Consider the following 144,179-nt stretch of genomic DNA (forward strand, 5'->3'; position numbering starts at 1 on the left):
GGGTTCACATTTTTCAAAAGAGGAATTTAAGAATTAGGTCAATTTCTCAAGCTATGGCAAAGAAAGTCACTTTTGCACATTATGGGCACAATAGCTGTGACTTGTAAGCAGTGATGAAATGCTGAGGTTAGAGAGACCTTCGGAATCCAAACCGTGGAAGCCAATGTGCTAATGGGCGTTCTCTGGGAAAGGACAGCGCTGCTCTCTGTGCGTGGTCAATGTACAGGGCACCCCCCGAGCGGACACCTGCCTCTCAGCCCTTGGACCCTAGAGTCCTTCATTCTCATAATAGCTCATCCCTCCACCCTTCCTCCATCCCCAATAGAAGGTCCAGAGATATGGAGGCCATGTTTTCCTCACTCCCCCACAACTCATTTCCCTGAAAATAAACTGGCCCTGCTGTGGGGTGGCCAGGGTAGGGAAAATCAGCATTTTTCTTTATTCTTTTGAGATGAAGTGATGGAAGGGTTATGGGGTTGAACTATTGTCCCAGCTTGCCTCCGTTTGGTTTCACTGCCTTAACCTTAGAGTGCTTTTGTAATCAGTATGTAGAATTGAAAAAAGGTGTCTTCAAGTTCAAATGGATGATGCTCTTAAGTACTAGATGCTACCTGTCAAAAAAAAAAAAAGATTATTTTACACCATACTTTAATCTTTATGGAACCTTCTCAGAAAAAAATTTGATTTTTAGCACTTACATAAAAAGTTAAATGTGGATTTGCCTTGTAATGTACTTCTTCTACTCCAGTGTCGAATACGGGACTGCGCCACTCAGCCCAGGGCTGCCATAATTTGGTAAGCTCGCCAACGAGAGTTGATTTTTGAGGACAAGGAATATTTTGTTTTTTATCAGCGGACAGAGCTGAAGTAACTAACCTTAACATAAGGCAGAACTGTGTTTGCTAGGTTCTTCACCACCCAAAGCACCAGACCCGCTGCCCTCCTCCTAGACTCAGGTCTCTTCCCCATTTTCCAGTCTCTTAACCAGTAACCTCAATCCTCCTGTTCATCAAAAGCAATTTCAACGACATCCAAGTGCCCTCTTGGTGCTATTTCATAACGTTGGACCGTTCACATATATTCATCCCTTTAACCCTCACGGCCATAATTTAAAATACAGTCTCATTTTCTGTCTGGGGAAAATGAAGCTCAGAGGCCCAAGGCTCCTTCCACTTGCCGCCACCATCCCTGCTTCTCCCACTGCCTCACCCACACCCTAACCAGTCTCCGAATGGCCAGACCTTCTTGCCTCAACCATCCAAGTTTCTTTAAATACCATCGTCAACATGTTCCTCCTCTATTTAAAACTTGGTGACTTCCAATTTTTCATTCCATCAACCTCAGAATTTCCAGCCTGACTCTAAGTTTACCTCTTGAACCAGAAACCTCACAGCTCTTTCAAAACGTTCCCTCTCCTGCACCTGCCTTCATCTCCTCCTCCCACCTCCCCAGCCATCAAACACTGTCACCTGCAGTCCTGTGCCTCCTCCACACGGGACCCTCCCAGCCCCTGCCCTCTGCACACTCCCTTCCTGCACACAGCCAGGGTTCGCTTGCCTCTCCCATGCCAAGCCTTCCAAGCCCCCCACCCCCAACTCCGCTCAGGAGGGGGGTCAGGCTATGGACTGAGGGATCAGACACGGTCCGCGTGAGGGTAAAGGCCTTGGAGGGCAATGTGGGAACTCCCAGAAAACTGAGGACTTTAGTAGGTCTTCCAGTCCAGCACTTGCACTCTTGGATTTAAAGCCTAGAGAGCTCTTGCACACATCAACCAGAAGACCGGTACCGAAACACTCCTGTGAGAGCAAAAAGATGAAAACCACCCGGACGTCTGCGGACAGGATGGACAACGTGTGTGTATTTTCCCCTCTATGCAACACTGTAAAGATAGCGAAAACGAATAAACAACAGGAACGTAACATCAGGACCGCAAACCCAGAGGAGCAGAGACAGTCACAGAAAAGCACGCGCGCTGCCTTTTCTATAAAGCTCAGGAAAGTAACCCACTGCGCGGTGGAGGGAGGAGGACGGAAGATGGGAGGGGCAAAGCACGGAAGCACAAAGCCTTGGGCAGTGGGCTCCCGGTGCCGCAGAGGTAGGGGACGGACAGGGACACGGGGTGACACGGCGGGGCTGCCTGCACACTAACGGGAAGGCGGCTCCAGCGCGGATGCGCGCATCTGCGGGCTCCTGCCAACCGTCGGGGACCCTGTGATCGGTTCCAACCCGCTGCCCGAATGGGCCCGGAGCGAACACTCGTTAGATGGCCCCGGACAATCGTCCACTGCTGGGCGACAACCGCGGGGGCCTGAGCCGGGGGACGGGAAACCGTCATCGCCCCAGCCGTGACTGAACTGCGCGCACACGCGAGTCTCCCCAGCCAGAGCCAGGGGAACAAAAGCTACTCACTACGGTACTGAGAGCGCCCGGAAAACACAATCGTCATAAATCTGAGGAGGCAAAGCAGGTCCTCCACACTTCCGGTGAGGGCAGCCGCCACCGGAAACCCAGCCCCGGGCACACGGCGCGCGCTCGGCGGCACAGACACAGTCTCTCAGTGTCACACAGGCGACCCACAGAGCACAACCGTCGGGGGAAGGGGAAACCGAAGAACATCCAAATGGTAAAAAACAAAACAAACTCTGAGATTCACTGCCCCACATTACAGGGGAAAATGGGTTGACTCTTTAAAAAGAGAAAACAAATCACCATGTGTGATGGCCTCCTACTTTCACTTTTACAAAATTTGCAATAAACCACAATTCTTAAGCTGTTTTTCATTTTTTTTATTGCTGTTAATTCAAGGAAAAAGGGTTGCATAAAATCCAATCTGTTCTAGAAATATAAGTGGCCTTTCCAGTACATAACATTTCAAATATCAAAGTATATGGTAAACATACAAATAAGGAGAAGGTAACATACCTCCTATGTACAGTACAGTATTTTAAATCATAAAATAAGCTCCATAAAGTACAACTGGCAAGTGATTCACAATGCGGTCCATACGTGGCTTTATCAAAACTCTCACTGGAACAACTCAACTGCAGCTTAACAATTAATTTAATAATGTGGTCCAAAAATACCCAGATCAAATAAAATATATTTAATCAAAATAATTTCCTTTACTCGAACTTTTCTTTTTAAATTAAAGCTTTCATCTACCCCTCCATCCCCACCCCTTTCCCCTTTAACTCCCACCCTGAAAGTTAGTTTCAAAATGTACATTGCTGCTATAAATATAAATGCTACCTATGAAGCATTAAATGAAGCTTCTTTTTTCTTCAAGTTTTTCCTTTTATCTAGCAATCTGTTAGGCTTCTGAACCAAGACCAAATATTTAAGTCCCTCCGCTGTACACCGACGTTACTCCACACAACAAAAATCTATCATTTCTGCTCTGTACTAAGGAATGGGAAAACAAAACCAGCCCGACCCTTAACCTAGGACTATACAGTGGTAGTTGCTCATTGCTGTTGAATGCAGCAGTTCCAAAAATACACCCAATCTTCCAGATAATCTCAGTGCACTTTAGGAAATCAAAAATTACCTGGAAGCAATTTAGTACATAGATTGGCTTTAAAAAAAACTTTTTTTTTTAAACAGCAGCATTAAACTTAGTGACATGACACTGACATGATTAATACCATCTTAACACACTCAGAATTCAGTCTTTCACATTATAATCAAGCATAGTGGTAAACTGTTATCAAAGTGACTTTGCTACGAGAGACGGGTTAGGGAACAAACCTGACTTTTGCAGAAACCAGAGCTTCTGCTCAGATTGCAATAAACCATACACATTTTAAACACAACATAACACTGCTACAGTTGGTGTGAGAAAAGAAGAAATCTTTACTCAGGTAGTGTCTCTTTAGCACGACACAGTGGTAGACTACAAGTGAAATCGGCTGTCGACTTTCATTATAGACACAGACACACAGAACAACACTCACACTAGTTTGTTCACTTTATGTCTCTCTGAAGCAACAGGCTAAAAAAAGTATGATGAAGTAAAAAGTTTTTTGTGGTTTTTTTTGTTTTTGTTTTCATTTTTTTTTATTTTTTATTTTTTTAAGAAAAAGCTCTTTGTCCACTTCAGACATTGTATTTTTTCAGTTTCATATGGTTTTACTTCTTCCTCTCTCTTCCACTTACTTTAATTTTGATTTGGACCACAAGCACTGCATATATGTGTTTACGTGATGCTGTTTAGTACATATATACACACAATTCAGGGGACTTGATGTCTCCTTTCAGATTAAGGTGAAACATTTCATCCTCGATTTATAGACAGGGTAGGTCATGAAAGTGTAGACCAATGCGTGGCCAACCGCCCCTGCCACGGGTCACTGGAAGAAGGGTGGCGGGGAGATGTGTGTCCTTTAGGGTAAAAGTGAGAAGAGTGGGGAAGAAGCAAAGTTTCTCTTTTTCAAAACCATATGACTGTCACCAGTGTTGTAAAAAAAGGTCAAATACACAGTTTTAAAGATTCAGTAAACATTGCACACAGCAAGTATTCAGTGTAAAAAAAAAAAAAAAGCACAGCAAACATTTTCCTTTTGATAGTTTGTCTGGATGTTTAAATTACATGTATCATACAGATAAGCCTGTTGTTGAACCAGGAGACCAGAGGCTCAAAAGCAATGCATTCTTTTTTGTTTTGGACATCGGTACAAGAGAAATGAAAAATCCCAACTGCATAGAAATCTAGGAAATGTATAGACAAAGAAACACAAATAAAATACCTTTCCTTTCCTCCCCTCCACACCCCACCATGACTCCCCAACACGTCAGGGTATTAAGCAGTCAAGCTTTACTTGTTTCAGTCTGCAGAATCCAACGTATCATTAGAAGGGGGGAGGGGAGGTGCGTATCTCAGTCTGTAAGTGCCTAAAACGGGAAAGACAGAACTGCTAAGTCACTGCTTACAATGCAATGCATCACAAACCACTACAAGATAGCAAATGGGCATGCTCGGCAGAAGGCAGCTTCCTCCGCACTACTACGATTCCAAAATGGTAAAATAAATTACCTTCAAAAAGTAATAGGAAGTTTGTGCTTTAAGTTCAACCTAAAGCTATCAAACTCAATCTTCCTTTAAAAATGCCAAGTATATACTCGCAATTCAAGACTTTTTTTCTGAGTGAGATTTGGCAAAATGACAAAAGCCAAATCCAAGCAGAAGGTAACAGTCTGACCTCTCCGCTGAATTTGCGCTTACTCATACTCATTTAAAACATTTTCTTGTTTCTGGTGGTAATAACATTAAACAGAGTTCAAATAATTCCCTTACTCCCAAACCAGTGCTTAAATATTTTGTTCCTTAAAATGCAGTAGCATTTTTTTTTTTTTAAGCATCTGCTGGGAGGGAAAGGGGAAGCATGAGGGAATGTGCGTGAGGCCAGCTGGCTATGCATCGATATGCTAAAGAGAAACTAAAAATCAGACATGTCAGATGACTACATTACTTCCTATTTTTTTCAGTATTTAAAAATTTTGCTTACTCTACAAAACAGGATTATAGCTTTAAAAAAAAGTGCTGCAAGAGATTTGACATTATCATATAACGCAAATTCCCATTATATTCCTTCAAAAGTGCCTCAATGGTTTATGCTTTCCTTAGAAACTGAATTCCTCTCAACTTCCTTGTGCTGCGTGACCTGGGTCTACACTAGGTTTTCCCATTTGCATTTTCGGATTTGTCACCGAAAGCACAACATCCATAAATGAACACACACCAGCTCTTTCTGCCACAACAGGATCAGTAAGGTAGGGAGAAACGGGCACACTCAAAAACAAGTCCTCTGGGAGCTCTCATGATTACCTTGTTGACTGGCCTCCATGGACGACTGCTTGCACTCCTGTGCGTAGTGTCCGCTTACACCACAGTTGTAACATGACACGTTCCCGTTCTTCTTGGGCCCCGAACCGCTCGTGTTGGCAACTACATTAGGTGCTGGATAGACAGGATAGAATCTCCCAAATCCCGCCATTTGTTGCATGCCGTAGTTGGCTTGGCTCCCCATGACTGGGTCATGCACCAGTCCATTTGCATATGGAGTCTGAGGCAGAAAAAAAGGAAGTTGGTTTCCGTTGCTCTGATGTGCTTGGTTGAGGTAGCTGCCATTGCAGATGGATGGCAGAGTAAAGAACGACGGGACTCGGTACATTGGTCCGGGCATCGGATTAGGATAGTAGTAACTGTTTAGCTGAAGGTTTCCATTGGTCCCACAGCTGCACCTGCGCCCACAAGAACCACAAGGACCCGAGCCCATCTGCTGGGGCGGCAATACGGTCCCGTTAGCGTTCGTGTTTCCCACAGCACTGATGTAAGACGTGCTGTCGCTCTGCGCAGTACTGTGTGTCAAAGCAGGGCTCGGGCTGGGGGCGGGGCCGGGGGTGTGGGTGGGGACGGCGGGAGGCCCGGCGGGCTGGGCCTGACTGATGCCCGCCCCCGCCGACTGGGCAGACGTGGCTGCCGTGCTGAGCACGCTGGAGTTCTGGCTGGGCAGCACGCTGGCGGCGAGGGGGGAGCCTGGGAGGGTGTAGGAAGCTGGTGGCTGGGCGGCTGACAGGCCGGCTGCTGGAAGAACTACCTTCACATTGGTAGGCTGAGGGACGGTCCCAGTGTTTCCCTCAATTTGAGGCACCATTTGATTTAGTCCTACCACCTGGGATGCAGATTTTGTGATGGGGTCCGTGGTAGCAACAGGAGATCCCGGAAAACTACCTGGGCTGTGGACAGGAAGAAAGGCAGTGTTTGGTGATCCAATGCTCAGGCTCGCGGGGGGCTGCTGTGGGATGTTAACTGGGCAACTCTCTGAAGACCCCTGTGGTGGCGGCAACTTCAGCCTCTGGATTGTGAGGTGTAAAGCAGGGGCGCTGCTGTGTGGGAGGAACGCTGAAGGGAGAGGTAAAGGGGAAGCCAGTAATTCAAGGTGTTTTTCTGATTCTCCAGTAGAAGCTGTTGGCCCCAGTATTCCAACAGGGGTAGAATTGGTGGATTCCCTTATTGCAGAAATAGCAACAGGACTGGGAACGAGCATCCCTATTGTCTTGCCATCGGCAGATTTGGGCGGAGGAACAACAACATCAGACTTCTGGGCACCATTGTGCATGACACAGTGTAAAGTTGGCATAAAAGAAATATGCTGATACTTGGGTGCGGTTAGGGGATCTTCTAAAAGGCCTCCATTGTCGCTTCCTAATGAAGCAATCTGAACAGGTGGCTTGACAGTGACGGTCTGGTTGACAGAACCATAGCCTGTAAACCTTGTTGTTGACGGATTCCCAGAATCCTCAGAATTGCTGTCTGTGTCTAAGGGAAACATATAAATAGATGTTAAAGCATGCATCACTCCCATCTCTTGCTAGAAATAAATATCTATTTTTTTATTTTACTTTTTTTTTTAAGTAGGTTTTATGCCCAGTGTAAAGCCCAACGTGGGGCTTGAACTCACGACCCTGAGATCAACACCTGAGCTGAGATCAAGAGTCGGATGCATAACTGACTGAGCCACCTAGGCGCCCCAAATTTTAAGTGTATCTAAAACGAACTCTGAAGTTTAGAATTGGAAGAGATGTGTCCCTCCATTTCCTGACCGCCAAGCTGACTTTCATTTAATTTTTGGCTTTCTATGGACTTTGTTTAAAAAATATGGAGATTCTGGAAAAGGCAAAACTATGGTGGCAATAAAAAGACCAGTGGTTGCCAGGGGTGGGGAGTTGACGGCAGAGATGAAGAGGCAGAGCACAAGGGACTTTGAGGGCAGTGACAATGATCTGTATGATATTATAATGGTAAATATGAGTCATTATACATTTGTCCAAAGCCCCTGAAGGTATAACAACCAAGAATGAACCCTTAGGTTAACTATGGGCGCTGGGGGTGATAACATGTGAATGGATGTTCAGGCTTGGTAAAAAGTGTACCACTCCAGTGAGTGCTACTGATCACAGGGCAGGCTGTCTATGTGGCAGCAGAAGTACAGGGGAAATCTCTGTAGTACCTTCCTCTTCATTTTATTGTAAACCTAAAACTGCTCTAAAAAAATTAAGTCTTTAATTTAAAAAAAATCCATGGAGAGATAAGCAACAAAAGGTTAACTGGAGACTGAATGAAGCACAATAGAAATACTGAGATTTATTTAATATTGCCTTATTACTGAGAAAAGGATTGGATCTTTTTAACCTTAATACATTTTAGGCCATTCACTTGATTTGTATTCTGCACTGCCAAACCCAAGGTCTTCACATGGGTCTCACACACGATACAATTTAAAGGAGCTCAATCACAAGACTATCCTTCACCCAAATATCTAGAGGTAGGGAATGGAAGAGAATGGAATAAATATTCGTACTTTTACATTTATTTCAGTGGGGAAAAGAACATTTAAAGCTATTATAGTCTCAAAACAAATGGTGTTAGAACACAAGCAGCAAGGCAAATGCAAGCACGCTGCCATTTCTCCCATGGCAAAACAGCAAAGCGGCAAATCCAAAATTATACTTCATATGGCGTTATTGCTGCAATCGCTCTTATGCTTATATACAGAAATAGTGTCAGTCTAGACTTCCTCTGGGTGTCCTGACTTCTGGTATGAAGAGGGCAAAAGAGAAAGTCTAGTTCACAATATGTAGGTATCATAAACCCAAATACTGCAATAATACGCAGAGTAACCATGCAATTAAATGTAGTGCCTATTTTAACATGTTTTTTTGCTCATAAATACAAGTAGAACTATACCACATACTTAAAAATGTTTACGTGTATTAAGGTAACAACTAGCTATACTATACTCAGCGAAGATGTTAAGAACTTTTGAAACAATACCAAAAACAAATCATACTAGTAGTCTTCCTCAAGAAAGGTTAAACAGAACGTGCTTAATGACACAGGATGTCAACAGTGTTATTAACTCAATTATTATAATTTAGGAAGAAGAGTTTCAATTTATGAGTAAGTGGTTCTAGCATAAACTTCCCTTAATAACTGAGGTGTTTCTTGCTAAACATTTCAAAACAAAACGTATCCAAAAATTAGTCACTTATTCAAGGCATTTTATCTGTATCTGTAACCATCACAGGAATACACAGTTAAAGACAAACATTTAAGTCCAAAGAAGACAGATCATTTTTCAGGTGGTTAACTACATTTCTCTATGAACTGGGCTTTCTTTAAATCTTAAGTCATAGCAAATGGCCCCATGAGTTTAAATGATCCCAAATGGTTTCCCGAGCACTGTAAGGACTCATCTAGCTAATTAGAAATGGTCTCTCCCTTTTTTTGCATTGGCTTTCAAAAGTATGAAGTCTCAAAACAAAACCCCATTATGAGCAACAGAACAACAACAAAGTCACATGCTTTTTAAAGCAACCATTTCATGCACTCAAAATTCTAAAAATGATTAAAGCTTTTTCCCACAGTGGATATTCTCCCCCTGCTGGTTTTAGATATTCCAAATGATTCTTCATTTAGGAAAGGTTCAGTTTAGTCACTTGATAACTGAGCCTCTCCGACAAAGGGCAAGTTCCTCCATCTAGGCCGCCAACTCACGCTGACGACAGGAAAGGGAGGCTGCGAAGTAACCCAAGCGCACAGATGTACTCTCCACAATTCTGACCAAGAGGCCAAATGTGCACTGTTAGCTCCAGAGCCCCCAGATTATTGGCACCTCCTACAGAATCAAGCAGAGCATGTGGAATGACACTGAAAGCTGGTGTATTCTGAATAAGGCATAAAAATGCTCTCATTTAACTTCCGTAAGAGCTCTGGGCCGTTATTTCCATTTTTTTTCTTTTTCATGAGGAAACTGCAGATCAGAAGTAGTACTGCCTCGGATTAGAACTGGTGGTAGGGGCACTGCACGCTGCATTTGATAAGGCCTCGAAACCACTGCAAAGATCTTCTTTCACTGTATGTGATACAGCAGCACTCTTGCCGCAGCTCCCTAAGACATGGCACAGAAGCTAAGACCTCGGAAAGCTATACACTGCCCAGGAAGAAGCCCCGCGTGGCTGAAATGCTGTCGTCTAAGGCTCTCTAGAGATCTTCGTGGCCCAAGAGAAATCCTCTAATACTTCCCACTAGCATGGGTACACCTTATAACCAAAATGTTCCTAATCAGATGTTTATAACCAAGATGTCTTATCATGTGTAAAGAATGATAAACTCATTCAACATATATTTTTGAGATCTCATTTCCAGAATGGTAGGGTAAGGATCTCTGACACGCCACTCCTGTGTAAAAGGAACAAGAATCCTGGCAAAAACTGCCAAAATCGGCTTTTTCAGAACTCTAGAAATTAACTAAAGGCTTACAGTGATCTGAGGAGTGGTTTACTCCAGAAAAGCCATGGAATCTCTTAAGAATAGTGAGCACTATGGCATTTTACCTTGCCCTAATGCCTGTGTACTTTCTCCAGCTCAGAAGTAGCTTTATAAATGAAAAGTTCTGCAGCTACAGTAGCTATATAAACTAGCGAGCAGCCCCTAGAAAAAGCATGGGTTTGGAGCTATCTAAAAGCCCCATCCTCAAAGAACCTGTCACTACTGGCCTAGCAGTTACAGCTCACTCTGTGTTAACAGCTGCTTACCCACAGGGCATTTATCACAATCAGCAGCAAATGTTTAACAACTTGGCTGCCTGAGGCAGCATTACCAGTTGGGGCTAAGGAGAGGTTGACCAAAAAACTTAAAAGAAAAAAACCGAAGAATGAGATGTCCACAGGGAGCTTTGAAAAGCTTTCACATATTCCTGAAAATCTAGAAGGCCATGCTCATGTCTAGGGCTGTATGTAAGCCCAGGAAAGACCTGAGAAAGCCCTACACTATTACTTTTGGCTGACTCTAAGCTTCTGTTTAAGGAGGAACTGAGGACGTAACACATACAGAAAACAAATAGCAAAATGGCAGATGTAAATCCTACCTTATCAGTAATTACAATAAAACTAAATGGATTAAATATTCCACTCAAATGGCAGAAATGGGCAGAATGGCTAAAAAGCCATAATTCAAGTACCTGCTGTCTATAAGAGACACACTTTAGATTCAAAGACACGAACTGGCTTAAAGTAAAAGGACAGAAAAAGAAGTACCCTGCAAATAATACCCAAGAGAGCTAGAGTGCTATATTATTCTCGGATAAAATAGACTTTAAGACAAAAATTGTTACTAGAGGCAAAAAAAGGACATTTTATGATAAAAGGATCAATCCATCAGGAAGATATGTATATTATAAATATGTACCTCTAGCAACACACACATTTTTAATTTTTCTACAGTGAACTCTTTATTTTATTCTGACTGTTTTCTTTCTACTTAATTTCACATGCAGTGAAATAAAGCTTTAAAAAATCAACATTGCTAGGAACTGCCAAGTCAGTGGTCTATAAGACACCCTTTATATCAGTTAAATTTAAAATCAATAATGACATTTATAGGAACATAAAATTACTTGTGTCTGACTGATTTTAAGAGACAACACACATTTTCCTCCACCACCCCCAGATCCCTTCCCGAGAGCAAACCTCTGTCTTTCTCTTCTTCACTTTCAAAGCTTTCTCTTCCATCATGTCGTGGGCTAGAAGGAGAACTGTAACTCTCTGAAGAGGTTTCTCCACATGTGTCATGTCCAGAACCAATGTCCAAATTCACATCTAAAAATAACAATTCTATTTTTTAAAAATCATGTTAAGCAGTTAAATTAATTTCTGAACTGAACCATTAGAATTAGTTACAGCTGTAAAAACTTCTTTCTTTCAGTTTTTCTATAAACACCTAAAAACATGGTCCTTGACCTAGGTAAAAGTTTATTATTAAAACACAATTTTAATTGAAAATAACTGAATAAGAAATACATTCTTAAAATAAAGGCAGAGGAACAAGTCAATCTTACTGAGTTTAAAAAAATCAGAGTTAAGGTTCTTTGTAGGTTCTGCTCAATAACGGCACAAGTAGCCATCTTCTAAGTCTAGATATTTTAACTCCTCAGAACTTATTGGAAAATTCATTCTTTAATAGAACTCAAGAATAGAATGGACTGCCAAAAATGCTTATTCGGTTAACTCACTACGCCTGAGTATTTAAAAAGAGTCAAATGCATCCCATCTAGTAGACCGAGTAGCCCCTCGAGTTCTGCCCAGAAGCTGAGCCCACGTCGAGGTGGGGTAGGGGGTGTAGTACAGAACCTGTCATGATCAATTAGCCATATCTATTTTGGGCACAGAGAAAAGATTATTAGTATACCTAGTACTAGACATTCCTGCACTGGCCCAAACTTAGATAACTGTTCTTTTCATTTCTGTAAACCCAGTAGCTAACATAGCTTCTGCCTCACAGCAAGCATTCAACACATGTTTGGTATATAAATCCCCATATAAGGAATTCTGGAGGCATTTTAGAATTATATAGATGAGTGAACCATTTCTATGGCAACCTGGTAGAAACAATAAAAGGTAATTGCTTGGACAAAATATGGGTTAGAAAAAAGATATGGTTTGTATAATGAACAAGTTAGCTGACTAATCTGTGTCCTTTGAAGGTATGAAATTTATAACAGTGTTAGTGCTGTTAAGGATGACCTAGCCTAGCCCAACCACTGCAATGGTGAATAGATACTAAAGAATAAAGTCATTAAGAATGCAGATGTTGCTAATTCCCTCTGGGTAATAAAATGCGAAACTACCAAAGGAAAACTGCACAAAATCTCATGAGACTGTAAGAAAAGTGGCAGAGCAGTTACTTGGGCAAGTAATCATTTTACAGAAAAATAATCTGGAATGTACTGATACACAGTAATACGTTCTGCATTACCAGTCACAACAGGACTGAGGAAAGGGATGCTAGCCAACACTAACGGTGATCTGAAGACGGTCTAATGTGCCACAGTTGGCCAAACAGCCTGGCATTAAACTGGACTAATGAAAATAAAACCTATAGAACTGTGGCACATATGGAAATTGTGCATATTAATATTTCAACCAGCAAAATGAACAAAATGAACAGTTCTACTAAGGGAATTGAAGATTCAATGATAGTGTATCAAACCAGAAATGATGGGCTCAAAGGGTGCCACTGGCGCAGGGTGAGCTGAGATTTGCTCACTAAAACTCAGACAGTGAAACTCAGTGGAGTCTTTGAAACTTCAAAGAGTAAGTTTTGGAATAGACTGGTGGAAAAAAAAAAAAAAAAAGAGTAGCTATTTCTCCAAATGCCAATTTATAGAATGATTTCCTCTAGATTATATGGCTAGTGAATATTCTAATCACCAAATTGTCAAATATAATAATTTGCAGTTTTCAAGGAACTAAATATATAAATCTAAATCTACACTAAACATAATTCTCTCTTTGATGATTCAGAAGGTGCAGAGTCTCTGGAATTTTCCTCATCAGGAATCATGTGATCGTCTGGAGTCAGGAGGTATTGGACGGGGAGGGTGAAACCATTATGCAGAAGGATGTTGGACCCGCTGTCCTTTCACACAGAAGCATATACACTTTTTTATTTGTTATGTCTCAAAGGGTAAAAGGTTATGCATGTTATTAAGAAGACAAAACCCAAAAACTTACCATATACTATTCCAGCCGCAATTCTAACAATAAAAAGCCTGGTTATCAGTATGTATGAACGAACAGAAGTTATGGCGGACCAAAGCAGCACGTAGGCCCCTCAGATGACAGAGCCACAGTGGTTATTAAAGGAAGCTGGAGATTTTTAAGTTTCTGAAATCTCGTAAAAGGATGACTGAGAGGTCAACTATCTCACGGCCCCCCCAACTTCTTGATGCCACAATCCACAACAGAAGAATGGGGTGGAAGAAACACAGGCAATACAGTGGGACAAAGTTCTCAATAGCGCAGACGAAGTCAAGCAGGCACCCTTCTAGTGGAGAGATTTAAAGTGGGAGGTTTTAAAAGCAAATACACTGCAAAGAATATAGATGACAAATTCTTGGGAGGACACAACATGAAGGGAGGCAGTGAGGGACTTAACTTTGCTCCCTTTTGTTAGCTTTAGAATACTGAACTATATAAATGTACTATTACTCAAAATGGAAGTTAAATTTTAAGCTTAAAAATGAGTAATGCTTCTTTTGGTTATTTAAAGATGCAGACCAATCAGAAGGCTCTCTCATATTTTCAACCCCAATACGGTCTCTACACTTTAGGACATGCAGAATTTGTTTCATAAAGAAAAAAATCTTAAATATATCTGGAGTTTACTGAATGCTTACAGGTAATTCCTTCTTTATACCCTCATGTTTCAAAGGGACATTAATAAATATACGGTGTTTTTTGTTGTTTTAAATTGGAGTCAGCAAACATCTGAACTACATTTGGCATCAATGCAAAGTGATAGATTTTATGTAGTCACACTTCATGACACAGAATTAAGGTTTACCTTAATAAAAAATCCTGAGGCTGTATTTTCAGAATATTGGAAAATAAAGAGCCAAAGGAATTGGGAGTTTGGGATGTTATTTGAAAGGTTCCTTAATAACCTATACAGTGTATGTTTTCTTCTACCTTAGAATAGGGAAAAGGAACTAAATTATTGAGCATCGATGTGCTCAGCAATGGTGAGACGCTTTTCAGATGCAACCATATTTAATTCTTACAATCTAGGGAGAGAGGTTATTATGTCTGTTTTATGAGAAAAATAAGGCTTCGGAGAGGCCACTCATTTTCAGAACTGGTGGAGTCTAACAGCAAACCCACATGTGTCTGAGATCAAAGTCCACAAAACTTCTCTGCAAATAAGAAGCTAACGAGGAAAGACGACTTGTGCGCCTCTGCGGGAAGCAGCAGTTCCCAACTTATGTGAGAGACAAGAGACAGAGCCATCTTCTGAGGGTATGGGACACATCTGACAGAAATTTCGACAGGAAATGACCCAATTTAGTAAGTGATCTAGGAGACAAACACGTGGGCAGTGCAGAAAATGAGCTGGAGGGAGGAAGACCAGAGACAGGGAGATGTGCCGGAAGTAATTTCCAACCATCCACTGACAGGGACCTTTCGTCGTTCTTATTTTAGCTTTTCCTCCTCCTTTTAGCTGCCACCACCACAGGAAACCTCAAAGACAGTTAAGTGTTATAATAAACTCATCAACGACGTGTTTTTTTTTTTTTTCCATGTCATTTTTTCCCCAAAGACAGTTCAGTTAGTTAATTCAGTGAGTTGGCCAGATGATTTCAGAATCAAAATGTAACCATATTTCTCGTATCCAGTATTCAGTGTCCCTGAATAAATACCTGGTTTAAAAGCACACTCCATTAAAAATATATATTCTGGTTATTCGTGTTGTATCACAACTGAGTGTGCTAATATTTGAATAAAATTTAAATTTAAAAAACCCTTAATTTGTGAGGTCAGTCCAGTCAACAAATGTGTTAGGTACACACATGAACAAAAAAACACTCTTCTACCAAACCATGGGCTTTTATTCTTTTATCTTTCCTATTAACAGTAAACATGACACTGAAAAGTTATCAATGAACCAGCAGAGAAGGACATTTCTCAAATGAATACAAACCAAAAAGTAAAGAGACCTTAAAATAAAAGTGGGTAAATGGAAACTGTACAAATCTAGTGCAATAAAAATCTGAGTGCACTCCCCTAAAGCTCCATAAAACCCCCACAAAGGATGGTCACTAACACATGAAAATGTCAACAAGATCCTAAAAAATGACTTTACACAAGAACAAGGACAGGCTTCCACAAGGGTAGAAAAGATCTTCCAGGTCCCCGGCCCTCTGCTCTAGAGCAGGGACTGGCTTGAGAAGCAAACAAGTAAGGAGCCGGTTGCTACCGAGGAAGGAGAAGGTGGGTAAGCAGAACTGTGGCAACCACCGCTGAATGCTACTTCCTCAATTAACGCCATTAACACTTCGGAATGGTTTAATTCAGAAACTGCTATTCCCATCAGTGTAGGATCAAAGTATAGTATCAGGATCTGATGCAACAGTTCAATACCTACTATAACAGGTACTATGCTAAATATATTTAGGTAATGGGTATTTAAAAGAAAAACTTTCTTACCTTTCACAGAACCACCATGGGCATGTTGAGAAGTGGAGAGTCTAATACCATTTATTCTACTATTCAATCGGTTGTCAGTTTTCTTCATTTTCTCCCTAAACCCAAAGTATACACGTTATGGACATGTTTTATAAGGCTCTCTAGAGAACACAATAAGTAGTATTACTAAAATTCCCCTCAGAACGTCTGGGTGGCTCAGTCGGTTAAGCGTCTGCCTTTCGGCTCAGGTCATGATCCCAGGGTCCTGGGATCGAGTCCCGCATCGGGCTCCCTGCTCAGTGGGGAGCCTGCTTCTCCCTCTGCCTGCCGCTCCCCCGATTGTGCTCTCTCTCTCTGATAAATCAATCAATCTTAAAAAAAATTAAAATTCCCTTCAATTTTTTTTATAATAAAATTTTAGTAAGCTATCATGTAAATGCAAGATTCACCCTTTAGTGTCCAGTTCTGAGAGTTCTGCAACCCTCCACAAACTGAATAGATTTGGCAATAGCTTTATTTCAATCATTTGCATTTGATGATAATTTTGAATTAAAAAAAATAAGCCTTGAAGTAAAAATAGGAGGAAAACTAGTAGAAAAATACTCTTTGTATGATGCCAACTAAACATGCCCAAAGTCAGATCCCACATGTTGCCTTTCTCACCAATTTGTTACTGGAAACATTACATTGAACCTACTTTTCTATTTGTGGCTTTCCTTTCTTCTTATTTATTGATGATAAGCCTCGTTTCTCAGTTGAATGCTAATGGAAAGAATAAAAAGAAATCAAACAGACTAAAACTAAACCATACTGTGTAGTTATCCTTCTATTCTGAGATCAAACATTAAAATGACATATTCCCAATTGCATATTGTAATAAATTCTGATTTCTAACCTATCTCCTGAAGATACCTATCTGCATCACTAAAATCTTCATATTCTCTAATACTTAAGATTAATCTAAGAAAAATACCTATTTTATATTTTTGCTTTGAAAATGGATCTGTATTCTTTCTTCTGACCACAAAATAAAACACAGTCAAGTAAGTAACTGGTATTTGCTACACCTTCAACAGTATTCTCTTAAAGTTCAGGTTGTTAAAACTTCAAAACAGTTTTGTCACCTTTAAGAAGAGAAGGTGTAGGCACTGAAGTAGGGAGAGAAAAGGTATAATCAAATGGACTCTGAAAATAGGCCATTAAGTAGGACTAAGGTAACATACAATTTCTCAAAATATGCTTCAATGCTTTAGCTTGTAGAAACGCATTCCAGTAAAGGTTAACATTTGGATCTGAGCGTTGGCCAGAAATAAAAATCAGGTTAAGCAATCTATGTTCTAGAAAGAAGGCGGCACTCTCCAGAGCTGCATGGTAAGCATCCCGTGTCCCTGGTGCTACGTACCTACACGGACACACTGGAGAGCATTCTGTGCTTTGACTACACCAGCTCCTAAGAAAGCAGGTATTTCCTAAATATATTGAGGAGTGTGGGGAAAGTGCCCCAACTATGCACGAGGGAAGCTCGGTTTCCAAATTCACATCACCAACCGCAAGGCAACGACTGAACTGTGATTAATTCTTTCAAAAGCAAAAAAATTTGCCAAAACAATTTAATGTATCCCTAGTTAGAATAAACATTAAAGGATTTGTATCGAAATGTACTAAATTTTTGAGCAATAAAGCAATCCAAGGTATTCTTTCAGGTCTCAGAAGAGCTTAGACTTTATATTCCAGCTAAATTTGAAGTCCAGCACTTACACTATCTGACATAATAATGCACAGAGGACTCAACTCTCACAGAGCAGCAGTGCACAAAGACAGAAACAAAACCCTCCAATACCTGGTCAGCTAAGGCCACACAGTGCTCCGGGTGCTGAATGGTGGTACAGCTTTGCTTCCTCCAATCCACGATTCCATTCTGTTCGGAATATTGCATGGTGAGCCCATCCAATGGAGAACAACTTGTACCAATAGTGCTATCAGAAAAGTTTACAGAAGTATGAAAATCTACCCTCAGTAATGGAATCTACTATATCATAGCATGAAGAAGCTATAGTGACCCTTTCTTCAGTATGTTATTTTGTTTTACACAATGCCTAGTGATACCTCTAAGGGGGGGAAAAAGTATACTATGAGAATAAACTATTACACAGCTATCTGATCTAAGAATTAATACCTATCTCTAAGCCAACAAATGCACGTTGTCTTCAGACTCTGCTTCAGTCATCCTGTACCACCCATGGCTGGCGTGTAGCCCCAATCCTGCGAGGATCACTGACTAAGAGTTACGAATATTTAAGGCGTGTTAAAGGACAGGATGATGCAACTGAGAACCAAAAGAAACATAACAGAAACAGACTCAAAAAGAATCCAGAGAAGGAGGGTACCGGACAGGGCCTTTAAAATAACAGTGCTTAATATGTCATTGACTACAAGACGATGAGACATTTTGCAAGAGTCCTGGAAAATATAAAAAAGAACCAAATTTCAACTCTGGAACTGTAAAAGAAACTGAAAGTAATAACTCAATGGATGGAAACAAATGAACAAAGTCTGTGAGGAGGAACTTCAGTCAAAAGAAACTAGACTGGAGTGCTTGAGAGGAAGAAAACACGGAGAACACAGAAAAGTTGACAAGACGCGCGGGGCATGTTGAGAAGTCTAACATCCAAAGTCATCCAGGTCTCAGAAGAAAAAAAACAAGGGAATCAGGCAGAAGCAATATCTGAAGAGATCATGGCTTGGACTTCTCTAAACCCAAAAGGTATCAGGCTTCAGAGTCGAGAAGTAGAATTCATTCAACGATAGCTACAAACATATCCTAGGTGAAGTGCTGAAAACCAAATAATGAGAAAATCTTAAAAAGCAATCAGAAAAGCGCACCATCTTCCCCAAAGGGCAACAAGAAGACTGAAGCAATGAATGCCAGCTATCTTTTTTAGTCCCCCTAGAAAAGCAGGATCTGGAAAGGCGTGGTTGATAGGGGAGGTGACACCCGGAAGCAGGATCGACGAGTACAAAGAAAGAAACAGGAAGGAGGAAAAACTAATGCGAGGGTCCATTAATGAGGTCACCAACAGAAGCAGCAGGGCTCAAAGTGGCTGGGACCTCCCAGAATTATTTATCCAAAGGACAGGGAGCTGAGCACCCCCATCAGTTGAGCGCTGACCCCCGGTGACAAATTAACTTGCATTTCTGGATGTGTTGTTTGAGAGCCAACTCGAGAGTCCCCAGAATCAGCAAGCACCCCGAGGCAGAAGGCAGCCAGTGTTACAGCTTAGGTGGGACGGGAGACAATGAGGGGGACCAGAGGTGGGCTGAGGGGATATAATGCGAGCGACCAAAGGCATTCAACAGCAAGATAGTAAAACCCAAGTTTCAAAGTGCTCACAGAAAGTAACTGCCAACCTAGGATCCCGCATCCAGCAAAAATTCGGGCAAAATAAACATTTTTTTCCAGGTGAAAACAAACTGAATGCATCACCGGCAGATAGGACGTAGGAAATACTCCGGTGTTTTGGAGCGAGAAGGAAAACAATCACAGACAGATGTGAAAACACGCAGGCAAGAATGAAGGGCACCAGAATGGTAAAACCTAACTGACAAGTGAAGAAGGGTTTCATGAGCTCTACAATACAGGCAGAAAGACAATACACGACATTTACAGTTTACACGGGGGAGGAGGAAAGGGAAGTGACAGTGATTAAAGGTCCTCAGGGGAAGTGGTACAAGCGCAACTCCTATCAGCCGTAGACCACAATCCCTAGGGTGACCACCAGGAGAACTGAAAAAAATACGAACAATCAAGGTTAAGAGAAGAGAAAAACAGTGAGAGCCACCCTAAAGCAGAAAGGAGAGAAAAAGAAGGTAACGCAGAAAAGGTGGGACAAATAACAAGCCAATAGTAAAATGGCAGATTACAGCCAAATGTATCAGTAGTTCGAGTAAATGTGACCCAGTGAATTAAAAATGCACAAAGACATTTACTGTTTAGAAATTAGATACGTACTTCACGAGGGGACTTTTCCCGGTATGTTTCTTGTGGATTATGGTGTGCTGTAACACGTCTAGAGTAGAGGAAAAAACAGTTTATTATATTATTTATACCAAATGCTTCTGCAAAAATCCAAAAGGATGATGTCACTAACTTATGTGACTATAACAGTGTCAACGGACGGTGCAGAACACTTCTAAACACTTTCCAAAGAAAATTCCTTAAAGAGGCAGTTTTTCAAAGACACACTAAACTACTGAATGTCCTTAAATATCCTCTCAAATGCGGTCCACCTAAGAGCAAATCGGTTTTGTCCAAAACTATGGAAGTTCACGGTGACACGCCACTGCAAAACGGCAACCTTCCACTTCAAGCTCTTATTTTAACCATTAAAAAATTGAAGTGTCTCAAACATTCAAAAAGTGCATATCTAGTAATATAAGGAACACCCAGGTACCCACCTCCCGGATCTCTCTCTTCAGCTGAGTCCTGAACAACTTGCATCTGAACCGCAAGGGGCCCCTCACAAACAGGGTTTTTTTTTCCTGATAAGTACGGCACCGTAAACCTATTTTCTCTTCCTTATGATTTTCTTAACATTTTCTTTCCGCTAGCCTACTTTATTATAAGAATATAGTAGATAATACACCTAAAATCCAAACTATGTGTTAATAGTGAATACTTTTCGTAAGGCTTTCAGTCAAACAGCAGGCTAGTAATAGCTTCATTGTGGGGGAGTCCCAAGTTCTACCCAGATCCTCCACTGCATGGGGGTCAGCACCCCTAACCTCCATGTTGTTCAAGGATCAGCTATATTTGCCTCTTTTTAGTATGAAACAAAAATATATCACAGGAACAACTGAAGGCCTTCCTCCATTCCATTCAACTCCCTCCCTCTCCGGAGGTAAACTAGTTGAAATATTCTAGTGCGTGTTTTTATGAAGACTTACAGCACCCGGGTAGTACCCAGGTATCTGCTGTTACACACAAGGCTGCTGTGAGGACTTTAGTCTCCGTCCCCTGGGCACATGGCCAACAATCTTCATAGCAGCAGAACTGCTGGGCAGTAGCATAAAATTAATTACTTCCAACCTCACTGCACAGTGTCAAATTTCTGTCCAAATGAGTTGTACCAATTTATATTCCCATCCACAGTGTATCAGAGTTCCCATTACTTCATATCCCTGGTAATGTCAGACTCGAAATGCTTTGCCAATCTGATGAGCATGAAATGACAGCTCGTTTTTATAATGTGCATTTTTCAGACTACTCGTGAGGCTAAACAGTGTTTAAGAGCCATTCAAATTTCTTCTTAAATGAACTATCTTTACCTTTTGTATGTATTTCTAATCAGACTGATGTTCTCATTGATTTTTTGAAAGAATATTTCTATTGTCTGGATGTAGTCTTTCTTCAACTGTGAATACCCTGTGAATGTCTTCTAATTGTCTGATTTTTGGGTCACATGTTCAGTTAATTTAGATTAGAAAGATCTCCACTACAGTCATGCTCTGTTTTGTCAAGAAAGCCTCTTGTCCCAGATTATTAACATTTAAAAGTTTAGCTTTATAATTTACATATTATGATACATATATTTTGTTATTCACTTGAAATTTCTATGCATGATTTAAGTACAGATCTAATTAGATAATATTTTTTTCAATTGGAAAGCCAGCCAACATCATTTATTGACTAGTCTACTTTTTCCTCTTATTTATAATGCCACCGGTCACATTTTGAGTTCCCAGATGTCTGTTTCTTGGCTCCTTAATCTGTTCTCATGGGCCACTTGCCTGTCCCTGTGCCCAAATCAGCCGGAAGGATTTATTCCAGTGAATCTACACTTACCTTCTTCTTGACTTGAAGCTTCCGAACTGTCTTCCTTTAAGTGTTCTAATATTTTAGAAGTCTTCAGAGAGGATTGTAAGTTATCTGCAGGAAGTATTCAATATCATTAACTTTTTAGGAAAAATATAATAAAAGAAAACACACAGAAGGATTCCTTTTCTCCCAAGAAAAGGAGAACGGAGAGTTGGCAGTAAAGGGAACCTTGAGTTAGGCCCTTTAAGGAACCAAAGTGACAATGCACGAAACACTGGCCTGGGAGCAGGGACCCGGGTCACAGAGCCTGCTCTCTCCACAGAAACCGCACGACCGGAGCGGCGCTTCAGCTCTGCCAGCCCCTCGTGCTCGTGTGCCAAAGGAGCAGCCGCACTAGATTGGCGCCTCCCAAACATCAGTGTGTGGTGAGGCCTTCACACCTCTAGTGTGTTGTAAACTATTACTTTTATAAACCACGATCACGTGGCAATGTCAAACCGCTACACTGACTCTGTCTATTATCAGTTTCTATTCTGCTATTACCGAGCAGTGACAGGCAATTCATGGACGAGCAGTGACCGGTCAGCGAACACATTCTGAAAGCCCCGATGACTTCTCCACTACAATACAGACCAGTGGGATTCCAGAGTTTAATACTGAAGTCATTCAGGAGTTTAACAATTTGTGTTCTCAACCGGCAGAATATAGAACACTGCGCTCTACCCTATGGAGAAAAAGGGTAGAGCAGTCATTCTTTTCTAAAAAAGTGCAAATGAACTTTGATAACAATGTGCTCTCTGGTGAAACAACGGGGTCATCCTGACCAGATTTTCCACAATCTCAAAACATGTATTTTCAATACATTTTAATTTCGCAGCAATCTGGTATCTTGAAATCTACTACCTTCTTCAGCGCTGCTCCCGTACTCTAAATACTGTAAAGCTCTGTGATGATTTTCTATTATTTATCTATGCACTACTCACTTGGGCCAGTTTTCCTGGGCAGCCCGCTAAAATCTGAATTTGAAGTTTAACTCCATGTTTCAATGCTTCTTTAGAATTAAACAGATGCTATTTAATCATATTCCTTAAAAAGTACTTAAACTCAGTTCAAGCAGAAGCATTGACTGTTAAATTTATACAGCTCTAGGATGGTTAGGATTCTCCTTAAAAAAAAAAAAAAAAAAAAAAAAAAAAAAAAAGCAGGGCGCCTGGGTGGCACAGCGGTTGGGCGTCTGCCTTCGGCTCAGGGCGTGATCCCAGCATTGTGGGATCGAGCCCCACATCAGGCTCCTCCGCTATGAGCCTGCTTCTTCCTCTCCCACTCCCCCTGCTTGTGTTCCTTCTCTCGCTGGCTGTCTCTATCTCTGTCAAATAAATAAGTAAAATCTTAAAAAAAAAAAAAAAAAAAGCTACTGCCACTGTTCAGACATAAATTTAACCACGGGATCGTTCATCTTGTCTTATTAACTAGTCATCAAAAGTCATTAATTCTAATTGCTACTTGTTTAAAATATTTAAGGTGCATGTGCCCTGTTGGAGAAACTTTAACAGGTTAACCCATATTATAATATCCACGCATCTTACTTTTTTTAACCTCTTTCTCTTCCACCTCAAAATGAGGAAATACGCATTTTTTTCCCTTTAGGTACAAGAAACTATGACTTTGCAGAAGAAAAGATTAAAAAAAATAAACAGCCACTTGCCAGAGTGGCTCTGCTGCAAGTCAGCACGTTCTTCTAAAGCACACATCCATGTTCCTGGCGAAATATCTGTTTCAACAGGCAGCTGAGAAAGATGACTTCAAATGACACACAAGGCCAACTGTGATGAAGGATGCTACATGAGGGCAAAACCAACCCCCAGGAACAGAATGAGAAAACGGGGAAATCTTCAGGAGGCGATATTTCAATTGGGTCTTAATACAGGTGTGATTTTAACAGGCTGTGCCAAAAGGAAGGCCATTTAAAAAGTTCAGGTACAGAACGAGCCAAGACACCGGGACAGGAAATGGCAGGTGTACTGGGTGACACCAAGCCCGAGAGCAGCCAGAGCCTGAGAGACAAGCAATAACGTACAAGGAGGCTCATGGCCGGGCTTGAATTTCAAACCAAACTTATAAAGTTCTGAAGAGGGGATTAAGCCACTGATCCCTGAGGTAATCCTGGAATAGGTTAAAGTAAAGTGAGAAACTGGAATCCGAGATGAGCGAGGCTTTGCACAAGGTGTGCAGGAAAGAAAGGCTCACTGCCAACAACGGGACTGGTGAGGAGGGGCAGAAAGGAAGACATCCTTCGTCCAACGTGGCTTGGCCTGTCCGTGACCGAATACAAACAGAAAAAGTGGAAAGGGTAAGGCCCGGGTTTCCAGCCTGCGAGGCTCAGGAGGGCATTATGGGAACAGGGGAGCCCAGGAGGAAGGGCAGATTCTAAGAGGTTCCACGCCAGGCACTCAGCAGCGTAGCACCTGTACCACCTGTAAGCCAGGGGTGACAAGGCTCTGAGGCCCCAGTATGTCCACGAGTCGGAGACAGCTGGCCTCTGCCTGGCAATCGGTCGGTTTTGTGACATTAGCTTTCACACAGTGTTTTCTTTAAAACTGCGGTGTGAATGTCACAGGAGACTACAGATGTTCTCCATCGAATGCCACTCTTCCCTGACTGGGACGATGACGGCAAGCCCACCCGGGGCGGCACAGTGAAGCAAGGACTCTGAACAAGAAAACAGCCGGCTTCTAGAGAGGGGAGGAGAGGCGCTTACTGAGGCTGTGCAGGGGGTCTGGCGGTACGGCCTGAAAAAAGCTGTGCACTCGCCGGCTCTGCAGGAAAGCTTGGGATGACGTGGAAAACAGCTGCCTGCACACAAAGAAAAGACCAGGGTTAAGTTCACGCAGTACAGATCTCAGCCTCTAAGGCAAGTGTACGTGGCAGTTTAATTCAGGTATAAAAAACAGAGACAGTTTTCCTAAGGAAAAGAATATTATTTTCTAAGGTATTTCCTATAGGAGGAAGTGAATAAAAAAACCTATTTGCAAAAATGTAATAAAAGGCTTATTTTAATTTTCCATAATCTAGTGATATGGTTGCAATTCTGGCAAAAAAAATGAATATATATATATATGTATACATATACATATACATACATATATGTATACATATATACATATATACACATATATATATATATATATATATCTCGTGCCTTTTGCCCAAGTGGTTCAATAGGCATCTTTCTGCTCAGAGTAAGAACACCAATTCCTTTACTCTTCTTCACAGGTGCTACTTTTCCTCACTCGCCTGTCCCATGAAGGCACTCTCCCACAATCTGAACGAACGTAAGAGCCTAGGATGCTGGGTGCTAAGGGTCCTGGAAACTGTGGAATGTGGTGGTCTGGTGAGTTACAAGTATGACTACATCTTACGGCATGACTAACTGATGATTCGTTCCACTGCGCATCGTACCATGATTCTATGCCAGTATCTTTGAAAACCAGCTTTCCTCACATTTTATTAATGTAATTAAAGGACTCCAGCTGGAAGTCTTCTCTACAAAGGGACCCTGCAAGAAGGGGCATAGTTACAGTTAAGTCTAATGGGAAGTTTCCTCAAGGATCTGAATACCAGCTCAACCACTTAAAAGCTAATCACCCTAAACCAGTTACTCAGCCTTTCAGCTTTATTCTCCTCCTAGGGAACGATACTACCAATTCATCAAGGTTATGACACTCACAGCACACAAAACTGTCACCCTGCTCTAAAATCCCCTTCCATTACTTTTGAACATGTTAAATGCTCATTTAAAACTCTTAAATTTCTCCCCAAGGTTTTTGACCTGTCATTCATATTAATCATAAAGTCATTAGATACCATACCAAGAGATGACCCTATGGACCAAAATTACCTTGTACATTAGGCAAAACTGCTTCTTGGTATGCAAGTGTTGAAATAAATATTCAATCAGAACAAACAGGGGAAACGAAGAGATGAGAGGAAGACCGAGCAAGGAGCTGATCTCAACTTCCAGGTCTGAACACATTACCTACAGCCGGGGATTAAAATCCAACGGCAGTGGTGGAACCTATTACCCGGTTACATTTACAAACCAACTGGTCTACAGACAGACAGACAGACAGACACACCTTTAATTGAAGGCTTGCGTCCGGAGAGACAGCCTAGATACCACCCACCACTCCACAAACCAAGTACATGTCTGCTGTGGGAACACTGAGCTACACACAGAAGCCACACCCGAGATTAAGGCACGGGCCTGAAATCAGCATCCACACTAAAGTCAAGGGTCAGTAACGCAGAACCACAAGCTGGCAATCATACCTATCTACTTAAAAATCAAACTGGCCATTAACTAACGTATTAAATAAGAAAAACAAGATTACATTTTGACATGACAGAACTACCCAACCCCAAATGGACGTTTCAGTGCCCTATTTCTCTCTTCCTCATTTACACTGATCTGGAGCTATATTCATGCAGTGTGTCTGGTACCAACCCCAACTCTACTGCTCCTATAAACTCATTTTCTATTTCTCACTTAAAATAATTCCCCCTTCCTCTACAATCGCTCCCTTTCTTAAGTGACATGAATGATAATCATACTAACCTAAAATTCACAAACTGAGAATGAGGTGTTCTAACATCCTATTAATGGTGTGGGGACCACAAACCAGCCACACAAATCAAAGATTTTTTTAAAGGAAATATTAAGGGGGGAAAAACGTATTTTAAAAATTTTTGAAGATTAAAGTCTTTCCAAGCAGGATACAAAACCTGAAACCGTCAGAAAAAAGACTGACAAATCAGACTACATAAAAATTTAAACTGCCCACACGGTCGAGAAATAACGACAAACAGGGCTCCTTTCTTTAATCTAACAAATAACTCTTATAAATCAGTAAGACCAATAATAGGCGGGAAGGACTGAAAAAGCCATTCACAGGAAAGTGCAAATACAGACTAACTACAGACTCAAATACAGACTAAAATAAGATACAGTCCTCCTCTCTGAGACTCGCAAAGATGAGAGATGGAGAATATCTTATGTCTGCTGAGGTTCATCCAAATAACAAAGGGTTGCTACCTCCTTAGAATCCTTAGAAGTAACTTGGAATCATCGCATCTTTAAAAATGCATAACTTATGACCAAACAATTTCAATTCTAGAGATTTCCCTCACAGATAAACATATCCAAATGTGTTAAGAAACACATGTGGGGGGCGCCTGGGTGGCACAGCGGTTAAGCGTCTGCCTTCGGCTCAGGGCGTGATCCCGGCGTTCTGGGATCGAGCCCCACGTCAGGCTCCTCCGCTATGAGCCTGCTTCTTCCTCTCCCACTCCCCCTGCTTGTGTTCCCTCTCTCACTGGCTCTCTCTATCTCTGTCGAATAAATAAATAAAATCTTTAAAAAAAAAAAAAAAAAAAAAGAAACACATGTGGACATTCACTGTAATACTGTTTGTAGTTTCAAAATATTTAGAATCAAAATGGCCATAAAGTACACTCATTATGATACAACTAAAAATAGATCGCGTAGCAAATAAAGTCAGCCATCTTTTTACATGTACTGATGTGTTATCATGTCCAATATATTTAATGAAAAGAGTGGCAGAAAAGTGTGTATAGGATAATTCAATGTGCACAGTAAATACATACAAACACACAAATACAAGGGTATGTACATGCAGAGAAAATTTCTGACAAGTTACATAAAATGTTTAATGAGGGCTATTTCTTGTGACTAAATTTGGAGAAAGGGCAATTTGGGAATTCTGGTATCGCACCTTCCTCTACATTCTTCACAAGTAGCTCCAATAACACCTTTAGAGTAAAAAAGATCTTAAAACACACGCACACACCTCCATGATCATCACTGAGGAGAATCCTAAAAGCCGTTAAAGGAAGAGTCAGACACATACTTCTTAATTGTCATCTTAGCCAGGAGCCCAATTTCTAAAAGTGGCTCCTTATGGAAATATTTTTTTCCCTCTAAAAAATCTCAAACTTAGAGAAAAGTTGCAATTACAGTAAAAAGTACTTTTCTGAACCGTAAACTTAGCTGATCTCTGACACCTCAACGCCTGGCAAGACATTAGTATCTCCCCACAAAGACACTGTCTTACAATCAGTAGCAGGACATTAACACTTGATGATAAATTAAGACCTAATCCTCAGAATCCCATTTAAGTTTTTCCAACTGACCCCGAAGTGTCCTCTTTACCACAAAGACCCATTCGGCCCCTCTGCTGAAGCAGCTGCCGTGACGGCTCCGCAGCCCTCCCGTGGCTTTCCTGGTTGTAAGAGGACAGCCCCGTGTCTTGTGGAATGGTCACAGTTTTGGTTTGTCTGATATGTCCTTGGGATCAGATTCACAGCAGGAATGTCACAGGCCCGAGGCTTTCTGTTTTGGCTACAGCCTATTGTGTGGGGACGCTCACTGACCCCCTCCTCACTCCCCGAGTTCACGTTCCTGGATTAGAGTGGTATCGGTGAGGCTTCGCCACTCTAAAGCTACTCTTCTTCCTCCTTTTATGAACAATAAGCATTATTTTGTGGAAGAGGACTTCGATACTGTAAAACATCCTCAAACGCTCAATCTACTCATTCATTATTTATTTCAACATGGACCCGTGGTTTCCTATTTTATTCAATGTTACTGTTTTATTTATTTCGATGTTCGATTTGCTCCAGATTTGACCACTAGGAGCCCCTTCAAGCCGGCTTCTGTAGCCTTGTGACCAAGCCACTCCATTCTTTGCTTTCTGGCACAACAGGCTCATCTCGTACTTTTCCTGCGCCAGCCCTACAATCAGCTTCTCCTCCATGGAGCCCTAGCTCTGTGTAGGGGAGAATGGTGTTACAAGTCAAGCTCTGAACACCAGGCAGTCCCACTGCCATTGGCTGTGGCTGCTTCTAGACCCTTTTAATGAACAGAGCCAGGGAACACGTGTACACACACAACCATATTTATTTCTGTTTCTTCCTATAGATACCAAAAATCATGGGTTCATATCCGTATCTTCCATTCCAATCAGACACTCCAGAGTTCATTCTGTCCTCCTTTCTGTACTGTAACTCCCTTCTCTCCAACAGACAGACACCTGGACCTCACGATTCTTCATATACTTGTATTAGGTCAAGCCCCTGTAGTCGTCCATTCCCACTCCTGCCCCCTTCCGCCTGCTGTGCAGGTGCCCTCCTGACACCAGCTGAGCTCGAGGGCCCTGCCGGCCACCTCTCATGTACATGCGTTCGGAAACACTGTGCCAGGCCTCCCGGCACCATCCCCATGACTGAATGACTCCTCACTCCACTTAGGGCCCCTTTCCTCGTCCTTTAGGGCACGTCCTCCAAAGCTGCTGCTGCCACCTACCTTGCTCTGTTCCAATGAGCGGCTGGAGGACTTACATGTTCGGAAGGGGCAGGGCAAAAGAGGACAGGAATTGATGGAGATCTTTAAAAATGACAGTCCTACAAAGAACCTAGGCTCTGGTATTACTAAGACTCGAGCCACAGTTTAGCACATCTCCTAGAGCACACATGCATCAAGTTTCAAAATACCTAAGCTTGGGACACCTGAGGGGCTCAGTCGGTTAAGCGTCTGCCTTCGGCTCAGGTGAGGTCTCGGGGGTCCTGGGATGGAGCCCCACACTGCGCTCCCTATTCAGCGGGGAGCCTGCTTCTCCCTCTGCCTGCTGCTCCCCCTGCTTGTGCGCACTCTCTCTGACAAATAAATAATCTTCAAAAAAATTTTTAAAAAAATACCTAAGCTGAATAATAAATATCTGAGAACACAGAGGAATATTTTAAAAGCAGTACCAGGAGGAGGAAAACCAGATCTATCAGCTACTAATAAACTATAAAGTTCTAATAATTAAAAAGTGATCCTGAAACAAGAATGAGTTGTTGAGAGGAGAAATCTAGGAACATCTTATATACCTAAGAATGTAGGAAATCAATAATATAGGAAAGAATTCACTGTTTGGAAAGAAAAATAGATTTAGATCCTGGCCTCACTTGGTAAAACAAAATAAATCCAAAACAATTAAAGGAACAATAAAAATAACAGAAACTGTCCCGCACACAAGAAAGTAAATTGACCGTGTTTCTAAAGAGGGATAGCTTCAAGCTTTTTTAAATAAGTGAAGAATATATATGGCCCAAACTCAGAAGTTACCAACTGAACAGGCAGTCTCAATCCTACTTCCAGAGCCCCACTTCTTCCCTGGACACAAGCCTCTTTACCATTGTGTTTTTCAGAGATATTCTTTGCACACAAACGTACATATCCCTTAAAATGGTGACATTTATTAACTGTTCTAACGCTGCTCTCCCCCAGCACAACGTAAGGTGCCTTTTGCTCTCTATTGTTCTTTTTCAGTAAGGCCACATAGTATTCCAGTGAATCAATGTCCCATGACATTGAATGGCTCATCTCATGAGTTAACCAAGTCTCCATCAACAACTAGCTGTTTCTAGTCTTTTCTAGTCGAAAATTACAACACTCATCTTTGCATACAGTGGGAATACACCTGTATGATAAATTACTAGAAATGGAACTATTCAAAGGTTATCTGCACTGAAGTTCTGATATTGCCAAATAGCTCTCCATAGAAATTTTACCAATTTACATAGTGGCCCAAAGTACCTGTCAAACTTCTTGATCTCTGCATATTCAACAGGTTAAACAGACAGTCAAGGGAGATTTAAAAAAACCTGTACTCTGAAAACTATAAGACACTGAGATGATGCAAATAAATGGGAAGATAGCTCATGCTCATGGATTGGAAAAATACTGTTAAAATGTCCATACCACTCAAAGCGATCTGCAGATTAGATGCAATCCTATATCCAATAGTATTTTTCACAGAACTAAAACAAATAATACTAAAATTTATGGAACCACAAAAACCCCAAACAGCCAAAGCAAACTTGAGAAAGAAGAACAAAGCTGGAGGTCCCACAGTCCCAGATTTCAAACTATATTACAAAGCTACAGTAATCAAAACAGTGTGGTACTAGCACAAACACAGATGCATAGATCAATGGAACAGAACAGAGAACCCAGGAATGAACTCACTTATATGGTCAATTAATCTACAAGGGCAGGGGCAGAACACGAAACAGGAAAGATGGGCACTTTAATAAATGGTGCTGGGAAAACCGCACAGCTGTGTGCAAAAGAATGAAACTGCACCACTTTCTGACACCGTACACAAAAATACACTCCAAATGGATTAAAGACCTAAGTGTGAGACAGGAAACCATAAAACTCCTAAAAGAAACATAGGCAATAAACCCTTGGACATCAGCCATAGCAATGTTTTTCTGGATTGGTCTCCTCAGGCAAGGGAAACAGAAGCAAAAAAAACCCTACTGGGACTACATGAAAATAAAAAGCTTTTGCACAGCAAAGGAAATCATCAACAAAACAAAAAGTCAACCTACTGAATGGGTGAAGATATTTGCAAATGGTATATACGATAAGGGGTTAATAACCAAAATACATAAAGAACTTCTATAACTCAACACCGAAAAACCTAAATTATCTGATTAAAAATGGGCAGAGGACCTGACCATACATTTTCCAAAGAAGACATATGGATGGCCCAAAGACACATGAAAAGACGCTCAACATCACTAATCACCAGGGAAATGCAAATCAAAACCCACCAATATCACCCTATGCCAGTCAGAATGGCTAGCATCAAAAAGACAAGAAATAACACATGTTAGTGAGGATGTGGAGAAAAGGGAACATTGCTCGTGCATTGCTGCTGGGAATGCAAACTGGTGCAGCCACTATGAAAACAGTATGGAGGTGCCTCAAAATATTAAAAATAGAAATACCATACAATCCAGGAATACCACTGCTGAATACTTACCCCCCAAAAATGAAAACACTAATTTGAAGAGATATATGCACCACTGTATTTACTGCAGCCTTATTCATGATACCCAAGATATGAAAGCAACCTAAGTGTCCAGCAATAGATGAATGGATAAAGAAGATGTGGTATACAAATAGAATATGACTCAGCCATTAAAAAAAATGAAATCTTGCATTTGGGACAACATGGATGGACCTAGAGGGTATTACACTAAGTGAAATAAGCCAGAAAGAGAAAGACAAATACCATATGATTTCACTTATATGTGGAGTCTAAAAAAACAAATGAACAAACCAACAGAAACAGGCTCAAATACCAAAAACCAGTGGTTGCCAAGGGAAGGGGAGCGGTTGGGTGAAACGGGTAAAGGCAATTAAGAGGTACAAACCTCCAGTTACAAAATAAGTAAGTCATGGGATGAAAAGTACAGCACAGGGACTATAGTCAATAATACTATAATAACTCTGTGTAGTGACAGATGGTGACTACACATGCTGTCATGAGCATCGCCGTATTATACATAATTGTCAGATCACTATGTTACATACCTGAAACTAACACAATATTGTAGGTCAACTATATTTCAATTAAAGCTAAATTTAGGGGTGCCTGGGTGGCTCATTCAGTTAAGTATCCGACTTGATTTTGGCTCAGGTCATGATCTTGGGCCTGCTTAAGATTCTCTCTCTCCCTCTCCCCTGCCCCTCCCCACCCAAAAGAAATAAATCTTTAAAAAAAACTCAATTAAAAAAATTTTTAAAGATTTTTTATTTATTTATTCGACAGAGACAGCAAGTGAGAGAGGGAACACAAGCAGGGGGAGTGGGAGAGGAAGAAGCAGGCTCATAGCGGAGGAGCCTGATGTGGGGCTCGATCCCTGAGCCGAAGGCAGACGCTTAACCGCTGTGCCACCCAGGCGCCCCTCAATTTAAAAAATTTTTAATTAAAAATTAAAAAAATATAGTGGCCACCTAAAAAAAGTAAAACTCAACTTCTTAATTTATGTTTCTGATTACGAGCAGCTTTTCATATGAAAAATGACACCTGCAATTCCAGTTTCTCTGTGCTATTTGTTCATATATGCTCCCATTTTTCTCCCTACTTTGGACTATTAATTTTTATTAACATACTGACTTTCAGGAAGTTTTTTTTTTTTTAATGAGAAAGAAATTATTGCAAGTATTTTTCTTGCATTTGAGGTTTGTCTTCACTTTGTTTATATTTTCTTCTTTACATCATGCAGAAATTCGATTTCTGAGTATTTGAATTTCCATTTTTAAAGGTTTCTAGGTATTGTGTGATACTCTGAAAAATCTTTCATACATGTATTATAAATTTCATGTCTTCTTTCTTGCATTTAAATCTCTGAGCCATCCAGAGTTAATTTTGATGTAAGGAATGACATATGGCTCTAGCCTAACTTTTTCCCTATATGGCTACAGAGCCGTACCTAACATTTAACAAACACTCTGGGAATGACTTTGTATTCATGGAGAGACAAACCAAAACACAGAAACAAAGACACATAGACCTAACATAGTATTTTAATCTTCATCTAAAAAATCATCACTAACTGAGAAATATATTACTAAAGGTGAGCTGTTTAAAATCTAAAAACACTAAGATCCACAAAGATAAACTGGTAAAGGACAGATGATCTTACAAAATACACAAATGGCTAAACTTACAGAAAGATACTGAATGTCACTAACAAAGGAAATAAACATTAAGCCAGTGAGATAATCATTCTATCAAATAAGGAAATAGTTTTTTAAATGACACTCAAAGCTAGCCAAGCTGTGATAAACAAATAAGTTCAAACACTAACAAGTTCAAACACTAACAGTATATACTGCTATTTACATAACTTTTTCATAAGAAAAACAGTAATATATGTATTATCAGGGATCTTAAGAGGATCATACTCTTTAAATCAGTAAATCAATTTCAAAGATTCTCTTTTCAGTAATAGCTCATAAATCTGGAAAAAATTTTTAGGTACAGAAATGGTCAAAGCTGTATTTTGGGGGGGAGACCCAGAAAATTGTCTTTCTTCCCAACAACAAAGAAAGAGTCAAACGGGATATATTCTATAGCCATTCAAAATAATCTTGAAGAATTAAATATAAAATGCTTATAATTTGAGAAGAAAACCAGGATATAAAACTGCCTATCTAATATTACAGGCAAAACGAAAAACAACAAAAGGAAAAATTAAAATGTCAATAATAGTTATTTGAGTAACTATCATCTTTTCATTACTTTTCTGTATTTCCCAAATGTTCTATACTGAGCATCTGTCAGATTTAGCAAGAAAGCCCCAAGCTACCTAAATAAACTGAGCGACTCTATATGAAGCACTCTGTGTAAAAACATACTGAATAAGATTCTATTATATTTTATCCCTCTAAACTGGAGCAGTCCGCGACAGAACTTTCAGTCCGCCACTGGTCAGCCACGTGATCTCACGCACGGTAAAGACCTGGGTTGGCACCCGAGGCCTGGTCGCCAGCAGCCGCCGGCTGGGAGCAAAGCACAGCCTGGAGCCGGGTGGTCAGGGGAGAGCGCACGCGGACTTCCTCCTGGAGCCGTCCTAAAGACACACGCTCCGCCGCTCACCGCGCCCCGGGGGCCGCCGGACCCTCACCATCTCTCCGCGCAGACCACCAGCTCATGCTGCCGGACAGCCTTCCGCCCCAGGATCACAGCTGGCCAAGCTCCCTCCTGAGGCACTTCCGAGGCGGCGGAGTGAGCGCTCACACCCTCTGAGGCCCCTACGCAGCGTGCGCTCCGTGGACCCCAGCACCTCCGACGGCCTTCGTCGCAGGACCGCGCGCACCCCGGCGCTACGGAGTAAGAATCTGCACCTCCACGCGACCGCCAGGGACGCACAAGCCCGCCGACTTCTGAGGAGCACAGGGCACCCAGGAATTCAACCAACTCTCCCTCCCCCAGTCCCCCAACCTCGCCAGTCTCAGCCCCGGAATGCTCTGTGACCACCCACCCTCCCGCCGGGTGCGCCGAGAGGCCCCAAAGAGCCAGGCTCTTCAATGAACAGATGCGCACCTCCCTACTGGGACTAGAACGCTGCGAGCCCGTTCGGGTGGGGGCGCTGCTCTCCGCTCCTCGCAGGAGGGCTGCGAGGGCTGGGGCACTCCCGTGAAGCTGCCTTTCAGCCACTCTGCCCTCTGGTTTAGTCACGCACCTGCCACCCCGGCACGCTCCCCCAGTCACACTCAGTTTGGCCCCCGCCTCACTGTCTTCTCCACTCCTGGTCTTCCAAGGTGCCAGGGGACTTCGAACTCAACATGGTGACGAGCCAGCACTCTGGCCTCTTTGCTTGGCTGCCTTTTCCCCAGGGAGTTCCTCCGCTCTATCCTGCATCTTGTCATTCAGTGAACACACCCTCCTTCCCAGATTTCTGCTTCTCTCCATCCAAGAGCAAACATTCACCCCTCCTTCCCAGCCCCGCCCCATCCTGAGAATGTTCCCTCCCCCGTCCGAGGGGGAGGGCCACGACGCTGACCGACGCCCATCGCTGCCTGCTCTCTGCCTCAGCAAGGCAGACAGAAGTCCGGCTCAAGCCTGGACTCTAAGCCATACATGTTCCAACGCTGCTTTTCTTTAGTTTACTTAATAAGCACAAGTTTCCAATAAAACAGCACTTGTTTCCTTGGCCATTACCACCTTAAGTTCTCTCTCCTAAAGGGAAGCAAGCCCTCACAGAGGGGTGAGCGCAACAATTAAACAGTTACTGAAACCACACCCCAAACCTCTAGCAATCACAAGGAACAGTTCCACCTCGGAATTCCCTAATCCAGACATTTCACGCTCCGATCTGCTTCATTACTTCCTTACTCCCATGAGCCTAATTCTTCAACTGCGGTTCAATCTGCTGCCCGACTCACCTAGCCTCACTCTGGGAATCTGTTTTTAAACACTGCACGCTCTTCCCTAAACTCCTTTGCCCCAGTGTCCTTTCATCACATCCAAGAAAGTCCTTATCCAACCATCTGCTTTTCTAACACTTGAACCTGAAATGCTGGAAAGATTTTTTTTTTTAATCCACACAGCAGGACAGACCAATACCATTATAATTTACCGTATTCAATCTCAAACGGACTCCACACCCTGCCCAGCCGACCAGATTTCCTTTATTGGCTTGTTCTCCACATCCCCACACAACCACTGTAAGTTCCTTCTGGTCTCAAACATTTGGTCCCCCACAGCCACCTGCAGCCACTCTTAAGCAAACTCTTACTTTAGGAAAAAATATAAGCCATTAGGCAAGAGATTCCTCAACTTCCTATCATGAAACGAATACATTTACCCACATCCACGCCCATCCTGCCCACACACGGCCCCTGTGCCACCACTACTCCACCTGTCCGTATCCTTCTCTCCTCCTCACTTCACAGGCACAAAGCACGCTCTGGGAGCTGACCCACCACCGTTGTGCCTGACCCACCATGTCTGAGCCACCGCTGTAACTTGACCACTATACAGACAAGCAGGTGTTCACAAGTATTAATTTCTTCTTACTTTCTAACCCATTAGCCTAATCTTCTTACTTACTTGACAACTTAAAACAGAAAACATCTCTAAAGTTGAGCTCTTGGACAAGGAATTCTTTCAACAAATATTTTATGGAGAAAACAGCAGGTTCACTGAATGTCTGCATACTGTAGAAGCAATTATTTATGATATTAGAGAGCCAACGAGTCCAGTGATCAAAGTAATTAGTTTGATGTTTCCTAGTGTGAGCCTAGACCCAAATAACACATGGATAAAAAGTCCATTTTAAAAAATACTCCACAGAAAAAAACCTCTGTGATCTCCCTTGAACTCCATTCTACATTCTAAGTCCTCCGTTGCCATGATCTTGTCTGTGACACTGTTGTGACAGCGTCAGTAAATTGTTACCTTAGGATGGGCTCTAGGTCAGGATGCCGCCGTTCTTCCCTTTTCAATGAACCCTGATTCAGGGCTCTTAAGATGGTCTTGTCAAAAGTCTCTGAAGACACTTCCTTTGGGAGCTAGAAAAGAAAAACAGCAAGGCCAATGTTAAGTTTTTCACTTACTGCTAAGTAGGTTACAAACCAGAGGCATAAAAGGAAGATAAATGTCTCTTGCTCAGACATCGTCCCAAAGCAGTTCCTTCTCTAAATCTTTATGACACAGGCCCCGTACTGAAGCAGCATCGATTTTTCTACGAGGAGACAGCCTTCTGCCTTCCGGGCACACCTCAGGGCTCTGCAACCGTGCAGAGTAACCCGGCGGCATTCCGCACACTTCTGGGACATGCCTGCACATCGCTCACATTCTAAGTGCCACATGCCACACGAAAGTGACATCCATACCAAAGCTCTTTAGTTACATGGAAGAACATTTTGCATAGTGTAGCTACAATTATTTTAATCCTCAAGTAGTATTCTGAGAAGTGTTATCCCTGCCTTTAGAGTTATCACCTTTGCGCCCCTCATTTCACATCTGAATCTCTGGCAATGTCAGACTACCAGCGCGACGCACCAAATAAAGACCTGGGTGTGAAAGATGGGGCGAAAACTCTCAATCTTGCTCACATACAAAGCACTAATTGAAGAGTAACCTCTCCCTCAACATGATGGCGGTGCCCTCAGAGCGATGTACCAGAAACCACACACAAAAAATCATCACTTGGCAAAGGAAGGTTTTATCTAAAAACAAAAATTTAACTCATTTTGTTCATTACCTAGCTTACTTTTTAAAATTCCTAATAAATCAATCATTTATAAAATTAACTTCCCAAGTCTTTCAAGAATTCAAAGTTTTAAATACGACAACTAGTCTTTGCAACAAACTCCTGAATTACTGGCACTTTCACTAAAATTAAGAGAACCATTAACACAGCATCTAAGGAGCTGCAGGAATATAACAATCTGCACAAAATGTCAGTTTACACACTGATCTCTAACTGGAGAATCCAACGCCAGTATGCTTTTAACACATACGCGTTTTGAGTCAATGATTCAGAAATGGAAAATTTAACAAAGCATAAAGAATTACTAATTTTAGGCAGTGAGACTATGGAGTCAAGATGTTTTGTCAGAATGAAGTTCTTCTTGGTTCTTCTATAACCTGGTAAGGCTGAAGGCTCTGCTGGCACTCCACACGCCCGCTGTGGAGGGCACGTCCTCTGATCACTAACAGGAAGAAACAACTTCTGATCCACACGTTTCTCAAACAAAGAAATGACTCTTTCAATATTTATATTCCTTTAATACAGATTAAGGACACTAGGCATATTTCATATTACCCATTTTACACATGGTATTTCCTGAATATCTGTACACGGCCAAAGAAACCCAGCTTCAGTGGAGAAGTCTGTTTCCACTATGGAATCACTGATGGCTCTTTTAAGCACCGGAAGGCACGAGTACATACATTTTTCACCTAGTCAGTGACTGTTCACGTGATTGGCCAGAGTGCGGATATACAGTCATCAGTATTTGCAAAATGCTTTATTTTCAAGTGGTTTTTATCTTCAACTTACAAGGCCTATTTCCAGTCCTAGAGGAAGGCACATTTGCTAAAAATACAGCTTTAAATCATGTCTCTTCTATTCTAGTCACTTCTGAATTTCCTCACCTCTCAGTGTTTATTCCAGGAGCCAGCCCCCCACCTCCAGGCCCCAGCTCAGTCTTGCACCAGCACAGAGCGCTTGGAGGCACCTCTCCTCACTAGTACAAGCTTCTCTTTAAAAACTTTGAGTCGGTTAAGCGGCTGCCTTTGGTTTAGGTCATGATCCCAGGGTGCTGGGATCGAGCCCCACGTCAGGCTCCCTGATCGGCGGGGGGGGGGGGGGGGGGGGAGAGTTTGCTTCTCCCTCTCCTCCCTGCTCGTGCTCTCTCTCACTATCTGTCCCTGTCTCTGTCTCTCTCTCAAACAAACAAAATCTTAAAAAAAATAACAAAAAAAATAAAAACATTGAGGCCTACTGGAGAACCATCATTACAGTTTAGTTTTTGTAACTCTTCTCAATCATCCCTCATTCATTCAGTCAACAAATATTCAAACCCCAACCCTGTCCTAGGTAGTGCTTTCGGTACTGTGGACACAGCAGAGAGAGAAGAAACAAAAACCCCACGTCCGTGGTTCCAGTCCCGCAAGGAGAAACAGACAGGTGTCGGATGCAGCTTCTAAGCAGGAGCAGCAGGGGAAGGGGCCTGGCGAGGACAGAGGCTGCCATTTACACGGGGAAAAAAGGACGTGAAAGCACTGACCTCAAACTCACTCTTCCACATGATAGCAAACAGTAAGGGCAGTTAAACAACATCTACAAAAGTTAAAGGTTGTTAGTATGTAGCGGCTGTCAAAAGGACACTTTTGCTCTTAACTTTTGTAGATGATTTTAAAAGGAAGGTAAAAAGGAGAAAAGATACATGGTAATCTTGAAAGGATGTTTCGTAATAGGCAATTAGTTTCTGGAAGCATACAACGTTGCCAATTATTTCACCTAACTTGAAAAGGCATCTCTCTGTCCCACTTTAGACAAATTCTATATTCGGAAGTTGACTGGGGGGATCATTAACTACCATGATTCTGAAGAGTGACTTAGTCATAGGGGACAGTATTTTTTTAAAGCACTTAAGCTTTCAGAAAAATTGTACGTTTGCAAAAGAATGAAATCTGTCAAGACGAAGAACCGGCTGAAGCTGAGGGAAACCCAACAGGAGAGACCCTGGCTGCTGCCAGGCCCGAGGCTGGAGGTCAGTCTCGTGCTCTCCTGTTGCAGTCTCTCGGCAGCACGCGGGACGGGCTGGTAGCAGCACCCCCACCCTAGCGCCTCAGGGAACCGGCCTTGACCGTGGCAGCGCAGGACCCCACCACGCTGGCTCCACACCACCAGATACTTCAGCCTTAGCCCTATCTCCCTGCAACTTACCCTCCAGCATCAGAACTCTGTCACGGAAAGGGCAACACAAGAAAAAGAAACGAAGCATGTTGCTCTCTGACCCACAGGACACCGGTTCATGACTACTTGCCCTTAAACTTTGATGAATTTATTCTATTGAGGCAGAGAAGTCAGATATAAACAGAAGAGATTTTAAAAGCGCAGGTGCGGCGGTGGAACAGGACAGCCCTTCCTAGTTTCTTCAACAGGCACACTGTTAGCCAGGAGCTAGTTTCTCCTTTGGGGGGCTGACGACCCTCTTCTCTGGATGACAGTGCCCAGGCACGTGGGCCTTCCACCACTCTCTCCTTCCTCACCATGCCGTGGACCGCTGACAGGTCAAATGCGCAGGACCTTCGGCAACTGGAAATGAACAACCCCCATCTCTACACGCAGTTAAGTCACTACCTTGAAGTGGCCAAAGGAGTTTTCAGCCCTTAACCAGGAGGGCCCAGCTTAAAATAAGATGCAGGATAGGTGCCCGGGGGGCTCCGTTGGTTAAAATAAGCTGTAGGAAAATATTCAAGCTGTCCCTGGGTATTAGTTATCCCTGCTAGCGGACTAACACTACGATAGCACTTCGCACTATGACCTCCTTAAAGCCAGCACCTACCATGCTACTCAAAGCTCTGTAAGCTGGCAACAAAAGTATCTTTTAGCTTTCGGAAGGGAGACCCCCGTGATCTAAAAGAATATATTTATGGTAACAAGCAGACAACTTAGAAACCAGCACGGTCCTGAAAATTTCCGATGTTATAGGTTCAACAGCTATATCACACCTTCACCCAAAAGTAGTAATGGAGTTGGGAATGTTTCCTGCTTCTGGACTTTCTATCTCCTTATTAGCAATACATTTTAAAATATATTTGCTTATTGAGAAATAGTAAAGTACTGGTTAACCATTTAAACCCATTTCCTCCTTTTAATATTTAGCTCTACCCATACACGCTTCAATAAATAGAATTAGTATAAAAGAAACAGGCAAGAGTTTGACCAAAACGATCTAAGATACCTTTTACCTCTGCAAGTCTGTGTAAGATGTTTCTATTATCCCTCATTCTCAATACTCCGGAGAGTCTATCACTAGGGGGAGGGAAGGGGGAAACCAGAACTCAAAGAAGGAACCAATGGACATGGATTTAAGGAAGTCCACAGAGGGAGCTACAGAGCTGTTAGGGCTAAGCACCACAACAAATGCTAACAAGCCTCCTCTAGGTGCGCAGGCGCACTCTTTCACAGGAAGTACCCTTGCAAGCAGCCACCATTGATATATACCTCAGCAAGGAACTAGGAACAAGGTTCCGTTTTTGTTTTTTTTTTTTTTTAATGTGGAAAACCCTTCATTTCCTTATATTGGTCACATAAGAAAACTTAGGTTTAAAATAACATGACATTTTCTACAGGTAATGTTCATGGAGAGTTCTAAGTCAACCTTTATATATGTGGTTAAATCTTCCTGGTGTCTGTTTTGATACTGAGGTTTCTGGATTCTATATATTATGTAAAAATCATTTTAACAACAAAATCTATACTTTTACCTTCAGTAGAAATTCCTGTAGTTCTTGGTGGGTTTTTGTTACTGTTGTGACTGAAAGATCAGACCAATTTACCTGATTTAAAAAAAAACACACATATTATATGGTTATTTCTTAGGCGGGAACTGGGTGAAAAAAAGCCATGTGTAAAACAAAGGGCCTTACTTAAATTTTATTAAGATTAACAATTAGAAATATAAAGTTAATCTGGCATTGTCATAATTTCTTCAAAATTGTTAAAATTAACGGTACATTAACATATTCTACTCAAAAAACTTTTTAATAATTCCTTTCAAATCGCATGGTTTTGTTAAAAAGTTGTCTTTTAAAATGTGACTACATTTTAGTAATTTTTCAAAAGGGAAAAGTTGCAGGACTCTAAAAATGACACTTTTCACGGTGTAGATCTATATACCAAGAAAGATAAAAATTCTATCTCCTGGAACTTACTCAATATAAGTTCTTCAGAGAAATAACTAGAGTTTACTGCCCCTCTTTGATAGTACTATAGTGTATTTTTATGGGATTTATGGCTTATGAAGAGATTTCATCTTTAGCTCAATTCTTTAAAATCCTATTATGGTAGATGGGGCAGGTGTGACGACCTCCATTCTCAGATGGAGAAACTAAAACTCTAACAGTTAGCTTACTGAGATCTGACCCTCAGTAAGCAGAAGAGCCAAACCGAAATCTGTTACGTCACTCTACCTCTTGGACACTTTTCATTCAGTGGACTTGATGGAGGCCCACAAATAATGTCTACTTTACAATTACTTGAGCCAAGTAAAATACCTAAGTCTTACCAGCTAGTCATACCACTATTAATCAGATATTTAAAAACATATGAAATTTCATCTACCAACCCTCAAAGCAAATATCCTTATTAACTGGCACATCTTTTAAGTGATTTTTAATTATTCGAATGTTCGTTGAACAGCTACTTGTGTCAGACACTGTTCTCAGTGAAAGGGACACAGGAGGGGACAAGACAGCCGAAGTCTCTGCTGGCTGCGGTTCAGGGTCTGGTGCATGAGACAGATTACAACAAATGAATAGTTAAGAACTCCCATCAGGGATCCGGGCTCCAGAGAAAATGAACAGGGCGTGGTGCAGGAGCAGGACAGCACATCAGAAGGGTGCCGAGAAAGACCTCACAGGAGGGAGCATTTGAGCCAGCCTAGGAGTTGAAGGGATGTGAGCTGTGCCATGGTCTGGGGAAGACTTTTCCAGAGCTGGGGATGACAAAGGCTCGGAGGAAGGAACAAGCTAAGAGCTCTAGCAACAAAAGGAGAACTCGTGTAACTGCATGAAGAGAGCACAGTGGCTTGTGCCGTGGGTTATCGAAATGTTAAGTGAAATATGTGGAGATAAGGACTTAAAATTTGCACACTGAGGCTACTTCCCCCACAGAGCAGAAGCCAGACTTCTGAAATTCATCCAACAAATGTACTAAGCAAGTCAGATATGGTGGGATGACAGGATGAGGAGTCCTGCTCTCCATGAGCTACTAACCTACTGGAGAGGAAAAACATGTCACCCAAATAGAAGACACTGTGAAACTGGTGATGGGAAAATACCGTGAATGAATGGAAACACATTCTGCTGGAGGATCAGAAATGACTTCATGAGAAAGGTACAGCTAAAGTTTGGCAAGCAATACCTTTGGGGAGGAACTGAAGTGAGGGAGCACAGAAACGTGGCGTCGGTCCGTTTGGCTTCAAGGCGCTCAGTCCAACCTTAGGAGAAAGGGCTAGACAGTGAAGCCCAAGCAGGGAGGAGTAAGGAAGACGTGGACAAGGAATCCACAGGACAGTCAACAGGCAAAAAGGAGACATGGGGAGTGACAAAGCTGGACTCTACGGTTAATTAGACAGCTGTCTGAAGGACAGAATGACAGGAAAGCAATTAGAGATAAGAAGACAAGGCAACAAAGGCCAGGGAATAAAACCTTCGTGGAGAAAGAAGAGGAGGAGAAAAATATCAGGGAAAACCATGCCAGGAAAAGACAATGCCCATGATCTTGATTTAAAAAATACTAGTGAAAACGTTTACTTTTACTTTTAAAGATACATCTTACACCTTAAATCGAAGGCTCTTACTTTTCTTAATAAAATTGTCAGAGTAACTTTAACGTGATACAATTAAAAACTTGGCAAACCATGCAGCACATACTGAAAACAGGACATTCCCTTAATTAAGACAAACGTATGTATACATACAGCTTTTTCTCAAATTAGCAAACCTGCTGTAAGTTTTTCCAAAGATCAATTTTCATTTTTCCCAAAAGGTCATTTAACACGGTCCATGAGACATCTGTTGGGGGCAGAGGGGCTTACTTTGAAGGTGTACTCCCAGTACTTGTCAGCCCTTTTTCTCTGGACTCCTTTCAACATTATCTTCTCAATGTGCACAGCTGAAAGAAAGAAAACACGCAGACTTGTTCTACAGCGACTAGATGCAGGTTTGTTACCCAATCTGTCAAATGCTAAACGATTAAGCTATTTACCTTCATCTTTACTACTGGTCTTAAGTCATGAAACAAAATCAAGAAGCGCAGAAACACAGCCGTTCATCCATGAATCTTTTTCTATACCCATTCGGCATGCCGAGTACCTCAGTAGTTCAAGCATCGTGTTAAGCACCAATAAATAAATAAAATACACCTACTTTAAGCAAAGATTACTTTTCTAGAGGATCATCTTCAAAACTGCTTGTTATTCCAATTACATACAGCACTTTATTCAATTTTTATGCATAGTAGGTGTAAACCAGAAAACACCTAGTTTTTGTTTAAATTGGACCAAAAAAACACCTTCAAAAGTAATATATCAAACCGATAAAAAAAATTTCTTTCCAATTGGGAATTTAAAAACTTGTTCTCAACATGATCCTTAATATCATATAATGGTATTACAAACTTAACATTACTAATGAACGTTACTGCAAAGGCTCACTATAGCAAAATTTTTCACAATTTACTACACAGAGAAAATAGTGGTCATAAGTTACATGAGTAATTCTAAATTGAACTACGTAAGATGTCAGCTTGTTAATGAAGGTAGCAAATGTGCAAACTCCAAAACTACTCATTTAACACATCCTTCAATAAAAATATCATCTTACAGGAAGTAAATACCCTTAGAAATTAAGAAGAGCCAGTCTACAAACCATAATATAGGGACTTGAGGAAAAAAAGCAAGAGAAACTGTTGCTCAGGGTGTAAACAGAAGAAACAGCATGTACGCCAATAATGAGACTGGTAGTCATGAGCATGACAAAGGTCACAGGGGAGTCAGGAGAGGGACTCCACAGACTAGGGTCACTGTTAAATTCAGGAGACGGAAGATGGTGAAAAAAAGGAAAGGATTTACTTGGAGAGGAAGAAGTTAAAATAGCTGACGGAGAATACACAAAGTAACAGAAGTACACAGAAGAATTAAGATTGTTATAGATCATGGATGGTGAGCGATGAGAAAGCAGGAAACATGAGATACGGAAATCTGCTGGAAAGCAGACATTCCTAACAGACTAAGGAGATGTCGCTACCAGTACTCTGTGCCAACTTTCCAAATATACGGCGTTTGGTGGCCCGCTCCTAGGATAATGTCCCCTCAATGGGTGAGAAATGCTAAGGATGGAAACAAAAGAAAATCTCAAAAGCCAGGTGGGAAGCCCGAAACTCCCCGGAACTGCTGCAGTACAACCAAGGTCAAAGCGGGACAGGGAGGGTCTGCCGTTTCCAAAAGCTTTTCTATTAAATTATGTAAAGGATGATGCTATTTAATAAAACCCATCTGAACTACTCTACGTTCTGCAAATCAGTGGGCTAGGGGTAGGGGACCATTAGGGCGTTATGGGCTAAGGGAATATGGCTATGTCTTCAGCCTTGATTTTAAGTTCTACCACGACCTCTCAGAATCAAGATGAGCAAGACGAAAGAATATGGTGACGGGTGGCTGGTAAGGGAGACCCTCCAGCTCTCACAAATTAAAACTCAGCAGCAGAGATCAATGCATTTGTTTCAAAATAAAGAACATGAGAAAAATCACCTATAGTACCATCTTACGGGTGTTAGCATTTTGATGTGGTTTTGTGTTTTTCTAAAATATTTTTATTGAAAAGAAAAAAAGAAAAAAAAAGGACCTTCATTGTAAAAGCAAACTCTGCTTCAGGTCACTCGCGTGTGCAGCGAGCGTGGTTGAAGGAGGCTATGAGTCAAGCAGTTTCATAGTCTTGAATTGCTGGCATAGGTAATAACGTAGACTTTTTTTTTAAAAACATTAAACATGCACACCTATTTTTCCTCTGTGAGGAAAAATGTATTACACAAAAAGGACTGTTGTTAGGACTGAAAGGAGACAAGATGATGTTGATTCAAAGCTGCCTTAACTGAGGGGGACGCTCACTGCGCGCACTTCACTCCTCTGACGTTTTCCATTTCAATCTTCCCCTCAGGTTAATGGACTCCCCAAAAACGAGGTGAAGTATCTGAACTCCTTTCTTTTCATATGAAAATGTCCTTTCAGTTCCCCCATCCCAGCCGTCTTGAAATCTGTGTTACTGGAGGAAGCATGGGCTTGTAAGAAATTTCTTCACTTTCTTACAGTGAACTTCCCGTAAAACTTCTTTTTTCAGGAAACGCTGAGCACATTCTCCAGATAAAGCACTCTACCAAATACTCGGGCAGAACGTTAAGGTTTCTGCCCTCTGAAAGTGTGCAACTAGATTTAAGACAACCGACCGCAAGGCAGAACCAAGTAAGCGCAAGCCAGGACGGCCACGTGTTGCAAAGCGGGAGCCCAGATGCAGACTCCGAAGAGCAGGGGACCGGCGCCTGAGCCAAACCGAGGACCTGCTCGGTGTCTCTACTCCGACACAGACAGAAGAATTAGAGTTGACCAAGGTAGACAGCGCTCTGCACACTCCCACTGTAAGTTCACAAAAAACAAGCATACCTTCTCGCTGGGTTCTATGAGGTGCCACAGGAAGTCCATCATGAGGTATTGGGGCTTGTTCTAGTAAACTGGCCTCGTTACTTTGCGTGTAATCACCATGAGCAGAATCGTTCTAGATGAGAAAGAGGGGCACAAGTTAATCTCCTCCACAGACTAACAAGGGTCAACTTCACAGAAATAAACCAGATTAAAGTCTTATACTTTTAACAGCAACCATTTTAACAGCGATTTTTAGAGATCACATAGGTGATTACACGTTAAGGGCAGAAAGGCACAAACTGGCACTCACCAGTAAGGAAAAGCAATCACTATATATTGATATCAATATTTATCTTCATTTCACGGTAATATTCTATTAATTAATTACTGTCCCAGGGTACATCATTACTCAGAATTCCCAGTGATGTCAAGTCTAACCAAAGTGAACCAGAATCAAAGGAACACATATAAAAGAGGATATCCTTTATGCTAACCCCCCATATATAAGGAAATTTTATTTTTTACATTAATTACCACAATTTTTATTCACTACTTGATTTTAGGGATGGTCTAACAAGATGCTTTGGTAGGAAGAAGTTTTACAAAAGGTTATCATCAACATCTGCCAAATCTTTCTGAACAAGGATGAATATGGACAGTGGGTTTGCCATTAGTCATGCTAAACCACCTAACGGCAACTGGGTGCTCTAAATCTGAGTTTGCTCAGCCAATTACTATCCTCAGTAAACTGGAGGAAGTTTTACTCCTAGGAGAAATGCTGCCTGGAGTCAGGAAGGGCCTGCTTATCTCACACACAGCTCTCCAGAACCGAAGCAGAGCCCTGTATATACTGTTCCTACAACACACTGATTAAGCCAAAAAAAAATAGAACAGCCTTACAACTGTTTTCTATCACAACACACACCTTACCCCTTCATGCTCAGAATCTCAAACTACTACTCAGAACAAACCACCCCAGTTTCAACAATTACAATTTGACAAATCTGCACTAAATAATATACGTTAATTTTTTAAAATTGTGTCAATTTAGAAATGAAGCAAACAAAAGACCCGACACTTCCCAAGAATCCTAATTTAAAATATTTTGTTCTGTTGTCTAAGCTGGCCTGACAATAGGTATGGGCTGCCAGTTGACAGCTCTATTTCTGGGAATAAAGCATCACATCAGATACTCCTGGGAGCTAAGCTTCAGCCTTATATATAGTTTGTCTTCCTGTAGAAACCCCAGGAAGTAAGCATTTGTCTACACAGAACCACTGAACGAGAAGGCCACCCCAGATCTCTTCATCCACAGCCAACTTCCCAAAACATTCAGCATGATGGCATTCACCAATTTTCAATAGTAACGATTTTAAAAAGGTAGACCACAAGAATTCTTCTAGCAACAACAAATTGACCTGTATAATCATTCACTACAAAGTCATAAAACAGGACTGGCCTAACAGTGCTGTAAATACTTCAAAAATCAATATAAACAAAGCACTGTAATCCTCTCAAACAAAGCACTGTGTTAACCGAAAGAAGTTTAGTTGAATACGTCAACCCTTTTTTACAGAATATTCTAACATTGTTCATTCATGGTTCATCAATTTAAAATAACACCTTCAAACACAAATGCAAGATACGCAAAAAAAAAAAAAAAAAAAAGAGTTTTCTTCAGAAAAATGCAAATCAAAATCACAATGAGATACCCATTTCATGCCCACTAAGATGGCTATTCTCTAAGAACGCAGAACACAACACTATTGGTGAGGATGTGGAGAACCTGGAACCCTTGTGCGTGACCCGGTAGGAAGGGAAAATAGTGCAGCCGCTGCGGAAGACAGCGCAGCACTTCCTCCAATACTTAGAGTTACCATGTGGTCCTGCAATCCCTCTCCCAGGAGGGAAGCTAGGGACCTGAACAAAAGCAGGGACTTGAACATATAATTTTTTCACAGCGGCGTCACTCCCAACAGCCAAAAGGTGGAAGCTCAAATGTCCACTGTTGGGTGAACAGATAAACAAGACGTGGCACATATACACAACTGAGTATTACTCGGCTTACAAAAGGAATAAACCTCAAATACATGTTACAACACGGATGAGTCCTGAGGACATCACGTAAGTGAAATAAGCCAGGCAGAAAAGAACAAAGAGTGTATAATTCCACTTACACGAGGTACCTAGAACGGTCTCCATCAGAGACAGGAAGTACAATAGGGGTTGGGGGGCGCGGGGCAGGAATAGGAGTATTTGCCTAATGGATATAGAGGTTCAGTCTGGGATAAAAGAAAAGTTCTGGAAATGGATGGTAGTGATGGTTGCACAAGAATGTGAATGTACTTAATGCTACTGAATTGTACACTCAAAAAGGTGTTAAAATGGCAAATTTTATGTTATACATTTTACAGGAAAGAATAAAAAATTTTTAAAATAATTTTATTGTGTTGCCTCCACAAATATTGTATTTCTCAATCATGAGGAAGTAGTCTGCTTCACAAAGTCACATTTTTAAAGTCTGAAGTTACACACTTTAACAGCCAGGAAAAGGCCTCCTGTTTATAACCTCGGGAGAAAAATGGAGTTTGAGTTTCTTTCCAAGGACCTAAATTCATCAACCCATGAAATCCCTACTAATTTTCTCTCACCCTACATCTCAGCGTGCGTCAATGCTATAAAATCGTTTAAGTTTAGAAACTATGTGGAGAATTTACAATTATATCAGTTTAATAAAAATTTAATCTAATGCCTCGAGCTTCAGAGGTCAGAATCCAGTTTACTGGTCGCAACGGTGAATGGCTCTACGTGCTGCTGTCTCCCCTTTCCACATGTCACACATGCTTCCTTTACTCTGAGTAGGGGGGGGGTGCCATAAAATCTGAGAAGCACGGTTTAGTGGAATCTTACAGAGAGGCATTACACCCGCCTTCTCCAGTAAGTTCAGATTCCCGGGCAAACGCGCCCTCGAGACGCAGAATGGCATTTTACAAAGACTAGTCAGATCAAAGTGTCAGGACGTCAGGACCAAGTGAAAAGTGGAGAATTTGTCTCTGTTTGGATTAAGAAATGAAATTTAAACATTCTAAGCCTGCAAAACAACATGCACAGGAACACCAGGAACATTAGAATGTGTGTGCTCTCCTCCTTCCGTGGCTCATGTGAGCAGAGCGCTCTCCGGCCTACGCGCCGCCCGAGAGCCCCGGGTTAGCCCAAACCCACGGCAGGTAACACGGGCCGGCTGGAAGCTCGTGCATCCCGGGATTACTCAGACTTAACTCTTACGCATGGATATCCAACACAGCTACAGACTTGACATTTCGCCAACGTGCGGAAAGTCTGACAGAGTCAAGCTGGACAGTCCAAGAGACTCTGATGACAGACGATGGAGACGAAGGTCACACTGGCCACCTTCTACTTTAACAAAGGTCACACCGTAGATGGAGTTTATTTGAGCCCATCTAACAATGTTCTGCATGTTTCCTCTAGTCCGTTGATGCAGACTAAATTTAAAAATACCAAGACATTCGCTCTTTAAAAAAAAAAAAAAAAGCAGAAATTAAGAATTTTTTAGCTTTTTTTTTTTTTGATTAACTAACTTCTTCAGAAGATTTTTTACACTCATCAAATGAGACTTTGAATACTAACATTAGTATCTAACCACAACATCCTAGTCAGGTTTTGTGGTAGGTCAAATATAGCTAAAAATACTTTGATAACTCAAAAGTGGGTCTAACCCCCTGGCTGGTGGGTCTCGGCCGGCTTTCCGAGTCCTGCCTGACCCACAAGACGGGAGGGGAGGAACATTCGGGAGAGTTGAGGGCAGGTCACCAGAAGTCCTGCAGCCTGGGCCTCCTGAGCCACTGTGTACATAGCGTGCTTGGCCTGACGATGCCACGCGAGAGCAACCACACCCACGGAGGACGCGGAGGGGGAAGACTCTAGGCCCCAGCTGCGTCTCCAGACCCCTGCAGCCGGGACAAGCTGCCCTTGCTCTTAGCTGCCCGCCTAAATCCCGGGCCCAGGGAACTCTGCGAGATAATAGTAAAATGGTGCTGGTTTAAGCCACTAAGTCTGGGGATAACTTGTTACACAGTTACAGGTTTTAAATTCTTTCAATCACCAGGGTCCCAACCAAAGCATGTCATTATTTAAACAAGATTCACAGAAAGCCTTGCTTTGAATGTTCGAAAATGATTCGGTATTAGAAACATTTACTGAGATGTCAAACTGCATCTGTTTTGGTGGAAGAAGAGGGAAGGCGTCGGGGAGAACTGAAGAGTTCCTTGCTGGCTCTTTGAGAGGATGTGGTAGAACGGGCGGGCGTTTGCCTCATTTCTACGCAATGAAATAGCGTGACTGAACCCATGGTAATGCCTGCATCACCTTGTAGCAACTGAGAAAGGGCAAATGTGCAAGAAGAAACGGGACTGGTGAGCAGCGCAAAAAGGAACGACGAGAACACCTGCCGGCCAACAGGAGGGAGGAGGAGGGAGACCCAGAGTCCAGTCCGCGGCTCACAGACAGCATCGTGCATGGTTCTGCTAGGATCGGGGGCTCACTCCCCTTGTAGCTTCTTGTTTCCCTTGGCTAGAAGGTATAAGGTGATTCAGCAAGATGAACTGGCCATCTTAAAGCAGGGGTAAATGCACCCTAGACACTGAATGTGGGGGGGAGGGCCCGCAGTTCACTGAACCCGTCTGTCCTCTCTGCCACCACAGCCCTCAGACCGGCCGTGGCCACTGTGACCGCAGCTCTGCAAGGTCTCCTCGATGTGACACGCGTGCACGAAGCAGTGACGTGTGCAGAGCAGGGCTGGACTGCAGCTGAGTGGGTGGAACGAGAGGAGGCAGGGAAACAGCGCTATAATTTTCTATGTATTCTAGGGAGCTCTATAAATTTATTATGAATTTAAAAAACCGTTCAAATCGTTGATGTCATTGTCTTTTCCAGAGAACTGAACTTGTAGGATGTGCAATTAGGGAACACCTAGCAAAAGGAGGCTGATAGGGAAGCCTACCGGGGAGGGGGGCAGTAGTTTTCATCCCAGAAAAATGTCACTGGCCTTGAGGCTTTCCTTGTAAAACTCACTTCATGTTTCTGCTTTCAACGTGAACAGCACAATCTCTAGTAGGCGTGTGTAGCTGACAGGTGGACGGGTGAGAACTATAAACTGTCTCAGACCACAAACTACAAAGGTATGGAAGGCAGGGGGGAGGGGAGGGGTAACAGCCTCCCAGCCTAAACCAAAGCTGGGATTCCACCCCCCCCCCGTCAGAACCAACATCTGTGTTTACCAACCAACCTTCTGCTTTCCTACTACGGCAGAGAAAAGATCTCCTCTTGTCCCCTGGAACTAGGACACTAAACTAGGAACTGCTACATCCCCTGGGCTAGCAGCCCCCAAACCTTTAAATCCCCTTTACCAGATGTTTTAGGGGAGGTGAAAAGAACACACCCCTGAGCAGCAGATCTAGAGAGGATGTGCTCTCCTCCCCAGCCCATATATACCTACCAACTGCCCTGCCCCACCCCACAGGAGATGAGAGGGAGGGGACTCAAGGGGTCCTCAGCAGGAAGCGAGACCTGGGTTCAGAAGCCTGACAGCCCACGACACCTGCAGCAGAGCCCCAGCCTTCAGCTCCAGTGCGGAAACGTTCCTGGAACCATGCAGAAATGGACGCTTACAGACTTTAAAAAGGTTCTTTGACAGTGACTGATTGATAGGATGGGAAATAGGACAGTGGGGAGTAACACCGCATTAGGACTTGTGTCTAACGCCACCTGTTACCACAGGCACCTTCCCCAAACAAAACCACCCAAGACCACTCCTTCCATCAGGCAACCTCTCCATACGCTTGATGGCCTCTTTCTCAAGAAGTATCCTCCAAACACACATGACCCTGTTGTGGCTTCGAGGACCACCAGTGAATCACAGTGATTTGATACCCTCCTCTCCCAAAAAACAAATATACTGGAGGATAGTTAAGCTTCTTAACTATCCCAACTTAGATATTCCTAACAAGAAACATAAAAATTCCAATTCTTAGGTTGCAGATGGCTCAACTTCAGTGACCAAAGTAAGTTAACTTTCTGACCCTAAGCAAGAGACTATCTCAACTGCATGTCTGACTCCTACTGCTCCTCAAATCATAAACTGGAGATCAACGCCAGACAACTACAAACTACTACTCAGGGAAGAAAACAGTTTGTAATTTAGGACTTCTTCCACCCTATCAAAGCACCATCTGCAGGTCTTCCCCAATTTACGCACCACCCCCATACAAAAAGCTTAATTTGGACTATAAATGGCCTAATTTTGGAAGAATAATTAATAAATACATCTACTGAGCATTCACCTATTGAAGATTCAATTCAAATCCACACTGATCCACACTTTTACCTAAAGAAGCCATTCCTTTTATTAGTTTCAAGACAGTTGTGCCTGTACTATAGAGCTGCAAAGATTGTTACGAAGTAGCTGAGAAGCAGAATTCATACAAGGCAAAAAAACGCTTCCTGATGTACTTTGTCTTAAAGCAATTTATCGTATTGGTATGTTTCAGAGCTGTATCTAAAAAGCTTAAGCATAAGAAATTTTGAGTAAGCTTTTATGATATATGCAACGCTGACAAAAAAAAAATTGAGACATGATGCCTAAGTCTTTGAGGAACTTAAAAGCTAGGAGGAAGGTCAATTTTATAAGTTAAGAATACGTCAAAGTTGTTGGGTTTTTTTTTTTAAATCAGGAAAAAAATCATACAAGTACCAAAATTACAGCACAGAATACACATGCTGCTAGAATTCAGAGCAGCAAAGAATCTTACGAGAAGACAGCCACAGGGACAATTCCAGCAAACATCGTGCAGGAGGTGATGGCATAGGCTAGCTTTGAATGGAAGACTGGATGTGTGAAGAAAGTGGGAGACAGGGATTTTGAGTCCCAAGACCTGCTGGAGGCCAGGCTCCATCAGTCACTGCAAGGCATATGATCTGATTAAACACTGCTTTAGGAAGACATATCCAGCAGTGGTATCCAACAGGTAAGAGGTGGGAAGGCTGAAAGCAGCGGAATCCGTTAGGAATAAAGTCTCAGAAGAAAATGGTGACAGCAAGGATGAGGGGAAGAGAGGATTAAGGTTATCAAGCAAATCAGAGTGGATCAGAAGTATAATGGTACCACTGAGAGAACTGGATCAGCCTGGAAGATTTTTTTTTTTAATCAATGATTCATGCTTTTCATACACATTACACATAAAACGACAGTGGACATTGCAGAAAGACACACCACCAGCACACACACACACACAAATTTTCAATTTCACTGCAACCCGCTGACAACCTACTCCTTTTCCTAGTCTGTCAAGGCTCTCTCTAACTCAATCCCTACCAGCTCTTTCAACTTTTGCATTTCTGTTCATCCACTGCAACCCAACTGTGCTATTCCCTCTTCCAACAATGGATCGATCAATGGATATATACATCTTACTCTTGTTTACTAAGCATTTCCATCTACATGATCGAGTTCATCGTCACACCAGTTTTATGTGAGAAATGGTGATGCTATCCCCCTACTTTTACTGAGCAGAATGGAACTTGTAAAGACCAAACAACTCACCAAAGCGACCTTTTTAAAACCTAAATCTGACTTCAAGTAAGTTATTTCTTGAATAAGCATGAAACACGTCTAATGAGCCAAGACATTTAGAAGGGAATTAAAGGCCAAAGGTTCCCTGGAGCATAGAAGGACAGAAGGGAAATGGCCTACCAAGTGCTCAGCAGCCCTGCCACCTGTAACATCAACGCACGATGAGGCACTTCCCTTCTGGAGTGACTGCTTACGTAGACTGCATGAAGGAGGCTTTGTGACAAAGCATTCTCTGTGAGTAAACGGAGTGCTGTTACACAGTCCTCCATGATGAAAGAGAGGCGATAAAAGAGAAGTTCAGTCTGCTTTGAGGGCAGTGCAGGCTTTTTTGCTTCTCTCTTAAAAAAAAAAACCAAAAACATTAGCTTAATATTTCTCAAGGAAGGACAAAAATAAGCTTAAAAATTAGCCAATTTAGTAGCTTCTATTAAAAAAAGCATAAAATGTTCCTTTATTGTGCATGGATTACAGGCTGTGCTCTGAAGTAACAAAAAATTATGTAACCTAAGAAAACTGCAAAACAGCTTTAAGTTAAAGAATAGTTTCCTAACTAAATGCGAAAACTGGATAAAGATTTAAGTAGATTATGGTTGCACGGGAGTTAGTGATAATCCAAAAATCACAATATATATGTTCCCCATGCCTATGCCTGAACCCACTATAATTTGTGACCCAGAGAAATGCTTCCTTTGGGTTTATTTTATTTGTGGCATACCAGATCTTTACAATGTAAATATTAAAAATAAATGCCCCACGGTGCCTGGCTAGCTCAGTCTACTATGGGTCCAACTCTTGATTTTGGTTCAGGTCACGATCTCAGCTCAGGTCATGATCTCAGGGTCACGGGATCAAGCCCGGAGTTGGGCTCCACGCTCAGTGCAGAATCTGCCAGAGATTCTCTCCCTCTGTGCCCCGCTGCTTGAGCGTGCTCTCTCTCTCAAATGTTTTTTAAACATTAAAAATAACTGCCCCAAATAAATGTCTCAAACACTACCTTTCCAATTACCCATCCTTCCTGAACACCAATCAATTTAGAGGTATGGTAATAGAGAACCACATGGAGAATACAATATCATGTGGACTTTTAAGTGGGAAGAAAAAAAAAAAAGAAAGCCATTCCTGAATACAACTGATAGAACAATGTGGATTGGCTACATCTTAGTGGTGAGGAAAAATGCAGTGAGCGTCATTCTCAACAGAAAATTCGTACTCAAGACAGTATGTGAATTATTTTACATCGTATCTCATTATTCAATCACCACAACCTCAAAAGAAAGTTATTATCCCCATTTCGCAGATAAGATTGAGGCTCGGGGACTTAAATAGCCTGGCTAATGTCACAGAGTGAGTGGCAGAGCAGGAATGTAAGCCAAGTCTACTGCTAAACTGGCTGTCACTCTTCAAGGTCTTTGGTCGCCTCTACAGCATACTTCCTGTCCTCCCCCCAACCAAAATCACAAAAGGTAGTAAAAACAAAAGGTGTGTGTGTGTGTACATATGTGTGTCTGCATGCATATATATATATATATATCTCACACTAGTTAATGTGAGGAAAAGTAGTTTCTTCCTCTCCATTTCCACCACCCTCTCCTCCACTTGTGGTCTAAGTAAGACTTTCCCTGAGTTCTTGCCTGAGAAAAACACTACACAGAAAAATAGAAGTAACTGGAGGACACCAGTAGCTCCCATTTGCTACTAAAATAATCACTAACTCCAAAATTCTAAAAGCCTCTTCCCAATGGCCTTTATTAACTGAACTGCTCTTACACTTCGTTGTAGCCAAACTAACCTAAAATTTCCCGTAAAAGATACGGCTGGTTCCGTCCCCCACTGGTGATTTGTGAGATGTTATTCCCATTCCTCTACCACCACCTTCCAAACAAGACTTAACTTTTACTTTTAATTGCTAACATTTATGAAAGATCATGTGCCAGACATTATTCCACAAGTACTCGTTCACTTGATCCTAACAATCTCACGTAAGCACTGTTATCACCCCCCCCCCCCCGTAAGAGGGAGGAAAGCCGCCTCAGCGCCCACTGCTCCAGTGACACTATCCAGTTTAAAATCTCCCAGTGGTGGCCAACAATTAAATAAAGTTATTTATTGTCTGGGAGTTTAGAGTCATTCTTTTTAAAAATCACTTTTAGAAAGCATCTTTTTAGTGCTTAATGTAATAACAGGAATCCTGACCACTGACCTCTCCCCTTTCATCTTCAGTCAGTGTTCTCACTAGGATTAGCGTTGCCACGTACACATTCAAGTTATCTTAGAGTAGGAGCATTTATGTTAAAACTCTTTTTGAAGAGTTTTCTTCTCCAGGCCCCAACATTATCTGTACTATCAAAACAAGCTGAGATACTTACTCCGTCAAGTACCATATTAATTAACCTATGCTATGAAAAAGTAACAATTTTTTTAGTTATCTTCATTGATTTTTGTAAGGCCCATGGCCACTTAATTTTTTTTGAGTTCAGGTATGTTTCTTGTGAATTCAAATAACACTAAATACTATCTACCACACTAAATACTATCTTAAGTTTTCAGTTTCTGTTTTATTCAAACTATTTGCCAAGCAACTATGTTTTGAGGATACTGAAAACACAATCTCCAAAGAAACACCGCCACACAAACAATATTAACCACTAACCACTACTATGACAGTCTATGCATTTTATGCTTTTTGACGTTTGTGTTGCTAACTGGGGGTTAAATCCCCAAAATTAGAATATCCATTTTCATGAGCAGTTAGGAGAGTCTTTAAGCATGTAAAGATAGGAAGCTTGGCTGTCTTTCTCTTTTCAATGAAACGGCAACAAAACTAGCATCTTTTAAAATACTTATGCAGTTTTTGTCGCTGTTGCTAACAGGCCATTTGCGGTTTGGGTTCCTAATAAGGGACCCCTTTTAAAACCAATTTTTTTTTCCAGCTACCCCACACAGGCAGTCTGTAACTTTATTAACATAGCAAACCACATCAATCACACAAATTTCCCAGGACACTGTTAATGCATATTGTATGTTGAATCTTACATAAGTGACTGGCAGTCCACAGCAGACGAAGATAAACTTTATGCACAAGTCTCCTAAAGACAATATTTAAGTTGTAATCTAATGTAACATTTACTCTAAAATCACATAACACTATCCAAAGCACACAAAAAACCCCCGAGAAATATTACTTTTAAATGTAAAAATCTACTCGAATCTTCATTTTTCTAAAATGACCTAATAAGTATATTCTAGTGATAAGTTTGTGGACTTGTCCCCTCAACTATTAGCATCGTAACCGTGGTAGGTCACTAAACAGCTGCTGGGACTGGTCAACTTGAAAGCACACAACTAACAAAATTCATCTTAAAACACATGTTCTATCCGTAAACCTTATTAGCTTTTTACAGAAAACTTTAAAAGAAAAGCTGCTGCATATTACTGAATACGAGCCTTGGAAGAGCCAGAAACACTATTCGGGGCTAGTACACTTTTATTCTAAGGGAAAAGGATATTAGTTCCACTTTATGCGTTCAGTATGGATTAAAGTAGTGAGAAATAGAATGATTCCTAGCCGAAAGTTACACACGTGTCCAAAAGGTGACTTCCGGGGCAATAAAAGGCTGCCACACGAGCTCCCCCCTGCCATTTTCAGAGTACACCACCCACGTGGTTCTCCGCTCAGCCCGGTGCCCGGGCCTAGCCGGCGGAGGCCTAAGGGAGCCCGGGGGAAGCGCGGCCCCGCCTCAGCCCGCCCTCCCAGGGGCGGGGCCGGCGCACCAGTCACGTGGGCAGCCGCAACCGCCATCTTGCAGGGAGGGGGAGAGCAGGAGCTCCGAGGGACGGGTCCCCAAAGGCGTCCGCCGGTCCGCGGCTGCGCGTGACCGGGGGGGCTCTCCGACACGCCGCGGCGCCTCCACGCGAGAGACGTGCCAGACTCCGGCACCTCCCCGCTGACTCCGAGGTGGGCCCTGCCCCACTGGGAGCGTACTGGCGGCCTAAGGCCGAGAATCAGCTGGTCTGGACTGCAGCGAATCGAGATGCAAATCCATCCACCCCCATCAGCTGCCTTTGGAGTGACAGCTTGGGAGCAACAAGATCCGCTGAAATGTCTTCGAGGCCAGAACAAGCCACAGCTGAGGGCCTTGGAGTCCAGGCTAACAAGCAGAAAGTGCGGGGTCAGAACAATTTAAAGAGACGTGAATGACTTGTTACGGTAACCCTAAGCTATCCGAGAAAAAAGTTCATCAAGCCACCAATGTCTAAAAATAGCCGTCAGCGTCACCTGTAGTACGTGTATCCCCTATGATTTATTCTCCCACTTCAGCTGATGGCCCCAGCACAGGGCACCGCCTGAGAAGTAACGATGTGCTTAAATTAATAGCAGGATGCCCAACCTCACTTTGCCCACTCCTCCCAACACTCACGGGTTGCCAGAAAAGGCCACACACTGCAGTCAAGATAAAAATCTCGTTACTCTAGTTCGTACCCATCTCTCCCTTTTCTCTAGTCGCCTTCCGACACTCTCATTACAAGCAAAATTTAATGGGGGGAAAAAAAGACTCCTAGCAATTAAAATCAGAAATCGGTTACCCTTGTTGGAATGATATGAGTGGAATGATAAATTTCATATACCTGCAATCTAAGATCATCTTTATAATCTATAAAAAAATTTTAAAAATAAGATACAAGTATTGCTCCCGATTTCAGGCTTTCTTCTCCATATATGTGCCTTATAGGACTTTTTGGAATTATTTCAGTGAACAGGCTAAGAATGGAAAAGGGCTTTAACCAACAGTATACACAGCTGCATATTAGTAGTAAATAAACACGGGAAGACAAAATTTGAAGCTCACCAAAAAATTACTGGATACTTACTACACTGGAGTCTGAAAAAATATGTCCTAAAATGTGAGTCACTTCACAGAAGACTCCTTTGAAAAAGGAGGGGCTCCGCCTAGATTATCACTAAATCCCTTCCAGCCCCCAAATTCCTTGATTCAATGGGTATTGAGTCCACACAGCTGTTAAAGAAATACAATGCCCAGTTTTGGTTCCAGAGTATTGAATGACAGCAGATACATAAGTTGAATTAACTTTCAAGAGAGGAAGGAGAAAAAAAATCCCCCTATCCAATATATCATCCCCGAGATCACCTACGCTGAAAAGCATGGCAACCAAATTACTACCTTTTAAATGACGGTAAACCACGAATATAAACTTATTGTACCTAGTTTTTACTCTAACTGAAACCTCCTCTCCTCTCCTCCATTGAATTATTACCATCAAGGACTTTATATCGGGCCTAGATTATTATTAAATTGCTTTCATGGCTCTATAAAATTTCACCTTCTTTAATGTCTGAGACAAGTGACTCATCTGGATTCTTGTCTATTACATTTTGGTGTTTAACAAGTTTTAGAAAACAACATTTATGCCTACATTAAAGGCCCAACAAACACCCCCGGACTCAAATCTGTAGGCAAGACTCAAGTCCGATAGAAAATAAGTTATGCCAGAGGTAAAAGGCGTAAGGAGCCCGCTCCAGGAGACGCTTCTTCCCCCAGACAACCCGCGCTACTGCTCATCTAGTTTGAGTCAATTCGCAGCTCTGCACATCAGGTTTTTTCTGGGAACACCAAGTTTGCAGCCAAGAGCCCAAAGCCCTACGACCCCTTTTAATAAAACTCAGGCATACTGAGCAAAAAGAGCCCCTTTGTGCTGAAGACGAGGGCGCCTAGAGCGCACCTTTAGAACACCTCAGCGAGGGAATAAGGCAGAGCTTTACAACCACAACCAGAGCGCCAGATGGCGAGAAAGAGGAGGCGCTGCCCGGGGCTAGACGGAGGCTAACACAGTCACCTCTAGCGCTTCGCCTTTCCCACCACCTAGAGCGAGAGATGCTCCAAGCCAAAAATGTCCTGAGACCCTTCCTCCGAGAGGGGGACCAGGCTGAGAGCTCCATGTTTTCTGTGGCAACTCCGGCACGGAAGAGACTTCTAGAGCATTCTGTTATGGCGGGTGCCTGAGTGTGCATGGGGGGGGGCGGTGTGAGGGTGGGAGAGTGGAACTGAACCGCCCAGCAGAACGAAAATTAGTATTACGGGGATGGGAGCCGTGGGGTGGGGATTCCGAGCCACCTGCGCGGGGCTGAGGCTCGGCCAAGAGGCGTCCGAAAGCCAGGCCAGGGAGGCCGCCGGGGCGGTGACCGCAAGGCGGGTGCTGGGAGGCTCGCGCGCCTTACCTGGGCCCGGGGACTGGCAAAGTTGCACGGCTCCACCTCCACCTCCGCGTCCTCCGGGCCCCCACGGAGCGCAGTGCGGAGCCTCTCCAGGTGCTCCCTCAGGGTGACCCGCTGGTGGAAGGAGAACGCCGGGTGCAGCGAAGCCATGGTGAAGAGCAACAGCAGTTCCTCCTGGGCCCTGAAGCCCAGCCCGCCGCCGGGCCGGGGCTCGGCGCCGCTGCCTTCCGGGCCGGAACCGTCCTTCTCCGCGTCCTCCTCGCCTTCGCCGTCCTCCCCGCGCTCGCCGGGCTCGTCCTCCGCACCTCCCCGCGAACCCTCACCCCGAACCGCGCGCAGGCTCTTAAGCACCGAGTCCACCTGGGGCAGGAGGCGGTGCAGGCGGCCGGCGGCCTCACGGTTCTCCGAGCCCAGCAGTGCCAGGTAGACGATGAGGCGCGAGCGCACGCCCGGCTCTCGGAAATCGGCCAGCGGCCCCGGGTCCGAGAGGCCGTTGGCCTTGGCCTCTGAGTCGCGCAGGTAGTGGTAGTCCTTGCGCGCCAGGTCCTCCAGGCACGAGCCGAGGAAGCGCAGCTCCAGCGGGTTGCACAGGTCCAGCAGCCCGCACATGAACTCCAGGCGCTGCGCCGAGCCCAGCACCAGCCCAAACCACTCGTACACTCGTTCCTGCTCGCGCAGCGCCGCCGCGGGCCCGCCGCCGCCGCCCGGCATGCCCGCCCCCGCCGCTGCTCCGCCAGCAACAGGCGGCCCTAGCCCCCGGGGCGGCGGCGGAGGCGGAGGCGGCGGTGGCTGTGGCGGCGGGGGGCCCCGCGGCGGGCCAGCGGGCGGCGGGGGGGGGCGGCAGTCTCGGCGGCGGCGCGGCGGCGCCTTTGCGCCCGGCCGCGCGTCTGCCTCGGGCTCCTCCGCCTCGGGCGGCGGCTCCACGGGGTGCGTCGGTTTCAGCGGCAGCTTCATCCTCAGCATCCTCGGCTAAGGCGGCGCGGACATGCGAGCGGGGGCGGGCAGGCGGGCGGGGCCGGGAGGGGGGGCGGGGGCCGAGGCGGCGGCGCGGCCGTCAAGAGCGGGGCCCCTCCATGCCGCCAGGGGAGGGCCAGGGCCGGGGCCGGGGGCGGGTCTCGGCCGGCGAGGGGGGCGGTGGCCGGCCGGCGGGGTCGCTGGCGTCGTCTTCCCGGGCCGGAGGCGGGGCGTGCCCGCGGCGGCTCCTCCCCCTGGGCTCCGCGCCGGCTCTGGGAACCCAAGTGCGGGTGGGAGCAAGCAAGCGAGTGTGTTCTCCTTCCTCCTCCCTCTCTCCCGTCGTCCGCACTGGGCTGGGGCGGCGGCGCCTGAGCGGTTCCCTCGCGAGCCGGTGTGGACCCAGCGGCTGGGAGAGGAGGAGGAGCGCCCGGGCCAGGCGGAGACGCTTGCGGGCTCCGCGCAGGCATTTCAACCAATCAGCGGCCAGAGTCGACGGTTGCGTAGTTCTCCCCGCCCCCAGGGTCCGCCTCTCAGTGAAGCCACGCCCAACTGCTGCCGGACCGCCTCCCTCTCTTGGAGGCTTCCGCGCGGTCCTAATATCAGGTCTTTGCCAGTTTAAGGTAGGACGCGGGTGGGCCGGTGGGGCGGCGGCTGGGTGCACCCGAACGCGACGAGGAGCGTGCGAGACCCACGTGAGAGGATTGAGGGGGGAATTTCACGTTTTCTCAGGGCCCTAGGCCGACTTTTGACTACTGACTCCCCTGCTCTGTCTCCTCGCGTGGGCCGCCGCCCCACCACGGTTAGCGCCGCCCCATTTCCTCCACGGCCGCACTGAACGTGTCCCGGGAGCTGAGGTTCCTTTGAAGTGAGCGCGCTGACCTCAAGACGAGCTCTTTCAGTCCTCCGCAGCCCGGCCGACTTTCGGGGAGTCAGCAGAGGCATAATTCCCACCACAACTTCACAAGGATCGGTTGTGTTGGCTCTCTGAGTTGCGAATCGGGGAGCTGACTCGGGAGGCAGGGTTGTGGCTGTGGTTGGGGAGCCGGAGGTGGGGACGCGCGGTCCCGGGGGCGCAGGGGCCACCCGACCCGAGGGAGTTCCGCGGCCTCTGGGCCGAGAGGGGGACGCGCTAATGTGGACGTCCCTGGCCTAACGGTTGCCTCTGATCTGTAACGCTCTTTGGAAATTTTTTCCACGACAGTTTAGCAGACAGTCCCCCTCAGTCCCCCCCCCCCCAGCCTCCATCTTTTGGGCATCATTTTATTTGCTAAATAACGTTTCTGTGCCTAACGCTAACATTTTGGATCCTTGTGCCGGTGTAAATTCCCTTTGATTCGAGGAACTTAATAAGCCAACACCTTGACAGGCTTTCAACATTTTTTTTTTTTTTAGTTTTGTTACATTTTTAAGGTTTGAGGACCTTCAAAGTGTCTCACATTGTAGTTTTTTTTTTTTAACATAGCCCCAATTTTTAATACCCATCTGGATCTTCCGAGGGTTAATTTTTAAAAGGTGGGTTTGCTTTTAAATTCTTAATGTTTTAAGTCCTACTCCAGCTATATGGTAGGAGTATGTAAAAAATAAGAATGACACTGTAACTCTGAAATGTTGGGACATCTGTGGGAGAGCATATGCTGAGCCCTTTATTTCACAACTTTATACCCTAAGAAGCTAATTTATAATTGAGTAAAAGGCTGAACTGAAGGCTGAATCAGTTTCAGCAGTAAAACAGGGAGAGGGAATTATTTTCAACACATTTGAGATTGGCAAAGTATATGAAAGCCATTCTTCCATGTAATTTACCATTTCCTTGTATTCTTTGGGTGTAATGTAGAAATCACCACAATCAGGAGAAAACTTTGTAAAGACTTTTATTAACAATCCTTGCTCTCTTTTGCTGTCCTCTTCATCTTCCCAGGAATTTTCTACCCTATCTCATCTACCTCCCACATTTCTAAAGCTTAGGCTGAAATACTTTAGGCAACCAATAATTATATTACTCTAGCTAGATACAGGTTCCTATTGAGTCACCTGTCTAGATCCAGGTATCTCACGTAGTAAGATAATATAGTTAGGAGGTGATATTTACATGTGACCCAGGCAAAAGATCTTTACATTTTCCTTGGCAACAAGAAGCCATTTGGTAGGAGCTCTCAGGGATACTTGACCCATAAATTTTATATTAGAATTCAGATTTGTAAAATAAAATGATGACTTTTGTCCTTCTGTCTTTGGCCAATATTAGAAAATTCAGTGATCAAAGCTTTTGCATATATGGGACATAGATACAATAATTCAGTGATTCTGGTTGTCTTCCTTCAGCTGGACAATTTGCTATTTATCCCCCAGTGCATTGTTTCAGAGCCCTCTCTCCATACTGCAACTCATTAGACCAAGTTTCAGCTTTTTTTCCACCCTTTATAAGGGAGAGAGAGAGCACGTTCATTGGGGAAAAGGGAGGTACTACTGCAGTGCTGTTCTGGGAGTGGCCCAGATGGAAATCCCAGGATGAGGTGTAGGTATGTTTAGTTGGGAAAAACTACCCAGATGATTCTAATAAGATGCCCTAGGAAGGTATTCCTCCCACCAGGCCTACCTATTGAGAACACCTGCTCTAGATTCTCTGGTGTTTTACATATTCCCTGGATAATTATTCAGATGGGCCAGATATTGGTACTGTGGCAATGGTGGGTGCGTTTGTATCTAAGTTGTTCACAGACAGATATATACCATAAAAGATGTCTTTAAGGATGCAAAGTGCTCTTGTCTCTTGTCTCTAGATGATATTTAAGGCATATTCAATATACTATTTAATGCTTATTCAGTATGTCTTATTTGCATCTTTAGCTATGAAAGATGATATTATTGATATTACTGTCCAAATATTTATATGTAACCAGAAGACTGGTTTCAGTTAAGATTCTACTTTGGATTAAGACACTAGCCAGTGACTGAGGATTGAGGCAACTTTGGAACCCTTCCTTTGGCAGTCGGGTTACTGTAAGGAATTTCAGTAAAAACACAGTTAATTGGATGGTTCAGAGCAGACTAATAATGATACCAACTCTATAAGAAGGATGACCAGATACAGCTACCTCTAACTCAGATGAAGCACCTAATCTGATCCATACCAAGAATGTGTTCTTTCAGTCTTTATGAAGGTTATTTGCTCCCCTCCCATGACACCTCTGTTTCTTCCATTAGAAAATAAATGTCTTAAGGTATTTTGTACTCAATTTTATATCTTGATATCCAGAACACCGTAGATATTAATAAGTGCTGAATAAACAAATGAATAATGCCCTAAGAACCAAAAGTAACTGCCAACTACTCCTGGGGTCACCTGAATCTTTGTTCATATCTAGAAGGGAAAAGAAAACACCTGTGTCCCAGTATTGCCAGACCAGTCCTGAGATTCATTCTGAATGAATTGGCTTAGGTTACATGCCCATTACTGATTATTCACTGGAGCCGCAGAAGGGAGTCAGTTTCCTCAGAACCATGTAGGTCCCCCCTCAAAAAATCCAGGACTGTTGGAAAGAATCGAGGGAACCATGGATGCTGGGGAAGCAACTAATGTGTGTCCAATGCCATTGTTCTTACAGTCTGTACTTTTGATCACTTAAATTGTCGTGGATTTAAGGTACCTCAAAAATAAATTTTTGTTTAGTTAGATCATGCATTTAAGGACTATTAAATATTGTCATTAAAGATTAAAGTTAAAAAGCTGGTCTTAAGTTCCTGCAAACAACACAGATAAATTAATCATTGATATATAAATTAAGGAAAAAATTAAGTATATAAAATTTAAAAAGGTAAGTTTTGATAAGGCTTACAGAAGCATACTATAAGACATATTTGACATAGAAATCCATCGGTATTGATGCAATGACAGTATTGGTAAGCTGGGAATCCATGCCCAACACTGGTGTATGGCACCTTTTCTGGGAGACCAGTGTTTGGTTAAATTCAGAGCCTCCCTGGAGTTGTGGTTTCATTTGTCAGAGAGATTCTTAGATGGACCAGATGGTCCAAGTTCTCCCACTTGTACATTGAAACATGGAGAAACCCTGGAATCCACCAATCTTTGAAGCCTGTCCATAAATAAACTTGATTCTAAAGTGTGTTGATCTGGTAAATCCTCAGGCTACTGGCTCGTGTTAGAAATTCAGGAACTAGGGGCAGATAGTGAGAGAGCACGAGCAGAGAGGTGAGGTCAGTTGAGCGTCCGACTTGGTTTCGGATCAGGTCCTGATCTCAGGGTTGTGAGATCGAGCCGAGTTGGGCTCCACTTGGAGTCTGCTTGGGATTCTCTCTCCCTCTGCTTCTGCCCCTCCCCACCTCTCTCTCTCTTTCTCTCTCAAATACATAAAGCTTAAAAAAAAAAAAAATTCAGGAACGTGATGACATTATGTATTTGCCTGGTTCTATGGGACATATGCAAATAGATGTTGCGCCCAGCTGTTCAGAAAGGTAAAGGCTATCTCCCCGAAAAGACAACACTGCTTCCTAGGAACCCACGGAGAGGTAGAGTAGAAGTGTCAGAAGTTTAACTTGCTAGATAGAAAAATAATCACAAAGGGCTTATATCATTTGAGAGATGCCCTTTGCCAACCGATAGATCTTCATCAGTAACCTAATCAGGATAGCCCAGATTTCTTGCCAATTGATTCAGAAATCCTGAACTACTGGGATATGTCAAAAGGAAAGCCAAGCCAATAAACTCTGTAAAATTGGCACATGAAGGGGCTCCTAGTTGGCAAATCTAGCAGAATTTCTGTATCAAAAAGAATAACATGGTACCCAGTGACTAAAAAAAGAATCCAACTCCATAGGGATTCTCAGAGAAAAGGGTGGAGGAGAGCTCTTCTTTACAGAAGAATGTTAGCTAAAAAATTTAGAAGTGAAGAATGATGAGGAAACTATCATTTTGCAACCACCATGTGTAATAACCAATTTAGGCATTTTCACCACTGGGTGCAAAGTTGTTGGGAAGCAGGACATTCACGTGTTCTCGACACCTCAATTAAAAGGCTTCAGAAAGGTACTTTTTCATGGATAAATCTGATGGACACCACCTTAACCATGTGGTCACAATAAGCATTACCAATAAGGGGACAATCTATACCGTATTCTTCCTCATGTCGTGGATGCCATTGAAAGAACATACTATTTGTAGTATTCTTGCCAAAATGTTTACACTGAATCTTATCATGGTGAAATAAGACAAATCTAGATCGTGGGACATTATACAAGACAACTGGCCTGAATCTTTAAAAATATCAATGTCATGAGAGCAAACACAGGAGGGGAACTACATTGTCCTCAGTAAAGAAAACTAAAGAGGCATGATGACCAAATGACCAAAGAGGCATGCCAAAGCATGATGACCAAACTCATGATCTGTGATTGGATCCTGGGCTTAAAAAAACCAACTAAACAAACAAAAAAACTCTAGGGGCACCTGGGTGGTGCAGTTGGTTAGCATCAGATTCTTGGTTTCAGCTCAGTTGGTGATCTCAGGGTCATGAGATCGAGCCTTGCATGGAGCTCCTCACTGAGATTCTGTGTCCCTCTCCATTCGCCCCTCCTGCTTGTGCTCTCTAAAATAAATCTTAAACACACACACACACACACACACACACAACCTCTAAAAGACATTTTGGGGATCATTACGTAAGTTTGAATAGGAGCTTTTAAAAAAAATATTTTTATGGGGGGGAGGGGCAAAGGGTGGGAGAGAGAGAATCTCAAGTAGACTCCACACTGAGCATGGGCCCAGATGCAGGGCTCCATGCAGGGCTCAATCCCAGGACTCCGGAGATCACTGCCTGAGCCGAAATCAAGAGTTAGATGCTTAACCAACTAAGCCACCCAGGGGCCCCTTGAATAGGGACTCCTTATTAGACATGGTTACGTTATAATGCTAACTTTCTTGGGTGACATAATGATCTTGTGGTTTTATAGAAAAATGTCCTTGTTTTCAGTTGGAAATTGCTGAAGCACTGAAGGTTTAAATGTCAGGTATCTACAACTTATTTTTTATTTAAAAATTATAGAGAAATAAAGCAAATGTGGCAAAACACTGACAATAAGCAAATCTAGGTGAAGGGTATATGGGTGAACGTTGAAGCATTTCCCCTTTCTGTAGGCATGATTTTCTTTTCAAAATAAAGTGAGAAAAGTGGAGATTACAACTACAGATCTACAGCATGAGCAAAAGGCTAAAAAATATATACTAGATTTATGAATGTAGTTTAACACATTTAGAATTGTTTATCTGGTTTCATAAATGGGACAAAATGTTAATCAAAGTCCTCTTTAAAACTATATATAAAATAGAATAGTAACGTTTGTGAAAGGAACAGGGAAGCCTAATGGAGAACTGGTTTTCTGGATTTGTTACCTTGATATATTGACCTTCCAAAAAAAGAGCGAAGCTGGCTAGGATCAACTTGTAATGGCCTGCAGAATCAGAAGGTGTCCCAAGAGTCAATTTGCCAGTGTGTTCTGAAGCAAACCTGGGATCCAGCCAAATGCAAGCAAGGTCATCCTCAGGTAGAAACATTTCTAAAGAAGGGTGCAAAATAATCTGCTGGAACCAAACTAGAGAAATCACGGTGAAGTACCAGGAGGCTGGTACTTCATGGTTCCATGCGGAGCACGTTATAATTAAATTACCTTCATTTTTTCATATAATTAAATTACCTTCATTTTTTAATCTGCTTTCCCTCAAAGGCGATGTAAGGAGATTGCTTGTAATCTAACTAGGGAAAATGGAGAGTCAGTGCGTTTGTTCAGGTTAACGCGGGACTTCCCAGTGTAAACCATTGCATCTGATGGATACGGCTTTGCCGCCACTGGAACGACAGACTTTGGTGGGTGGAGACTTAGTTCTTTGGGCTTTTCCCTCTGTCTCTAACGCTCTAAGACCATGCAGTTTTCATCCTGGGATTCTGATTAAGAACCCAACAACCTTTTGATTAGCGATTCAGTTTCCCATTGACTTAATGCTGGGAAACAGGATACCCTAGAGAATGGAGATACATAATCCACTCCCAAGGAAGGGGCATTTCACACTGAAATAAATACATTGACATTCTGCTTACTGGTCCCTTGTAGGTTTAGTTAGAGGGGATCACTCCCCCTGAATCTTGTCAATTCTGAGTAAACAAGATCACTTTCTTGGATCCTGGCTTATCTATGCTACCTTGAGCAGCCTGCTATTCTTGTTTGAGATAATTTTAACTTCTACACATTTAGGTCCAAATAATACCATTTAAAGGATACAATTTTTCTCTTGGAAAAAAAAACTATTTGAAAGAATTTCTTAAAACTATAATATTTTTAAAATGTTACTTAGCAGCTTTAGAGGACGGGTTACAAATCTTTATGTGACAAGGAAAACACATACTAAATACTAAAAACTCTTACTTAAATCCTGTAAACAACTGATGCTGTGTAAGATTTAATTAATTTTTTTAAAATTACATTTAAATTATATATATAATGTATATATAAATGAGTGGTGATTTTTTTAAGTTCATTAAAAAACTATTCAATTAAAAACCACCAATTTGTGATGTAGAAAAGTATTTGTTTTATTTTTCACTTTTTCAACTGATTTTGATGGAACTATGTGGATACAAGTTAAGCAAATACAGCCTAAATTAAACAATCCTCTTGCCACATTTATCCTGGAACACATCTACACATCAGAACACTAGTGTTGTAGATGGACTATAGTTAAAATATTTAAAAAATAATATATTTATTTTGCTTTTAAACATCAAATCAAAATTTATTTTTCCGGCATTCAATATTTGTACTTAAAATGTTCCATCAACATTTACAACTTTAAGGTTTTAAAGGTTTTTTCTTCATAATTCTTAAATATTTTGCTATTAAAAAAGGCATGAGAGGGGTACCTGGGTGGCTCGGCCTGTTAAGCCTCAGAATTCTGATTTCTGCTCAGGTTATGATCTTAGGGTCCTGAGATCAAAACCCCCTGCCCTTCAAGCTCTGGCCTGGGTGTGGAGTCTGCTTAAGATTCTCTGCACCCCCTTGGGCCCCCCTTGGCTCACCCACATTCACTTTCTCCCTCAAAAAAAAAAAAAAGGCATGAGAACAGTTTTTTATTGTTGTTGTTTTTAAGATTTTATTTATTTATTTATTTGAGAGAGAGAGGGAGAGGCCAAGAGCAGGAGCAGGGCAGAGGGAGAGGGACAAGCTACTCCCCCTCGAGCAGGGAGCTGGGCTCGATCCCTGGACCCTGGAATCATGACCTGAGCCGAAGGCAGACGCTTCACCTACGGAGCCACCCAGGCGCCCTGAGAATAGTTTTATTTCACAGAAATGTAAGCTAAGTTCTGACCTGAAGATTTTATCTCCATAGATGTACTGTTTTTCAGACTGAACTGTGCTGGTGTAAGATTGGCAAATTCGTGGCATAGGTCGTCGTTGCTGCTGAAATTTGGATGACGTAGGGAACCGTTTCAATTCTATCAGAAGGCTTTGGCTGCCGACGCCAGAAGGGGTGGAAACGATAGATCAACTTTGACTAAATTGTCGTTTCCTGACTTCTAACCTCTGAGGAGCCTTGCGCTTCAACTGGTGACTCAAGCATACAGCCCCAGGAGGAGAGGACCGCCTGGGGCTCAATCAGACCCCTCCGGGGTCTCAGCGCCCCTCCCGCTCTCCACCCACACCTGGCCCTCGGGCTGCAAGGGCTCACAAGCATTAGATGTCCAATGGCCTGGAGGGAAGCCGTGCCGTGGATTCATCTGAGCTTCTGCTCCCCGTGGGGACAGCTCTGGCAACGGCTGCAGCACAGCTCACCTCCCTGCACAACTTGCCTGTGAACTTACGCGGGGACCGTAAGAGCGGGTGTCACGTAGCGGCCCAGACTCAAACGCAGAGCTGCTCCAGTCCGCAGAGTTGCCGTGATTCTCAAAAGCTCCACATAATCCTCGTGGGCCCGTGTAGTCCCCATTCTAGTGACCTGAAGCAGTCAGAGCAAAGAAATAACAGGAGAAAAGAATCATTTCCCCACGGCAAAGCGGAAGTCTTTCGAAACAGAGCAACAGCGGCAGTAATAAAGACAATTGAGTATTGAGTTGTGTGCTGTTGAACTAACCACTTTACACATAGTTTCTATTAAACTTCATCACACTCTTCAGATAAATGCCATTTTATAGATGAAGGAACTGGGACCCAGAGGGTAAGCCATTTTCCAAGGTTTCATGCTAGAAAGTGGCTGACGCATGATTCAAACCCTTGTTGGCCACCCAAAACTATATTTTCATCCACTGTGGCATCTACAGAATGTGAAATACTTCCAATTCAAGGAGTGAAGGAATTTAAAATAACATTTACCACTTGTTTCCTCACTATAAAAGCCACAGATGTTCACTATTAAAAATCTGATTAATAAAATTTTTTTATTAATATTAAGAATTTTAAATTAGCCACCATTTCACTGCCTACAGGTAGCTACTATACATTTCATTTTCAATATTTTCCTGGGATTGTATGCGTGTGAGTATGCATGCATATATGTGTGTATATTTGCGCAAAGTATATACATATTATAAACTGTAATTTCAGTGGTGCTACATTTTTAAGACTAGACTGTAGATTTCCTAATTTGGGGGTTGTTCATTCCTAGTATATAGAAATATAATTGATTTTTGTATGTTGATCTTGTATTCCACACCTTGCTGACTTATTCGTTTTAGGTGTGTGTGTGTGCTTTAAGATTTTCTGTATATAGGATCGTGAGTCTGTGAATAAAGACAAGTTTCACTTTTTCCTTTCTGACTAGTGTGCTTTCTTAAATTCTCTGTTTACACTGGCTAGAATTTCTAGTGTAATGTTGAGGAGGTAAGAGTGAAAATCCTTATCTTATTCTCAATCTTAGTGGGGAAAAAATTAAATCTTTTACTATTGAGTATGATGTTAGCAGTACATTTTTCGTAAGTGCCCTTTATTAGGTTGTGGAAGTTCCTTTCTATTCCTACTATGCTGAGGGTTTTTATCATAAATAGGTATTGAATTTTGTCATATGCTTTTTCTGGGTCTTGTGAGGTGATCATGTTGTTTTTGTACTTTATTATATGATGTATTATATTAAATGATATTTAGATATTGAACCAACCTTGCATTCCTGGGATAAATTCCACTTAGTTTTAATGTATCATTTTTGTTTTATGTGCTGATTTCAGCTGTCTCTAGTGGTTGCCTCTCATCACCTACACTGCTGAATTAGAACTAACTTGCTGTGGAGCTGGGGGAAGGCATTTTAGCCCCAGGCTAAAATGCCACAGACTTCCACTGACCTTACTGAAGTTTAAAATTCTTCTCAATTTGTTGTACGACTTGGGTCAATTTACAGAGTACCGAAATGGCTGTTTTTGATAGTTTTATCCAATTTTATCAGTGCTTTTTGGGAAAAGGATTTGGCACACTTTTCCCTCAGTCATTCTGGCAATCCTGCCCCTGCCTTCATCCACCTCCCCCCACCCTGCCCCGATGGATTCTAAAAGAATGCGTTATACATCCCTAATTTTTCCCAGTCTACTTTAGTTAATGTTTCCACTTCATGCAAAATGCAGAAAGCTTGTGAGGTATAGGTTCATTGACTGGTGTTAGGTTTATATATAAGTTCATTTACCTCGTAATACATAGGTTCATTTACCATTCCTAAGGAACATATGTAAACACTCACCCCATCTCCTGCGGTTTACACTATCTGCAAACAATTTTCAGGGTTTAGATGGAATAATCATGAAGCCACTTTTCATTTAGAAAACATGAAAGCTTTTAATGAAGAAAGAAAATTATAACAAAAACTCTTTATATATGCTATGCATCTGTGAATACCCCACGCTTTTTCTTAAGTTTAAAATTCTTGAAAGGGGCAAGCAAGCCTTTGTATTTTAGGGACCAGTGCCTAGAATAATGGGTGTAATTCTTTCACTGTATAAAAGGTACATAGGGTTATTTGGGGCAAAGGTATTATGTGCAGAGTGAGTGATCTGTGTATACTGGTAACACCTTTGCCCCCATGCAATCACACAGACCTGAACTTACATACCTTTTACACCAGGAGAGAACCAGCATCCACCAGTAGCTTGTGACTATGCAATCACTAATCATTAATATCTCTTTGACATTTCAGGAAATGGTCTATTTTCCTTTCCTGATTGTTCTTAGTTTATAGCAATATAATTGAGGAAAAGTTTTTAGGGTATGGTCTTTATTTTAGTTGTGTTTATTTTTTTGGAGAACAAATAGTTTATTTACTTTTCAGTGCTATCTCTTAGCATATATATTTTTTTCTTGCTCCAAAATTACCTGTTGGAGAGGTATGCTGTTAATTTTCTGCTATGTGTATGTTCACATGTCTGGTTAGACCATGTTTATCTATTATGGAAAGTTAATTTTTAGCGATCAGAGAATGTGTTTAACTTGCCACGAAGAGGCACGTTAAGCCTGTGCTTTATTCCTTGTCTGGAATGTTTCTTATCTTCTCCTCATTCTTCTAAATCTCAACCATCCTCAGGGACCGAGCTCACATCTCGTCTTTCAGGAACTTTTCCATGACCATCCCACCTGGAAATGGTCTTTTTCTCCTTCCTTCCTTCATTCATTTAGCAAGTATGTCTTGAGGGCTCACTCTTTGTAAGACATTGATTAGGCAGTTACAGAAGTTACAGAAGTTACAGAAAAGTATCAAATCATTTCGTACTTGTAGATATATGTGCCTCTATCTTATTTCCTCAGTTAAATTGTGAGTTGCTTGGGCTACCTCCACCATCTTATTATTTATTACATTCCTTATAAAATTTAGTAGGGTGGCTTCTATTTAGTAAGGGTCAAAGAAGTTTAATTTATATGATGACTACATTTATAGACTTTCTTTAAAAATACTGAAGTTTGCAAGACACAAATAGTTCCAATACTTATATCATTTAATCATTCCACCCAAAATATCCCAAATATAGGTATGGAATTAAATTTTCAAGCTATTCAAAATTCTGTCACTTTGTCACATCTACATAATGACTCCTACCTGGCTCCTCCTGCCCCCATTATTTTCCCAGGCTCTGTAATACTGGGGTGTGTGTGTGTCTGTGTGTGTGTGTGTGTGTGTGTGTGTATCCATAAAAATACAACACCATATAAAGCATTAAATAATCCCAGCCTGTGTCAGATTCCCATATACTGTGCCTGAGAGTATAGGGCCCAGTGGAAAGAGCATTGTCCTGGAAATTAGGACATAAAGCTTATAATCCCTCACTAACGTCCACCTCCTCCTTTGCAAAATATAGGTTATGGGAGGTACTGGGCTGAGTGATTGCTACAATCTCTTAGAGCTCTAAAATTATATGAGCTTCTGCAGACCGATTCTTTGAATAAAAATCAGGAAGTGGAACATCAGAATTTGGTGTACAAATATAGTCTACATCACTTGCAAATTTTAGCCTGCTGTCTCCTCATTTTCTAATGTTTATGATGAACCATCTTTGTGAATCCTGTTTTCCCAGTCGAGAAGGCCCCTCTCACCCTGTCTGTGTATATGTAAGTCTTACCACGCTTCAGTGTCGGATTCTACCACTCCCAGAGGAAAGGAACTAACCTGTCTCCTCCAGCCATCTGGCCCCCGCTGAGCCTCATCTCCCTCTGAGCTACCACACCCCCTACCACTCAGCCCTCATATCTCCCCAAGTATTTCTATGGGTAACTCTTGTCTATCTTATGGGACATGGACCATATGTTACATTTCTTTTTATGACTCTGTGTCGAATAAATAAACTGATTAAACCTTGATTTTTTTAAAATTCAAATATTCACATTAGGAAACTGCTAAAAACCTTTCAGAGGCATAGGTAAAATGAAGGACATTTTTATATAAATTAGATATGTAGCAAACTGCTTTAATGGAATATTTGCTTCATATAAATTTAAAGAGCTGATTTTACCAGTAATACTTATATTAAATAGGCTACTTTGGGGTGTCAGCTGCTACAAACATTTTGTAAAGCAATGTTACAATATGTATCAAGAATCTAAATATTTTTTGTACCTTTTAATATATTTATTTCTGGAAATCTATGCTAAGGAAATAATCCTAAATCAGAAAAAGAAAAAAAAAGGCTTTATATGCAAACATGTGCATAACAGCTTAATCTGCAATATTACTATCCCAAAATAAGTGAATGGGCAAATACATCATACACACATGAGACAATATTATGTAACCATTAAAAATGTAGTTGGTAAAATATGTTCCAACACAGGGAAATGCTCTAATATAATGTTGAGTGGAAAACATCAGGATATAAAAGTTTACAAATAGCAAGGTCAAAACAATATGCAAAGGGACGCCTGGGTGGCTCAGTCCACTAAGCATCCGACTCTTGATTTTGGCTCAGGTCATGATCCCGGGTTCCTGAGATTGAGCCCCACGTGGGGCTCCGCGCTGGGCATGGAGCCTCTTTGGGATAATCTTTCTCCCTCTCCTTCTGCCCCTCCCCACCCTGGCTCACGCTCTCGCTACACAAAACAAAACAAAACAGGAAAACAAGATGCAAAAACATGAGTAGAAAAAAGAAATGGAGGAGAGTATACTTAAATGCTAAGAGGGGTTATCTTTTTATGGCAAAATTGCAATTTGAATTTTTTCTTTCTCTTTCTACTTTTTTGTTTTCCACATTGTCAAAATTGAGTGTATATTCATTTTGGAATGGAAAACAATATAATTTCAAATACGGGGGCATCAAGGTTTTAAGTTACAAGCAGACATTTTTTTAGAACTCAAATATCTCAGTGATCTGGCATCTGAAGAAGGTGTGGTTGTCTAAACAGAAGTTCCATCTCTTCTGTCACCCTCTCAGTGTTGTCAAGTCTGAAGAGTAATCCAACCACTCGGTCACTATTTTGAATCCCTTAATCAAACTTTCTGTTCATGCTATCCCACGGAGTCCTTGGACTGTTCGGACTTACACTGAGTTGAGAATAAGCTTTGAAGAAAGAGACTCACACCTCCCTTCCTCCACTTTATGGTCAGGATCCCAGCTCGGTCAGAGAGTTTTCACTCAGTCCTTTTCCCCCAAAGAGGCAATGGTTCGTTACATTTGACTGATCAGGGTGACAGAGTTTCTTGGTGGTCTTTTCACATCAAGGACCACACACAAGATAAGTCCAGCCATGGTATATACACATTGAGGCAGCTATTGGGCAAATTTATGATATTAATAAAGCAGGAGCATTTTGCTTAATGCTCGACTAAATTTGTCTGGTACTAAGTTTTAAATCTGCTTAAACATCCTATTTAGGAATATCTGACTCAGAATAATTAGTGTATTTTAATCAGAAGGAATCACAAAGGAACGATTCTAACAGGATCAGGTAGTACCACTGGAAAAGGAAAGAGAAGATCCTGAGAAACAGAACTGAAACCAAAGTGATAGAAAATGAAACGAAACTGAAACCTAGCCAGCAAAGCTATTAAAAAAAAAGTCCTGATCTTAACAGAGTCATAGCAGGTAACTAGTTATGAGCCAGTATTACCAAAAGTAAGAGCACTAAATGTCTTAAATTGTCCTAGGTTACACTTTTACTCAAAATGAAACATGTCACCAGCTGTGTGACCTTGCCAAAGTTATTTAACGTCTCTGAGTGTCTGTTTACTTGCCTATGAAAATAGGTGTAACAGCGCACATCAGCCAAGATTCAGTATAGAATCTCAGGGCTGGAGGGGGCCTTATGGGTCATCAGGCATGACCCCCTCCACCAGGACAGGGCCTCGTTCTGGCCATGCCTCTTCCCAGCCCCCTGACATTCAGGGCCACATCTCTCCTGTCAGGACAGCGAGCTCTCATGGCAGCCAGAGTTTCTGCAGGGCTCACTGAGGGCTCAGGCAAACTGAGTCCCAAGCAACGTGAGGGACAGGGTGAGAGAAGAAAGGTTGAGAGGACATGAAACTGATCTGGCTTCAGAAGACAGTTCTGTGGGGACAGCTGAGGGGTCGAGGCAGCTCGGACAGCATACAAGCCATCACCATGGCCAGAGAGGGAGAGAGAGTCTATGGTGCTATCAAGTGATGACTGAGACACATACAGGAGACAGGTGTGGGGACCACCAGGGTAGGTGTGTCGTGCAGGTAGGACACAGGACACAGAGGAGAGCCCTGGGCTTGTCTAAATGCTCTGCTATCGCCATCTTGAAATTCTTAATAATCCTTTAACAATTTCACTTTGCCTTGGACTCTACCGGTTATGTAGCCAGTCCTGGTGCAACACCTAAGCCTCACTTAGCAGACGGCTGGGGGAAGGTGAGGAGGGGGACAAGGAGAGATCAGGACCTGCCCTGGCATGTGTGACTTTTTACTATGTGCCAGTGAATGGCAGGACAAGGCTGCATTGCGCTTCCTGCCCCCGAGGGCTGGCTTAGCACCTACGGGACTAATCTGAGGGTTTGTGGGCACTGGGATTCATTCCCACAGAGGCAGCTCCACGGAGGTACCTGGGAGAGGGGCAAGGGCCTGGTTGTTGTCATTTTTCCCCCTGTATTTTGTTAAGGCAAAATTCACATAACATGAAAGTAACCATTTTTTAGTTTAAAGTATAGCGTTCGATGGCATTTGGTACACTTACAATGTTGGGCAATCTTCACTTCTATCTAGTTTCAAAATATTTTCATCATCTCAAAAGGAAATCCCCTACCCGTTAAGCAGTCACTCCCCATTCCCTACTTCCCTCAACCCCCGGCAACCACTCATTTGTTTTCTGTGTCTATCGATTGACCTATTTCGGACATATCATACAAATGGAAACATACACCACGTGGCCTTTTGGGTCTGGTTTCTTTCACTTAGCATCATGTTCTTGAGGTTCACCCACACTATAGAATGCAGCATCGGAGTATTAGGGACCAATTATATTCCATTGTATCAAAATACCACACTTTGTTCATCCATAAAGCCACTGACAGACACGTGGGTCATTTCCACCTTTCTGCTGTTGTGAACAGTGCTGCAATGAACCTTTGTGCACAGATACAAATGTTTGAGTACCTGTTTCCAGTTCTTCTGTTGTATATACCTAGGATGCTGGATCATATGGTAATTCTGTTTAATTTTTCGAGGAACCACCAAACTGTTACCACAGTGGCTGCTCCATTTTACATTCCCACGAGCAATGTAGGAGAGTTCAATTTCTCCATGTCCTTGCCAACACTGGTTATTTTCTGTTAACTTTCTTTCTAATTGTAGCCGTCCTCATGGATGGGAAGTGGTATTTCTCTGTGGTTTTGATTTGCATTTTCCTAGTGACTAATGATGTTGAACATCTCTTCATGTGCTTGTTGGCCATTTATATATCTTTTTGGAGAAATGTCTATGCCAGTCCTTTGCCCGGTTTTGAATTTGGTTGTCTTTTTGTCATTGAATTCTGAGTCCCTTACATGTTCGATACAAATCCCTTACTGAATATATGATTTGCAAATATTTTTCCCACTCTGTATGTTGCCTTTTCACTTTCATAATACTTTGTTGATGAACAAAATATTTTGATTTTTATGAAATCCAATTTTTTTCTTCTGTTGCTTGTACTTTTGTTGTCATTTTAAGGAATCCATTTTCAAACCTAAAGTCAGAAAGATTTACTCCTGTGTTTTCCTCTAAGAGTTCTATAGTTTTAGTTTCTAAATTTAGGTCTTTGATCCATTTGATGTAATTTTTTGTATACACTGTAATATAGAGGTCCAACTTCATTCTTTTGCTTATGGAAATCCAGTTGTCCCAGTGCCGTTTACTGAAGCCCCATTTTATAGGCTTGGAACCCTGGGCAGTTAGCCATAGACATACACATTTATGTCTGGACCCTTGATTCTATTCCATTCATCTTTATGTCTTAGTTTTAATTGACATGGATAAGAATGTGTCAGAATGGGCTGTAGTCGGCCTTGCACAGAGTCATGGTCAATAGTCATGTCAATAGTCCCGGCCAAAGGTGAGATACATAGTGCTTGGTAAATCTGAGAAAGAGTAGAGCTTTTAACATTAAGCATAAATACAGCAAACACATATGCTGAGACAACAATCTAGGGACTTGTTCAAGAACTTGGAATAAAAATATCTAAATAAAGACAAGCTGACCAGCTTTACTTGGCAGACCTGTCCTAGAAGCCATGGTTCTTATCTTGGTGGATAAACTCATTCTACAAATACAAGTAAACATCTTAAGGAAGGGCAGACCCAACAAGGACACTGTGAACAGTTCAGAACATGGTGCTCCGTAGGCTAAAATCAGGAAGAAATTATGATGCATGGACTCAAAACTATGTTAAATCATTCCCCTGTTTTCCATTCAGTAACGTAACAATTTTTCTTCTCTGTCTTTAGACAAAATGATCAAACTTTCCAAGAGTAAATCTAGTTCAAATAAATTCAATCAGGTAGTCCAAATACTTTATTATTCACTATTTAAATTTTAACTAAGTTAATAAGTATTAATTATATTTTAATGTCATTATCAGTATGTTTACATATTTATATAATCATAATACGTTGTGTTATTCTTATTTCCTTGTTAATTATTAGTAATCCCTCATTAATGAAAATGCTTAAAAATATGTCCTTAACTCAACAATTTATCAAGTGTTTACCTTGTGTACCGTGGTGGATGAAGACATTTGTTTATTCATTCAACAGACACTGTCTGAGCACACACACTGGGCACTAGGGTGGGACAGGAGCAGGCCATGCCTTCCTACAGCTGCTGGGTCCTCAGTCGGCCCTATGAAGGGCAATGAAGCAGAGGTCACATAACCTTCCCTGGCTCCACCTGCCACATCCTGCCCCAGGGCTCTGAGCTTACCAGCTAGTCAAGCCCACAGGCCTGGGGCCCCCTGGCCTCTCAGCTCGGCCAAGACACAGAGGAGCTCCTCGTGTGGAATTTTGCTGGGATGTTAAGGGAAATCTCAAAAGAATAAGAACAAAGAAGCAAACAATCAAGCAGAGAAAGGGACAAGTTCACAGAACATGGATCATTTATCCCAAGGGAACAGAGTTCTTGATTTCAGTTGCACTAAAAGGATCTTTTCCCAAACCCCAATTTTCCACACATCACCCCCAAAACTCCTACCATGCTCCTTCCTTTGGCTGCCTCAGTCTTACAGGTGCCCCGAGGGAGGGACAGGACATTTCCTGGGGCCTCACTGGCTACTCTAGTTACGTTACAGAATCTGTAGACTATCTCTAGGGGTCATTAATTTAGGAATGAATGTCTCTCCTGTCCTGACCTTGACAGGCCTGGGAGGCACAGGCGCAACGGGAGGTCACATGCCATGTGTCTGCATATTTAAAAGTTATAAATCAAGTTAACAAACTGTCAAATGACATGTCCTCCTTCCTTGACAGATATGTAACTTCATCATGACATGGATGACAGGTTCCTATTTAAGATTCCCTCCTCCTGACCATGGCTTACCCCTATTTCTTTTCTTGGTTTGCTCCAAAAACGATCTTTCACATACGTCTATAGACACTCCAGTCAACACATCCACATTCTGTACTATTTCTTATTATCTTTTGATGTGATTGTAACTGTAATCATTTCATGGTAAAAATCTATAATTATCTCAATAAAAATTGAAATAAAAAAAGAGGAGGAGGAGGAAGGAACGAAGGGAGAGAGAGAGTCTGTGTGTGTGGTTACGTGTGCAGTATGGCCCCCAGACCCAAACGAGAGGCAACCCTGTGCCAGGCCTGTCTCTTTCACACGAGCCCCTCCTCACAGAACAAGGAGCCCACAGGCTAAGAGGTCTTGCCTACTCCTTGCTCAGCACTCCCTCTTTCCAAACCATGCTCCAGGTAGCCAGGGCCTCAGAATTCCCTGCCCAAACAGCCTACAGCCCATTTCTGGGGACTGCACAGCCTTTCCCTCTTGCTGTCACTCTGAGTGGGTTCTGACACACTGCTGGTGTGGACACCTCTAGGACCAGGCGTGGGCGAGGGGGTGGCTGTTGGTGAAGACTATGAACAGAATTGGACTTGGCAAATGAAGACCTAGAATGCTGGTAACCCCATATGGTGGTGACCCAGTGTGGAACGAGGGCAGGCACACTGTTTCTGTCCCCTTGAGCCACAGAATTCTGGAAAGGAGAGCAAGAAGGCAGAGCCAGCTCTGGTCCATTCCTTGAACTCCTGTAAGTGGGACATGGTTCATAAGACACGCAAGAAGCAAGATCCACTGTTCTGTTCCAATCACCCACTTGCCATCAAGTCAAACATCAGGCACCGAGCCAAAGATGAACGCATATAAATCTGCACTAGAACAAGGCATCCTTCGCTATTTCACTCTTCAAATCACAGGTTGATTGTACTTCTCTGGGAAGAAGGGCAGTTGATTTTGGCATCCAACACCCCACAGTTCAAAGCACAGCATATTTTCTAGGTCCTTCTGGCTCTACCAGGACATCTGACCAGGAGGCCCACAGCAGGGGGGGGGAACTGCCTCTTGTGCCAAGTCCTGTCAGACCTGAGGGTTTCCTGAGGAGCACAGCACGCCCACTCTCTGAGGATAAAGTGAATGAGGCTGTTACGGCGCTGGAGGAAGTAGGACACAGGGGAGAGCTGATCGCAGTGGAAGAAAGTTCTGGATTAGTATTCGTAATTCTTAGTAACAGAATTATCTGCCAGTCATGAAGTGCTGGATGTTTGAGAGCTTGGAGCATTCCCTTCTCTGTCCCCAGCCTAATTTATAATTCACAGCAGACTTTTGGAATTACTGTCTTGCGTATTTATGCCCTGCTTAGTTCCCGTCCCAAAAGGATTTGAAGCAGCTTATCTCCTTTAAGGTTAATGTGTTTGGGTCCTAAAACTCTTCAAAATGCATTTGGTTTTGTATTCGCCAATCAAAATGTCTCTTGGGAAATCAGAGAAAATAAACAATCAAGGAGGGAGAGCCAGAGTTGAGCTAGAGGACACGTGTGTCCCAGTGTATTGGAAACAAGCTTCTGCTGTGGCCATCCTGGGGGAAAGGGTGTGACGCTTCAAAAAATGATTTCTGTGGCACTGTTCTGGAGAACAGGACCCAACACACTGTTGACTAGAGCAGAGTCTCCCAGTCGGTGTGCTGTAGCCCTGTGAAAGGGACAGGGATGTCTAGTGCCCTGTGTCACAGATATTATTTACCACACGTGCCATTTTGGAAATCACTAGGTCGAGCCACATCATACACTTCTCCACCTGGATGGTTCCAAGAGCTCCTCCAGGGCTGGGAAGAGAGCTCATCTGTATTTATGTCCTAAGAACAAGACATCACGCCTGGCATCTGGTAGGCACTAAATAAATGTTGAACAGAATCTGCAAGCGAGCTTTTCATAGATTCCTCCAAGTCATCTATTAGAATGTTGAGCCGTAAAAGATCAAGGACAGAACTATCGATCCTGCAGGTGCCAGGTTGACAATAACTTATTAATCCATATTGGAGAGATATTAAGTCTAAAAAGGAGGAGACTCTGCAGGACATGATGGTTTTACTCAAACACTAGAAAGTTTGTCCCAGGAGCAAGCTGGGAACCAATGAGTGAAAAATAGAGGAAAGGTGAAGTTCTCTCAAGAACAGTATCATTGGCTAGGGCTTTGGGAGCTGGACATTCTTGCTGCTGCTGGAATGAGGGTACAGACACAATTTCTCTGGGAGAGAATTTGGTAATATGTATGAAAGTCTTAAATATGTGTAGAACCTTTGACTCTAGAATCTAGAGTCTCGTTTCTAGACTTTGTTCGCTGAAATTTATCAGCATCACAAAGATATGTGTACATGGATGTTCAACACAATACTGGTTATAATAATGAAACATTTCAAACAATGTGAAATTTCTACATAAATCATGATCTCTCTAGATATTCACGTATATCTATTTTCATTGAACGGAATATTATATAGCTGTTAAAATGGTGCTTATTCACTTATTTGAATGAAAATATGTTTGTACCATATGGTTAAATAGAAAAAGCAGGATACAAATGGCATAATTTTAATTTAATAGGAATATATTTGTGTGTGTGCAGAGAGATAGAGACAGAAATTCGTGAAGAGTATATATCAAAATGCTGATGGTGGTTATCTCTCTGGGTTGCAGGAATACAACTAATTTAACATTTTTTGTTTTTATCTGTTATTTCTAAACTTTGAACTATGGATATGTGATACTGTAGTCCTAACACTAATTCTAATACTAATATTAAAGAAACTTGGGACTGATGAAAATTTAGCTGCCTGCTAAGTCAGTGAGCTTTCTGCTGCCCGAAGTGCTCAGTTAGAGATAAACGGCTCTTGGCTGGATGTTGTAGGGGGAAAGCTGGAACAGAAGAAGCTAAAACAACTTCCAACTGTAGATACTCTGATTCCATGAAGGAAGATGGTGACATTGGAAATTGTGTATAAGTTCTTCCCACGCTTTGTTGGGCAAACATGGTTTTGCAGAAATAATATATTTTTTTAAGATTTTATTTATTTATTTGACAGAGAGAGAGACACGGCCAGCGAGAGAGGGAACACAGGCAGGGGGAGTGGGAGAGGAAGAAGCAGGCTCCCAGCGGAACAGGGAGCCTGACACAGGGCTCGATCCCAGGACCCTGGGATCACGCCCTGGGCCGAAGGCAGACACTTAATGACTGAGCCACCCAGGCGCCCCCAGAAATAATATATTAACATTTTTTGCGAGGCTTGTTTTTGATGATGAGAATATCGTTTAAAATCAGAAGTTACATTCTATTTTTTTTTTTTAACAGAGCAAACCCTTTATTTACAAGTTTTACATACTTTCCTTAGCAGAGAAGAGAGAGATCAGGAACTCAATGATTTTTTTTTTTTTAGAAGGGAGAGAGCAGGGGGAGGGGCAGAATTAGAGGGGGAGAGAGAATCCCCAGTCAGGCTGCACACCCAGCAGAGCCCAACGTGGGACTCAAATCTCACAATCCTGAGCGAGTTAATCTCAACTCATGACCTGAGTTGAAATCAAGCGTTGGATGCTTAACTGACTGAGCCACCCAGGTGCCCCAGAAGTTATATTCTTAATATTTGCCTCTTTCTATGACTTCTCAATGAGCAACAAAGTAGGAACTGGAATATTCTCATTTTGTTCACTGGTTTGGCACATAATACCTTTGTGTATGGCCCTGAAAACAGAAATAATGTTTGCCTCTCATCCCACTGGGCACGACGTAAGCTTAGTGAGGCCAGGCATTTATTCATGTTGTTCCAGAGCCCAGAAGAGTGTCTGGCACACAGAAGGCACTCAGTAAATATTTTGTGAATGAATAAATGAATGTTGGCACGGGAGAATAAGCAACTTGGAAGAAAGCTGCTCTGCAAATACATGCTTTGGGTGGTATTCGTTTTAATTACTTTAAAAACATGAATTTGTAAACAGAATTCCAAAACCAAAACTCATTTTTTTATGCAATCAGTTTTTCAAATTACTAACGTTCTTTAAAAGTCAGGTATGATCTACAGCCATATTTTAAAAAATGAAAACCACAGATTATGTTCTAGATAACTACTGTTTGATAGAGCTTCCGGCAACAAGAGAAATATTCTATAGCTGCCGCTCCAATATGGCGTCATTAGCCATGTGAAGTGCCGAGCACGGGAAAAGCGGCTGGTTGAGAAGGAGGCACCGAACTGGAAATCTTATGTCACTCTACTTGATGCAAGTTTAAGTTTGAAGAGCCACACATAGCTGGTGGCCACTATCCTGAACAGTGCATTCGAGAGCAAACTTCTGAACTCAGTGCTTGGGACAAGGGAGATATATTGCGTTTACCAAGATACTGTATAAAAGCATGAAACCATTACTGCAATCTACATCGAATCTTCTACTGAGAAATAAGCCCAGGACATCAGCATAGATTTTAAAAAGTTCTTTACCACACAGCCTTCCTAATCTCCAGTAGTAGTGCTGCATTCTGGACATTCCATACATTATTTGTATCCAAAATAAGGTTTATAAATGTTACAAAATGCAAAGCAATAATGAGTGCAGCGCATTTTGTCAGCATTAGAATAAAAAGTGCAGCAGTTTGCATGAAGAGAATCCTAGCTCTCATTCTAGAGCACCCTTTTCACCAGTTGATTACTCTGCAATACAGCTTTGGTGATGTTAGATATAAACAAAGGTTTTCCTTTGTTTTCACTTAAGGATCCCCGTGATGTTATCGCCAAAGCAGACATCAGCGTGGCAACCACTCGGAAGAGCCAGCCCACTGCCTTCCCCAGAAGCCTTCATGAAACATTCATGCAAAGTACTCTTCTTTAAATTAACTGACAATTTATCTTAATTCTTCATCTCATTGATGTGTAACTGTCCTATGGACATTCTTAGTGATATAGATGGTACCGTAGGTCAAATAACAGGAAGCAATTTAGGAGAAAAACAAAAATGGAGGGAGAAGGCAGTTAAACAATATATTTTTGTGGAATTTAACTGAAAAAAAAATTGTTGTGAGGTGTATGAAGAATTATAACCAGTTGTTGAACAAGGTGCAATCAGAAAACAGCTAAGCTTCAAACACTGGAGACTAGAAGCCTTGGAGGTCATTTTTGAGTGCTTCTGAGGCTGTACCTCAATTTCCAACCTGTCACTAATTCCTGTGTTTCAGATTTAACCCTTCCTCTCCAGTCCCACTGCCAGTATCAGAGTCAAGGACTTCAACCGTCTGTCTAACCCTAGTGCCATAGACCGAGTATTTGTCTCCCCCCAAATTCTTATATTGAAATCCTAATCCCCAATGGGATGATATTAGGAGGCGGGGCCTTTGGGAGGTGATTAGGTCAAAAATACAGATTCAAAGGAGTATGGGCACCCCAATGTTTATAGCAGCATTATCAACAATAGCCAACTATGGAAAGAGCCCAAATGTCCATCCACTGATGAATGGATAAAGAAGATGCGGTGTATATACACAACAGAATATTACTCAGCCACCAGAAAGCAGAAATCTTGCCATTTGCAACAGCATGGATGAAACTAGAGTGTATTCTGCTAAGTGAAATAAGTCAGAGAAAGACAAATACCATATGATTTCATTCACATGTGGAATTTAGGAAACAAAATGGATGAACATAGGGTAAGGGGGGGAAAGAGAGAGAGGGAGGCAAACCATAAGAGACTCTTCATGATAGAGAACAAACAGAGGGTTGATGAAGAGAGATGGGTGGGGGATGGACTGAATGGGTGATGGGCATTAGGGAGGGCACTTATTATGATGAGTACTGGGTGTCATGTGTAAGCGGTGAATCACTAAATTCTGCTCCTGAAACCATTATTACACTAGATGTTTACTAATTAGAATCTAAATAAAAATTTGGAAGAGAAAAAAAAGGAGGCAGGCCTTTGGGAGGCGATTAGGTTCTGAGGATGGAGCTTCATGAACTGGACTAGGGCTCTTTTGTGAGACGTAGAGAGCTCCCTCCTTTCTTCTGCCGCGTCAGGACACAGGGAGAGGGCTGTCTATGAACTGAGAAGGAGACCCTCATCAGAAGAGGAAGCTGCCAGCGCCTTGATCATGGACTTCCCCCTTCCAGAACTGTGAGAGATAAACATCTGTTGCTTGTAAGTCACCCAATCTATGGTACTTTGTTATTGGAGCCTGAATGGACTGAGACACCTAGTTCCAAGGTCTTCCTGCATTCCTCTTCCAGGTGAATGTTTCTGCAACAGTGCTGTCATCATTCCCCAGGCAATGGAATGGAATGAACCTCACTCTTCACACCCAGGGGCTATAATGGCTTGTGTAACTTATTGCAACAGGTCCCAATTTGATCTCCGTGTGTGAGTTAAGAATGAGTGACTGTCTTTGCTGGGAATCAAGAGCCCCATCTACCACAAATTGACATGTTGTCCTTGGGCAAGTCACCTTATCCCTGGGCCTGATATTCCTCATCTAAATTCCTCATCCTAAAATAGCACCATGAAACTCGATAATGTTGAAGTTCTCTTCCAGCTCAAATTTTAAGATTACTTTTGGTTCGGTTCCTTAATTTTCCAAGTCTTTCATAGTTTCATCCTATTCTTTCTAATCAAAAGCATCTTCCACTTCTCAGTATGTAGATTTTGGGCCTCTCTTTGCTTCCTCTTCTCATCCTAGCCCAAAGCCCCAGTCCTGGATCACATCGGCACATGTTGATATAAGCTTTTTATTTTTATTTTATTTTTTTAAAGATTTTATTTATTTATTTGAGAGACAGCGAGCAAGCGAGCACAAGTGTGGGGGGAGGGGCAGAGGGGGAGGGAGAAGCAAACTTCCTGCTGAGCAGGGAGACCCACACGGAGCTTGATCCCAGGACCCTGAGATCATGACCCAAGCTGAAGGCAGACACTTAACTGACTAAGCCACCCAGGCGTGCTTTCATTTAATCTCTTTAATACTCAGTTATTCTCTGCATGTAATCATCTCTGCTCCTGGTTTGTAGCAGACACCTTGATAACAGAGATCGGAGATCTGAACAGGCCCACGCGTCCAGGTCCACAGTTTGTGAAGCCCATCACAGTGGGCAGCTGTGTGCTGCCGGCAGCCTGGTGGATGCCTTTGCTCAATTAAATTTCTTATAATTCCAGTTCATCTTTTGCTATCAGGGCCACACATTCCACAGCTTGTTTTTTGGGGGGAAGTTGTATCTTTACAGTAGTGGTTCTCAAACTTTTTGGCCATAAGACCTCTTTATACTTTTTTTTTTCTTAAAGATTTTATTTATTTATCTGGCAGAGAGAGAGAGAGTGCATGGGTTGGAGGGAGAGGGAGAGGCAGGCTCCCCGCTGAGCATGGAGCCCGAGTGGGGCTCCATCCCAGGACCCTGAGATCATGACCTGAGCCTAAAGCAGACACTTAGCCAACTGAGCCACCCAGGTGCCCTGACCTCTTTATAGTTAAAATTTGTTGGAACTCCAAAGGGCTCTGGCTTAGGTGAGTTATAGCCCCATAGTTGTTTACTGTACTATAATTTTTTAAAGGATTGAATCATTTAAAAGCAATAAATCCACCATTAGTTAACATAAATTACATATGTTTATGAAGAATAGCTGTATTTTCCAAAACCAAAAACAGTTGGTGAGAAAAGCGGCATTGTTTTACATTTTTGCAAATCTCTTCAATATCAGGCTTAACATCTCTTTACTATCAAACAGCTGGTTTCTCACAGCTACTGCATTCACTCTGTTGTAATATGTTGTTTGAGTTTAAGTATGTAGGGGGAAAAGTCTGGCCTCGTACAGATATGTGTTTGGAAAAGAGAGGAGAATTTTCATAGCTTTTTCATACAATTGTGGATATTCTTCTTTGCAACCTCATCAAAAGTAGACAAGAACAGTTTCTTAAGGTTAGATGCAATGTGGAATCTGAAACCGTATCAGTGAAATTTCCCCAGTCAGTTGCATTAGTCCATCGGTCCTTCTCGCGCTTTGGAAGGATCTTTCATCCATGCCCGTGCATAATTTTATAACATCATGCATTGACTATTTGGAAAATATTGGTTCACTGAGTTGTGGCGATCGTCCAAATATTGGCCCACTTCATTATACAATTTCAGCACCAATCTCATCTGAAAAGTCTTTAAGTACTAGGAAGCTGTCAAATTTATGATGCCTGATACAAGATTTTTTAAAATCTAATTTTTGCTTATAAAAGCTCAAAGGAAACAAATACAAATACTGTTGCTTTTCCTCAGTGTGACAAGCTCACTTGGTTCATTTTCAAGAAAATGTCTGCCAAGCAGTCAAGTCTGAATAACCCTAGTTGCCAGTTAGTTCTTCCAAGTAAAAAGAGTATTCCATGGAGAAACAGTTAGTTCAGCCCACAACTCAAACAACTGTACAAGTGCTTTTCCTTGACATCACCATGGCCGTTGGATGGCTGTAGAAGTGCTTTGTGTGCACTTTCTGTTTCATCACACAGACTAGTCAAGAGACACAGGGAAAGGTGAAGATTCAATAAAATTACTAGTTTATACTGCTTTACCAGGGACATTCTTATGGAAAAAAAACTGGCTTTTTTTTTTTTTTTTTTTAACCTACCATGGACAGCAGTGAAGTATGCATGACTGCTGGTGCAGCCTGGGGCCAGGGCCATGCTTTGGATTAAGGCAGCAGCAGTTTGACCTCCCCCCCTTGTGTAGCATCAGTGCAAATGGCAACACAGTGAAAATAGCAACTAACATTTAGCACTATTATGACAATAATTCTGAGTTTGCAGACCTCCTGAGAGTGCCTTGGAGAAACCCAGGGGACCATGTCATCACACTTTGAGAACTGCTAATTTACACCCTGTGACAGGCTGAAATTGTCTTCCCCATAAAATTCATACAATGAAGGCTCTATCACACTACCTCCATTTGTGATGTGTTTGGAGATAGGGTCTTTAAAAAGAGGTGATTAAGTTAAAATAAGACCCTGAGGGTGGCCCTAATTCCATCTGACTGGTGTCCTCATAAGAAGGAGAGATCAGGACACACAGATAGACACTAGAGTTGTGCGTGCACAGAGGGACCACCACATGAAGAGGCAGCAAGACAGCAGCCATCTGCCAGCCACGGTTCGAGGCCTCAGAGGAAACCAACCCTGCCAGCACCTGGATCACTGACTTTCAGCCTCCAGATTGTGAGAAAGTAAATTTCTGCTGTCTAAGCCACTCAGCCTGCTCTTCTGTTATGGTTGCCTGAGCAGACTAATGCATCTTTCTCATGCCCATCCTGTGTGTTGCATAGCTTCAGGCACAATTGTCCCTTGAAAGCCATTCCCCTCCTTCCTTGTATGGCAGGTCCACTCAGATGCGTGGGTGCACGTGTCCTGGGCTCCTGTGCCAGAGCCAGCCAGCTGTCTGTGCAGATATATCCACATTTTCACACAAGCCTAGCACCCCCCCCCCCCACCTGCTGCTTTGCTTAATTATGAGATCTTTGAGTTCTGGACCAATTCAATGTCTGCTCTGTAGCCTCAGGGCCCCCTGCAGTGCTCAATGTAAATCTATCAAGGAGGGGCTGCCATTCCTCTTTCCCTTGTGTCCAGGAGCTCTCAGAGGCAAATCACATTCTTCTCTGACAGAGTTTTACTCCAGGATCTCCTAACCCATAGCCACAATTTGCATAATATTAGTTCGGATGCATTTTTAGAAATTTTTGAAAAATTATCATATTATAAGAATATATTACCCTTCCTAATGTGTATATTAAACATTGGGCCACAATCAAGCTTTCCTTGGGCATAGTTCGAAAGGAAATTTTAAAGTTTCATTTCTCATTAACATTTCTGTTTCATTCATTCATTTTTTAAAGATTATAATGATCTCACTTACATATTCCCCCCCAAAGATAGTTGTTCTTTGTTCCTTAGGCGAATTTATAGATCTCTATTGATAATAATGTTTTGGCTTTGCGTCTTCTATAAATTCATTCACTCGTTCCACGAATATTCACTAAGGCCTCTTCTGTGCCGGGAATGATTTTAGGCACTAGGGATATAACAATGAACTAAACAAAATTTGTACCATTGGGGAGCTTGATCTGTGAATGAATGGTGATTTATCAAACTACTTTGTAATAAATTTTAATGGTATGTCTTTTGTCTCTTGATTATGTTTTGAAAACTTCTCCCTGAATCCTTAGCAGTAAGCATGTTACTTGCACAGATAACATCTTGGTGCTATCTTATGTAGATGCCAAAGACGCCACCATCACATACTGTGTCCATAAGAAAAATAGGAGGCCACAGCTTAACAGTAATTTAATCATTCTAAAATCCCACTACTACTTTGAGAAATAACAGACTAGCGCAACATTGGCAAAGTTCATGTGTAATTGCACATGACTCTCTAGAACTCAATTCAATAACCAAGAATCATAATGACTTGAGATAGACTCAAAAAGATGTCAATGTTTCTATTTCATGGGACACTCCAAAACTAGACATAGTAATTTTTAAAGGGAGTGATTTTTAAACTGAGCAAATCTTCTGGAAATAACTACCAGAGGAAAATCAGCCTTCTTATATTTGTCCTTAATAACCACAATTTAATTATAGAGGACCAGATAAAACGCTTAATAGAGAGATGTAATTAGTACCATTAAAGTGCCTTTCAGGAGTAATGGAAAGAGAAAGCAGAACCTGAGAAATTATATATAATGACTCTCCAGGCCTTATTTCTTCCAATGAGTTCACAGCTATTACCCTAACTTTTCCATTCATTTCCTTTGTCTATAGGTCAGGACTGAGCTTATTTGTATATGAAACAACATCTAATCTGCTGGGCATGGTGGTGAGCTTAAATCATACACCACTTCACTCCTTTGGTAATTGGTGACTTTTCTATGACACTTTTGAGTGAGAATTGAGCCAATATCACCTAAGCTCCTGATGTCACAAATGCTGATGAAAGAAGAGTGGTTTGATAATGCACTGTTTAGCTAGTCACCACCAGATGATTCCTACCACCTCTTGAGACCTTCAAAGTGGGCCTATGTACCCTATAGGATGCATAAGGAACTCCAACAGAAGGAAATAACAGAATTTCTATTTATATCTTAGTTTTTATTTCATTCTTCTGTAATTTTTATTTTTGAGTTTGCTTCATAATATGCATACCATATAGGAGTTTATGTCTATAATTTAGAAGTAAAGAAATGCACACAGGGATGCATGCTCGAATGCCTTATTGATGGAGCATGCAATCAGACAAGCTTGGGGACACCATGCTGGACAGCCAGGGTGGAAATATCTCACTAACACAGGGTGGACAAAATCTCTTTGGCGTTGTTATGGGAAGTCCCTCCTCGGGAGCTCAGCTCTCAGGTCTCATGGCCTGTTGCATTCAAGGACTTCCTGGTGCTTCCCAAAGCCTTCTGGCTCTTGTGTCCTCCTGTCCCATGGGGCCTCCACCCGCGTAAGTGTCCCCAGGAGCTGGCGTGAGACTGCAGAGTGCCCCAGCCTGGGCTGGCCCCGCAGCTGAGGTTGGAGAGCTGCCAGCTGCCAAGCGGCAGGGGCCAAGCATCTCTGCCCTTTTCAACCTCTAGGGATCATCCCCAGCCAACTGCATGTGCTCCTGGTTGCAGCGAAACACCCCTTTTGGCTTCTCACCGCAAGTATACGAGCACTCTGGTGGCTGGCCCCAAGGATGGTTGGCCCCAAGGGACAGAGAGCTTGCTGTGTCCAGACACACCCATCACCTTTGACACTAACTTTTAAAAATAGTTACGCTTACTGGCTCTTTCCCAGAGGCCTCTCACCAGATTACTTGAAACACCCAGTTGGTGCAAAGACTCCTTCTCAAACTGAAACCCCTCAGGTACCCTCAGGTACCCACAGGTACCGTGGAACAACGACTTTTCACCCCAAGTGTGGATCATGCTGTTCATTCAGCCAAGCCTTAAACACTTTCCAGAAAATTCTTTCTAGTATTCCATTCATTCAGTTTCCCTCAAAATGAGCTGTTACCTACTCCTCTGAGGCAAGAACATGATTACCTTCTCAAGAGAAAAAGAAATTTCCTGTGCCCTGATCTTTCTCAAGTTAATACATTTCTCTCTTCTCTTGCCACCCTCCATCTCCTGGCCCCCAGACAACCACTTTAATGCATTTGCTTACTGCCAGCTCTGAGACAACGTGTTTTGGCCTCGCCCTTGGCCTTGGGTCCGAATAGAAAGGAGGGCTGTGCTGAGCGGCATCACTTGCTTTTCGTTTTACTTCTTAAAAACGCCTCGCCTCGGCAGTGACGCCGTCCTTAAATTGTATCAGTGTGTCCTGCTGTTCTCTAGAAGGACACGTGAATATAAGCTCACTAGCCTTCCAAACCTTCTCTTTCTCTTTTCTCTTGGTGGCTCGAGGGAAGACTCCCCCCCCCACCGCCCCGTGCCTTCTGACTCACTGAGGCATATTTACCGCGAGGGTGTGCGACACTGCGGGGCTGCCTCAGCTCCCAGCAACGCCTGCAAGAGTTTTCACCAACAAGATGCCGCGTTACCGCACACTCCAAAGCCTTCTCTTTGCTTCCAATCCAAAGATCCAACTGACGCAATAAAAGGTTATATTTATCTGTGAGATCCCAAAAGGTAGTGTTATAATAAGAGAAGATGAAAAAGATAAGCATTGAAAACAGAGATTTGAAGGTACATGAAATGGTAAGAGAAAAAATTCATCATCAAATACTAGGAAATCAGCCATGGTAGATTATGTTCTCTGGAGGCCGTTCCTCTTCCCTGCCATTCAACTCTTTTCTCCTAAGGCTCTTGTTTCATTGTGTTGTAGGTATTTGTTCACATGGCCTGTTAACATTGGATTTTGGTTACTCTGGGATAAAAACCAGATTTTGTTTACCTCCCCATCTCCAGTCCCCAGTACGGTGTTTAGAAAACAGTGGATGTTCTATGAAGGTTTATTAATGGGAAGAAGAAGGGAAAGTGTTTTTGAGAGAAGAATAGAGAAAGCCTATTGAGAGAGAAAATTGGAGTCTAGCACATTAACTAAAAGGAACACAATGAGTCTCTGTGCCACAGAAAAGGTTATTTATGCAGCTGTAATGTCATGTTTTCCCTCCAGCTTATTGGAAAGGTACCGAGAATTACTCGCGAAATTGGGGCTGTGGGGTGACAGAGTGGGGAACGGGATGCGATTCATTGTAGATGGTGAATTTTAGAGAGGTGTTTTTCACACAGATAGTGTCCGATAGGCTGTAAAAATGAAAGCAAAATAAATTAATCACCAAGTGTGAAATGCCTTTGAATCAACTAGGAATGATTTGGGGATATTTTGAGAATTAAGAATGAGTAAAAGAATACGCCCAAATGGATAATGGCCTCTAATAAGAACTGGAGGAAAGAGAGCTTCTACCACCATTATCATCCTCTTCTTCCTCAACACCATCAGCAGAGGAGCAGAAAAACCTGTCAGCGTCAGCACACAGGCAAACATTCATCTCGGAAGACACATCTTGGAGATAGATGCCCCCTTCATCATTAGATTCAAGAGGCAAATGAGGTAGACAGGTAATGAGCTTGGTGCTTGTTTTACACTGTGATTTTAGTATAGTCATTATTGAGCACCTCCATTAACATAAGATTCCCCAAAGGGTTAGTATTCTGTTAATGTGGAAGAAGATGGAATTCAGGATTTTTATATCTTCTGGAACAGATGGTTATAATTTAAACTTCAGGAAATACAAGAAGGAAGAAACTCAGTCAAAAACCTTAAAGCCCTAGTTTCTTATTTTCCAGGCCAAACCCTGCAGTATAATAGTATAAATAGTTCTGAGTCTCTCTTCTATTTTTCTTCCTTCCTGGAGATAATCCGCAAAGTGTCTGTCTGGACACATCTAATGGTTGGCCAGATGGCATTCCAAGAATCGCTTTTCTAAAAGTCTGAGATCTCGTCAGATGCATTGGAATGATCTGAGCTGGTGGAGGGGAAGCAGCATTAAGTACAGAAGCTGTGGAATGGAAGGAAGGGAAGAGTATCAAAGAATGCCAAGGGAGGAATATTTACTTTAAAAGGCAGAAGGAACGTTTGAGGGTGAGATGAGAAAAACCTTATATGTATTAAGTCTGCCACGATCCTTGTGACACAGTGTTGCCCTGAGCTAATCTTAACACTATCAACATATCTTAACAGCAGAGTAAATGCTATATTAGGGCTTATAAATATTTCACAATCAGTCTTGTTAACTGCAAGACTTTCCTTGCAGATTCGAAGTTGAACAGCTTTGAAAGGAGATTATAATGGCTTTAAGGCAAAGCTGATGAGCCTTCCCTTCGGAAACAGTCAGCTGCTATTCCAGGAGACCCCAAACCTGATTGCAGACCCATGGGCTGATGCTGAAAATGTATGCAGAGCGTTAGTACTTTGATTTAAGGCTCCCTGTCAAAACATGCTCTCCCAACGCACCACTTTTTCCTTCACACTCTCCCAGAGGTAACAGTGAGAATAAGCTGTAGGCCAATCACTTAGAGATTAGTGAATGAGCTTCAGTTTGGGTCCTGAGTATAAATTTTTTAAGTGTATAATTTAATGTTTTTAATACATTCATAGATTTGGTGCAATGACAGCTCTTTTATGGCCAAATCATCTTCCACTGTACAGACATATCACCTTTGTTGTCCATCCATTCATCCACTGGCAGACATCTGTGTTGTTTCTGCCCACTGTGAATACTGCTGCTATGAACATTCATGTACCCGTATTTGTTTGAATACTTGTTTTCAATTCTTCTGAGTATATATCAGGAGTGGAATTGCAGGCCATGTAGCAATTCTGTTCATCTTTTTGAGGAACTGCTAAACTGTTTTCTAGAGTGGCTGCACTATTTTATTTTATTTTACTTAATTTTAAAGATTTTATTTAATTTTTTTAGAGAGAGGGAGAGCACATGTGTGTGCACGCTCGCACAAGTCGGGGGAGGGGCGGGGGAGGGAGAGGTAGAGAGAAACTCTCAAGCTGATTCCACGCCAAACATGGAGCCCTACACGGGGCTCAGTCCCACCACCCCTGCAATCATGACCCAAGCCAAAATCAAGAGTCACACATTCAACCGACCGAGTCACTTGGGCACCCCTGGCTGCACTATTTTACATTTCCACCAGCGATGATGACGGTTCCAATTTCTCCACTCCCCACCAACTCTTATTTTCTATTTTGTTTTGTTTTATAATAGTCATCCTAGTTGGTAGAAAGTGGTATCTCATTGTGGTTTTGATTTGTATTTCCATAATAACTAAAGATGTTTAGAATCTTTTCAAGTCCTTTTGGCTATTTGTATATGTTCTTTGGAGAAGTGTCTATTCAAGTCCATTGCCCATTTTTAAGTTGGGTAATTTGTCTTTAGTTTTTAAGTTGTAAGAGCTCTTTATATATTCTGGTTTCAAAGCCTTTATCAAGTATATTATTTACAAGTGTTTTCTCCATTCTATGGCTTGCATTTTCATTTTCTTGATAGTATTCTTTAGAGCAGAAAGTTTTTAATTCTGATGGAGTCTAATTGTTGCTTGTGTTTTTGGTGTCATTTCTAAGAATTCAGTGACAAATCTGAGGTCAGGAAGATTTACCCTGTTTTCTTCTAAGATTTTTATGCTATTAGTGCTTACATTTAAGTTTTTGATCCATTTTGAGTTATTTTTTTCCTGTGGTGTGAGGTAGGTTCCAATTGTATTCTTTCACATATTCATATCCAGTTGTCTAGCACCACTTGGTAAAAAGACTATTCTTCCACTATTGAATGACTACCATTGAATGTGGTCAAAAATTAATTGACCACAAATGTATGGGTTTATTTCTATACTCTCAATTCTAGTTTATTGATCTATATGTTTATCCTTATGTAAAAATAATGAGACATTACAAACCAAAAATACAATAATATAATAGTAGCTATGTAGTTACCTCTGTAAGTGTTCTTTGTTTCTTCATATGGCTTTGAGGTACTGTCTAGTGTCCTTTTATCACAGTCTGAAGGAATCCCTTTAGCATTTCTTGTAAGGCAGGTTTACTAGCAATAAACTCTCTCAGTTTTCGTTTATCTGGAAATATCTTATTTCTCTTTCATTTGAGAAAGAGAGTTTTGCCAGATCTCAAATTCTTAGTTGAGAGGTTTTTCTCTTTCAGCCCTGCCAAAAGTATCAAAAATTATCAACCCATGGTCTGTCTTGTTTCATCTTCTGCCCCAACACAGATGAGAATTACAGAAAGAAAAAGGAATCTTAATGAAATTTTTTTAAAAAATTTGAATTGAATGGAAACAAAGGTATGAGATATAGTCAAAGATGTACTTAGAAAGAAATGTATAGCCTTAAATGTATGTATTAGGAAAAAAAGCAAGCCTGAAAATCAATGACCCAAGTATCTCAAGAAGTTCAAAAAAGAACAGCAAATTAAACCCTAAGAAAGTAGAAGAAGAAAAAATAAAGAGTATAAATTCACAAAATAAAAAACAATTGTACAATAGAGAAAACGAACAACGCCAAAAGCTGGCTCTTTGGCAAGACAATAAATGGGATAGATTCCTATCAAAATTGAATAAGAAAAAAGGGATAGACACAAATCACTTGTATTAGGATTGAGAAGGGGACATTGTTAAAGATCTTATAGACTTGAAAAAAGGTAATATAAAAGATAATGAATACCTTTGTACCAACAAATAAGAAAAATTTAGATCAAATGGACAAATTTCTAGTAAACACAACTTACCCAAACTGATATAAGATGAAAGAAGAAATTTGAATCTAATATCTACCCAGGAAACTGAATTTAAACTTTGATTCAAAGAAAACTCGAGGATTAAATGGCTTCACTGGTGAAGTCTTTTCTATGTTTAAGGAAGAAGTAACAAAATACACCTAATTGGAAAAAAAAGCAATGAGTGGATGAATATAAAAGGTAAAATAATAAAATTTCTAGAGGATAATGTAGCACAAAACCACATAACCTTGGAGTAGACAAAGATTTCTTCTTCTTCCTCTTCCTCTTCCACTCCTTCTCCTTCTTATTTTAGGTAACATCACACCCAACAACCCAACAGGGGCTTGAACTCACAGCCCTGAGATCAAGAGTCAAATGCTCTACCCACTAAGCCAGCCAGGTGCTCCAAGAATAGACAGAGATTTCTTAAGTAAGAAACAAAAGGCACTAATAATAAAGAAAAGGCCATATCATAGTTAAGAACTTCTGTTCAACCCAAGAAACCATTGAAAGAAAAGGCAAGTTACATGGCCAGAGATGACATTTGTAATACATATATTTTACAAAGCACATACTCATTCCAAAAATATATAAAGAACTACAGATCAATTTTTAAAAGTATAGAAAACAATTTAAAAATGAGCAAAGGACTGATAAGTCCATAAATAGATGATTAACTTCATTAGTCATCATGGTAATGCCAATTGAAACCATCATGGGGCACACGCATGGCTCAGTTGGTTAAGCATCTGCCTTCGGCTCAGGTCATGATCCCAGGGTCCTGGGATCGAGTCCCACATCTGGCTCCCTGCTCAGCGGAGAGCCTGCTTCTCTGTCACCTTCTGCCTGCCATTCCCCCTGCTTGTGCTCTCCCTCTGTGTCAAATAAATAAAGAAAATCTTCTAAAAAAAACTTAAAAAAAAAAAAAACCATTATGTGATACCACATTATACCCATCAGAATGGCTAAACAGAAACAAAACTAACGGATAATACTACAAACTGGTGAAGGTGTGGAGCAACTGGAACTCTCCTATGCGGTAAGAGCACAAATCAGTAAAACTACTTTGGAAAACTGTTTGGCAGTTTCTGCTAAAGTTGAAAACATGCATACCCCCTGATCCAGCATTTTCACTCCTGGGTACATTCCCAACAGAAATGCATATGTGTGTGTGTACTAAAAAAGACATGTTCCAGAATGGTCATAGCAGCATTATTCATAATTGCCATAAACTGGAAACAACCCCAAATATTCATGAACAGTTCGAGTGGTAAATGAGCTGTGATGTCCTCATGCAAAGGAAAATGGTGGTAGCAATGAAAACGAACTATTGCCACCCCCAGCAACATTGATGTATCTCAAAAGCATAATACCGAGCAAAAGAAGCTAGGTCTCCAGGGATATTTATGGTAACATCTTGTTTAATTTACATATAAATGTATATATATAGGTCAAAACACACAGGCAAACTAATCCATTATGTAGAAGCCAGGAGAGTGCGGGTGCCTGGGTGGCACAGTGGTTAAGCGTCTGCCTTCGGCTCAGGGCACGATCCCAGCATTCTGGGTTCGAGCCCCACATCAGGCTACTCTGCTATCAGCCTGCTTCTTCCTCTCCCACTCCCCCTGCTTGTGTTCCCTCTCACTGGCTGTCTCTATCTCTGTTAAATAAATAAAATTTTAAAAAAAAAAAAAAAAGCCAGGAGAGTGATTACCTTCGGAGGGGTCAGTACTGAGAAGACAAGAAATGTACTGGAAGGTTTGGAGATGCTGAGAATGTCCTATTTTCTGTTCTGGGGAGTGGTTCCACTAGTGTGTATACTTTGGGAAACTCAACAAGTTGTGCATTTGTAAGTTGTGTACTTTTCTATATGTTGTGCTTCCATTAAAAAATATATTAAAAAAAAACAACCCACCAAACCAACAGGGCTCCTGGGTGGCTCAGTCGGTTTATCGTCCAGCTCTTGATTTCAGCTCAGGTCATGACCTCAGGGTTGTGAGATCGAGCCCAGAGTTGTGCTCCATGCTCAGTGAGGAGTCTGCTTAGGATTTTCTCTCTCCCTCTGCCCCTCCCCCTTCTAAAAAACCCCAACCAAATAAACATAGGAGCAGAGCTTCATTCTGGCCCTCTGTTCTTCGGCTCCCAGGACCTGAGTCAGGTAAACGGGCTGTTATCTGACGTGGGTCTCTCTTCATCTTGCTCTTCTGGTCACGCGCTACTCTCCCCTTCCTTTCCATCTCCCCCTCCACCTCTGTCCCCTTTCCCCCTCTTCTCTGTCATTGTTTCCCATTTCTTGTCTTCGCTCCCTCCCTGAAGGAAGTATGTGCAGGGCAGGGGAGCCAGTATGTTGCATAAGATTTTACATTCTTCATTTTCCTGTTGAAAAGCAGATAGACTGAAAATACTCACTCTGCCTAGGAAGCACTGCTGTGTTCGGGTTGTTCCCATTTTAGCTTTCCCAGTGGAATGCTGCTAAAATACCAATCATAAGAAAATGTCCCATCTATTATAAATGATCGCCTCTGGGTGGCAAGATCTTAGGTGATTTTTATTCTCAGTTTTTTTTTTTAATACGTATACATTCCTGTGTTTTAAAAGTTTCCACATTCTTTGCAAAGATTATTTTCGTTAAAATGTTAGTAACAACTTGGCACATCAACTCTGTTAGGCTTTAAATTTTGTAAGTTTTGGAAATTAAATGTTGTAGAAACAATGAAAGTTTTAACCAGTTCTATTTCTCCTAATTATGTTCGGGAGCACAGTGGTGGGGTTCTTTTTACTTTTTCTCGAGTTGTTGATCGGGGTTGCCAGGTAAAGTGCAGGAGGCCCAGTTATAGTTGAAGTTCGGATAAGCAATAAATCTCGGGCACATGTGAAAAAATTATTCATTGTTTTGTATTTTTATTTGCTAAACCTAGCAACCTTAACGTTGATGGATCTTTTTCTGTGAGTCACCACCCTCATGAGAAAAAGAGGTTCACTACCCCTGCTAAGTATGAAATTGGTAGGCAGGCGATGTGAGGGAATGTCAAGCTTTAGGCAGAATTGTTCTTTAGGCATTTCTGATGACTCTCTCTTACGGTGCTGCTCTCTGGCCAGAACTCTGTAAGTGCTAAGCAGTGATGTAAACTTCTGCAGAGAAGAGCAGTCTTGGGAGTCGGGCTAGCTCGGATTCAAATCCTAGCGCCATCTTTTATTTGCCTGATAACATTGGGCAAGTACCGCAGTGTTCATCTATAAAATAGTAATACTAATATCACAAGCCTTCCATGTTATTGTGAACGTGAAATAAAATAATATACGTGAGTTACTTAGCACAGCGCCTGCCATAAAGTTCTCTACAAACAGCTGCTCTTGTTATTTTTTAAAGAGACCATGTCTCTTTCCTTCACACCACCAAGGAAAGGACATAAGGCAAATGCACAAGTGACTCTAATACAAGACACACAATGATGTGGGTGGAAAGGGAAGGCACCGTGTTTCATGGGTTGGTGGAGAGAGGGCTACCTCTCTGTTCTTGAGATCGGGTGTTCACACAACACCTGAACACGAACCAGGGACATGGGAGGCTACATATGAAGTAGGACAAGGTTGCGAAATTTGGAATAAGGCCATTCTAGATGGGGAAACCAGCTTGAACCAAAACATGGAGGTGGGAGAATAGGGGGTATAGACAGAAAACAGCAAACGATTTTGTTTCAAGAGAAGGAAGAGTAAGGAAAAATGTCAAGAGATCTGGTGGCCCTAACTTCGGCCCCAGGGGTCTAATCTTCATTACATATCCATCGTGGTGCCAGTAAAGGGCCTTCGCAGAGCGAGGACAAGATGAGGATACCCAAGAGATCATTCTGCAACAACGCACAGAGAGGATTGAAAGGGACATTTCCTAATGGCCAGGGGTAAAGGTGTGGAGTTCAGGATCCATTGAAATAGTGCTGATCTCATGATTCCCCGGCTTAAAACTCTTCAGTGGCTTCTCATTCAGGCTCAAGCCCAAAATGCTTTAGGTGGTACCTTAGGCCGTGTAACAGCCGCACACCATCCTGGCTTCGGCCCACGCCTCTTGCTGGCTGTGCAGTAGCTCTGTGCTCTGGCCACATGAGCCTCCCATCAGCTCCTCCGGCTATCCAGGCCACCCCACGTTTCAGCCATCGTGTTGGCTGTTCCCTTTTCCTGGCACCCTCCCAGCACGTGGCCCAGCCAGCCCCCGCTCACCACTCAGATCACAGCTTCGTTGACCCTCCCATGAAAGCTGTCCCTGAGCCTCCAATCAGGTTAGGCCCTCAGGTATCTGCTCCCAGAGCACCTGACAGTACTCCTGGGCACACCTGTTATTACTTACATATTTGTAATGGTTTTCCTACTGCCTATAACCCGAGGAGGGCAGGGATGCGGCGGGCTCACACACCACTCCCCAGGTTCAAACGCACAGCAGTAGACTTCCAGTAACTACTTGTTGACGCTTAATACAGTGATCAGTAACGCAATCCCTCCAGTAGGATGATGGCAATGGACATGACAAAGAGGAGAGGGGAAACAGGAATTTGTAAGTCCATGCTTGTCCCTCCCCAAATGGAATGCTCTAGAATAGGCAGTCAGTGAATGATGGATGAGACCCAACCAGGCCTGCTGCCTGTTTGTGTAAATGCAGTTTTGTTGAGACAGAGCCATGCTCATTCATGTAGGTGTTGTGCAGGGCTGCTCTCTCGCGATGCCAGAGGTAGGCCAACAGATAAGGCCTACAAAGCTGAAAATATTTACCGCCTGGCACCACGCTGAAAAAGTTTGCCAAGCTCTGCTCTGGAAGAAAGACTGCACAGAGGTTCACCATAAAAATAACAGTGGTTATCTTTATGTGGCAGGATTACAGATGAGCTTTATATTTTTCTTAATTTTCTGCATTATTCATACTTTCTACAAAGGACATATATTATTTTTTATAATCAGCAAAACAATAAAGGTTATTAAAAATCAGGGCGAGTGCCCCACTAATTCTTTTTAGTTTTTTATTTGTAAGTGTTTTATACTTCTTTCAGGAAAAAATTTGTTAATCAGAGCAATTTTCTTTTCTGGCTTTGGAGAACATAGTAAGAGCCCTAAGAGCCGCAGAGGAAATCCTGTTCCCCCCACTTCCTGCCCCAGTGGGACTATGCCTTTCTGCTCCTTTATGAGTCTGGCTTTTGATTCTGAATTCAGAGGATCAAGCTGAACATGTCCATGGCACTTGGAGTCCAGTATCTGTCCCATACTGTACATGTCCATGATCGGTGTCCTTCATGAGGACACCAGTTAATAATGGTATATTTGAGTAATATTTTCTATATCTTAATAACAACTATTAATATTAACTAAAACGGCAAAGCAGATACAACTCTAACAGTGATGGAAGATTTTTTAAAAAGTGTTAGCAGATGACTTTAATTAAAACAGAAAATGAATAGCCTCGATCTTTAAACATCTCATTAAAAAAAAAACAAACGTCAAATTTCCCACTTAGACACCTCTCTCCTTCCTTTCCTTCCAAGAAGTCTCAAAGTAATTTAAATAAGTAATTATCACTGTAATTTCCTGCTTATAATTTTCCATTAAAATGAAAACTCTCTGAGAACGAGAATAACACTGTCAGCATTGTTCGTGATTGCGTGCCGGCACACTGAACTGTGAGAAGCACGTAGGAGGTGCTCAATGATAAATATTTGTTGAATGAATGACTAGAAGAGAAATAGGTAAGAAAAAACTAGTCCCTAGGCAGAACGGTCTTCTGCAAAATATAAAAAGAATGCACGCTCTTAAAAACACTTAGGAAATTAAGAAAAGTAGAAAGAAGAAAAAGTAGAAAGAAGGAGCTCTCTCAACTTGAAAGCTATCATTGTTTTTTGGGGATTTTTTATTTTAATTTTTTTTTCTAAGATTTTACTTATTTATTTATTTGAGAGAGAGAGAGCATGAGCAGGGTGAAGGGCAGAGGGAGAAGCAGATTCCCCACTGAACAGGGAGCCGGATGCAGGGCTTGATCCCAGGACTGTGACCTGAGCTGAAGGCAGCCCCTTAACCAACTGAGGGCCCCAGGTGCCTGAAAGCTATCATTGTTATCCAGTTGCATTGTTTTCATCCTTTTTCCATGTACATAATTGTTAAATGTCACGTTAACTGTGTGTGTGTGTGTGTGTGTGTGTGTGTGTGTGTAACTGTCTTCCTTTTAAAGTTAATCTTACAGGGGTGCCTGGGTGGTGCAGTCAGTTAAGCATCTGACTCTTGGTTTCAGCTCAGGTCCTGATCTTGGGTTCTGGGATCGAGCCCTGCATCCCGCTCTGCACTTGGCATGGAGTCTGCTTGGGACTCTCTCTCCCTGTTTCTCTGCTCCTGCCCCCTGCATGTGTGCACGCTCTCTCAAATAAATAAATCTTTAAAAATAAAATAAATCTCACAGTATGAGGATTTTCCATGTAATTTTGAAGTCTTTATGGACACTAATTTTAATTATATGATAAAGTGATAGAATTGCATTATGTTCTCAATAATTCCCAGTTTCTTTTCTTTTGCCATTATAAATAATGTTACCATAAGTACCTTTGTGGATCCAGCCATTTTTTAAAGACAGCACTTGACAAGTGATGTCTCAGCCCGGAGAACCTAGGTTATGCTGTGGTAACAAGTAGTCCCCAAATCTCTGTGCTTTCGGCAACGATGGTTTATTTATTGCTCACGCTGTATGTCCACTGCAGAAATGGAAAAAATGCAATGAAGTCTTATAAAACTTAAGTTCCCTTCAATTCAAGAAAGAGTTACTGAGCGGTAGTTATAAGACTCGCTGCTAGCCCTGAATGTGCTGATAAGATTTTCTGATGAGTCACAGATAAACGAAAACTGGCAACGACATTTTCATAACATGCTGTACAATGGCAGGAAAAAAAATCAATGAAGGCAAAAGATCATTTTTGTAGTCTAGTCATTTGTATGCCATGTCTGTATTATTTTACTTGTAAGTCTCTTTTTCCTGTCTGCTTTTAAAAACCCTCCTTTGTGTATAAAGGTCAGCCTGGCATATCTCTATGCCAGTGATATAGCCTGAGCAGACTCGGTGCCAGGCACTAGGATCACCAGCCTTGGTTTTGCAACACCCTTATGCTCCCATGACCTTGAAAGCTGTTGTGAAATTTTCTAAACAAAACACATTTCAATTTACCAAAAACAATAAAATAACAAAAAAATGCCCTTCAGGCAAATAATCCCAATACTAGGAATATTCCTAATGGAATAGTCCACCAAAGAAAAGAAATGATAGACACATGAAGATCTTTATTATAGATGTTTGTAACAGCAAATGATGATAGGTAAATTGTAGGATATTTACAAGACCGAATATCATGAATCAGTAAGCATTTGTAAGTATGAAATTTTCATAGATGCTTATGATTTAAGGTAAAAGTGGGGGGGGAGGCATAATACATGTCCATCTATGTTGTGCAATTATATATAAAATGTTAATACACTTAAAAAAAAGACTAGTAGAGGGGTTGTAATGAGCACTGGGTATTATATAAGACTGATGAATCATTGACCTCCACCTCTGAAACCAATAATACAATATATGTTAATTAATTGAATTTAAATTTGAAAAATAAATTTAAATTTAAAAATAAAATAAAATAAATGAAGACTAGTAGGAAATATGGCAAATGGAATGGTTGGTTTGTGAGGACATGGGAATTTTGCATTATTTTAAAAGATTTAATATACCTGTTATTTTTGTCTTAATATTTGAAACAATAAAACATTTTTTAAAAAAATATACTCAGAGTCAAACTAATGCTTTTTAAAGTTGAAAATAAAGCCTGAGGTAGATAACTAATATTGTGCTGGGAAGCTAGTCTGTTAGCTCTCTTGGAAGTGTCAGTCCCTCCTTTGTCTGCTATGCTCTAATTCTTCATTACTCAGGACCTGAATTATTTAGATAAAATTTTTTTTGAAATAGACCAGTTTGGAGAGAGAGCACCCCTTGGTATCCAATCTCTTGCTCTCACTTTCCAAAATTTAGGAAGTGAATAGATTTGAATACCAGGGCCTGCTTCCAGACAAAATACGTGGGTCTGGGTAACACGAGACATTTTCCAGAACCGACTATACCCTTGTCTTTCATTTGCTATGGATTGGGCACACAGTGGCCACCCAACACATTACTGACGAACTGCAAAGTAGAAGAGATTATATTGCTCACCGAAACCCAAGGGAGGGAGGGGCTGTGTCCTCCTGAGCAGCAGGCGTCACATAGAGGGAGGCAGGAGGGACAATGGGACCAGGATCCCGGGCGGAGAGCACACCTCATCACAGCTGACCCCGGGGAGGTCTTCTGGAGCCCTGAGCAAGGGCGGCCCCAGCAGCGAGGGAAGCAAAGCGCGCTGCTCTGGGGTCTTCCTGCCGATTGTCACACCCCTGTTGATGAAAGGTGGCAGGAGGTGGCTACTGAAAGACCACCAAAAAGCTGCAGGACTCATCAACTCATGCAGTATATTACATTCTTTACTGGAAGCTCTCCCTGGCCCCGCTGCCGAAGGGACAGACTCTTGGAACCGCTATTTATCCTTGAGTCAAAAATTCTTTGGAAACATTCCCATGCTTTGCCATTTGAATCCATGATACACCAACAAGGCCAGAGACTTTTTTTTTTTTTTAAGTCGTTTTAACAACTCCCCCCTGTGTTGCCATGGGTTTGCTAGTTTTTGGTGTTTTCAGTTTGCCTTAAGCAGATCCAATTTCCTCACTTGGTCAGCTGGGCAACGAGCACGTCATGGCAGCCGGAGCCTTCTAAATAACACTGATGGCATCCGTCTGGGCAGCCACTGGCTGCGTGCCACGATGTCACCTTGGCTGTGCTCCCGCAGACGGTGCGGTGGCTACTGACAGCAGCATCCGATCGGCTGCTTCTCTGCGCTGAGGCTGAACAGTGGAGGGACCAGCGCGGGTCGGTCAGGGAGCTGGAGGAGCCTTAAGGAGCCAGTTAGCATATGCTCAGGGTAGTGAGACTTGATGCGCCTGCACTGAGCGCCTGCAATGGGATTGCTCAGGTTGAGGCCTGGAGAAGGCACGGGGTGGGGAACCCGGCCAATCTGGGTGGCCCGACTGGCTCTACTGGCTCCGTCTTCCTGTGCTCTCTGTCTTCCATGTGCTCGTTTACCCTACTTTGTTGCAAATTTAGCTGAACTAGGTCTATCCCTTGGGTGATGATAAAGTTTCAATTCCCTTTGCAAAATATTTTGAAGTCCTCAGTAGAGATGAGAGAGCGATTGCCAAATGTGAGTAATGGATTAGACATGGGCCTTCCCTTCTGGGTAGCTGGCAGATAATTCCTTCCCTGTCCCGCTGCGGTGAAATCCCAGAAGGCTGACATCCTCACCTGCGGTCCCAGTCTTCACTTTGCTTCTTAGGGTCTTCTTGAACAAAGAAGCTTTCAAAAACGGCAACAACAACAACAACAACACCCCTTTATTTAAATTATCTGATGTTTCTTTTGCCAAAGACTTAAAAGATGCAAAGATTTCAGAAAACTGTGGGTAATGAACCTTACTGCCAAGTTTCAGGCAGGAGAGAACACTCTTTCTGAGTGGTTTTCAATTGTCTGTTGTAATAAATGATTAATTGCCCCATTATATTACATTAAAGGGATTAAAAATGATACTACCCTCCTTTTATATCCAATTTTATGAGTCACTTGTACAGTGGTGTATCATGAGTAATAAAAATGGACCAGACAGTTAAATAAACTGTGTGCCAGCAGAAGACTCCTGTGTGATGGGAATTTCTGTTAACCCTTCCTGTCCGCTGGGGGGAGGGGGTGTCCTGCGGGTGGCAGAGGGGGTCCTAGGAGGGAGGCTTTCTTCTGAAACAGGGTCCTCCAGGGCTATGTTGGGATCAGAAGCCAGTGCCCGTGGGGCCTCCGGCAGCTGGGGAACCAATCCTGCACCCCTCTCGGGTGGAGGGCTTGGTGAGCCTTTCCTCTGACCAGACCAGATCTCCTACAAGCTCCCTGCGCTGGTTTATTAGGGCTGCCATAAGAAATCCCACCAACGAGGAGGTTCAGAACAACAGAAATGTATTCTCTCACCATTCTGGGGGCCCGAAGTCTGAAGTCAAGATGTCTGCAGGGCCATGCTCCCTCTGAACGTTCTAAGGAAGGAACTACTCCAGCTCTGGAGGTTCCTTGGCTACTGGCCCTAAGACTCCAGTCTTCACATGGTATTCTCTTTCTGTGCATAGCTGATTCCAAACGTCCCCCTTTCCTAAGGACACGAATCAGATTAGATTAGGGACCCACCCTAATGTAGGACCCCGTCATAACTAATCTACATCCTCAATGACACTATTTCTAGATAATGTCATGAGTGGTTAGGGGATAGGACTTGAACATATGAGTTGTGGAGAGACAAAACTGACACGACACCCCAGTAGGTGGGCTTTTCCTGGACACTTTCCCTGTAGCTTCAGACTCTCTATCCCACAGCTGCGGGTAAGTTGCCATGCCCTTCAGGCTTGGCAATTCATATCCTGAGACCCATTCTCCTCCCCTGCCCCCACACCCTTTCAAGAGGAGAAAAGCTAGCTTGTGGGAAAGCCCAGGCATAGGTGAGGAATCCCAAACTCGGTTTGTGTCCTCCCTGTTCTCATTCCTACTTCCTCAGATTGCAACCCTCTCTCCAAATCTCCTTTCAGGTAACCATCTGGAATTTACTCACCCTGAAGGAACGCAGCACGTGATCGTGGAATCTTAGTGTTAGATCTCCCAGTTCACCTGTCCAAGTCCCTTCCACAAATGACCTTGACACGTCTGATTCCAAGGCCTCAAGCCCGGTGAATGATGTTCATTATGGAATTCTGGGCTCTGGTGACAAAGAGGGACAGTTTTTTTGTGTTTTTTTACAGGGTCAGGAAGGGCTGATCGTGAGGGTTCTGAGGTCAGACTCATGAGGCCGACTCATCCTGCGCTGGAGCCTGTGTGTGGGTTTTCATGCCTTACACTCAAACAGCATCTTCCTTGGAGGCCGAGATTCTGAAGACGGAGGGTGGGTAGGCAGGAAAGGGGTGAACATCCCAGAATCACCTGGAAGGCTGACATAGGATGACCCCCCCACCACCATTATCACACTCTGAAACACTCTGCCCTTGAGGCGAACAAGTCTATTTGAGCCCTCAGTCATGTTGGAGGGGGACGTACATTGGAATCTTGCTCAGGAGCTCAGAATGCTTTCGACGCTTAGCTCCTCCTCCACCTGAGTCAGGAAGAGATACTCGAAGTGAATACAGTGAAATAGCTGAGTTCACATCTTCCATATTTGTTACTATTTTCTACTTGTTGCCCTTGTTCTTTGTTCCTATTTTTGTCTCCCACTTTTTTTTTCTTCCTTTTGAGGTTTTAATTGAACATTCCATATGATTTCGTTTTCTCTCTTAGCAAATCAGTTCTATTTCCTTTTTAAACTTTTTTAGTGGTTGCCCTAGAATTTGCAATATATTTTTACAATGAATCCAGGTTCACTTTCAAATATCACTATACCACTTCATGGGTGGTGTGAGTGCCCTCCTCATCCTAATTCCTTCTGCCTGTCTCTTGCGCTCAGTCATTTCTTATATCTAAGCATATATAGTTGACGACATAGTTGCCATTTTCATTTGGAACAAGATGCTATCTGTTAGATTAGTTAAAAATAAGAAAAATAAAAGTTTGTTAACTTATTCCTTCTCCTATGTTCTTCCTTTCTTTATATAGGTCCCAGCTTCTGACCTGGATTATTGTCCTTCTCTCTAAAGAACTTCTTTAATAGTGTGCCTGGGTGGCTCAGTTGGTTGGGCATCCGACTCTTGATTTTGGCTCAGGTCATGATCTTGGGGTTGTGAGATCCAGCCCCGAACTCAGTGAGGAGTCTGCTAGGGATTCTCTCTCTCTCTCTCTGCCTCTACCCCTACCCGCCCCTGCTCGTGCGTGTGCATACATACACTCTCTCTCTTTAAATAAGTAAAATCTAAAAAAAAAAAAGGAAAAAAAACAACTTCTTTGAACATTTCTTGCAAAGCCAGTCGATTGGTAACAAATTACCTCGATTTTTGTTTGTCTGAGAAAGTCTTTGTTTCTCCTTCTCATTTGGGGGCTAATTTCACAAGCTACAGAAGTCTAGTCTGGTTTCTTTTCTTTTCTTTTTTAAGATTCTATTTATTTATTTGTCAGAGAGAGAGAGAACAGAAGCAGGGGAGCGACAGGCAGAGGGAGAAGCAGGCTCCCCACTGAGCAAGGAGACTGATTCGGGACTCGACCCCTAGGACCCTGAGATCATGACCTGAACTGAAGGCAGATGCTTAACAGACTGAGCCACCCAGGCGTCCCTAGGCTGGTGGTTTCTTTCAATAATTTAAATATTTCACTTCGCTTTCTTCTTGCTCGCATGATTTCTGAATAAAAGTTGGATGTAATTCTTATTTTGTTCCTCTATAGGTATTTTTTTCCTCTGCCTTCTGTTGGGATTTTTTTGTTTTAATTTTTGGCTTTCTGTAATTTGAAAATGTTATGCCAGGCTGTAGGGTTTTTGGTTTTGTGGGGTTTTTTTTGTTTTTTTTGTTTGTTTGTTTTTTGTTTTTATTTATCCAGCTTGGTGTTCTCTGAGCTTCCTGAATCTGTGGTTTGGTGTCTGACATTCATTTGGGGAAATCCTCAGTCATTGTTCCAGATATTTCTTCTATTCTTTTGTCTCTTTCTTTTCCTTCTGATAGCCCCATTATGCATATGTTACACCTTTTGCCGTTGTCCCACAGTCCTTGAATGTTCTGTTGTTTTTTCCGTCTCTGTTCTCTTTGCTTTTCAGTTTGAGAGTATTCTATTGCTAGATCTTCTAGCTCAGAGTTTCTTTCCTGAGCCATGTCCAGTCTACTAACAAGACCATCTAAAGTGTTCTTATTTATGTTATGGTGTTTTTTATCTCTAGCATTTCTTTTTGGTTCTTTCTCAGGATGTCCACCTCTCCGTGTACCTCGTCCATCTGTTCTTGCATGCTGTTAACTTTATCCAGCAGCACATTCACCACAGTTATTTAAAACTCCCAGTCTGATAATTCCAACATCCCTGCCATGTCTGGTTCTGCTGCTTGTTCTGTCTCTTCAAATTGTATTTGTTCACCTTTTGGTATGCCTTGTAATTTCTTCCCAGGTAGCCAGGTATGGTGTACTGGATAAGAGGAATGAATGTAAAACAGGCCTTTGGCAATGTGGGGGTGGGGGTGGAGGAGAGGAAGTATTCCACAGTTCTGGGGTAGACATCAGTCTTCTAGTGAGCCTGTGCCTCTGGACTGTGAACGACACAAGTGTTTCTCAGTTTCTGTCTCCCCCTTAGGTGGGACAGGATGGTGTAAATGAGCCAGAGTTGGTTATTTCCCTTCCCCAGGTCAGCCAGGCTCTGAGAACACCCTAGCAAGTTAGGCTCTGGTAACCAGTCTTTCCTGAGGGCAGGCCTTGTTAAGAACAGAGTGCTCTGGGAGATTTCAAAATGGTTCCTTTCCTCCACACTGCCAGAAGCAGGAAGGGATTTTCCCCTGGTATTTACCATGGGAACCTGGTACAGGTAAATCTCACAATATTGTGGGGGTAAATCTTACAATTGTATGACTCAGTCCCCCTGGACTTTTCACTCTCAGAGCTGTCCACACTCAACCCACAGCAACTGCTCAATTACAACTCAGGTTTTCCTACTCCCAAGGAGGGGATATTAATGTCTGTGCTTACAGCCAGTGACAAGGAGACCCAGAGGAGAACTGTGGAAGAAGGTTCTCTATTCTGCTTAGTATACCTGTTTCTCAATCTTGTGTGCTTTTAATAACCATTTCCCTCATTTTTAAAGTAATACATAGTCATTGTATAAAACTTTGGAAAAAATCAGAAAAGTATGTTCTTTAATTGCTATGATCCCTTGGTTTACCCAGAGAGCACTAGTGCTAACATTCCTATATATTTTATTTCTGATTTTCTCCTATGTATCTGTGTAGACAGATAAATGGTGGATAAATTCATAGACTAGAGTTGATATTGTAGATTACATTTTCATACCCTACTTCTTCCAGTTAAAGTGCTATGATGATTATCTCTTATGTCCATCATATTCAATGCCTGCTTATTGTACATTGGTAGGATCTCGTACAATTTTATTAACTGTCCCTTGTTTGGGAACTTGAGGTTTAGTAATTTGGGGGCATAAATATTTGATGACATTTGATGATTTCCCTTTGTTTAGTATTCCAAAAGAGGGCTTTCTGAGTTAAAGGGCAGGAGCATTTGAAAGGATCTTGATAAACACTACTAATTTATTTCCAGGGAATTTGTACCTGTGTACCTAGTGTTGCCTTACACTTGTATTATGACTGTCCAACATATGGGTGGGTAGTTCTTCGTGGAGTAAAAGGCCGTTGTCCTGGTGTGGGGGGGATATGGAACAAACGTGCCAATCATTTGGGTTATGACACAATGTCAATAAACCCACAATGGCAATGCCCCTTCTCTTTTATTCAAGTGCTGTATTTTTCCCCCCACTGCTTCTGGAGAAGGCTAGTGAGCACAGGACCAAGAACCCAGAGGGAAGAAAGTTGCCAGAAATCAGTTACCTATTGTTTTTTTTTCCTAAATAAACTCAATCTGTAACGAGAAGGGGATGGGAAAGGAGGAGATGAAATGAACCAGGGTGAGTGTTAGCAGCTCACGTTTCCTCTCAACAAATCGTGTAATGAAAGCTGCAAGAGGCAGATATTTCATAGCCACAGAATCATTATTTTAGGACCCAGGAAACTGGGTGATGTTGGTGGAAATATTGGCCAAATCAGCGCCCACTTCTAGAAAAAAAAAAAATCAGTGTTTGCAGGACCCACTACCGCCCCTGAGTGACCTGGGAAAACCCCTTTGGCTCACCCTCTTTCCTAATTCCTTTGTTTCATTAAGTTTTCACAATGAAACAGTTTAAATGTTGTAAAAAGGTGTACCCACAACCCAGCTTAATAACTAAAACATAAGAAAACGAGTGAGCCTTTTGCTCATTATTACGTTCTCCTCTTTCCGCCTTTGCACCCCTACTCCCAGAAATAACAATTACTCATAATTTGGTGTTTATCATTCCCATGTATCTCGTTAAACTTTGCTACATATGTATGTAACCCTAGGCAAAATAAAGCATTGCTTACCATATTTCTTTTAACTTTTGTAAGGATACCAAATGCTTCTTACTCCAACTTGCTTTTTTGTTTCACATACTGTCCATGAAACTTACTCATGTTGAACAAGTAACTCAGGTTCCTTCGTTTTGCTGTTTAACATGCCTTCATACGTGTATGCCATTTCTTGGTCTAAACTAATGAAGAATATTTAGGTGGTTTCTAGTCTTTCATTACAAAAAATAACGGTGCTGTATATATTCTGGAACTCTTGGGCAATTTCGCGTGGGTTTCTCTACAGCTGAGGCCAAAATGCCTACAGAGTGTTAACTTTTGCAGATATTTGCTCTTCAAGGGAGCTGTGTCTTCAAGTGGCCCTGCCTACAGTCTCATCAATTCAGTAGGACAGACTTAAAGTTTTGTTAATTTGATGGGTTTTAACTTGCATGTCCTTGATTACTAATTTTAGCATTTTGGGATGTGTTTGCTGGCCACTGGTGCTGCTTTCCATGAAGCCCTGCGTGTTTGTATTGTTTGCTCATTTTGCTTTTTAGGTTGTTTGCCTCATTTTGGCATGGACAAATTTGAACAGAATGAATATCGTGACCAACCCTGAAAGGCGGAAAGCCATCACCCAGGGGCAGCATTGGGAGAAGAGGCTGGCTTGTCTGCATGGTAATGACAGCCCTGTCTTTAGCCACCAACGCATGGAACTACGATACACCCCCGCTCCTCCTGGGAGTGAGGGGCCCAGGCAAATCTCCCAGACTGTTGTAGTTTAGGAATGACTCCGGAGAACCAAGTCAGTCTAGGTCCTCCGATGAACCAGTTCAGCGCTCCTGAGGAGAAGAATCAAAAACTATCTCCTAGTTCATTTAAACTGAAATGGGATGTATTGAAAGGGTGTCAGCACTGCTGAGAGACTTAGAAAACCAGGCTTGGACAAAGGTTTCAGAAGCAGCAAGGGTGCCCCCAGAACATTTCACAGGACTGTCCAGATGGAGGCACCTTCCTCAACCCAGACACGGGACACTACCACTGACTCTGACGCTGGGAACCGCAGTAGTGGTGACTTTAACAATGGAGGTCTCACTGTTGTAGTGAGAACAAAAGGCCAATTTGAGTAGGTTTGGGAGAAGAATGGAAGGAAAGGAGGTGGAAACAGCCCCATATAGAGAAGTGCCTGTAAAGGGAGGCAGAGAAACGCGACTACGCCTAGAGGGCCATGTAGGCTCAACGGGGTTTCTTTTTTAAAGATGGGAAATAGGACAACAAATGTGTATGCTCACGGGAATGACCTAGCGCCAAATAGAGAGCAAAGAGTCATAGGAGCAGTTTTGAGTAGTGGGGAGGATGGGTTACTGTCTTTGTACTGGGAGGAAGGTCGGGGGAGTGAAGGCCAAGTGAATGAGGACAGAGGCAGAGAGATGAGTAGATCAAGGGAGGTGGTACCTAAGGGGTTCTTTGCTAAATTCTTCTGTTTTCTGGGTGAATTAAGAAGATTGACTTCCAGTAATTAAGAAGGGGAACAGGATGTTGAAGGCTTGAGAAAAGGAGAGAAACAGATATAACATTAATCAACTTTCAAAGGTTTTTGTTTTACTCCTGAAATTTGTATATCCCATGATAAAAACCAAACGGGAAAAAAAAACCCTTAAAATGTTCACTAATGAACAAAAGCGAGATGTGACATACATTGTTTTCTCTTTGGAAGAAACTGCTAACCCCTAAGAACAGTTTCTCTAGCAAAGAACCCCATCAAGTGCTGGAGGGTTTCTACAAACTGCACTCTGTTTACCTTTCTCCAGAAACAAAAGTGACGAATAGTTAGCATTAGCATCTGCTTGTCCTAAGCTTAAAGTCCAAGTTGTAATATTTATTCTGACTAACCTTCAGAGAATGACAGAGGAATCCTTTGGAGCAAAGGGAAAATTTTAACCAACGACCACACTTGGTGGCAAGTGCTGCGTTTAAGAGAACAAGAGACGAGACGACAGGAACACAGTACTGCTAGTTTTGCTCTTCTGGAACCGGACCTGGTCTTTTTATAACAGGAGAAACAGACTAACCTTGCATGCTTGTGTACCCAGCCCCAGTGGTTCTGCACACCACAGAACCCGGGATGCCAAGCACCGTGGGTGTTTCCAAACTGTTTTGAAACTTACCGCCCACACTTGCCACCTCCATGCACTCGCTGAATTTCAACACTGGCCTGGTGGTGCAATGTTGATATTCCCTGGCAGAAACTCCTTTCCAGAGGCAAAAGAATGGGGCAGGTTTCGTCCTACCAGCTTGCCCACACCGTGATTTGAGAGTGTGTGGCAGGCTTCTAAATACGTTTTATTTGAAAATTTATTTTCAGCACAAAATTTGGCCCAGGCCATACATTTTTCTCTTTGGCTCCTTCCCCCACATCCTGTCTCGGCCGCTGCTTGCTACCAACACCAACAGAAGCATGGATTCAACTACCAATGATTTGTTCAATTTCATTTAAAATGATGATTGACCTTTTCCACCCCCGGCCTGATATCTTTCAGAGCCGATCTAATTTCTGTAGAGATCTGTGCCTGTGGACTCATGTTCATTTGCTAACTGAGTTACAGCACGGCCAGAGCATCAGAAGACCTTCACTCGGCTCTGTCCTGTCTCACAGTGAAACCTGGACTGCGATGAAGTTTTATTGGTTGAACACATGAGACCTACTGAATTGCAGCCAGAATGGGACATTGATGCAGTCATGCCAAGGGGGACGCACTGCTGGGTCTCAGAACTGCAGAGTGCACAGGACAGGCCCAGGAATGCGAGGACTGGTGACTTCCTAATGGTGTCCCCTTCTTCTGGAAGCTCTCAAACACACCATGTAATGCTGGGCTGAGGGACATGACTCAGTGCTCTGGCTCCACTCCTGGGACGCACTCTCCACCCCCCAGGACTGCAGATTTAAACGCTATTCTCTGTGACTCAGCTGTCACGACCTCTTTGGGCTAGTTCCACGGCAGGTCTCGTGGGCCAGCGCTGTTCACCTAAACGCAAAGGCCTTATCAGCCAAGCAGATGGATGGAGCAGCTGCCACTTCCCAGGGAAACCAGGAGTTTCCCCCCCGGGTCAGCAGGGAAGGGTTTCCTGCGAGGATACCACGTGTAGAGTCCTTGGGGACGCAAGACATTCTGAGGATGTGAGTGAGCACAGCGAAGCTCACCAGGGCTTCTCTGATTTAATATAAATAACTCTGCACTGGCAGCAGATGGGACGGGAGCCAAGGAGTAATGAATACTAGGACAAACAAACAGGCCTCCGGGATGCCGGCCCAGCCACTCCAAACCACGGTTGGCAACAGGCTTGGAGGTGGTGGTGGGCGAAATCGTACCAGCAACACTGCAGTAATCCTCCGGCGTGAAGGGAGGGAAGCTCTCTAGAAGAATGTGAGCATAGATCACACGGATCTAGAGCATTCGCTTAAAGGGCCACAGCTATGAAGCACGTTAACCTGCCTGATTGGATGTTGACCTATTAACCAACAAATCAGGATTTACATACTGGACGCTGTTTGGCAAGTACCCTGCCTGAGAGACAGCAGGAGTCCTGAAAGCCCCAGCACCACCCTCGGCTAACAGAGCTGACAATTAAGTGGACAGGCCTGGGAGCAGAAAGAATCCCCGGGTTTAGTCTAGCAGTATTACATACTATACAACTCCTGAGTAAAATAGACTCTATCATGTCAAGTAAGGGAGGGAGGATAGTGAGATGAAACTAGAGTGCAAATGTTGGGGGGGGGGGAGCAAATATGGGAGGCAGACTTGCTTTGAGCTCTGCTGTCAGCCAGCACGATAATGATGAGTCTAAGAACAGACCAGCAGCCAAAGGGGAGAGGGAGCAGAAATGGAGACTCTTGCGTTATGCTAGGCCGATGCCCCCGGCCCTCAGTAGAAGCAAACTCAAGTCCTCTCTGGATAAAAGCATCCCCATCGTAGGCCCTCAGGATCCCGCCAAATGAAGATCAACCAATGAGTTCAGAATCAAAGAACATGAAACCTACAAGCAAACAGGCCACCATAAGTGAGAATCAGCAGAAACTATGAATCCCAGAATTAAACCTCCGTCCTTTAGGTAATGAAATTATCAGACACAAAAATATATAAAAGTACCATGTATCCGATGTATAAAGCCTGAAAAATAGAAAGATCATAAAAATAGGCAAGCAATAAGAGACCATAAAAATAACCATGAAAGTTTGAAAAAAAAATTTTTTTAAGTCAATACAAAAAATGAAAAATAGAATTGTAAAAGTTAAAAACAGTGCACCTCGATGAGGGGGTGAGACAGCAAATTAGAGTGGAGGAGGTCACTTTATTCCTTGAATACGTATTTAATATTCACCACGACTCAACTACCGTTCTAGGCTGGGAGAATATAGAGGTGGACGGAACGGACAAAAGTCCCCGTCCACACATAGGTTATAAAATAGATTGCAACAAGTAAGTAAAACACATAGCATAATATCCAGAAAACATAATATCTGGAAAACATAACTCAGGTAAGGAGAATAGAGAGCATTGAGAATGAGTAGGGCTGTGTTTTAAATAGGAAGGACAGAAAAATCCTCACTGAGAAGTGGGCGTGGGGGTAAAGTCTTGAAGGAGATGAAGGAACAACCCATGAGAATATTCGGGGGGGGGGGGGGGAAGCACTGTGGGCAAAGGGAACAACAAGTACGGTGGCCTAGAGGTAGGGATCCGCTTGATCTATGTGACCTCCTGGCACAGAGGTCAGTGTGGGTGGAAAAGTAGGGTGGAAAAGTCTGAGAGGTAATGGGAGGCAGGTCCTGGGAGCCTTGCAGAGTAGGAGAGAACGCACCAGGCTGCAATCTACACTTTAAAGGCCCATATGAATTAGTGGTTATGAATTTAAATTTGAATTTAGCTATAAAATGCAGCTTGCAAGCAATTCCTGAAACCACTGCGGCTTGTTTCTTCTCCTGTGTCTGGAGTCCTCTCCTCCCCCTCGTCGGTCTTCGGTGTTTTCCCTGCCCCCTACTGCCGGATTTATTTGCACCCCCATCCTTCATCCTACATCACTCTGTACTCCAGAGAGCCGACACTGTATCGTGGTAACTGCTGTATGCCTTTAACCGGGAACTCTTTACGGGCCACCAAGAGCCGTAATCAACGAATGCGAGGCTCAATAAACGGAACTGTGCTCGCGCCCGCTTCCGCAGCACGTACACTGGGTTGAACCTCGCTCTGCAAAATCCCGCCACATTACTGCAGGAAAGGCCTAAATGGTGACTGTTTGCAAGAAGGCTGTTTTGGCGCTGTTACCAGATTTGGTTTGTCTTTAATTGAAGCACACTGCTGAATGTGCAATCAATATTTTAGTAATTATGTACAAATAGTTCCCATTATAAATCAAAGTTGTTATTACTACCTTAAGCTTTGGCTTTGGTAACAAGTCTTTTCTTGGAGACCGTGCTGTTTCCCTGGTGTCAGCTGCCTCGGGTGGCTCATGCCATTCCGGTACAGAGCTGCACACTGGGGTTAGCCGGTTAAGGAGGCCAGACCCTGGGGCACCTGGGTGGCTCAGTCGGTTAAGCATCAGACTCTTGATTCCAGCTCCAGTCAAGATCTCAGGGTCATAGGATAAAGCCCCGCATGGGGCTCCATGTTCAAGGGGGAGTCTGCTTGACCCTCTCCCTGCCCCTCCCCCAACGCTCTCACGAGTACGAGTGTATGCTGTCTCTCTCTCTCTAATAAATTAATTTAAAAAAGGACAGATCCTACTTTCCTGACACAGCTGGAGTAAATCTCAAGGACCTCACTCGCCAATGAGAAGATCAGGCCTCTTCTCCTAAATGTAGGATTCTAGCCAGAACGCCACCATGATCTCTTGCACAAAACTGTCCGAGGAATTACTGAGGCCTAAGAGCACTCAACCTGAAGAAAGCTCTGGAACACAACTGTAAGGCAGAGTTGTCCCATCTTGATGTCCTCCTGTCATTGCCCCTGGTCGCTCATCTGTCCCAGGAAGGGATGCTCATGGGAGTAGGGGCTACCCACCTCCCCCACCCCCACCCCAGGCAAGGCAGCCCCCATGTGCCAGCTCAGCTCTCTAGGGGAGCAGCTCTAAGCAGTTAGGGGACAGGTACACTGGCCAGGTAAGGGGCACCTGGATTGGCACCCAGGTCAATCAATTCACATTCCCAGGAGATTCAAAGTAGAACAAGATGGCTTAGCCAGCAAAGATGAAGGGAAGCACAACATCTACCTATTTTTTTCTTCTTTTCCCATGAGGCATTGGGCTTAGTGACAAACAAAGACAAAAGGGTTTTTTTAGAGAGTCGTTGCCTAGGATGAGGAAATCCATATGTAGCCCAACATTTTCACTACCAAATGGCCCAGCTTTATCTAAACCTGTTCAAAGCATGACAATACATGGTTTTCCATCTTCACCAAGGGATCCCATCTCTGAGTTTTCTGGTGTCTCCCTCCCGAGACCTCCCGTGTCTCCACAGCCCCCGCCCCCACACCAGGGTAGGACAGAGCTCTACTTTTTAGCCCCATGTCACCATAATCACCCACATTTCTGGCATGGCGATGTCAACTCCCTAAACGTGTACCGGGTGGGAAGAAAATGCAGATGTAATCATGAAAAAGAATAGGAAACGTTACTTCAGCGGCCAGCACCCCAGAAGCTGACCCATTCCTTCATTTTTTAATTAGAGCTGTCATCTGAATTGACAGCTGAATCAACACCAGCCACACACATAAGGGCTCGATATGACTTCTTACAATCAAAAGGGAAAATACTGCCCATCTCTCCATTTTATCTCAGCATCGTGTCTGCTGTTATTGTCCATAAAGCCTTTGTTTCCAGCCCAGCACAGACATTGTAAGAGGGCTCACTAACTACTCTTTTTAAAAGACAAATCAGTGTGCCCAGAGCTCTGCTGTATGCCTCCCTTCTTGTTCAAAGCGACACTTAGGTCCCTCTCTTGTGAACTGGACCCATGGAAACCCCACTGGACTTGCTACCCTCTACCCGCCTACAAACACACCCAGTTCTCACACAGGTCCCCATGAGACACCTACATAATCTCCTCCTTTTTTTGCCTTTGGTTCAAAATAAATTAAAAACCCCAAACAAAGATTCTAATAAGAGATGAAAACAAATACCTAATTTGCCAAAAGAACAAGTCATTTACCCCCTGGAGGTATGAATAGCTCATGCTTTCTGCTGAATCAGGGCGCTGAATTAAAAAAGAAAAAAAACAAAAACCACATGTGTGAAGTATATACTTAAGCCTTACCTCCGACAGATGACTAATGGGCGTTAGGCTGTGTTTTGTTTCTTGTTCAATTCACAGAGATAATTATTTACTCAATAAAATTTAAACAGTTATCATAGCATAATTGGAAGCTGAGGGTAGTCTTTTCGTTTCCCCGCCCCTTCCCAGCTGCGGTTGACATAGTCATGTAGTAGACAACATGATTATTAGTTTGCTTCTATAGCTTTGTGACAATTTATGGGGCAGGAAATCCACAGGCCTCATCCCTCTTAACAGCCTTCCTGAAACAGCCCCTTGTAAATTCTTGCCTGACCTGAAGCGTCGCCCTCTTATTTCTAACTGATTTATTTTCTCTACTCCTCAGGAAAGGGGGCTGTTTTTCAAGCTTACTATTTGGGAAGGGGAGACCAGTGAGCTAGAAGGTCTCTGCTTTTTCATTTATGAGCTTTTCAGGGCAAAGAGGAGTTTGAACCATCCAAGAGAACCACTGGGCATCTGTCCAGTGGTCTGAGGGTAACCTGGGCCCTAAATCGGTTTTGAGATCAGGAAATATTAGGAATAGATCGGACCTGGGTGATCACAGAGGACACCTGCCCATCCCGCAGGTGAGCTAGCTAGAGTCCAGTGCTTCTGTGACTGAGAGCTAGTTAGTAGTTCATAGCTCGTTAGTAGGAGAGCTGGGTCTAGGTCTAGATCATTGCCCCCCACCGCAGAGGCTCTTACCCTTCTCCCCACCGTGCAGTATGGCAGTTTCTTGGGCAGCTCTGCGGGTCTCTTCTGACTTTTGAAAGCTGCCATCCTTCTGCAGGGACTGACTTTCTATAGCATTCTGGGAAATGTGATGCCCAGAAAAGGGGGGGGGAATTAACCTCGCTTTAGAATATATCCCCCCAAACCACTCCAATTTACCAAAATACGGTTCAGGAATCATGAAAAGAAAGCCTATGTTTGGTGCACGTCTAAAGAATACAAAATAGCCCTTCTTAGAACCCCTTTAAGGTAGCAACATTTCAGCCACGTTTCTGTGTGGCTTCTGTGTGCCTCCTTCCGCTCATGGGACAGGTCGTGGAGGCTACCAGGAAGGAGATGTGAGCAGTCCCAAGATTCCAATCTATCTGGGCCATCCAGACCTTTGTGCAGCATGACGTATGTAGCTGCTGCCTTTCTTGGAAACCCAGAGCCAAAGGCGTCAATGCACTTTCTCCCCACTCACAAAGGCCTTCCTCTATCTGCATTTTATTGCTGCACAGATCAAATGGCTGCCATGCCAGTCTGCAGAAATTCCTTGGCTCAGCAGCGCCTCTGAGTCATCCTTAGATCAGAGGAGCAAAGAGGGAGATGAGCAGGACACAAGTGGGCTTTGTCCCGGGGAAGAAGGTGGAGGGAAATGCAGCACACCGGAGGAGCAGAGGGTGCGAAGACGCTGGGGGCAGAAATTCTGTCCTCCTTTTCGTTTGCTTCTGTTGATCCTTCCATTCCTGATGTTTTCAGATCCCAGCCCCTGCCAGCCGGGAGCACAAGAAGATTGTGCTGTGTTCTCCCTAGAATCTACCAGCGCTCTGAAAATGGCCCCTTTCCAGTCCACTGACGAGGAGCAAACGCCATGGAAATTTAAATCATCGGGAAAGAGGACACTTCTCTATTGGAAAAGGTGTTTTTCTTTTCCAAAGGGGGTAAAAGATTACAGACCAACTGGTTATTTAAGTTTATGAAAATATACAACATAGGTTGCTAAGGCTTTTCTATTATTTTCAGTGGTAATTGTAAATTAAGCAAGAGGCAAGACGACTTGAGGATTTTTCTCCCTAAAAACGAAATATGGCTTATGTCCAGGAGCTCTCAAAAATAGTAAATATTTCCTTGAAAAATATATCAAACAAGAGAAAGAAAAATACTTTTGTATTATCTTCTGAGCTGCTAATTGTTAAAGCCACTTTCTCAGGGAAAACACCCTGATTCACTGTATCCTCACAACCAGAGACCATACAAGTGAGGTAAAGTGCCTGTCAGAGGTCTGTTTAGCCAAGGTGGAAGGGAAGAGATTGCTTCCCCCGTCCCCCCCGGTCCTTCCAGCACTTAGGACCATTGCTTACAAAGGATCTCACAGTTTACATTTTTATGACCATATTTCTGGCACCCAGTGGCCCACAGTTGCACCCCCCTCTCTCAGGCCATTTGCTGGGCCCCGGAGCTCACATGCACAGCACACTGTGGAGGGGCTGACTCTGGCCCCTGCGAGCCACAACCTAGCTGCTAAGTGCTTCCTCCCAGAGCTGCTCTCTGAGCAGAACGGCGTCAGGTTGCTCATCTGCAATATGAGACTATTTCTACCTTCCTCGGATTTCCACTCTCCTGAGAGCAGAGCCTGAGTAAAGAATTGGGAGCAGATTTATCATTTAGAAAGTATATTCGTTTCCTAGAGCTGCTGAAACAAAGGACCACACACTGATGGCTTACAGTAACAGAAATGTATTTTCTCACGGTTTTCGAGGCCGGAAGGCCAAATCAAGCTGTTGGCAGGACCACGCTCCCTCTGAAGGTTCCAGGGGAGAACCCTTCTGTGCCTCTTCCTGGCTTCATCGTGATTGCTCACAATCCGTGGCAATTTCCGGCTTGTAACTCCTCACTGCAATCTTCCCTTCTAGAGGCACGTGGCCTCCTTCTGCGTGTCTCTGTGCATCCTCTTCTGTCTCTCCTAAGGACACTCTCATTGGATTTAGGGCCCACCTGAACCCTGTATGTTCTCACCTCAATCCTTATCTTAATTACGTTCTGACATTCTGAGCGGACATGAAATTTTGCGGAAACATTGTTCAACCCAGCTCAGGGCTCCAGGCTCCTTTCAGGCTCTTTCTTTCTTTTTTTTTTTAAGATTTTATTTATTTATTTATTTGACAGAGATAGAGACAGCCAGCGAGAGAGGGAACACAAGCAGGGGGAGTGGGAGAGGAAGAAGCAGGCTCATAGCAAAGGAGCCTGATGTGGGGCTCGATCCCAGAATGCCGGGATCACGCCCTGAGCCGAAGGCAGACACTTAACCGCTGTGCCACCCAGGCGCCCCACTTTCAGGCTCTTTCTTAGTTCTGGAATTACCTAATGTTGACATTGGGGGAGTGGATGCCGTGGAAAGGGGTAAGGAGCATAGCTGGTGCTCAAAATACGCCCCTCGCCACTTACTCCTATGGCTGAGTCTCCCCATGAACAATTTCTAAGCCATTTGACTCAATCTTCAAGACTCAATCCTCTGAGAAATGGCAAATGTCTCCAAGAGATCATTTCTCAAGCTGTGATTCTTGACGGGGGCGGGGGGGGGGGGACATTAGAATCAACTGGCTGGTGGGGGTGTTTTTTACAAAGAACACCTGCTCTGGGAATTCTGCAAGAGGTGGGCGGGAAGGCTTGCCTTGCCAAGGAATCACTTACATAGTAAACTGGAATCACTCGGCAAACGTTTTATCTATCTCAGGTGTGTAACTTGTTTCCAACCATGGTCACCACCCTCCTGGCAATCAGTTGACCTTAACACTTGTTTGGGGGCTGGGGGTAGGTGTGGAGGGAGAAAAGAGAAGATACACCAAGGAGCAGCCCCCTGAAAGGGCAAACCACCCAAATTCCACTCTTCCTACATTTTCTAGAATAATTAGCCCCAGATGTGTAGCAGGGATGGCAAGTCCAGCTTGGCCCACTATTTGAAATCTGGTGTGAATTATGTGACTGAGTGGCCTGCTGTGTTAGGAAAGATTCTGAGGCCGCATCTATGCTAAGTGGGAAGAGAGCCATGATAGAGTCATCATCTACCACAAACGTCCCCAGGGACTATCAGGGCATGTGCCACACATTTGTCATCCCTGGTCTATAGCTTTTTGGGGGCACCATTTTGTAAATATGTTGCTGCCAAACATAGGGAAGAGATTTTTGTGTCCTGATACAAAAATATACAAAGTCATAAAAATAAGCTATTGCTGTACTATCACTACTTTAATATTTCTACAGACATCTTAATGCTCAATGTACAAATCTTGTGATTTTTGAATCATAAATTCTTAGAGGCAAGGCATGGGGTCTGTTTCTCCTCTGCAGCTGAGTGCATGCTGGGTATCAGTTGTATAACCAGGGTGACTGGGCCTGGGCCAAGCCTGAGCTCAGCATCTTAGAGTGGGATTGGAGGAGTGAATAGGACATTAGGGATAGAAGTGCTTTCGTCCCAGTCCTGACCCTACGGGCAGCTGTGGGCACCACCATGGTTGTGCATTTCAAGCCTCAGCACCCCAGCGTCCCCATCTGTAAAATGGGAATAGCCATTCCACCCCTACCTTCCCCCACAGGTCGGTGTGCGGCAGGGATGGAGCCCAAGTGTGGGCCCAGGACAGGCTGGCAACGTCTTTTAGAAATCATTCCTGCACATTCTGAGGGCACTACCATGACAAATAGGAACGTTTGCAGAGAAGGGCACTGCCCAGGATATCTGGCTCTGATGGTTAAAGAAAGCCATCTGGAAGTCTCCAGAGACCAAGGGTTCTGAAGATGCCAAACAAGGAAACGTGACAGCCTGAAGAGTCAGCGATGCCTCTGGGATGGTGGACAAGGAACAGTCTGCAAGAGGTTCTGCCAGGAGCTGACCTTTCCCTGCATTGGCACCACGTGCAGAAGCCCAGGACGAGCGGCCAAGGTCATGTGTCCTCATAGCTAGCGCCTGAGGACATTAGAAGGAACCGTAGACATGACTCAGTGAAACGTTTACTTGTGAAGAAGCAGGAGGAAAAGTTGTTCTAGGATCCCAAAGCTAATTAGTGGCTGAACGGAGACAAGAACCGCACTTTGCAGATGCCAGAAAGAAGAGAATTTGAAGGAAGCTGGAGGGAAGACCCAGAAGGAGCCTCATATTCCCTGTGAACAGCTGGCCTTGACCCTAGAGGGATGGAGCTGGACCCTGATATCCGTGGGCCCCTTCCCAGGTGCGGGGGTTGTAGCTTGAGTGGGAGAAAATCAACCTGTGGGATTTCAGTTTTTAAATGTTTAATCCTGTATAACGAAACCAGATTGACGGCAAGAAGTTATGGGGTTGTAAGAGCAGAAGGGGATATTCCTGAGATCTGAACCCCAGTGTTGAGGCAGTGAAATTTCTATGTAAAGGCCGTGGGTTAAAAGGTGGGCAGTGGGAGCACTCCCCTTGGTGCAGGAAGAAGACGAAGGGGACATTGTCTGCACAGAATTTTAAAACACTAGTCAAACCATCTAAAAGTTGGTCTGTTTTTCACTCACCATGCACTGGTAATTCTAAGTAACATTAGTGATACAGTATTCTGCCCTGAATAATCTTAAGCCTAAATTAGCACATTCTTATTCTTTATCCTTTAAGAAATACTGTATTCCATATGGGAATTAACTTGGCACATGGCTTTGTTTCCAAATAGTGCATGAGAAGCAGACAATGGGAGCCCTTGTAGACAGAGGCACAGACTTGAGTGACTTCAATCCTATTGTTTGGAACCATACAAAAATATTTGCAAACTGGCAGAATCCACCTTGAACAAGGCACACAACACTTTAAAACGATTCCTTGAGATCAGTGCAAAGGAACTGTGGAGAGGACTATTACTTCTGCAAAAAAAAAAGAAAAAAGTGAGGAAATAGAAAAAAGAATCAAATGTAAGGAAGAAATGTTAGGAGAAATGAGCAAAGGTGCCATCTGACATTGCCTGGTGAAATTAACAGAGCAGTGTTTGAAGCCCAAGTCACTTTCTCGAGGAGCTGGACAAGAACACACGGCTCAGATAAATCCCTATTTGCTGTCATTCAGACACTTTCTCTGATTTTTTGCATGTGTGAAACTTGAGAACCAAATACAATAGAAATCTGTGATAAATTTGCTGGGGATGGGTTTTCGGCGAAAATTTTTCAACTGTGAGGACATTTGAAAGCTGCTAGACTCAGTTCTGAAGAAACAAAGATGTGGACTATCTTGCTCTTTCTGGAATTTGCTGTGACATGGGATTGGTACAGGTCTCTGCCAAATTTATCCTTATGCTTCAGGCTTTCCTTAACTACTTGTATGTCTCTTGTTACAGGTAAAAGTAAACTCCACAGTATATCAACTATACTTCAATTTTAAGATTTTATTTATTTGACAGAGATAGAGACAGCCAGCGAGAGAGGGAACACAAGCAGGGAGAGTGGGAGAGTAAGAAGCAGGCTCATAGTGGAGGAGCCTGATGTGGGGCTCGATCCCATAACGCCGGGATCACGCCCTGAGCCGAAGGCAGACGCTTAACCGCTGTGCCACCCAGGCGCCCCTATACTTCAATTTTAAAAGGAGAGAAAACTTCAGAAATTAAAATGAATAAAAATATTCCTCAATGAACTACGCTGCCTGTTGAATGTGACTATTAGGGACCAATTTTGATGACATCACTGACAAATCTGAAGAAGTCTCAAAGATGAAAACTGTAATGTTCTATTTGTTCCTAACGTATAGGCAAAGGGTTCTCCCTTTTCTTTAAAAAAAAAAATACTGAAAGTATTTACCCCCCTTTTTGTAATGTATTATTTTATTTACTAATTGATTCATGTTACATATTTACCTGCCATGATTATGTATGTGAAGTATAATAAAAGAAAAAATTCATTCTCTGCATTTCTTTCCGTGCCATTATTGATTTTTCTTTAATTTTGCGTTACTTAGACTGACTGTGTGGCAGGGGAGTTGTTACAAAGAATCCACTCTGGGTGTGAGCTGCTCCAGACCACTGCTGGAGAAGCATTCTGGGAGTTTCTGCCTCTCAGAGGTAACATTCACTCTTTCAGAGAACATAACAGTACATAATTTTGCAGTAACAACAGCACCAACATTGATAACTTCTAATTCCTCCAGTTACTTGCTCACATAGCAGATACTTGTCTGCTTCTCTTACTTGGCTGCCGAAGGGAGAGTTTGCTGAATCCTGTTGGCTGCAAGTACCTTGATTCTGGGGGAAATGTCAGCTTCTCCTCAGGCTCTCTTCTTTCAGCCTTCCTTTCCTTCTCTTCACCCTCAGAAACTAAATCTTCTGCCTCCCATGCTCCCTTTCCCTGGCTCCTTCACAAATCCTCACCCACTGAAGGCTGTGGGATACAGTGCAGAAAGCAAGGTCTTGGGGAGGGGTGTAAAATCGATCTAATTTTGATAATCCTGACTGCCACTCACTGGCTGTCTGATCTCGGGCATTTCGATCTCTGAGCCTTGGGTTTTTTATATCAGTAAGACGAGGATAATAGCAGATTATGAAAATTAAGTGAGTCAGCATATGTAGTGGACACAGTACAGTGTCTGCCCTGGAGACATCAAGGCTATGGACTCTAGGGACGGATGGTCCAATGATAGAATTTTAGGCATCAGCCAACAATGGAGTTAGGAGGGATTTTAGGGGCAACCAGTTGCCTCCTTTGAAACACCTACTCTGCGTTGTCTTAAAAGAATCTAACAATTGGTAGATGGCTTTGGCTTTCCCACTGGACACCCCCATTCAAGCCTAATGAGAGTCTCATCTCAGGGCCCACTGTCAAGCAGTTGCATTGAGAAGGATTGTGATGTTTTGTCCCTGCCCCGCGAGAACAAAGGCTGAGCTTGATTAGCAGTCCCTGCTATAGAAGAGGGAGCAGAGAATGCTGGCAAATGGAGCTCCATACTTGCCATTCCTGTGTTTGCCTCCCAGCTGTCAAAGCCAAGCGCATATCCCACATCCTAAGGCTACATGTTTGACGAAGGAGTAAAAATCTGGATATTTAAGCAAGCACAAATATACATTTGGTTTGTTTGAATTCAGATGATGTTCTCCTTGAGCCAGGGTCGTAATCTGTGAGGTGGGCCCAGGGCCAATCTTAAAGAGCTGCTTGGCAACTCTAACCATTGGCAAAAGAAGAAAGAAATTGATAAAGTTTTAAAAATATGCCAAATGCCAAGCAATTTTGTACTAAGTTTCTAATGGTTTGGTTATGGATATTTGCTGCTATTTTTCAGGAACTCCAGTAGCAAGTACCCAACTATTACAAACCTCCACCTGTTCCTCAGGAGGGCCTTTGGAAATACATTTCCAACAACCTTGACAGAGTGAAGAGCAGAGGTGTCCTTTGGGGTGATGTCAGGGACACAAAAGATCCCTGCCTCCCAAAACACTTCCACCACCTTCTGGGTGGTGAATAAATGAGGGAAAATCTTGTCTAGAGAGAGAGAGCAGTTTATGAACATCTGTTGACTTAAAGTTACTGATAATCAGTTTTTTCCCAAGATTAAGTTTGTTTGTTTTTTTTTAAAAGATTTTATTTATTTATTTGACAGAGAGAGAGACATCTAGGGAGAGAGGGAACACAAGCAGGGGGAGTGGGAGAGGAAGAAGCAGGCTCTCAGCGGAGGAGCCTGATGCGGGGCTCGATCCCAGAACGCTGGGATCACGCCCTGAGCCGAAGGCAGACGCTTAATGACTGCGCCCCCCAGGCGCCCCCCAAGATTAAGTTTTGATGGAGGAAAAAAAAGGGAAGAAAGACAGAGGCCCGTAACTTTGATGGAGGGAGGAAAGAAGGAAATTCAGGAGAAGAAGGAGAAGTTACCCTGTTTCAGGGTGTCTACATCACTGTCCCGGGACGGCTCAGAATGGGTAGCTGCGGCTGAGGCTCTGGCGCCCGGATCATTTGGGAAGTCAGCACACCTGGCTTTGTCTTTCTGGGTCCTTCGTTAGAGTCACTTAGCTGGCAAATTGGAGGGCAGCAGGGAGCCCCATGCTCCCTTCCCCACTGTTCGTAAACCAATGATCAACGTTGACTCTGGTGAAGGTGGTGAGAATGGGATTTGCTCTAGCTGAACCTGTGGCAAAAATCTATCCTAAATTATTTAGCAGCTTTGTTTTGGGGATTCATGTATAATAATTAGGTCAGTCCCCAGGAATCCATCAAAATTCTAGAGGAGAACATAGGCAGCAACCTCTACGACATCGGCCAAAGCAACCTTTTTCATGACACATTCCCAAAGGCAAGAGAAACAAAAGATAAAATGAACTTATGGGACTTCATCAAGATTAAAAGTTTCTGCACAGCCAAGGAAACAGTCAAAAAAACTAAGAGGCAGCCCACGGAAAGGGAGAATATATTTGCAAATGACACTAGAGATAAAGGACTGGTATCCAAGATCTACAAAGAGCTTCTCAAACTCAATACACAAGAAACAAATAAACAAATCAAAAAATGGGCAGAAGATATGAACAGACACTTTTCCAATGAAGACATACAAATGGCTACCAGACACATGAAAAAATGTTCAAAATCATTAGCCATCAGGGAAATTCAAATCAAAACCACACTGAGATACCACCTTACGCCAGTTAGAATGGCAAAAATAGACAAGGCAAGAAACAACAATTGTTGGAGAGGATGTGGAGAAAGGGGATCGCTCCTACATTGTTGGTGGGAATGCAAGTTAGTACAGCCACTCTGGAAAACAGTGTGGAGGTCCCTTAAAAAGTTAAAAATTGAGCTACCCTATGATCCAGCAATTACCCCAAAGATACAAACGTAGTGAAGAGAAGGGCCATATGCACCCCAATGTTCATAGCAGCAATGTCCACAATAGCTAAATCGTGGAAGGAGCCGAGATGCCCTTCAACAGATGACTGGATTAAGAAGTTGTGGTCCATATATACAATGGAATATTACTCAGCTATCAGAAAGAACGAATTCTCAACATTTGCTGCAACATGGACGGCACTGGAGGAGATAATGCTAAGTGAAATAAGTCAAGCAGAGAAAGACAACTATCATATGATTTCTCTCATCTATGGAACATAAGAACTAGGATGATCGGTAGGGGAAGAAAGGGATAAAGAAAGGGGGGGTAATCAGAAGGGGGAATGAAACATGAGAGACTATGGACTACGAGAAACAAACTGAGGGCCTCAGAGGGGAGGGGGGTGGGGGAATGGGATAGACCGGTGATGGGTAGTAAGGAGGGCACGTATTGCATGGTGCACTGGGTGTTATATGCAATTAATGAATCATCGAGCTTTACATCGGAAACCGGGGACGTACTGTACGGTGACTAACATAATATAATGAAAAATCATTAAAAAAAAAAAAAAAAGCACCCAGAATGGAAAAAAAAAAAATTAGGTCAGTCCCTTGTGTTTGTAGGGCCCCTCTCTCCTCCTGAGTTCTGGGAAGAGCTGCAGGAAGAGAAGGAGAAAGTTATTTATTGAGGACCTGCTCTATGACGGTCCCTCTGCTGGAACGTTTAGTGTTTTAGTTCCAAGCCTCAGTGCGATATCACAAGGAAGGAACTAATTTTTCCAACTCATGGTCGAGGAAATTGAGGATTAGGAGGATGTCGTGAAGGTGGTGTTCAAAAGAACCTTTGTCTCTTAGTAAAAGCAGTCTTCTGTGGCCAATGCAAAGGGGAAGCCACTTTCAAGGTATACAGTGGTGGAAGCCAAAGAGCTCTCCTCGGTTTTATTACTCTTTATTTAGTCCCTTTTGTTTTTACGTGGTGCCCAGCTACACTCCCATGTTGAAACACTTACAGATCTTTATGGGAGAAGCCCGTTGTGGTTCTTTTTCTCATCCAACTAGAAATGCACCTAACTCTGTCATGTCAATCCATCCCATCCTCTCAGCTGGTCACTCTGAGTGTTCCAGAGGGTTGTTAACAGGCACAGAGTGTCCCTTCTGTCTAGCCAGGGTCAGATGACATCCACAGATGAGATGCTGGCCATGCCTTCTCTGCCCGCTCCAACCACCTCCATGTCAGGCGCTCTGCTAACCTGGTTAGGTGTTGCCTCCTGTATTAACCCCCAGGGCCCTGAGAGCCTCCTTTCACTTGTTTCCATCTGACCTTGGGGTTTGCTTGTGTTGATTCTGAGCCCTTCCAGGGCAGGGAGGTGGGAGAAACCTGCTCATAGATGAGGCTGTTACTGATGGAAGCCACCAGAGGTTCTGTCCAGCCCGAAGATTAAGTCAAATGTTGGCGGGTAAGTACAGTCGTCTTCTACATCTGACCCAGAGCAGTTCAGGTCTGCCCTCTGGAGATCCTCATTCATTCCGGAATTGGTCCTGAAACTGCCAAATACTGACCGGGAAGTCAAGGCCCAACGTTCAGCAGAGCTCCATCTAGCGGAATTGCTTTCAATTGCAAGCTTTATGCTGCCAAGGGAGTTCCTTTTGCGTAAGGGGTCTGGCATTGGCTTCTTTTTTAGGCTCTGTATCAACGGGATGATTGCGCATTTCCTAAATCCAAATAAGCCGTGTTAACATCTTGTGGATGTATGTTATCCACATATCGCAGGGAATATGTTAATTGAGCAAGGATATTTCAAAGCCTAAGAGCTTGAGTTCCACTTACTCTTGACTTGCGGGGGTGGGGGGAGCAGAGTGGATCTCTTATACTGGGGTGGAGTCCCTGGCTGCTGGGGAAGTGGTGGGGAAGGTGAGGAGAGAACAAGGCACATGTCCTGGAAATTTCCGTATCAGATCAGGCATGGGCAGATTAAATGAATGTTGTGCTCATGAACACAGAGGCAGACAGATGAGAGGGCATCCCAGGCTTCAGAAGCTGGCTCTCAGCCATCCAGAGGGAAAATCCCCATCTCTCCCCCACCCCACCAGGCTGGCATTGTCAGGAGGTCCTGTTTAACTCTTTCTACATCACCTGTTGCCCAATGTGTTCTGAACACAAATGATTTCAGTCCTTTCATCCCCCTCCTTCAGAGGCAGCTTGCTATAATTTCGTAGGTTTAGAATTTCAGGGAATTAACTGCTCAGATAACTCCCACCACCCAGCCACCCTGGAACTCTGTGAGGAATAGTGTATTCATTTCCTAAGGCTGTTTTAGTAAAGTACCACAAACTGGTGGCTTAAAGCAACAGAAATGTATCGTCTCCTGGTTCTGGAGGCTGGATTCCAGGATCCAGGTGTCAGCAGAGTGAAGCTCTCTGCAGGTGCTAGGAAAGACTCTGTGCCAGCCTGGTGTTTCTGGCCTGGTCTTCCTTAGCTTGCAGACATGTCACACGAGCCTCTCCTGGGGGCATCACATGGTGATCTCTCAGCCTCTTCCCTCCATGTGCACCTGCGTCTTCATGGTCTACTCTGTGTGCATTTCCTCTGCTCTTCTTATGAAGACACCAGTCATATTAGATCAGGGCCTCAGCCTCCTCCAGTGTGACCTCATCTTTACTTCCATCTTGATTCTATCTTGCAAAGTTCCTATTTCCAGAGAAGGTCACATTCACAGGTAGTGGTGGTTAGGACTTTGATATATCTTTTTGAGGACACATTCAACCCACGAGAAATAGGAAGGGACAACAACAGCAGGCAGAAACCACAAGACCAACGCCAGTTTTGAGGGTGGGAGAGCATGGAGGCAGGGACTCCCCCATGCGGCCGGTGGTTGTTTTCTCGAGTTCCCACATTCTTATCCCTTCAGACTTCCATTACAGGAGGCTACATATGCAACACCAGACAAGACCCCAATATCACATACTATTATTATGGTGAGAGTAGAAATATATTTTAAACACATGCCCTTTATTTTTGGTGGGTGTATTAGAAATAAATATGATCCACTTTACACTCTCTGTGCATTTCCACTGAAAAAGAGTCAACCAGAAATACGTAGAAACTTTCTTCTCAGTCATTTTATCTAGGATTCCTTCTTTTAAAAAAAAAAAGGATTTATCTACTTATTTGAGAGAGAGAGAGAGAGAGAGAGAGTAGGAGGGAGGGGGAGAGGGAGAATCCCAAGCAAACTCCCTGTTGAGTGTGGAGTCCGAGGGGCTCCATCTCATGACCCTGAGATCATGACCTGAGCCGAAACCAAGAGTCAGACGCTCAACCAACTGTACCACCCAGGCGCCCCTCTAGGATTCTTTCTTATCTGCTACATTATTTATTTCATAAATAATTCAATAAATCCTATTGCACCAAAGCATACAACACTTCTATTTCTCATATTTTTTATAATCCTATTGCCTTGTTACTGATAATGTATGCATGTTTGCAACACTTAAGTGCTATCCTTATAGAAAATACTTTATCCCTCCTTTCAAATAGACATAATAACAATGCTGGTCATTGACTGACTGCTTCTAGAAGCCAGACAGTGTGCTAATTGACTTTTATGCATCATTTTATTTACCTCTTAAAATAAGCTTATGCTGTAAGTATAATTTCTACTTCACAGATGAGGAAGCTGATCTTGGACAGCAGAGTATCTTGTCCCAAATCACATAGCTCTTTAGTGGTGAAGGTGGAATCCGGATTTGAGTTTATGATTCCAAAGCTTATACTGGACTACCTTCACATAATATCTTCCACTGTCAGCCTGGTGAACTTTCCTTGACCAATCTCGTCCCTTTTCCTCACCCCAACCTTTGACTCACAAGAAGAGCAGTTCAGGTGTAGGTATAATGGTCCAAACCCATTTCAACATTCCCACATATTACTTTTGACCACTAGATGGAAATATGCCTATCTTCTCACCTCCAAAATATCCTGAGCTCTTCAACAAATACATTTGTGAACTCATCTCCCTTCTTTGACTCCCTGAAATCCAAATGGCCATAGAGCCAGAACCACATTATTAGTGAGTCGAAACACATAGAACTGGACCAATGGATTACACTGTTCATCACTTCATTAAAAGTGCTAAGTATTCCACAGCAATTCCAGATGGTGGTCGAATCAACAATCAATTTACATACAGTAGACACTATAGGCTTGGAAACTACACGAATGTGTGTTTCAATCCATAAAGAGCTACATCGATGTAATAATCATAATAAAAATCATGAATCTAATGAAGGTGAAGATGTGATGAGCAACTTTAAAATGGCCCTGGTAGTTTTTATAAAATCACATCTAATTGTTATGGACTATGCATGGGTGGTAACTTTATATGGACACGGTACATGATGGATGGAATGTCGCATCTGTGAGTGTGTGCTTGACCTTATTGGGCCATGTGCCAGGCCCTGTGTAAGGTATGGTGTATACACCAGTGAACCTGATAACACAGGTCCTGGCTCATGTCATGGCCTGTGCCACGGTAGGTACAAATAGACGGATGAGATCTGCCCTGGGAGTTATGTGTGTGTGTGCGTGTGTGTGTGTGTGTGTGTGTATACGTATATAAATGTATGTGTGTGGTTGTGTATATAGAGTTGATCTTCATTATTCATGGGTTCCATATCTGTGAATTCACCTACTCACTAAAATTTATTTATAACCCCAAAATCAATACTTGTCCTTTGTGGTCAATTGGCGAGATGTCCAGAGTAGTAAAAAATTTGAACCCCTTGATGTGACATGTTCCTAGCTGAGGGCAGACAAGGCAATGCTCTACCTTGTTTCAGCCACCACGTTGTAAACATGTGTCCTTTCCACCATCTATTTAGTGTCATGTTTCTTGCATTTTTGTGCTTTTTGTTGATTTCACTGTTTAAAATGTCCCCAAGGATAGGGCCGCCTGGGTGGCACAGCGGTTAAGCGTCTGCCTTCGGCTCAGGGCGTGATCCCAGCGTTCTGGGATCGAGCCCCACATCAGGCTCCTCCACTGGGAGCCTGCTTCTTCCTCTCCCACTCCCCCTGCTTGTGTTCCCTCTCTTGTTGGCTGTTTCTATCTCTGTCAAATAAATAAATAAAATCTTTAAAAAAAAAATGTCCCCAAGGATAGAGGTGAAGCCCTGCCTGGTGTCCCTAAGTGCAAGAAGGCTGGGCTGTGCCTCACGGGGAAAACAGGTACGCTAGAAAAGCTGCCTGCAGGCATGAGTTATAATGCTACTGTCATGAGTTCAATGTAATTAATTAACCATACATATTAAATAAGGTGTCTTTCAAAGGAAACACACAAAAAGAAAGCTTATATACTGGCCAGTTGAAATATGATCAAAACTCAAAGCAAACTAACCTTGTGTTTCCCCCAGGAGCAGGATTCACGGTGACCTTATGGATCATGACTACTGTGAATCAGAACTGACTGTGTATTTTATACACACGCACAGAGTTGTAGAGAATATTAAGAGAATTCCACATGATCCTGATGGGGGGTGGCATCTATAAAAATCAGTACGGCTGCTCAGCACCTCTCAGATGAGTCACGTGTTCACAGATGGGAGGAGGAACGTGGATTAAGGTAACTACACTAGGTGAAAAGAAAAGTTATTAGATTAAAAGTTGTTAGATTTCGAGAGGACTTCCGATTTGTGTACCAAATAGTCTGATCTTTGCATCTTTCATTTAACGCAGGAAGGTATAGGTAAGAAGGAAAGGGAAGACAGGAAAACCCTCTAGTGTCCCACAGTTGAACGTGGGATGGAAGGGTTGGGAAGGGCTGACTTCTGATCCCATGAAGGGACTGAGAAAGAGCAAGGCTAATCATGTCCCGATAGGCTCCAGGGATGACAACCACGGGTGTTACAATTTTCTTATCATTTTTCTGTTAGTTTTAAGCCTCTCCTCTGACTGTTTTCCTGCCCTGGCCAGCACTAAATTGACTTGATGACTTCAAAAATATTTCTAACCTTATTTAGAGTTGGAGGAGAGCAAGAAAGATCAGCAGGGTCCCTCCCTGCCATGCCTGAGTGAGAGATGGAAGCCTGGCTAAGGTCAGATGGGGCGGCTACAAACAGCAGCCAGGCAATCCAGGGGCCCCGCTGAAAGGAGAAACAGGGGAGCATCCCCACCAGGCAGAAATAGCTCTAAGACAGTGCCCACAGGCAAATGATCCTTGGGTGACTTCCCTATGGCCAACCATACAAGAGGAACCTGGACCTTTTAAGAGCCATGTCAGGAAGTTCCAAGGACTACAGTGATTGGAGCTTGTGAAAAATGTGTGGTCAACTCAGAGGGCTTTGTGGATCTATCAGAGCCAAGGAACGAGGAAGATGACTCAGGAGCCTGAGGGGGAGTGTGTGTCAGTACCTGCTGGAAGGAATACAGAGCTACTCAGAACTAGTCAATAATGCTTTTGTTTCTCTATCATAGAAAATGATCTTTCTACTGGGAAGTGGAAAAGAAAAATAAGCCTGGAGATGCGAAACCCAGAGAGCGCACTAGAGCGAGAGCTGATAGGCCTCCAAGCTCAGAAGAACCGCGTTCTAGGGGGCTGGGAGCCATTGCAGGGGTGGCCTGAAGAGCAGGATCCCCGAGAGAGCAGTGACAACTCCCAGTGACAAATCAGAGGGGGGAGGTGGAATGTATAAACAATAAGGATTGATTTCCGGCTAAAGGTGACAGTGTGTCATTAAGCAGTCCATTTTTAGCCATCGGCATGAGCACTAGGAATGGGCGGTGACAAACCAACTACACTTCCCCATTTTAGAGGCTGACTATTTTACTAGCAGGTCATGGGAAATCCAGAGAACTCGTGGATGTGGGTTTTGGCAGAGGCTCTCGTGGCACCACGTGAACAAAATGGAGAAATGTGAATTAGGGATGATCATCTCACAACCACAGCCTGGGAGCTCCCAGGGTCCAGAGCCTGGACCAGAATCTCCCTCCCGATTCCGAAACGCAGGAAAATACAAAGATGCGTTCCTTCCTTGAGTGAGCTCGTTTCTCAAAAGCTTAAACGCAGTAATTCCGCTAAGTTTCCACTCAAAAACTTGTATATAAGCATTCATAACATATTCTATTTAGCCAAAATGTGGAAACAAAGTCAAGTGGTGCAGGTAAGATAGCCTCCGGCTTGTACACCAGTTAGCCGGTTTTATCTGTGTAAGCCCGTGGATGGGCCTTATATAAATGGTTAAGTTTCCAAAAGGTGCGATGTAACCCCCATTCTCTCAGACCAGATGTGCACACCTCTCCCCGACGAGGACTTTCTGAATTAGATCTGGGCTGTGGCTACTTAAATTTAACTTATTTGGTGACAGATGGTGACAACACTGAATAATGCATAGAATTGTTGAATCATTATGTTGTACACCTGAAACTAAGATAACACTGTATGTTAATGATACTTCAATTAGAAATTTAAATTATTTAAAATTGAATAAAATTAAAAATTCATTTGCTCCGTGGCACTAGCCACATTGCCAGTGCTGGTAGCCATTGTGGCTAGTGGCTGCCATATTGGACAGACAGGTTCAGAACATATCCATCAACTCAGGAAGTTCTGTAGGACAGTTCTGATCTAGAAGTTTGTGCCTTCACCTTTGAAAGCATTTCTGATTTTTCACAGGTACCCAAGCTGAGTTGACCACCTTCTTGATCCTCTAGAATTGAAATTCTGTTGCTGTCATGAAAACCATCTCTGTTTCAGACCTTGTCAGAAGTTTGAGCCTGCTGTTAACATCGGTCAGCACCAAGGAACATCATGTTTCATTTCTTAAGTGGTGACTTTTCTGACGCTGTTGCCAATTTTATATTTTATGCATCACGTTTCCTTTTCTAAGTCATAATGATGAATGGAAAACTCTCAGAGTTTGGAGACAAATGTAGGAAAACTGAAGAGAACTGTAAGACAGACGCATTAGCTGGAGGGGTGGGTGCTGACTGGGCTGACTTCAGTGGACTGGCCATTAGGCAGACCTGGGTATGAGTTTCGTTATTAATGAGGGTATCATTGATGATAAAGGGGTTGTGACAGCAAGCATTACAAGTAGTCATTATATGCCAGAGTCGACTTAACACACTTTAATCACCACAGACAATATAATTGATTTCAAAGTCTTCATAGCTTGATATTGAAATTAAATGGTAGTTGATGAAGCCACGCCCACTTACAGTTTCGATCTAGAGTGGAAAATCCAGTCCTAGCAGAAGATGCTCACAGGAAGGATTTTTTTCCAGTTTCTACCTATGCCCAAAGACCCTTAATAAAACATTCCAGACTAGAAATCGCCTTTTCCAAGTGATTTTCAGGAGAATAAACCCTGCTCTCCTAGGACACAATTTTTGACCATTCAATTAAATCCTTCTTGAAATGTATTTTGGTTAGTCAAATAGAGGCACTGTTACCACCCAGCGACTTCCCGAGGAGCCCCGCTGAGAATATTCCCGGGACAGTTTTCCTCGAAGAGGGAACTCTTGAAAAGTGTTGCTCAGACACGTAGAATTTCCCTGAAAGATCACAGGAGAATATTCGTGGCCCAAGTTTGACATTACGGCACGTGCTAGCCTGGCTAGGAAGGTGCTAGCATGTTTTATGCATTTAAATTAATATTCAGAAATATGACTGGTGTGGTAGTGAAGAGATTTTGGCAGAAGCTGTTGTGCAGCCCTTGACAATTAGAGTTGAGAAAATATATTGAGATGTCTGGAGCATAAATTATGAAATAACCTTCCAACGTGACATTTATGGACTTTCATATTTTCCAGCATTCCCAAAGAGAAGACAGACTGCTCTCAGAGTCAAGCGTGTCTCTCAGTATATTGAGAGGCCAAAGAGCAGAAAGATGGTACGTTCTGGAAACAGGAGAGATAAGCAAGCAGAGGTGGGTGCTGGTTGACCTCTGCAATAAAGGCAAATTCTTCAGGACAAAGTTACCATTCTTTTAAGAGGCATAAGATAGGAGGAGGTTAAAGACTTTGGATCAATCATTCATTCATGCATTCATCCAATTATTAATTCAGTTGCTTATTTGTTTGTGGGAGAATGAAATTTTCTTTCCCCCTGAAAGCCTTCCTTCCCTCTGCCCCATGAAGAGAGGGTCTTGGAAAGACAGACAAGCTAGACAGACATATTAAATGTGATAATGTACATTAGTGGTCAATTTTGGTGAGAAGGTCTTGTCTTGTTCATGTCCTGCTCTGAGGAACCTGAAAGTTTTATGACTTGTGCTAATGAGGGCAGCAGGAGGGACCCAGCTCTGCCCATCTGGATGGTGCAGGAAGAATGTTCCTCGTGATCCTGTGGACTGCTGCCAGGATGGAGCCAGGATCCTGGGGAAGGAGTGGGGGAGGAAGGAGAAAATGAGAGGGAGCAGAGAAAGCAGGGACCCTCTCAGGAGCCCATGGAGGAAAGTTCAGTATAGGGGGACACTGAAGGAAAAGTAAGGCAATGTCTGCCCCCATCTTCTGGAAGCATGTGTGTTTCGGACTGGCTAGAAGCAAGGATGGTTTCTTTCTGGTGATGGACTGATCAGCTGGCCCTCAGACCCTGGGGCAGGGAGGGAGGACGCTGGTTAAGGACGTGTTTTTCCATAGGTCCTTGGAAGCCCTTCGTGAGGAACGTTAGAAATTTCGCAGTCGGATCATCTCCAGCAGCTGCTTCTAAGGACTGTCTATTGGAAAGGAAAGACTCCTGAGTGAACAAATGGACACAGACAGCGGTGAGAGAAAGAAGCAGTCACTGCCATATGCCAGGCACCTGTGGAAACACTAGCCTCCCTCAAGAAGATCCCATGAACAGGTGTTTTATAGTTAGGTTTTAAAATATCTTAGTTAATTTGCTTGCTATGGTAGGCAGAACAATGGCCCCCAAAGATGCCCATGAACTCACCCCTGCAATCTGTGAAGATGTTACTTCTCATGGCAAAAATGACCACGTAGATGTGATTAAGTTAAGGATCTAGAGATGGGGAGATCATCCCGGATTATCCAGGTGGGCTCAGTGTAATCCCAAAGGTCCTTAGACGTGAGAGAGGGAAGCAGGAGATTCAGAGGCAGGGGAGATGGGGCAATGAAAGCAGAGGTGATGCCATCACTGCCTTTGAAGATGGAGGAAGGGCCACAAGCCAAGGAATGTGGGCAACCTTTAGAAATTGAAAGAGGAAAAAGAAACAGATTTCCCCTAAGTCTTAGGAAGGAACTGTCAGATAATACATTTGTGTTGTTTTAAGCCACTAAGTTCGTGTCATTTGTTACAGCAGCAATGAGAAATGGATACACTTGCCTTTAACCAGATGACCTGAAGTTTTTATGAGAGGGGCACCTGGGTGGCTCAGTGGGAAGTGCCTGCCTTCAGCTCAGGTCATGATCCCAGGGTCCTGGGATTGACACCCACATCTGACTTCCTGCTCAGTGGGGAGCCTGCTTCTCCCTCTCCCTTTGCTGCTCCCCCTGCTTGTGCTCTCTTGCTCTCTTTCTTTGGCAAATAAATAAATCTTTTTTAAAAAATAAAGTTTTTATGAGAAAAGTAAAAAGGACAGATTTCTTTCATTCACATTAGAAATATATAATATTATCTTAGGAAGGCAAAACAAAGCATGATCAATATCTAGGATATAGATTTCCCCCAAATAAGTGGAGTTCTTGCCTGTTAATGTCCTATTTTTGCAGCCTGAGAGTATGGAGGGGGAGCCCTGTCCTGTCCACACACCAGCCAAAGCAACACCCCTTATGGATGGACTGGAGCTCACCCCTCCTCCCTCTTGTGCCCACATTCAGTTCCACTCTTCCCAGACTCACTCTCCTGCTGAGTTTCCAATGAACCCTGCCTCTCCTAGGGTAACCCTTCTAAGGAGGTCATCAACATCTTCCTCTTTGGGAAGAATTGGTCAGCAGGCTTTGTGCTTGTCTGGGTGACTGAGGCCCATCCAGCCAAGGACAGGTTATTCAAGCATTGGTTACAGACCTGCATGGCCCCAAGTTTTATGCTGCAGGCTGCCAGGCCCAGGTCTGCTGGAGGAGAACCCCCAGGACTAAGACTTCAAATGTTCCTGAGGGACAGTAAGACACAGAAATCAACCATGAGCTCATGTGAAAGAAATGTAGATATTTTCCCATCCCCCTTCTAAGCAGGCCACCAGCCCAGTCTTAGCATCTTAGAGGGCTGGGTTTCTCTCATCCCGTTACAATTTAATTTTCAAAATTCTGGGCCAAAGAGCTCAATTGTCCATTGAGGAAAGGAGCTGCACTCGTTTCTTGTTGCCACTATAACAAATGACCACAAACTTGGAGGCTTAAAATGACACAGATTTACCCAAAGAAAAACAAAAACATGAATTTGAGAAGATATATGCACCCCACGTTTTTGGCAGCATTATTTATAGTAGACAAGATGTGGAAGCAACTCAAGTGCCCATCGACAGATGAATAGATAAGGAAGATGTGTATATATGTACACACACACACACACACACACCTCACACACAGTGGAATATTACACAGCCATAATAAAGAATGAGATCTTGGCATTTGTGACAACATGGACGGACCCAAAGGGTATCACGCTAAGTGAAATAAGTCAGACTGAGAAAAACAAATACCATACGATTTCACTCATATGTGGAATCTAAAAAAAAACAACAAATGAGTAAACAAACAAAAACCGAATCATACCTATAAATACAGAGAACAAGCTGATGGTTGCCAGAGGGAAGGAGGGGGATGGGCAAAATGCATGAAGGGGAGGGGGAGATACAGGCTTCCAGCCAGGGAATGAATAAGTCACAGGGATGACAGGTACTGCATAAGGAATATAGTCAATGGCACTGTAATAGCATCATGTGGTCCTAGATGGGCCATACATGTGGTGGGCACGGCATAACATACAGAGAAGCTGAATCACTATGTTGTACCCCGGAAACTAATGTAACGTTGTGTGTCACCTATGCTCACATTTAAATGAATGAATGAATGAATGAATAAATAAATAAATAAATAACACAAATTTATTTCACAGTTCTGGAGGTCAGAAGCTTGAAATGGGTCTCGCTGGGCGAAAATCAAGGTGTCGACAGGGCTGTGTTCCTGCTGGCGCCTCCAGGAGAATGTTTCCTTGCCTTTTCCTGCTTCCAGAGGCTGTCCGCGGCCTTGGCCGGAGTCCCGCACTCACACCACTCCCAGATCTGCTTGCATCAATTACCTCGGACTCTTCTGTAGTCTAATCCCCATTGCTCAGCCTACTAAGAGGACGAGAGGGCTGAGAAAGTGAGGAGTGGTGTGACCCCTGAGACAGGGTGCAGATCTCACAGGCCTGAGGGGTGGGTTTCTCTTCACCCCACTGCCTTTGCAGCACGCTGTCAGCCGCAGAACTTCGATGGGATAACCAGACAGCCAGACCCAAAGCCATGAAGCTAAAGATCTCTGTGTCCGAGCCTCGCTCAGGAAGAACATGGCTGCCCGCCTTCCAAGGGGCCCAGGAGCTGACATCGTTAGCGTGAGGATCCAAAGCACCACTCAGGACGGCCTAAAAACCCTAAAACCCAAAGGCCTTCCCCCGCATTTTCTGGACAGACTCACAGCATACTCGGGAAGCAGAGGGGCCCCCACAACCTGGTAGTGAATTCCTTGCTTCTCTTGTCAAGTGGAGGCCCAGAGCTGTCTGATTTGGACAAAAAAATGTGGTAAAGGGGCACATTTCACTCCCGAATGTTGTCGATACCACACCATCGCTGTTTGTGGAGATGAGGCAGAATTGGCTTTTAAAGCAAATACTCCGATGTGTTAACTTTTCCATCATGTCGTGATTATCCGCTCCAAGAAGGCTGCTTTTTTATAAAATGAGTTTTTTAATCTCCAAGGCTTTAGGTCTCTTCCTTTTCTACTTTCTGGGTATGGGCGGCCCCCAAAAACAACATGCAGACCAGCCTCGGGGTTTGGACTTTCATTCTCTGTGGCCACCAAGAGGGCCAGATCAGAGCTCCCAGGGGCCTGTAATCAGAACTCTTTGCCCTTCCCCCAATTTGAATGTCCCTCCTGAGAAGAGGTCGCAGCGTGCCTTCAGGGTCAGGTATGAGGATTACAGGGATAGCTGGTTCTCAAACCTGACCAGCTTTGGACTCCATACACCGCACCCACCAGCGACTGGTCGGGATGGGAGCCCAGGTGAGCAGCCGGACGAGCGGGTCTCATTACCCTCCGTTCAGCGGGGAAGACCGCCATGCAGACCCAGCAGGAAAGATGGCTGCATTTATTCATAAGCGGGAAGGGACATCTGCTACTTAAAACCTGACGTGACCGTAATGGCTTCTCCATTTGAAGGGCACTGGCATCGTTCATTTCCGTGGGAAAATGAATCCCCTCCTGCTCGGGGGAGCCAGGGAGGCCGAAGAGTCACAGCCCCTGCAGTCTGTCTGTGGTCACCTGGGGCGGAAGGCCGGGCGCTTAGGGGGCACGGGGGTGCCCTTGGCTGTGCGGAGGCAGGCCCGGAGCTGAGTAAGGGCCTCGGGGGCAGCTACGCTGGCTTGACCAAGTACAGGACGGAGTCCAAGGGTAGGGGCAAAGGAAGTTCAGAAATGGAGAAGTTCGGCCTTGGGAAAGAGTTGGCCGGGGGAGGGAGCGGCGGAGACGGACAAGACACAGAGGCTGTGGAGAAAGCTGCCCCCGAGAAACCTCCAACGTGGGGATTTACGTCTCTGACGTCATTTGTGCTTCTGCAGGTAATGATCATCTTGAATGTTTCGTAGGTACTTAGGCTGTGCCCGGCACACTGATTGGTTTACCTCCTTGGTCTCCCATAATGACCACGATAAAGTGGGTTCTATTAATATGCTCATTTGGGGGGTGAGAGAGGGACGCACAAAAGGGTTCAAAGTACCTTGGTGAAGATCACAAAGCCTTTAGGTGATGAGAGCCCCAAGTCTGAGCCAGGGGCCCACCCTCTTGAGCACAGAGCCGCACTGCCACAGGCCTACAGTCGGGGCTGCTGTGCTCACACACCTTTGGGGCGGGGGTTCGGGCAGAGGAAGCCGACTGGGCACCTGGCTGGGGTGGGCAGCAAGGAGATAGAAGGGTTCTGAGGGGCAGGCCAGGTGGGAAGCCTTCCAGGTTAGCAAGAGCAGGCCTTGAAGCCGAGGGCCCTATCTCCTGAGGCCGGGAGTCCCAGAGACGCTGGGAAAGGCCCATGAGACGCAGTCTGAAGCTTGGGCTATGCACATTTCCTTGGTGGACTTTCGGATTTTGTGTCGTGCTTGACTAGATAAATAAAATGATTAGAATTAACATTTTTCAGCTCTCACCTGTTTATAAAGATTGTATAAATGACATCCTATTGCATTTTTGTGTTGTGTCTTGCTTTTCTCATTCAACTTTTTTTTGCAGTTCTTCTTCCTGGAGCACGTGTGTATTTATTTTCACTGTTGTACAGGATCCCAGAGAACCAATGTCTACGCCAAAAGTTATTCATCTGTTCTATTGTTAATGGACAATTGGGTTGTTTCCACTTTGAGACTGTTTTGTGAAATGATGTTCTGAGCCTGTTTGGTCATGTATCCTGTGCATGTCTGCACAGGACTCTCTAAGGTGTTGTGATATTGTGATTAATAAGAAATACAGGTTCGGTCTTCATCCTGTTGCAGGCAGAGCTCATAAAACCCTTGGGGTTTGCTAAATGGTGAGAGCAATAAAGGTGTCCTTTGTGATGTTAATGAGGTGATTTGGGAAGTCCCTAGGTCAACTAAGGATGGGGGGCTGGTTGCCAAGGGAACCAACCAGTGCCAAGAGGGTTGAACTTTCAGTTCCACCATCCCCTCCTTCCCATCTCTGGGGGGTGGGGGGGCTGGAGGTTGATTTAATCACCAATGACCAATGATTTCATCAATCATGCCTATGTAGTGAGGCCTCCATAAAAACCCAAAAGGAGGGGGTTCTGAGAGCTTCCGGGTTGGTGAGCACGTGGAGGTGCTCCCACAGAGGGTGTGGAAGCTCCTCTCCCCTCCCCCATCCCTTGCCCTGTGAATTTCTTCCATCTGGCTGTTTCTGACTTCTACCCTTTCATGATAAACTGGTAATCTAGTGAGTAAAATGTTTCCCTGAGTTCTGTGAGCTGTTCTAGCAAATTAATGACCCCAAGAAGGGGGTCATGGAAACCTCAGATGCATAGCCCATTGGTGAGAAGAACAGGAGACAATTTGGACTTGAGCTTGGTGTTGGAAAAGAGGCCCGGAGTCTTGTAGGATTGAGTCTTGAACCTGTGGGATCTGGTATGGTGATTTGCTTGGTGTGGGGGCAAAACCCCCACAGGTCAGAAGTGGTGTCAGAATGGTGGTTGTAGAGCTGGCGGTAGAACGTCTAGGTCACAGGGGACGCACACTTTGCCCTTAGTCATATAATGCCAAACTGTTCTCCAAGGGCCCATCCCTGATGCATTCCCACCAGCAGTGTCAGCAGACTCTGTGCCTTCGTTTCCTGTAGATAACTGAGATCATTAGAACTGCTCAAATTTTGCCCATCTGTTGGGTGTATAAGAATATATCATTAGGGCTTTACTTTGCATTTTCTTGATGAAAAATGGCACTGGGTAGCTTCTCACATGTTTATCAACTATTTGGATTTTCTCCTTTGTGAAGAGCCTGTTGGCGCGTTTTGCTTATTTTTAAAATTTGTACTTCTTCTTATTTTCTTATTGCTAGAAGTCCTTTATGGATTTTGAATACTTTGTTTGTTACCTGTATTTCAAACATTTTCTCCCACTCTGTGGTTTTCACCTGTATTCTCTTTCTGGTGTCTTTTGATGAGGAGAAGTTCTTTCAGTTGTTGAATCTACCGGTCTTTTCCTTATGGTTAGTGCCTGTTGTGTCTTCTTTAGGAAATCCTTCCCTATTCTGCTTCATGGTTGTTTAACAGTTTCATTCATCTCCAACATTTTTAACCAGTTCCTTTGTTTTCAGCCACACCTTCCTTCTTTCA

At 43.1% G+C, this 144,179-nt stretch overlaps 1 protein-coding gene and 3 long non-coding RNA genes across 4 annotated transcripts; 2 read left to right on the forward strand and 2 right to left on the reverse strand.

Annotated features, from left to right (window-relative positions):
- Positions 1-2,771: 2,771 nt before the first annotated feature.
- Positions 2,772-60,999, reverse strand: ZCCHC2 (zinc finger CCHC-type containing 2). The gene is made up of 14 exons (XM_048218481.2): positions 60,023-60,999; positions 46,161-46,272; positions 43,542-43,618; positions 41,209-41,280; positions 36,661-36,773; positions 24,597-24,691; positions 21,866-21,949; positions 20,033-20,090; positions 17,864-17,999; positions 16,721-16,785; positions 16,045-16,139; positions 11,530-11,658; positions 5,825-7,318; positions 2,772-4,890 (listed from the first exon to the last, which is right to left on the reverse strand). Exons 1-14 carry the CDS (start codon positions 60,980-60,982, stop codon positions 4,823-4,825), a joined length of 3,558 nt encoding a protein of 1,185 aa, XP_048074438.1. The 5' UTR covers positions 60,983-60,999; the 3' UTR covers positions 2,772-4,822.
- Positions 61,000-61,179: 180 nt separating this feature from the next.
- On the forward strand, positions 61,180-70,784 carry LOC130543968 (uncharacterized). The gene is made up of 2 exons (XR_008959773.1): positions 61,180-61,593; positions 69,369-70,784. It is a non-coding gene; the product is annotated as an uncharacterized LOC130543968 (long non-coding RNA).
- Positions 66,999-105,069, reverse strand: LOC113253485 (uncharacterized). Its single transcript, XR_003315436.4, has 3 exons — positions 104,415-105,069; positions 102,767-102,915; positions 66,999-69,974 (listed from the first exon to the last, which is right to left on the reverse strand). It is a non-coding gene; the product is annotated as an uncharacterized LOC113253485 (long non-coding RNA).
- An 18,131-nt stretch (positions 105,070-123,200) lies between these two features.
- LOC130543953 (uncharacterized) lies at positions 123,201-125,285 on the forward strand. Its single transcript, XR_008959754.1, has 2 exons — positions 123,201-123,606; positions 124,066-125,285. It is a non-coding gene; the product is annotated as an uncharacterized LOC130543953 (long non-coding RNA).
- Positions 125,286-144,179: the final 18,894 nt, after the last annotated feature.

Source organism: Ursus arctos, unplaced genomic scaffold, assembly GCF_023065955.2.
Source record: "Ursus arctos isolate Adak ecotype North America unplaced genomic scaffold, UrsArc2.0 scaffold_17, whole genome shotgun sequence".
Lineage (NCBI taxonomy): Eukaryota > Metazoa > Chordata > Mammalia > Carnivora > Ursidae > Ursus > Ursus arctos.

Bases quoted from the DNA above. Each gene is read 5' to 3' on its own strand.
- ZCCHC2 (XM_048218481.2), bottom strand. From the start codon at position 60,982: ATGCTGAGGATGAAGCTGCCGCTGAAACCGACGCACCCCGTGGAGCCG. The intron at 46,273-60,022 runs GTAAGGCGCGCG...TTTCTCATCTAG, and splicing joins TTGCCAGTCCCCGGGCCCAG to AACGATTCTGCTCATGGTGA. The intron at 11,659-16,044 runs GTAAGAAAGTTT...TGTTATTTTTAG, and splicing joins CCATGGTGGTTCTGTGAAAG to ATGTGAATTTGGACATTGGT.